Below are 142,228 nucleotides of genomic sequence, written 5' to 3' on the forward strand. Positions count from 1 at the left end.
AGAGCCATGACTTTCACTATTTGTATTCCAACGAGCTTTCTTCAAGCGGGAGAGAAAGCAGTGTGGCTAGGATTCCACAGAATCTGGTCAGGCACGTTATACAAACACCTTACTCCGAAGAGTTCAATGCTCACAAATCTCCTGCGGCTGTTATAAATTCCTGTGGCATCTCACTTTCCCCAAAGAGCTGTTTAGATTCTGGGAAAAGCTGAGCATATCCAGGGAAGTGAGTCACATGAGCAAGAGTCCTCTGACATGTGCACAGGTAGAAGAAATAGTGGCAGAGAACTAGTGCTGTTGGATGTTAAGGTGTCACTTTAAGTTCCCTACATCACAGACCAAAACCCCTGCTACTTACCAGATGACTTATGACTCTATTTCCCACACTCTTCAGGAACATTCCATAAAGGACTTCTAATTCAATTAGGCTCAACAGAAGAAAGTACTTGGTGAGCCCAGCCTGGAGCCTCCAAGACAAATATTTTTGTGTACCAAAGAGCCCCGGAAAAGCGGGAGTCTGGAAACCTGAGTTCCAGTCCCAGTTTAATGAGAACTGCTCAGCAGAGAGGGTGAAGGGACATGACATCAGACTCAGCTTATATCCCTTTTCCTCCCTCTTGTTATTTAGGTTTAGTTTTTTACTTTAGTGCGTATAATTGTTTAAGCTGATATGAATTCTCTGTCAAATGAAGCAGGGTTGATGATTTAAACTTTTTTTAATGTATCTGTGAAATTACAGGTACTTACTTTACAGCACAAGTATCAAGGACGATTAAAGCGTTTTTACCTTTTCGGCTCTGGGTATTACTTGATCAGATTTGCTCAAATTATTACATGTTACTAATAAGTTTAAACTCTGCTAGTTTCCTTATTTCTAGTTGAACGCTCTGTAGTAAACCATCTCACCCAAATAAAATGTGCAGCATCTTAAAGTCTAACCTGTTGTTCCTTGCAATGGATCCTGATTAGAACAAGCAGCAATCTGCAAGCGTCCCTGTTCCTTGTTGAAACCAAGCCAACCCCAACCTGAGCCTTGGACACCAACAGATACAGTTGTCAGCTTCTCCTTAAATTTTTCAAAGGCACCGAAGTCACGTTTGATGGCTTCCAGCAACTCCCCTAATTAAAAAAAAAATTTTTTTCAAAATAAACCCATAAATGAACAGATTCCAACATTACAATAAATATTGTATTACATATATTAAAATATTATTGTCACATGGCCTAAGAAACAACTGAGCAGCCTCACATGGTAGACAGAACACAGCCCGCTGAGCCCACACACTACTGCTGCTCCTGCCCTGACGGCAGCATCTGAGGCTTCACAATTTTAACCCACATGTTTCTTAATGAAGCTTGTTTTTCACTCACTATGCTATTTCATCAGGAAAGAAAGAATATTTGCCATTAGTTTTCTTTTTTTTCCCCTCAATACAAGATTTTACTTTGACTTCAAGCCTACCTACTTGGTGTCCCCATTTGTAAATAAAAAGTCATGGCTGTTATTGGGTTCTTTGCCAAGGCAGCCTAGATTTTTCTACCTTGACTATATTGTCTTAAAAAGGGTGATTTTTCTTTTTTATTACTGAAATAAAGGCTATAGGCTTTTAATCTGTAGCAATATAAAATAGAATTCTAGATTAAACATATCAACTAAATCAACTGGGTCAAAAAAAACTCCCTTTTCTTATTATCTTGGTTTAAAAGTAAGTATCTTTTACTAGCACACATGGTGGAATACAGGGGTACAGATAATCCGAAATGGCAGCAGGTACCAAAACCGTTGCTGAATATGACTATCTCTCGTATTCTGGTGACTGACAAAACCTCAGAAGAATTATTCTCACTCTCCATTCTCAGTACCTCAAAATGAAATTGCTATTTCAGGTGCAGAAGAGGGGCTGCCTCCCATGACACTGATTAACAACAAACAATAAAAGAACAGAAATCAGGGGACACACAAGGAGCCCAGCACAAGGGAGGAGAGCGTATTCATGCCCCATGCCTTCCCTGGGGACGGGACGAGAATGACAGTCGTCTGGGTCTCCACAGCCACACAGGAAGTCAAGCGCAGGACACGTGAACAGTGCCATCTGGTCTGCATTCCCTTCAGTACCTGCAGTTTTTAAAGGACACCTGGAAAACTTAATTTTCTGGAACAACTGACTTTTTATCAGTGAGGCAGTGGAACAGAATAATAGCAAAAGGCACTGGTCTAAGCACTTTACATGGAATAACTTATCTAATTCTCAAGACAGCCCAATTACTACCCACGTGTCCTGCAGATGAAGAAAGTAAGGTGCAGATGGCAAAGCATCCTCCCCCAGGTCCCAGAGCTGGGAGGTGGGAAGTTCATCTTTTCTAACAACTAGGTTTCTCAGTCTTCCCCTAATATGGAGGAATACAGGATGCGGAAACAAAAAGGTGGCCCTGGATGTGATGTCATCTGTGTGTGTGCATGTAAGGTCTGATGATGTAACTCCCTGAATGCATGCTCCACTACACGTATGTCCCTTTGAAAGCTACAACTTTGTTGTCCTCCTTGCTATGAAAAACATGCCACTGGGACACCTGAAGGGGAATTAAGGTAACTTGAGAAAATCATCAATCATTCCTCCTGTGCACAAAATGTAGATAAGGCTGCCCCAATATATACCAACCTTCGGGTTCTCCACCACCATTAGGGCTCAGGTTTGTCCAGAAAATGCTATGATTGATATGACCTCCACCATTGAACTTCAGTGCAGGCTGAAGAGCGATCTGAGTTGTAACGTCTCCTGAATTGTTAAAATGCAAACATATTTTTTTTAATTCTTAACTTTTTCATCCACTCCATACACTATTTTTTTCTTTGTAAGATATAAGATAATTGGACCAACTTGTGTACAATAACTATTGATCCTAAAATTCAGGAATTTCAGATTCTACCAAAAAAAGAACGCTCCCAAAAGTATTAGTCCCAGGGGATTTTTAGTTCAATGAATAACATGCTGAACAACTGGCGAGAGGTCCAGGAGAGGCGTAAAGCTGGTAGAAAATTCACTCCTGACTGCCCAGGGGCTCAGGGTTCTTTGGGATAGAAAAGATTTCAGTAAAGAAAAACTAAAGAGAGCGATCCAGAAAAATAATTCAACGCTGAAATGTATGGCTCAATATGCATACGATATGGAATTTCAACTCCCATTTTCAAGACAGAACATACTCCTCCTATGGCCTACTGCACCTCGGTAAGGGCCCGCTCTGTTCCTCAAGACGTTCTTGGTAGCTGGTGGCCACTTCTGATTCCTTTGCCCTCACCCCCACATCCAGTCCTCAGCACATGCGTTAGCACAGCCAGCCTTACCTTTAAAACACACCCAGAATCCAACCTTTTTCCCAACTCTGCTGCTCCTGCATCAGTGCAGGGCACCAGCATCTCCCACCTGCATTGGTGCCACTGTCCCCTCACTGGCGGGGGGCTTCTCTCCATCCCCAAAAGCTTCCCTTCTCAGTGGGAGTGAACCCTAAGTCCTTCCACGCATCTACCAAGAGGCCCGTCACCTGACCCCGCTCCAAGCCCTCGCTCCCCCAGCCCCAGCCACACTGCTCAGGCTCTGACTGCTGCTGCCTCTGCTGGAACGCTCTTCCTGCCAAGTGTCAGACTTCACGCCCTCGACCCAAACGTTTCTCCACCAAAACATCAGCCTCAGCAGTGGAGCCTTCTCCAGCCACAGCACACAAATGAGCAATTCTGCACCACCGCTCCCAGACCCTATAAGCCTCTGTCTTTTGCGACAGGACACATAGCCCCTGGTATACGACACGTGCCCTTGGTTTGTCTTTCTCTCACTGGCCTGTAAGCTCCAGTGAGAACAAGGACTTTACTTCTATGCACTGCTGTGTCCCCACTGCTAATACATTGCCTCCTACTCAGTAGGCACTCATTAAATATTTGTTGATTGACTACATAATTGGACATATTGAATGTGGTTTCCAAGAAAAAAATTAATTTTCTATCAATAGTTTTAAAAAAAAGAATGTCATGTTTGAATTATCTGAATGGATTCTCAAAACATTGGGAAAAGTAAATGGAAGGCTAAAAGAATCTTTTCTACTTTTCTAAACAAGCAGGCAAAATAAAGTTAATTTTTTTTCTATTCTTTCAAAGAGCTACAGATTAAGTGAACTATTACAAAAACTGGAAATTCCCTTGTTCAGTCAATCCTGAGTGCTTATCATTCACCACATACAAGAGGGACAAAGTAAAGGACACAGAAAACCACTGAGAGCTCTGCTCCCAAGGAGCTCCCAATTTGGGAGAAGTTCATGACTTGTGTTCTGAAAGTGTACAGTAAGTACATACGGAAGAAATGTTGCTTTCTTAAATAAGGCCAAGTCTTCTGTTTAGCAACTCAAAAAGGAGGAGAGGACCAAGTGACATCTGAATACACAGATAATCTCTTACGATTTTTTTAATTTTAATTTTTTCCTTTTTTTTCAGAAGCTGGCCAGTACAGGGATCTGAAATCTTGACCTTGATGTTATCATCACCACACTCTCCCAAGTGAGCTCTTACAGTCTTTTTTAGATACCAATTTTCTTTTTTCTTTGTTATGTTTACAAAATAATTTTCATACAGATCACTGTTTCTCTTAATAGTTTTTCTCAGAGTCATTCTGAAAATAAAAAGTTAGGTTTTAAATTGTTCTTTCAATAAATCAATAGTAACTAGGTTCTTCAAATGGGAAAGAAACAAGCTTATTGAGAGGTAATTTAATGAACTCAACTTCATAAAGCTTTCTTAACCATCTAAAAATTTTAATAGAAATTTTGGTGGTTTAATATCTGCTGTTAAAAACACTTTTCTGAACTTCAACATTTTCTTTTGTTTCAGTTCAGCTTTTTTCCATAAATACAATAAAATAAAAGTTAAATATTTTTGGTTGAGAAGTATTTGTTAGTTACATGTGTTGACATTATGATGCTATTTTACATATATTTTTTCCCAAGTTTCCTAATTCTTAAAATATAATTTTTTAAGTAAAAGAAAACTCTGCAGGTACATATTACTTTATTGGCAATAATAGTACAAGATCATATAAAACTTTTTTACAGTGCCTTTCATTGAAGAAGTAAAGCTATGGTTCCACAAGAAAAGCACTGAAATTAAACTATTTTCAAAGTACTGAAGAGAGAGATTCCCAAGTGTCAGATGACACCTTACAGGAAACTCTTTCACAACTGGGATGTTCCCCAGCCCGTCACCAACAACACAGTGTTCTCGTGTTTGTTATTGCCTGAATCACGGAGGCTTTTCCCGAAGTCAAGGTACTGGGAGTGCTGCAAGTAAATCTTCCAGAATGTGGCAACTTCCTCCTTTTTGTTTTGCCATTGACTTCAGGCACAACCAGGCTGAAATACTGCATTTTTCCACTAGATGCCCCCAGTGAACAAGATGTCTCTGTCTAAAAGTTAACAGATCTCACAGGCCTGAAATTCAATAACAATACACTTAAGAGAAAGCACATCTTTTTTACTGTGTAGCTTATCAAGCAATACAGATAGTCTGGAAACATGACTGTTAATTATTTTCCTTGTGCAAACCACTGACTAATAGATTAAAAGGACAATGGGGGGTAGCCTGTTAGCTCTGTTGGTTAGACTGGTGCCTATAACAGCAAGGTCTGGGGTTCCATCCCTTTACCGGCCAGCCAAAAATAAAAGGACAATATTATTTTGTATAGAGACTTTAAAACATAGTATTCCCATATTCACTCCCCCAAGGCACAAACACAAAAAGGCCACATAGTACTGGTTTTTCCAACTGAGCTCTTTAAAAAAAATTCTTTACTCAATATTATATTTTAATTGAATTACAAATATTGGTAAAGATACAAGCCTATTTCACTTTCCAAAAATAGCTATTTTCCTTGTGAACTCTGACCTGTGAGTAAATCCAGAAAAGTATCAAGTCTAAAGGGCATACACTGTTCCACAGTTGGATAACTACTTTTTGGTAATGAACATAGCAATGCTAACTCTTGCCTCCTCTTCTCCCATGTTCAGTTAAACAAGTGGGCTACGTGAAGTTTCGCAGTACAGGATACTGGGAATCTCCAAGTCATATGCTGGACTCCAGATCCCATCTGGTCCCAGGACAATAATCATGACCACAGTTCCTATTAGAATGCAGTCTCTTTCCATCTGCCACTGTCAGTGTGACTACAGCCTGAGACTGTAGGCTCAATAGTTATATTGCACTTGAAAAAGGAGGCTGTGAGGCTATCTGCCACCTGCTGTCCAGACACACACACTGGTTATTGAGAGCAAAGCCCCACTCCTACTTCTCCCCGGAGGTTACACTTACACTCAAAAGCACGGTGAGCACGGTGATTGGGCCACAAGTGGACAGGAGCTCTCAGCTCTCCTGCTGAGAGACCTACCTGAGACACCAAACATTTCCCAAGAGCACATAATATAAGAAGGGAAAATTTTAATTGCCAATATGCAAAAACAAGTTACATATTAGTCTTTTTAAAAAGGCTCCACAGTTCACCAATGTTTGCAATGTGGGTAACAAAAATGGGGCAATTACCACAGCATAATTCAAAAACAAGTTCCTTTATGAGATTCTAAGTTTTCTGATAAAAAAAAAAAAGTTTATACAAACCAATCTAGACAGTCATTCTACAACAAGATAGACCATAATTTAAAAGAGAGTCTCGTGCCTGGAAAACTGAGAACTGGTACAAACATGAGGGGGTTCTCCTGCAGGGAGAGGCTTTTCTGTGTGGAGACCCGCTCACTGTCGCCCCTGACACGAGCCAGCACCTACCCTTGGCCAGCGCCTCCTGGTACCTCTCCTCGGTGGCGTTCAGGTTGTTCACGTAGGCCGCGTGGTGCTTGCAGTGGTGCAGCTGCATGATCTGCGCGTTGATGTGAGGCTCCAGGGCGCCGTAGTCGTACGGCAGGTCGGGGAGGCTGTGCTTGTGCCGGGAGCCCAGACACCCCAAGGCTGGGGCCAGCTTCCTGCTCGTGCTGGAAGACAGAAAACACGGCCGGGTCACGCCGCGCGGGCCGAGCCACTGCACGCAGCCCGGGCTGCCCCGGAGCCGATGCGCGCGGCGCCCTCGCGCACTCGCCGGCCGAACGTCGCTGTCCACCGCACGCGCGTGGCACCTGCCGTCCGCGGTCCCTCCCGCCGGACGCGCTCCCGCAGGCACGCCCGGCACCTGCAGCAGACCCCGGCGGCCACCGTCGCCGTCGCCGCGGAGGTCCCGCCCGCCGCGCGCCCTCTCGCCCTCGAGCTACGGGCGCCGGACGCTCACCTGCACGCCGCCCGGGACAACATGGTTCTGGAGCAGCTCCTTCGGGCCTTCTTGGAGAGGGAGATGCCAGGCCGAGTCGAGCGTCCGCAACTGTGCGCCGTCCCCGGCGGCGCCGCAAGGACAACCGCCGCTCGACCCGCCCACGGCCCCGCCCCGCCCACGGCCCCGCCCCTGAGCCCGTCGCGCCCAACCGGGGGGGGGGGCACGGGGCTCCCAGGCGTCTGTCCTACCTGCGCTGGCCGCACGCCCCGAGCCCAGGCTGTGCGGAAAAGGGGGCTGCAAGATTGCGCTAGGCCACGGAAACCTCGATGCCTATTTGCCGTACGTTTGTGGCGTGTTTTCAAGGAAAAGTCACCAACCTTCCCCCCATATGGAGTTGGTACGGCCCGAGGCCCGCCCCTCCCCCACCTCCGCCCCTTCCCGTCCCGCTCCCTCTGAGTGCCCGCCGCTGCGCCGCCTGCCCCTCCTCTTCCCGCAGTGCTGGGCTGCACCGAGGTCAGCAGGCGTCCCCCAGGGAACACTTTCCTTCCCGCTCTGAGACCTGGTGGGCAGTCCCCAGGGAAGGCAGAGCTTAGCTGCTGGTTAACGCCGCCCAGGGAGCGTGTTAGCGGAAGGTGTAGGGCCAGTTCCCGCTAACCCGTATTCAGCCTTCTTGTGTCATGCCCCTGCTGACCTTGCTTTGCAAGTAAAAGGACCTTGGGATCTCCTCCAGGCCACAGCCTGCTCAGGAGCCAGGCCGACTTTATCCCCACTGACTGCCTAGTAATCGTGCTATCCAACACCTAGGTGTGCTGTGCCTGAGACTGCACCGCAGGATTTACATACATTTATCTTTATTTTACACTTAGGGTTGGTATTGTTGACTCCAGGTGACAATGAAATCTCTTGTTGTAGTGAGCAGTACTGAAGTCATGTTGGGACCTGAAACTGCATGGACTTTAGGGAAAAAGGTTTTTTGTTAGCATGCTTTTCTCTGAGTTCCCTCTTTTCCTGTGGTTATTTGATATTTTGAACCTTGGTTATGGGGCAAGATAACATTATGTAAGTGTAAAGTTGTTTTCCAGTCAGCACGGAGCTGCAAACTTGCCACAAGACACGTAATGTCCAGACCCTGAGAAACCAAGGAAGACATCAATAAAGGCTATGTTGATTCCACTATGAGCCAAATCAAAACCTAGCAGGACCCTGAGATAACATCAAGGATGAAATGGAAGCCAAAAGGAGCCTTGGCCAGAATTTGCACCTGGCTCCTTACATGCCCCCTCCCTCCTACTTTTCATTTCCCACGTTCCATTCCCTCAATTGACTCTTTGAAAGTCCCTCAGTAACACTGAGTCTTTGAGATGGCTTTAGCCTGGCCACTCTCCTTCAGGTTTACCAGAGAGACGGGTCAGCCTAACATCTCTCCTCAGGTCACTCGTGTTCCTGAAGAAAAGCTGACTTTCTATTCCACCAACATTTGACTTTTACGTGGTTTGTTTTCTGTTGGGAGGCAGGCAGCCAGACTTGGGTTCGGTAAAATATTTTGGTGAGCCTAAACAAGGAGCTGAATACCCTGAGGTAACAAGATTTTGGCAAGCCAAGCCAGGGGCTGAATGCCCTGGGCTCTGCAACAGACTTTGGTGAGCCAAGCCAGGGTTTTTGTACAGGGTGGGCAGCTGAACTTGGGTTTGGTAAGTCTCTTAAATTTGAGGTTAAGCAGTTTGCTATGGTCACACAGTTAATAAGTAAGAGTCAGGATTAAAACCCAAAGTTCATACTTTCCTGACAACTAAGCCCCGCCAGTTACGTGTTGTGTGTTTGTTTAAAGTGACTTCCATGAACCAACTGCTCAGAAGAGTATTAAAGAAAGACCACAGAGGATTCTTTCCTATGCTGTCCTGGAGTCTAACAAGCTATAAGTATCAAATGCTTTCTCAGCAATTAAAAAAACAACAATCCTGAATTGTGTGAATCCTTCCTCTATAGAAGTTAGGAAAGCTTTGCACTGTCATTCGTGAAAGTTGGGCCTTTATTGAATAGAAGAATATGAAAGGAGGCAGTTAGGTGCTGAATGAAAGGTTTAAAGTGTTTTCTCCCACCCCTTTACAGTCCTCCCAAGGATGACTCAGGCCTCAGGGAACACAGTGGGAAGCACAACTTCACAGCAGGTAGGGCTGGGGGTGTTTACCCATGTCAAGAGAATGTAACTAAGGGTATGTGTCGGGGGTCAAGGAGGAAACTCAGGTTGGCATCAGGTTATGGATATCCTTAAAACTCAGACAAGAGCATGGGTTTGGTGTGGTTGGTAACAGGAAGCTGAGGTGAGGCACACTGAAAACACTTCTTCAGGCCAGGTAGTCAGGTGCTGAGAATCAGGAGGGACAGGCTAGTTAGGGAGATGTTGCATTAATCCCAGCGTGATGTTTTAGGGTAGTGGCTATGGGAACTGGGAGAAAGGGCATTTTGAAGGATGAAAGAACAGGATTCAGTGATGCATCAGTCACAGTAATGAAAGGGCTTCATCTAGTGAGAACAAAATGTCACTATAGGGAGACAGACAAGTCAGGCTGCTTTGATGTACTTGCTTGTACAGATAATGATACTTTGAGACTTAAAGTGACCCCTAGGATATGACCCTCTGAACAAGCAATAAATGTTGGGGGGCGAAGTGACAGCAACAAATAGAAGCAACTCTAACATCATATCTGTCACCAGCTACATCCTTCCAGAAGACTAACCCAGCTGTGAGAGTATCCAGGATTGAGACCAAGGTTGTAGAGGTATGGGAGGTAAGGAGAAGTTTATTACCTTCTTTGTCTACCACACCCAAGAAACAGGCTTCTTTTTCTTTTTTAGGTGGCCATTGTAATGAGTACTCGATTCAAATGGCCCAGGAGTTAGATTACAGTTGACTGGGGTCTATACCAGATTCCTTCGGCCAGCTTAGGATGTTCTCTGCCACATAAGGGCACCATGAATATGGGTTTCCCTTGTATAAACTTCCTGAGGCTATATTCACCACAGCCAGCCTGAGACCCACCACAGTCTAGACCTACATACCGGTTGGAGGAGTCAACCACTGTGGGTTGAGATGAAACCATTTTGAGCTTATTATTGATTGCATTCATATTCCAGTAACAGAGATCCAGCCACAGTGTCTTAAACACAGAAGAGTGTATTCCCTCATGTAAAAAAGACCTGGGATAGGCAGTTCTGATCTGGGATGACAGTTTCAGGAAGTCCTCAAGGACGCAGGCTCCCCTTCTCAAAGCTGCTTCATGGCCGTGTTAGCTTCTAAAGCACCAGCCATCTCATCTCCTTTCCAAGAAGGGGAAAGGACAAAAAGTCAGGCTCCAGCTGTCTCCTTTTTAAGGATCCTTTGTGGTAGATTCACCCAACAAATTTTGCTTACAGCTCTGTGGTCAAATTTTGGGTACAAGTCTGCACCTAACCACAAAGGAGGCTGGGAAAGGTAGTCATTTAACTGTACACATTTTCAGTCTGAAAAAACTTGGAATTCTGTGACTAAAGGGAAAACGAGTAGTGGATTGGAAAATAGCAATCTTTGTTACATATCATTCTATAAGACATTATCTCCACATACTAGGGTGCAAACTCTGATCATTAATAGAATGATCTTAGCTACAACCTTTTTATTGTTGTTGTTGTTATTTGTTGTTTGTTTTCTTTTCTTTGTTTTTGTGTTACAAATCCAGGCAGAAATCTAAGTGAAAATTGTTCATACCAACCTGCCTTTTGCATGTGTGGGATTGTTGAAAGGACTGAGTAATATCTAAATTGCTAAAATGAAACGGTCTAGGCTAACAGAGAAAGTGATGATACAGATAAAATTTTAACAATGGTTTCAAAGTGAGCTTTATTTTTTCCCCCACTTCAGGAAAAATTACAATTAGATTGCATCCTCAAAGAACATGTTGACTATTGGAAAGGAAAGGAGGAGCTTGGCTCAAAAGCATTTTGTTGCATGAAAGGGATAAAACAGGCGGGTGTGGTGGGCAATCATGAGTTGATTGTATCCATAAAGGGTAAAGGGAACCAGCGCTGTTGAGCAGATCCTCAGTATTGCTAGGTACTAAGTCATATGCTTTATTTCTGCTTTGCACAAAGGTAGTAAGTGTCTTGAACAAGGTCACACTCAGAGATAGGAGGAATGGAAGGGGAATTTCAGTGTGTTGTTCTCTCTGTTAAAGCTGACATAACTTTGTGCCTTTAAGCAGCTTCGACACCCTCTACCATATTCCTCACACCCAAAAAGTTTAGCTCACTTCTGTCTTGTTTGTGTGTAGCCCGTTTTGAAACTTTCCTTCTTCTTCTACCCTAATGAAACTTCCCAACTTATTCTTGTCTTCTCAACTCCTGATTGAACTCTTGTCTCATCTCTTGCATATGAATCAGATCATCATTCTTGGATCTGCCCACTGATTCTGCTCCTCTGTCCTGACCTTGGGCCATCTATCCCTTAGATCACACTTGCTTCTTAGCCTCAGTGAAAACCCAGCTTCCTGGAGTTTCCTTTCACACTGGCCCACCTGACTGATTCCCTACCCTCGTCTATTGACAGAATCAGACTTGCAGGCAACTTGGGAAACCAGAACAGAATGGAGGAAGGTTCCCATAGTTAGAGTCCATAAGATCCCTCCGTAAGATCCCTCCATCAGGACTATGTGATGTCCTACCTCCTTTAAGGAAATGAACACACTCCCCCCTCATTACTACCCCAGGTTAAAAAAACAACATGGCCATTGCTTTCTATGAAAGAGGTGGGGGAACTGACAGTCATTATATGAGTACTGTCAAGGTCTAGTTTATATCCCAGCATGTGTCACGGAATGAGACTGAATTTGTGGGCACAGCTCTAAGAATGACTCTCAGGAGCTACCCAAGCTATTAAAGAGTGGCCAGGGCACTGAGGACAGAGACCATGTGTAAGGGTCTTGGCTGGTTACATCTCCTGGCCAGCGCAACCCAGGGGCTGCACCCCACACCACAGGTCCACCCTGAGGAACCAGAATAGGTACACTGGAGGCATGGCCTCACATACCACCAAGATTCATGCCAGACCATGGTCCACTGGGAACAGTATGGACATCAGAGAATTTGTGGGAACCTGTGTCCCATCTCAGGCATTTCTTGGAACTCTATGCATCCTGGCTCACATCACCCTATTCCAGTGCTGACTTACATCCACACTGGCCCTCTGGTGAGAAATTGAATAAAATCACATAAAATAAGATTAAGTGTTTTCACACTAAGGATATTAATTTACTTTAAGGAACTAGTCAGCTATACATTGGTACAAGATACTCCAGCTAATTATGAAAGAAGGCTGATAAATTACCCTTCTACTGGGTTTGAAGAGTGTCCTGTGAGGTACAAAAATAGAACTCTCTTTCATCTCAAAACTGACCCCGAACATTCCAATTTCTCCCCAGCAGACATACTAGTTTTGTCCCTGACCAGTTTAAAACTTAATCCAATTGCTATGGGCTTGTGTCCCCACCTCCACCCCAAAAATTCATATGTTGAAGTCCTAAGCCCCAGTACCTCAGAATGTGACCATATTTGGAGATGAGGACTTTACAGAAGCAATTAAGTTAAAATGAGGTCACATGGGTGGGTCCCAATTCAATATGACTGGTGTCCTTATAAGAAGAGGACATTAGGGCACAGAACACACGGAGATCAAGGGGTGACCATGTGAGGACACAGCAAGAAGGCAGCTGCCTACAAACTGAGGAGAGAGACCTCAGGAGAAACCAGCCCTACCAACACCTTGATCTTGGCCTTCCAGCCTCCAGAACTGTAAGAAAATAAATGTCTGTTGTTTAAGCCACCATTCTGCAGTATTTTGTTACGGCAGCCCAAGCAAACTCATACCCCAGTTCTGCAATTTCCATAATCTGATCTGGTTATCAAAATTTCAGCCGCTGCTGTGTTTATAATTGCAATCATGTGGCTTCTTCCCTGCCTGGGGCTTTTCCCACTGCACTCTCCTGCCCCTCCCTGCCCTGCTCCTTCAGAGGGCTTGCTGGCACCCACCTGCATTCAGGAGGATGGCTTTTCTCAGCTGCCTCCTTCCCTGGTGTTGTCTGTGCCAGGTACCAGCGACACCAGGTCTGGCCAATCAGGGGTTGAGAGAGAAGCATTTCCTAGCTTGGTCTGGTTCACTCTAATTTTAATGGCCTTCACATATGTGGGAGATTTTGTACAGGTGACATGCATGGAATTCTCTTAAGCTGTGTTCAGTTTCACCCCATCTGGCTCTCTGTCATGCAGACCCCCCGACCCTGCCCAGGTGACAGCCATGCCTCAGTTTGGTCCCACCTGTCCCTTATTTGGGTGAATGTTTCCTTAATCAGTCACGCAGCCGCTAGGGGAGGCTTGTTCATGCTTCCTCGCATGAAGCCACAGTACCAGTGGGGCTCTTCTACAGGATTTGAGAGCCACAGGGAACTGGAGTGGAGGTGACCCCAAACTTCCTTCCGAGGCCTGGACACCATGCTCTCATAAGACCAGCTGCTGCCTCCACAAGCAGAAATGTCCAGATGGAAAGTGGGCACCAGTGTCCAACACTCCAATATTCAGGGTACATAGGTACCATGACCCCCTTTCTCCAAGAGTATGGGAAGACAATCCCCTTTCTGTATCTCCTGATGGGAAATCCTGCCAAGCCTGCATAGCCTGTCCAGAACATGAGCCTCTCCACCTTGGATCCAGGCTTTGGGCATTTAGTAATCTTGATTTTAGCAGCAGCTAACTCCATTAGGTTGGAGTCGGAGGGTGGTTGAGAAAAAATCTCATTTGGTACTTTCATCTTCGTGTTCTACTGTTGTTCATTAAACGACTATGCATGGGTTGAGCATCCTTAATTCAAAGATCCAAAATCTCATATGCTCCAAAATCTAGAACTATTTGAGTGCCAACATGACACTCAAAATGTTCATTTGAGCACTTCAGATTTCAGATTCAAATTTGGGATGCTCAACCGGTATAATGCAAATACTACAAAATCCAGAAAAATTTGAAATCCAAAATGCTTCTGGTCCCAAGCATTTCAGATAAGGGATATTCTACTACACTGGCTGTGCTCTGGGTGCTAAGCATGTTATGAGCATCTGAGAGTGCTGAGAAGAAGGCCGGAGACTACCCAGTGACTGGAGTCTGGGGTCAGAGGCCAGAACCCAAAGAGCACTTTCTCAACCTCAGCACTACTGTCATTTTGGGCCAGATAATTCTTTATTGTGGGAGCTGTCCTGTGTATTAGAGGCTATTTATCTGCATCTCTAGCCTCTATCCAGATAGGTACCCAGCTGCTCTCTACCCAGATGTCAGTAGCACTCACTCACTTCCAGTTGTGGCAACCAAAAATGTCTCCAAACATTGTCAAATATCTCCTGGGGGACAAATCACTCCTAGTGGAAAACCACTGTCATAGAGGTAAAACTATTACAAAAACATCAAACCATGTGAGTTAGTCAGCAAAGGATGCCAGACCATGGAAGACAAAAGTTTAGAAGTAGGATCAGAGACCACAAAGGGTTCAGAAGAAGATCAGAGATGGTCAGGCTCCATCCTATGGCAATGCGTGGTGATGCATTTTTGCAAAAACACCCAGGTCAAAACCATGCCATAGTTTATCCTTAAAATACTCATTAAATATATATTATCTTTTCTATGCCTTCTTGTAAGATTCATGTATAGAACAGGCATACCTATCTACTGGCCTTTATCCTGCATATCTTGCTCATCCTCTGTTTTCAGTGTTTGATGGCCCCTGACACTTCCTGGTCCTTGCCAGCCCCTCTTCTCAGGGCTGGCTCCCTGTCTCTGTGTTCTGGGCTTCTGCCTAGGGTCCTATGTGGAAGATAACCAGCTGGTGCATTACATAGCTACACCTCTTTTCCCTCTCCCACTACTGAGCGCTATGCAGAGTGTACTTCTGCAAACGTCTGCTTGCCTGAAACACACCTGTTTCCCATATCTTCTGGACTTCAATGGCCCAGCTTTCCTTATTAAGGAAGGCTCTGTGGCCCTGATTATTTCCGCAGCAGCCCTCTTCAGCTTGCCTTCTATCCAAACTTGCCTTTGTTACCATTTGGCCATTCCTCTGTCAGGGGCAGCAGCACTGCTCAAATTTATTAGATCGTTTGGCAATATTAAGCATTTTTTTTTTTTTTTTTTTTTTTTTTTGTGACCGGCACTCAGCCAGTGAGTGCACCAGTCATTCCTATATAGGATCCGAACCTGCGGCGGGAGCGTTGCTGCGCTCCTAGCGCAGCACGCTACTGAGTGCGCCACGGGCTCGGCCCAATATTAAGCATTTTTTTCTCATTTATTTCCTACAGAACAAGAACAAAATCTACTTCCCATGTTATGTTAGTCCATTTCTGTTGCTTATAACAGAATACCTGGAACTGGGTAATTAGTAAGAAAATGAAATTTATTGTTTACAGGTTCGGAGGCTGGGAAGTCCAAAGGCCAGGGAGCACTTATGGTGAGGGCCTTCTTTGGTCACCACCTTTACAGCAACACAGGGGTCTCACAGAGTGGAAAATGGCAGAGCAGAGAGAGACTAACCTACTCATTCACTCTCTTTTTAAGACCATCAGAGCCATTCCTATTATTCCAAGAATGAATCAATCTATTCATGAGGGTGCTCTCCTCACAATCCAATCACCTCTCCAAGGCCCCACCTTTCAACTACCAGAATAGGATTTCCCACACTTTTAACATTGTCACAGTGGGGACAAAGCCCTCAATACATTAAACTTTGGAGGGACACAATTCAACCCAAAATACATATCTAAGATTTCTCCTACTGAAAGGAAGACTTGTTATTCAATTCCAGGGTCAACAGGCATAAAATAAGGGTGCCCCAAATAGGGGACACTTAGTTTTATCACAGTATCAGTCTAATCAGATTAAACATATTTTAAATCACATTCTTTATAGCAGTTGAACCATTATGTTGCTAAAGGTTTCTATTTTTGCCTAGTCCCTATGGGAACCCTGTAGTGTATGTTTAAGAGAGTGGACTCTGAAATCAGTTTAACTTCTTTGAAGTTGTGGCTTTACCTCTTCTTAGCTGTGCTGTCGTCTAACGTCTCTATGCCTCAGCTGTCCCATCTGTCAAATACTTCCCTAGATATGTGGTTGTGAAGACTAGTGAAACAATATTTCCCATTTCTCTTTCTGCCTAAACCTTCCCCCTTATTCTTTTTCCTCTCCAGAAACCCAGCAACCTCCGATTTCCCTGAGTCCCGCACTGGATGACGCATCTCATATTGACTTTTCCCTCCTAAGGGGATGAGCCTGGCTTTGATCTGGAACAGGCTAGCACATTCCATCTGGGCTTCATCAGTCCCTTCTCCTGATTGTACACCCCCACTTACCTCCCCAGATTGGGCCCAGGGTAGTGACCTCCTAAGAACCCGTGTTGCCTTGGCTTTGACCAGTAGGTGCCAAAGTACAGCATTTAAATGTTTTACTTTTGTTTCATCACCAGGTGGTGCTCTTTCGCAGTGTACTACAGAGCGCTTCCTGTTCTGCACATCACTGGACAAGTGTACCAAGCTAGGTTGTGAAATAATCTTACCCTGATGTCTTGCCCAGTTAACCACATCAGACCTCACTACTGGTGCTTGTATCAGAAGCCTTTGCTGGAGGGGATGGGGGTGGGCTACAGATTTTTTCTCTAGTGTCTGGCCAGAGTAGAGAGGTTATTGTCTGAAAGTCTTCTGTCTTGGTAGGCTGCCCCTTTCTGGGTCTTTTGGTTATAGAGAGCAGGCTTTTGCTATGAGGCAAAAAATTTTTTGTCTGTGCTTGTTAGTGTTTCCAGATTGCCACCTTCTGGGATAAATGAGGCAAAAGGAAAGCCCAGGGAATTCACCCATGTCAGTCCTCTGGTCCTGAGGTCCTTAGCCAGTTTGCCTCCTCTCCACTTTTCAGTTTTCTTATGCTTGTTTGATAGATAACATCCAGGACTGTCAGTTGAACTTAGCAAGGGGAACATGGAAAACTATATTCCATTTTCCAAGGAATGGAAATCTCCCAGAATTTGTTTTAAAAGGGCTTGCTGTTGAAGGATGATTTTGAAAGGGAGCAAGGATGGGTGGCAGAGGAGGTCATTACGTTAGTCCACTAGAAAAAATGAAAACCTGTACTTGGCCAGTAGCACTGGGACACAGATGAATGGGATAGAGGAAAATTCTTAGGAGGTTATTAAAGGCAGGAAAGAGCCATGGAAATAAGTCTTACATTTTTCCTAACAGATGTGTGTAGCACACATGGGCAGCATGGCCAACAGTAGGACAATACCTAAAGGCCAGTATACTCTCCTCTGGTAGAAGTATAGATCTGCAATTTATCAAGGGTGCAATTTGCAATTTGTCTGTAGGCACATATTTTTTGGATGGATTGCCTCCTGAGTTATGGGTCTTTAATTTATGAATAATGATTTTTAAATTTTTGCTTTATCATATTGTTAAACAATGAGGGCTGTGGACATCATAATATAATGTAAAAACAACAATAAAACAAAATGTCACAGGAAAACCTAGCTTTGTTGGCACCTTTCCATTTTCTTCAACTTGTTTGTTGTGTAAATGCCCTTCCTCTCTAAATGTGTAAGTTAGAAGTGTTTCATTATGGGTAACAGGAATCCTGGTGTACGATGGCTTTAAATATAAAAACATTTCTGTTTTACTTAATAAAAAGCCCAACAACTGGCAGTCCTTGGGTGAGTCTGGAAACTTAACAACGTCATCCAGGGTCCAGGGACTTTCCATCCTTGACTTTGCATGCATAGCAGCTTGCTTTGGTTTTGCAACTTGTTGCCTTGTGATCACAAGATGGTTTCTTTTTCTTTTTTTTTTTTAAATGACCAGTAAGGGGATCTTAACCCTTGACTTGGTATTGTCAGCACCATGCTCTCTCAAGTGAACTAACTGGCCATCCCTATACAGGGATCCGAACCCATGGCCTTGGTGTTATCAGCATCACACCCTCCCAAGTGAGCCATGAGCCGGCCCCACAAGATGGTTTCTAATGGTGCAGGCATCACAGCTTCTCTCAGCCTGTGCAGACAAGAAGGAAGGAAAGGGAAAAGCACTTTCTCCTCATGTGCCTCTCTCTTAACAGGGAGAAAAATCTTTCTCAGAAGCCTCAGGAGATTTCCTCTGGTCCCAGAAAGAACAGCTCAACCAGCCAACTTCTTGGCCTGCAAGAAGACTGAGCATCACTATTTGGTAAAGAAGACCATGATACCCACACTTTCTGCTATGGTTTGCATGTGTCCCTCAAAGTTTATGTGTTGGAAACTTACCCCAATGCCACAATGTTGAGAGGTGGGGCCTAACAAGAGATTATTAAGTCATGAGGCTCTGCCCTTATGAATGGATTAATGTTATCGCAGGAGTGGGCTAGTTTTCACAGAAGTGGCTTTGCTGTGAAAGCGAGTTTGGCCCCCTTTTGCTCTCTCATTCTTGTACAACTCTCTTGCTTTTCCACCTTCCACCATGGGATGATGTAGCATGAAGTCCAAGATCAAAGATGTGGCCCTTTGATCTTGGACTTCCCAGCCTTCAGAACTGGAAGAAATAAATCTCTGTTCTTTATAAATTATCCAGTCTCAGTCACAACAACACAAAAGGACTAAGACCAGAGGTTCTCATCAGGGACATGGAAGGTACTGGAAAATATGCATGGAGGGAACCCTTTGCTTGTCACATGAATAGAAAGGTGCTATTGGCATTTAGTGGGTTTGTCTAGGGATGCTAAATGTCCTAAAATGAACAGAACACTTTTGTACACAAGGAAGACTTGTCTTGCCCAAAATATTGGCAAAAGTTGGAAGGAGTGCAGCAATGCTTAGTTGTGCTGGCACACTGAATCCTTTTCAGAAAGCTGCTGTTATTTGAACTGAACAGGTGAGAAGGAAAAAAATTACAGGGAGGACAGGGAAGTTACTTACAAAGGCTGCCTTTATTTTTTGTAATAAAGGGATTTCCCAGTAACTGGACAAGACTGTATCCAAGAACAACTGACTCTGAATTACTCATACCTCTCTTGCTTCTGCTGAATAATAAATGCTCCTTGACACCATTGAGTTCAGAATGTTTAAAATCTAACTCTGTAGCCACTATTTGGGGGATTAAAATCTCCTTTATAGACCCTGTACTTAGTACAATATGACAGACACTCAGTAAATGTTTCTTGGGTCTGTATATGACAAATACATTGATTCAAAGCTGTACAAACATCCTGCTCCAGCCAGCCATAAAAAAAAAGAAAAGAAAAAAAAGAAACTATAAAAAGTTTGAAAATTATTCAGTATTATGTTCAAGGAGATAGATACAATGAAATAGAATTTTTAATAATAGTACTAACAAAAATTATAATAACAATCTAATTTGATTATTACTATTTTTTAAATGTTTTTAGTATTACAGTAGACTTCTCTGTGGTCTGCAAAAAAAAAAAAAAGACTAAACATTATTAGCTTCAATTGTGGTTAAAAATCTAAATGTTAACTAAATCTGAAAGATAAGATACTTTGTTGGTCATGGTAAAATATTATAAGAAAGTCAGTATATGGCTGGCCCATGGCTCACTAGGGAGAGTGTGGTGCTGATAACACCAAGGCCACAGGTTTGGATCCCTATATAGGGATGGCCGGTTAACTCACTTGGGAGAGCGTGGTGCTGACAACACCAAGCCAAGGGTTAAGATACCTTACCAATCATCTTTTTAAAAAAAATTTAAAAATCCATTTGATTAGAAAAGTAGGCTAGAAAGTTTGGTTTAGTTCTCATATCTGTAAAACCACAAATCTCTACGATTTACACATAAAAAACTAAATAATGTCTTTTAAGCTAATTGTTAAGGATGAACAGGGCAAGGAAGAGTAGAAAGAGCATGCCAGACAGAAAGAATGGACCTAGCAAAAGCAGTAACTTGTGAAACAGTATATGGTCACAGTCACACCAGCTCTGAGCTCAGGAAAGCATCATGAATCACTATCAACTTCTTCAACCACCAACTTCAGATCATCTCTGGAGATGGCTCTCTGAATTTCTTAGGTGCCAATAACAAAGGCTAGACTTCCTGCAAATGTCTTTCTATTTTTTCCTCTGCACTCCTGCAATAGACAAAGTGTTTCTGTCCACTCGAAATTAAAATGTTGAAGTCCAATGTGATAGTATTAGGAGGTGGGGCTTTTGGGAGGTGATTAGATCATGAAGTTAGAGCCCTCATGAATGAAATTTAGTGCTATGTGAAGATATGAGAAGTTAGTAGTGTGCAACCCAGAAGAGGGCCTTCACTAGAACCCAACCAATGCTGGCACCCTAATCTCAGACTTCCAGCCTCCAGAAGTGTGAGAAATCAATTCCTGTTGCTTATAAACCACTCAGTTATGGTACTTTGTTAGAGCAGTCTGAATAGACTAAGACATCTTCCTATTAGTATTTTATTAGGTAGTTCCTAAATCAAAGAAGTAGGATACTATACGCTAAGTATGAGGCTGATGAGAAAGTAGCAGAGTCACTTAACATCAAAGTCAATGGTATGTGCTATTTAACACAGTAATATGTAAGTAGATTTCATACTTTGATATCTTATTTAAAATGATAGCTTGAAGCTGGTTGGATATTGATACTGAGATACTGTGGTTGGGCTAACTCAGCTGTTCGATAAATATTTATTGCTTACAGTCTCATGAAGTTTTTTGGAATTAATTTTGTTAGTATTGTTAGATTTGCACTACAACCCTTTTTCCTGTATTTCACTATTACTGACTCTAAATTTGATGGTTTGTTTCAGATGGTGACCACCAGATGGCTCTATTATAAAGGAGTGTTCTCTTTACAATTAGATAAGCAATCTATGGAGTGATTCCTTGGCACCACACAAATATTCCATTTCCCAGCAATCTTTCATCTTAAGGTTTTAAAGTCCATTGGGGTTCACATATTGGTTAAAATTCTATCATTTATCCTGCATTTTTTAGTGGCACCCTATTGTAAAGGAGCTTTTCCCTCATGAACTAGGAATGAATCACAATTTCTTTCCTAAAAAGGCAGGGCAAATGCTGTCTTCCTTTTACTACACTTGATCTTAGCCAAAAGGCCCAGAAGCGATACTGCTGTCTTCCTTTTAATAACAAAATTTAATTGGTGCAATAGTCACTTCCAATGATGAAAAAATACTTTCTCCCCTATACTTTTCTCTTTTCTATAGCTATGGAGTCATAGATTTTCATTTATTCAGTATTGGCAAGCAATTGTAGTCATTTTCTTTTTGATGCTAAAGTTGCCCCAAATTTGGCCTGTGGGAAATCCTCCAAGCTGATTCCTTTGTCTTTAAAATTTACTTTTGAGAGACTGAATATATGTACAAATGGACAATGGCCAGACTATATATAAAAAAACAGAATTTTCTCCCACTTCCCCCGCCGCAGGTCCTAGCAGCTCCGGCGGCAGGAAGAGCGGCAGCGGCCAGGCAGCCCAGCTTCGCGAAGACTGTTGGCGTGCTGCAGCATGCAGGAACCAGGCACACGCCCTCCCCACCACTAACATACCCAAGAGAAAGGTCAGCTCCGATGAAGGGGCAGCAAAGGAAGAGCCCAAGAGGAGATGGGGGAGGTTGTCAGCTAAACCTGCTCCTGCAAAAGTGGAAAGGAAGCCCAAAAAGGCAGCAGCAAAGGATAAATCTTCAGCCAAAAAAGTGCAAACAAAAGAGAAAAGGGGAGCAATAGGAAAACAGGCTGAAGTGACTAACCAAGAAATTAAAGGTTTACCTACAGAAAATGGAGAAACTAAAAATGAGGAAAGTCCAGCCTCCGATGAAGGAAAGGAGCCGAGTCTGATTGATATCATATATCATGTCTTATCAGTGGTCCCTGTTATGCTTGTAAAATCCAGAGGAATATTTTTATCAACTACTGCAAAATGCAAGATTTTTAATCGTTCTAGAAACATTTTTAAGAAGGAGGGAATTACAACTCATCCTATTTTTTAAGTGTAAATGCCTTTTTTTAAAGGTGAAATTTATTTGATGGTTGTTTATTTTTGATACAACCAGAAAACAGTAGACTATTGAATTACAGGAGGCTTTGACTGTCTTGGGTGTCAGCTTAACATTCCATAGAACAGTAGTTTTTATATCCTGTAATACAAAGCATACTAAATGGCAATGTGTAGTTACAGTCGTACATTTAATGTCTTGAACATTTAAAGTTACTTATATTCCCATGTTGGTTTTTAGTAGAATTGTTTCCTAAAGAAAGCCACTTCTTAATCATTGCTCTCCCTGTCAGATTTCTGTGCACTCTGTAACATCTTTGGTCATGTCAGTCCAGTTTTCCTAATAATTTTGTTAATGTGTTGTGAATGATTGAAAATTTGTGTATGTAGTGTATATACTAAATTGTGAATTGGTGGGACTTATGGAACAGCTTACCAACATCTGGAGATACTGGTACTTGATATCCTCTTAAGGAAAATTTGCCTCCAAATTTGAAGCTGGAAGACCACTGGAAAAAACCTTTTAAAAAAATTGTGATACGTGGCTTTTTAGAATTTTAGTACATATGCTAAGAATTGTGTACAAATTAAAATGTCTATGTAATGATTCTCAACACAACCAACAAAATCTCAATTATGAACGAATGTTTTGAAGCAAAAAAAATAAATAAATAAAAGAATTCTGACCAATAACTTACAACAATCTACCCAGGAAACCAACCCTTATCTACAATAACCAACCCAGGAAGCCAACCTCCTATAAGTCAGACTTCCAGAAACTCCGACTGCTATCTCTAGTAACAATCCAGGAAGCTAAACAGTAACTTCTATAACAATCAGCTCAAAATTGCTAGAACTTGATTAAAAACTCACAGCTTCCCGAATTTTTGTCCCCAGTTCCAACTCAGGGCCAACTAGGGAAAGCAAATATGCTCCTCTAGCTCAGCACATAGGATGCCTGCTTCTAGTTAGCTGCTTCCACCATCCCTATGCCAACAGCCCACAAGCAGGGCACACCTGTAGCTTCCCTTTTTTCCACGATGAAGCTTTCCCATTCCTCTACCCGCCTTTGAGTCTCTGCCAAAACACAAATGAAGTTGGCTAACTTCCTTGCTGAAGCTTTCAATAAAGAGCCTTTGCTTTTCTCATTTTGTTCATCTTGGTTTATATCCACATTTTATTGAGGTACAATTTACATGCAGTAAAATGCATCCATTTTAGTGATATAGTTTGATGAATTTTGACAGATGTATATTATACTGGGGTAACTGTGATATAGAACATTTTCCTTACCCCCAAAAGTTCCCTTATTTTCCTTTCCAGTAAATTCCTCCTCTTTTTCCCCCCTACCCAACTTCTGATCTGACATCTATCACTATGGATTAGTTTTGTCTGTTCTAAATCCTCTTGACACAGCCTCATTAGCCTAAGCACTTTGCATTCAGGCACAGCAAAATATCTGACTCATCTTGTACTTTCCCTGCCCCAGAATTGGAATCAGCCAGTTCTCCAAGGAACTCTGGATCGTTTCAGTGGGAAATGAAATTTAGAAACCCAAATCTGAGGGCCGGCCCATGGCTCACTCGGGAGAGTGTGGTGCTGATAACACCAAGGCCACGGGTTCGGATCCTATATAGGGATGGCCGGTTAGCTCACTTGGGAGAGTGTGGTGCTGACAACACCAAGCCAACGGATAAGATCCCCTTACCAGTCATCTTTAAAAAAAAAAAAAAAGAAAAGAAAAGAAACCCAAATCTGGATGCTAGGTTACTCATTGTTACTGTAGGATAACCAGCCATCTTGGTTTGCTGGGAACTGTTCCTGCTTTAACCTGAAAGTCCAGCATCCTGGGAAACTCCCTCGGTCCCTGGCAAATGGGGACAATTGGTCACCCTAGTGCTTCTATGCCCTGTCAGTGCACAGAACTATAACATTTATTTTTAAAATCACGTGTTCAAATTGATATTTCCAATTTAAACTTAATGTTAGATTTTTTCTTGAACAGCTATCTCGTTTTCTCCTACAGTCTTTGTAAATAATATTAAAATACTTGTGTTATCCTAGAATATAGTTTCAAAACCACAGCAATACTGTTACCATTAATTATAAATCACCGAGTGAAGCTGAAGATTCTTTTGCATTTTTTCATTCATAGGATATATCCCACCACCGACATACTACCAGAGTACTGTGTTCAAAAGTTCTAGGAATCGTTTCCTTTGTGTATCTTAGTTACATACCAATTTGACTCAGAGTTAAGTTGTTTCAATTTGTTTTCAACTTTGAGGTTTACTTTGTTTCCTTTTTTATTTACCTTTTGGCTACTAAAACTTTAAAAGTTCGAAGTCAGAGAAGTCTTACTTCTACCTGTATCTTCTCCACCCTTCCCACCACCCTGTACAGGTGATTATTTATTAAGTTTCTAGGATATCCTGCCAATCCCCCCCCATAAGCATATATATATATATATATACACATATAGAATACAATTGCATTTTATATATTTCTGTACCTTCTTTTATTCACTTAATTTAACCTGGGACTCATTCCCAAGTAACACATAACTATTTTCTTATTTTTATGGCTGCATTGTATTCCATTGTGTGGATATATCACATCCAACGAATTCTCTATTAATGAACACTATGGGTTATTTCCAAACTTTTGCCATGACAAGTAGCTCTGCAACGAATAATTCTGTGTACATGTTGTTTCCATTTGTGGAGGTGAATCTTCAGAGTAAGGGTTAGAAGTGGAATTACAAAGTATAAAGATAAATGCGCACATAATTTTGGTACTGCATAGGCCTTGAATCACTTTTGCCTTCCCACCAGGGCACGTTATTTCAATGTGTAGTTCCACTGCAAGTGAAGTTAAGCATTCTTTTATGCTTAAGGACCACTGCTATTTTTTTCTTCTTCTTTTTCTCTGAGAATCATCTGTCCGTGTCCTTCCCTATTTTTCCCTTCGGATTTTGGTCTTTTTCTTTTCAGTTTCCAAGAGTTCCTGCGATATAAGTCACAAATATCTTCACAATGATCTGATTTTCTGGAAATATAACATGACTCCTTCCTCCATCTGGAGTATATTTCTACCTCATCCATATAAATTACCTCACTCCAGGATACTTTCTTTGGTGATAAACAGTCTTGGTAGAACTGGCTAAGGGCAGTCCAATAAAAAGAATGTACCTGGCCCCTCTAGTAAGTGTACAGAGACCGTTCCACGTGTACCAGGTCTGCCATCGTTCTTTACTCAATGGTCCAGATGGCGCAAAGTCATGCTTAAGGGTATATACTCGACTTACAGAACTTATTTTATCTGGTTCATTAAAACCTCACAGCGTTCACTTTTCCCTCGTTTCTGAGTTAGCAGGTGCCCCCAAAGCTGCTGACACCGCCACAACCTTCATCCGCTAGAGGACAACTGCTCTTCTGTTTCGCCTGCAGAGATGTCAAGACGAGAACCGAGCAGCCAGGAGGCTGCACTTCAAGACGAAAGAGAAGCCACAGATTTCTAAGTTTTCAAAACGTACAAGGTGAGGTTCAGCTAAGCGTAAACTCACACGGCTCTCTGCCCACGGCCTGTCCCCAGAAGTTTCACCTGGTCCGCTACCGCGCGGAAGCACCAGGGATGGGTACCGTAACCACAGAGCAGCCAATCACACAACGCCTTCGTTCAGATCCCTCCGCCGGAGGCCGCGCCGCAGCCGCAGGTGGCCCCGGAGAGCGCGTCCACCGGCGGCCGCCTACCCGTGATGCCCCGCGTTGACCTCCGACCTCACCGACCCGTCCCTCCCTTCAATCGCTTCCCTTGCTGCCCTCACCTAGGTTTTTGAGCCCCGGCGATCGCCGGGCAAGGACTGAGGCGTGCTACGAGGAAGCAACTGCTTCGTTACTCCTCGAGACGCCGACCGGCCTAGGCCTGCGGCCGCCTTCTCCTCATCTTCCCTCCCTGGCGGGGTCCGACGGCGGGCGAGTGACGGAGGCTGCACCCGGGAAGCGACTCCTCGGTGAGTGGGCCGGAGGTGAACATGGCGGAGCGGAGATGCTGGCGGGAGGCGGCGAAGGCGGCGGCGGCGGCGCGTTCGGGCCGGGCTGCTGGGCGGAGCGGGGCGGGGCGGAGCCGGGCGGCGCGGCTGGGCTGGGCGGGGCTGGGCGGGGTCGGGCGGCGGGGCCTGGTTTCCTCCCTCAGCGCCATTTTGTGGCAGCGAGACCCGCAAATAAAGGGGAGCGCCGGGGCTGCGGCGGGAGGAGGAGCGCGGCGGGGCGGGCGGCGTGGCCTCGGTCTATGTGACTGGCGGCGCCGGCGCGGCCTCCGTCTGGAGCGGTAGGTGCGGACCTGCTGGCGGGAACGGCCGCGGGGGTACCTCCGGGGCCTGAGGGCCGAGGCGCTCTGGGAAGCAGTGGGCAGAGCCTGAAAGGCGATTCGGGCCCGGACTTCGCCGGCCTCCCGTTAGCCGCTCTCCCTTCCCGCCTGAGGGGACACTTCCGCCGCCCCGAGGCCATTTTATCTCTGTTTTGTGTCCCCGGAGTCCGGGACTGAGGCGGGTGCTCGGGCGGCCGGGGAGACCGGCTGCCCACGGAGGCCCGGAGGCCGCCCTGTTAGGGCTGACTGGTCGTGCTCGTCCTTTCCCCGCCTCTGTGTCGCTCGCTGCCACCTTCCTCGGCGCCTGAGGACCGGCGGCACAAACAAGTTCAGCAAGGGAAAAACAAGCGTCGTTCCCCAGATTTCACGTCACGCAGTGGGTTGTTAACTGCAGCTACGTATTCATGTAGGCTTCCATTTTTAAGTGAGTGCATGCATTCGGAGGGAAAATTGAATTATTTCGAGGTCTTCGTGAAATCCATGTCTCACCATAGACGCTGTGAAACTTATTAGATGATTTTTTTAATTTTTTTATTTTTTTAAAGATGACCCGTAAAGGGATCTTAATCCTTGACTTGGTATATTGTCAGCACACACTCTCCAAGTGAGCTAACCGGCCATCCCTATGTAGGGATCCGAACCCGTGGCTTTGGTGTTGACAGCACCGCACTCTCCTGAATGAGCCACGGGCCGGCCCCATGATTTTTAATAATCGCTTTTCACAAGTCAGTGAGCACTTAATGGAAATGCCCGAGTTCTTGTTTTCATAATGAAGTCGATTGGTTGATCCCAGAGGACTGTTAAAATCCTGACTAACCGTGACTCTTAAGTAAAAATCGATTCTTTGCCCGGTAGAAAATTACTTCGATGAGCCTCTTCCAGTCGTGAGTTGCACTTGGGTCTATTTCATCTGCTTTTCATCTAGTTTTTCATTTAGTTAATTCCATTGCTTCGGAAGATAAATGGAAGTCACAGACTTATCGCCACAAGTTCTACCCGGTTTTTGATTTTTAAATTTTGACCATTAAGTTTTCTGGGATAGGTAAACTTGTGTGGACACTTACAACCCCTTTTAAAAACTGTGCGAAAATGTTTTCAGGATGGCTAAATTTTGTTTGTTTAATTCATTCAGTAGCATTTGATTAGGCAAGTTAAGGAAAGATTGCAGTCCACATGGCTTGCGATAAGGTTGAGGTTAAATTTTAAGGGTTTGAGTAGATGTGTTTCTCAGAGTGCTTTTAGATCTTAGGTGTTTTAAGCAGATAGCTAAACGATCGGTATTTTCACACATTTTTCAGTGGTGCGACTTAGGCAAACTACCAAAATTTCTAAGTCCTGAAGGATGAAAGTAATAGTAGTGTGTCCCAGGCACTGCTGATTTTTTACCTGGCTCATCTAATTTATAGAAATTCATAATATCTAGCTTTTCCAATTCACCTTTTGTCACGTTTGCTCAAAATATTTTGAGTAGTAAATTCTGTAGTATCCCTATGATGTGGAGATGAGAATTGTAATGATTACTGTAAATTTGCAGTCCATTGTAGCTTTGGAGGTGTCTTACTGTCTTGTACGTATGTAATATAGAACCTCCTTGAAAACATTGTTTACTTAGCAGACTTGATCATTATTATATAATGCATTTGTATCTTGCTCTTCAAAATTTTGTGAAAAACAAGAATTAAGGTAGTATTTTGGTTTTACTCTTGTTTTTATTTTTTTGTCTCTCACTTTTCTGCCTTTAAATATTTTCTATTTCTTGTAGTTACTAAGCTTATCAGAGAAAAACTTCATATTCCCATAGTAGTATACCCCATTGGATGTAACATTAAGGTGTTCCATCAGTGCTACAAATAATTGTTTCCATCTTTGAAGATACAGTTGGTGGAATTTACCGTAATTTTTCCTAGATGCACATTCAAGTTGTCTTTTATGTTCCTATTATGTTCATATTTTAACTGAGGTATCCCTTGTTTGTATAGCATTTTTATGGTGCTGAAGGCATTGTGATTTGCAGCACTTGGTGAGGCAGGCAAAATTGGTATCTTTTTGCTGATTTGGAAACTAACTAGGAGAGTTAAGTGACTTGCTCAAGATCACATACTGATAGAAGAGTAAGGAAAAGGTGATCTTCCAATTGCTAACCAGTACTGTTACTACTACAGTGCCATGACTAGTACAGTGTCAGATGATTGGTTTCTTAAGATTCAGTTGATTCATTTCACCAAGGCATCTGCCTTCTTAACTGAAGTTATGGCTGGTACTTTCCTCTTTTCACAGAGAACTGAGTTGCCTAACTTAGGAAACTACTGGTATCTAGGATGCTGGGCACCTGGCCAACCAAAACTGACTAATCCTAAGCTGTTTCTCTGTGTTAAGGCATCAACAGTAGATGGTGGTTCGACATTCTAAATTTGAGCTGTATTATTTCTGAATTATCTACATAAATAACTAAAACCTTTACATAATTTTAAAACCAATCATCTTAAATCTGCAAAAAGGTAGCCTAATTGGCCAGTTTTGAATTTTCTTCTAATTCGCTTTTCTTTACTTCTTCATTCTCTGCTTTAGCTAAGCTTAATCATTGTTGAGTGTAGAAAGAGTGGGAGAATTATTCATCATCAGGTACCGACTGTTGAGAGGTAGCTGAGAATTTGAGGTACTTACCCCCAATTAATAGCAGTTTTAACCTGAGCTAATCAGCTAATGACTCACATTTTCATCCTGGAAAATGGGAACTAACTTTGACTTTGAAAAGTTGTGGTTATTAAATAGTGTGACTCATAAGCACTGAGTACAGGTTGAGTATCCCTTATGCTAAATGCTTGGGACCAGAAGTGTTTCAGGTTTCGGATTTTTTCAGATTTGGGGATCTTTACATTATACCTTTTGAGCATCCCAAATCTGAAAATCCAAAATGCTCCAATGAACATTTCCTTTGAGCATCATGCTGGCACTCAAAAAGTTTTGGATTATGGGGCATTTGAGATTTTGGATTTCGGGGCGTTTGAGATTTTGGATTTCAGATTTTGGGATTTGGGTTACTCAATCTGTATATATTCTTCATTGTTTTTTCCTTCAAGATTCAGGATTCAACCCCAGTTGACTCTAAATATGTTTCAGTCATTTGAGTTTTCTGGCATGAGAATAGATTGTTCTAAGAACCTGGAATATCCAATGTTTTTATGAATCTAGAATTGACTTTGTATGGTTATTATCCTTGTCATTTGGGCTAAAAAAAATTGCCATGGGGAATTATAAATTACATTCATGTAATGTGAAAGTCAAAATTGAGACTTAGGTTCTATTTTGACTAAATAGCTGTATGTGGTAGATGCTTTTAAATCCTAAACCTGTTCTAATTTGCATTTTGCCAGACTGTGCATTTAACTACGGCATATCATGGACTCTCAAGGAAAGATTGATTTTTCAATTAAGCTAAAGTTAAGGGAGGATTTTTCTTTCTAAATGCAAAGGCCTAAATTTCCCAAGTTGGATACCTCATACCAGTGGAATAATCTGTGACTTTGAGTGTTGACTTATGAAGCGTAAACATTTATATAAAACTAGTATTTATCCCTGATTTACCTTACAAATTTAGAAATTAATTTTTATAAAGAAAACTTGGATATTCTTTAAGCACCATTTAATTAAAATCTACCCAGCATCAAACTTTTTAAAAAGAAAAAAGAACATAAGCCAGTGTTAGAAATTTTAATAACTCTTGTTTAGAATTCTGAAAGTTGGAGATAACCAGGAATTCTGCAGTAAGGCTTAGAAACAAAGGCAGGAGAGCGTTATGATTGTTATTCTCACCTGTGAATTATTCCTTCAGGTTTTTCAAGAAACACTAATTAAGACTCTTTTTGTTGATAAGAAACTTTAATAATTAAATGCCCATTTTGTGCCAGTCACCATGCTAAAGACTAATGTTTGTCTTCAAAAATAGCACAATAATTTTGGGCCTTGGTGGTAGTCCTTTTTGAGATGGGTAAACAGGCTTGGGGGTTCTGCCACTTTTTTTATTTTCAAAGTTTGACACCCTCTTTTAGAAAACAGGGTTATCAGAACTTTTTCATGTGTTTCCCAGTCCTTTAAATGCTCTTTAAAAATTGATTAGCATCTCATTTTTTGCTAATTAAGCTAGCAGTTAATTTTATTTTAATAGAATAAGAATCTGAATGCTTGCCTATTAAGAAGAAAATAAACAGGTAACCTAGGGGAAGTGTCAGGTATAATAAAGTTTATAAACAGGAATTTAATATATGTTGAATAACATCTATGATACTTAAGTTTTGTAACTAAGATTCTATATATTGAGTAGATAGGGTGCCCAATAGCTAGATAGGTAGACTACCTATCCTTCCTAGTAATTTAGCTCTTTTCAAACTGTCACTCAGAGAACTCTATCTACTACAGTACCTGTTAACTTCCATGTTCTCAAATTTTTATGTAACAGTGTAGTTGTCTTGGTTGATTCTGGAAAATAGTTAGATTGACTTATTTAAATAAATTGACCTTTATGAACTTAGTAGTAATTGACGCAGATTAATTTGTTCATACTTAACATTTAACATATGTTTGAGTGCCTGCTATGTACTAGCACTGGCATCAGCAGTGAATGAAACGATTCTAATCTCATGTAGCTTACTTTATAATTGAAGGAAATAGATAAGTATATAAAACGTCAGATGTGATAAGAGCTACAAAGAAAAATAAAGGCTGATACTAGTAGATGGCAAAGGATGGGCAAATTTGCTATTTTGAGTGAGATGGGAAGCCTTTAGAAAGATTGAGATGGGAAGCCTTTAGAAAGATTGAAGCTGAATAGTGACATACAGGTACACATTTATGTATCACTTAAATATCTACAGTTCAATGGCTAACATTGTCTTGGAGGGTTTTTTTTCTCGAAATTAAAAAGATTATTGTTGTTTACTATACTTAGCTCTGGACAAATGGGAAATTCCAAGGAAATGCCAGGCTTGATTTCTGGGTTCTAAGACTTTGCAGTCTAATGGAGTGAATGCATATTAACATCATGCTGAGGTAGAAGTAGTTAGACCTCTGGATATAAACATGGTGAGGGTTTTCCAAATAATTGGAATGACTACCAGATTAGGATAAATGCTAAACAGCTTTCTGTAATTGCAGAAGAAATGGGCAACAAGGGTGGTAAAATAGTCAGGAACCAATTTAAAGAAAAAAATAGAAAAATATACACTTTATATCATAGAAATACCATGTCAGAAAAAAAAGGCTGGCCAGTTCACTTAATTGGTTAAGAGTATGGTGTTGATAATGCCAAGGTCAAGGGTTTGGATCCCCTTACTGACCAGCCACCTGCCCCCCAAAAAGAAATTTAGTTATGTCTTTATAGGACAGAGACTTGATTAATGAAATAAGTTATATATGATCAGCTCAGAAACACATGATATACTCAGGTTTTTGTCTGTTTGCTACATCCCATGAGATTACTAAAGAATTAAGCCAATATTAGATGTGATCAATCTATGATTTTTTCCCTTAAAACATTCCGATTTCTTCAATACAGCGGATCTAATCTGTAAACCAGAATGTAATGACAATATGACTAGAATACCAGACTTATAAAGTAGAGTTGGGATTGTATATAGTGTAAAAAATGATATTGGAAGATCATCTCCTTTTGAGGAATCTCAAATATTCATTAAGAAATCAAGTAGCTTTTAAAATCTTAGCCTAACATGTAAATTTGTTGATCAAATTTCTAGTAGTTTAGGATATGTAATGAGTATGGGTAAGTAAAATAAACTGTAAAGAAATATTTTAAAATATAAGGGAGCAGTCATGAATATGCTATTAGAAATAATACCTAGTAATAACTAAATTATCATGTCTTCTTCTGAAATTTGAGTACTAGGAAGTAGCAGAGGTGTTTTCAGTATAAGAACTCATTTCTTAATTTGTATAAATTATATTATTATTCCAAACACAATTTAGATGCTTTTTAAAAACAGTACCCAAAACTGATTGAAATATTTTAGTGCTTACAGATTTTTCCTACAAAAAGATATTGTTTGTCAAGTTAGCTATTCCTCTTCTATACATATATTTTCCCAACCTTTATGCATTACTTAAGGTATGTTTGTTACAGTTTCTTCTTTTTTCTTTTTTTAGTGTGTGAATTTGTGGTTGAATCAATAATAACTACCCTTGGTATTCATTCTAAAATACAGTGAGCATAATAAAGTGGTTCCCCATTTGAAGAAGCTAATTTTGAGATACAGATTATTCTGTGGCATAAAATTAAATAGTGTAGGAATATTTTCATTAAGGTGTAAAAATATTTTAAATATGTTACATATGTACATAAAACCATTGGACAGTAGTGAATTATCATCACTACAATAGATTCTAACTTATTATAATGCCATAAAAGGAAAGGCTTAGAAATTGGCATTACTCTTCTGCTTCGGCAGCATGCCTAGGATACTGCCTCAGGTCGTTATCAGACTTAAGCACAAAGCTATTACTTCTCCTGCAAGATTTGTCTTTCATTGGAGGGGGGAGGTGGGGTTGTAAGAATGTAATGAAAAATGATATTTCTCTTGACCACTAGGACAACATCAAAAGGAATGACTGATCAACTGTTTTACAAGGGAATTTTTAAAAATTACCTAATATCTATATCTATATATCTGTATCCCACATCTATATGCTCCCACCCCCCAAAATCCCTAACCCCTAGCAGTGACTAATTTGTTCTCCATTTCTATAATTATGTCACAAGTGTTAATATAAAATCATGCAGTATGTATCTTTTTGAGATTTTTTTTTTCTGCTTAGCATAGTTTCCTTAAGGTTAATCTGAGTTGTTTTCATGTATTGATAGTCTGTTTCTTTTTATTGTTGAACTGTATTCCATGGTGTGGGTATATCATAGTTTAACTATTCACTTGTTGAAGAACACTTGAGTATTTTCCAGTTTTTGGCTATTACAAAGAAAGTTGCTATATTTCTTACCTAAAATATATTTTTAGAATATTTCATTTCTTTGGGATATGTGCTTAAGAGTGCAACTGCTGGGTTGTATGGCACATCCATTTTTAGTTTTAAAAGGAACTGCCAAACTATTTTCCAGAGTGGTGGTACCATTTTGCATTCTCTCCAATGACGTGTGAAAGTTCGATTTCTCTGAATCCTCGCCAGCATTTGGTGTTACCACTGTTTTTTATTTTAGCCATTCTAATTGGTGCATAGTGATACTTGAGAGTTTTAATAACCATCATAATGGAAGATGTTAAAGGGGAAAGTGAGTGTAGAGTATATGGGAAGTCTGTAATATCTTTGTAACTTTTTTATAACTCTAAAACTATTCTAAAATAGTGTAAGTAAAAAAATAATCTAATGATTTGACCATAACTTAGGTCACTAGTAAATTGGTTTGAAAGAGCCAGTATTTGGTGTTACTGCCTTAACTGGAAGAAAATCAATTGAACCTCTTTTCCCCAACCCTTCTTTTAGGATTCAAGATGACCAACGAAGAACCTCTTCCCAAAAAGGTATGTTTTTCCTGCAGTTTTTAAGCACCACTTTTTTTTTTTTTTAAATGATGGAGTTGAAGGGATTATCTGTATTGTTTGCTTATTTTTCACCCCCTTGCTTTTGTAACAGTAATAGTGTTGGGGATGTACAATGTGCTACATGTTATATATTGTGTCTTACATGCAGTATATTTTTAGAATAGTCTCAGCTTTTGGGAAACTTCTGTTATGATATTCCCATGGTTTACTCTTACCCTTTATTAAATGAATATTTCCAACTACATATATACAAATAATGTCAAAAAAGGAGATTACTTCACAAGTTTCTATAAGTATGTTATTCTTTCTTTTTTTCCTAATTTAAATATCTTTGGTTGTAATTTTAAATTACTTCTATATTTTTCAAGAAAAGGTTGCAGCTAGTTAGTATTTAGATTCTACTGTTTCCTCTGTTTTTTGATTTTCTAATCTGACTTTTCCCTCTGTTCTACATCCCTACCTAATTAAGTCAGCATTACATAAACTGTGTGTGTATATATATGCATGTGCACACACGTGCAATGGGTTTACAAAAGAAATAACAGTTTTAGGAAGAATTTGTGATTCACTTGGGAAAGCAGGGTTATGTGCTTACTAAACAATGAATATTTAATTGAACAATTTTGATAATGTGTTATAGAAATTTGTGCCTTAAGTTTTAGGGTCAAATAATTCATGAAATGAATAAAGAATTGTACTGCACTTTAGTAATCTGAGAATTACTCTGTACTTCCTTTGGTAGTCTTTTAATATATTCTGGTGTAATGGTTTCCCCCTCTTCCATTTATAATATTACTATGTTACTTGTTAATATTACTTTTTTTGGGAGGGGGGCACTGTGGGGAGGGGGGCTGGCCAGTACAGGGATCCGAACCCTTGACCTTGGTGTTATAAGGCTGTGCTCTAACCAACTGAGCTAACCAGCCTGCCCCTAATGTTACATCTTTAAACATTTTTTTAAGGAAAAAAATTTTTAAATATCTGAGAAACTAATAAAACCTTAATGTTATACTAAAGTAGGAAAGATACCTCACCTTTATAGTCCTCATTTGGTATAGGGAAAACACTTAATATTTTTCAATATATGAAGCAATTTCAGCTTATGCCTTCCCTTTTTTAAACTTATTTTGAATAATTATAGATTCATAGGAATTTGCAAGAAATGTACAGGGAAGTTCTGTGCATCCTTCACAGAGCCTCCTTCACTGTTAACATGCTGCATAACTAACAAATATCTTGAATAACAATACGAAAACCACGAAATTGACTTTGGTACAATCCACAGAGCTTATTCAGATTTCACCAGTACACGTGCACTGTGTGTGTGTGTGTGTGTGTGTGTGTGTGTGTGTGTGTGTGTGTGTGTGTGTGTGTGTGTGTGTGTGTGTGTGTGTGTGTGCGCGCGCGCGTGCGCGTGCGCAGGTGTGTGTAGCTCTATGCAGTTTTATCACTTGCAGCTTTGTGTAACTACCACCAATCAAGATGTGTCTGAGCCATCACAAAGCTCCTTCGTGTTACTCTTTATAGCCACATCTGTATCCCTCTGCCCCCCCCCAGACCCTATCCCCTGCCAGCGACTAATCTCTTCTCCATTTCTATAATTATGTCACAAGTGTTATATAAATGAAATCATGCTGTATGTATCTTTTTGAGATTGTTTTTTTTTCTACTTAGCATAATTTCCTTAAGGTTAATCTGAGTTGTTTTCACGTATTGATGGTCTGTTTTTTTTTATTGCTGAACTGTATTCCATGATGTGGATATATCATAGTTTAACTATTCACTTGTTGAAGGACACTTGAGTATTTCCCAGTTTGGGGCTATTACAGTAAAGCTGCTGTGGACAATTTGTTTTCATTTCTTTGGGATATGTGCTTAAGAGTGCAACTGCTGAGTCACATGGCACATCCATTTTTAGTTTTAAACGGAACTACCAGACTATTTTCCAGAGTGGCGGTACCATTTTGCATTCTCACCAGCAATGTATGAATGTTCAGTTTCTCTGAATCTACACCAACATTTGGTGTTACCACTATTTTTTATTTTAGCCATTCTAATCACTGTGTACTGATAACTCATTAGAGTTTTTTAATTTGCATTTCCCTAATCATAATGCCCATTGTTAAGATACCAAACAGTTCACCTTTTTAAAACTTCTTTACAATAAAATACAGTTTTTTCTTAACCATTTAAGTCTCAGGCTTTAGAGATAGTTCCTAAGTCTCAGTACAGAGCTCCTTTGGGAGGAGCACTTTGTCTTTTGGAAGAGCACTCGTTTAATATTTTAATTCTCTTTACAGGTTCGACTGAGTGAAACAGACTTCAAAGTTATGGCACGAGATGAATTAATTCTAAGGTAAAATATTCTTTTATCAGAAATATAACTTGGATCCCTATACTGGCCAGCTGCCAAAAAATAAAAATATTATATTCTGACTCTATAATGTTTGCCTTTATGACAAATGTTTTGTTTTTAATGTTAATACATTAAATTGTTTGATGTACTTTTTGAACATATTTCCTATGGTTTGTTTTCTTCATTATATGAACCCTGGGGAAAACAACACTTTAGAGAGCTAGGGTAACTTCTAGACTAACAGGTAATCTGAATTGTTACTTGGGAAGCATTTGTATTTAATGCGTAACTTGCTGTGGGGAAAGACCCTGTTCTCAGGAATCTTTCAGTTTCAACAAATATGCTTGTTTTGATGCAATTTTTTCTTTTGTGTTTAACATTTGAGAAAATTGTAATCTTAAAATATGTTCTTCTAGTTATGAAAAAAATACATTATTTACAAATGAAACAAAGTTGCTCTTTCTCATAAGTGCAGCCTTGACCAGCTTGTTTAACTTAATGTCTTTTATTTTTCTCATCTGTAAATTGAAAGGGTTGGGTTAAATTATTTTTAAAGGTTGATTCCCGTTCTCAATTTCTTGGTTGTTTCATAAGTAGTCAAGTAGAGTATTATAGTATTTTTTTTCAATGTAAGAAATCAAAAAATGAGATGTTTTTTGTTTTATAGTTTAAATATATTCTTTTCTGTATTTTATTACTATGGTTAGTGTTTTACTTGATAACTTCTAAATAAAATGAATATTTTTCAAAACAACCATTGGAAGGTTATTGACCTCTGTTTCTCTAGAAATTTCAAGGAATTTTTATCTGAAGAACTGAACAAATTTAACAGGCTGAAAGAGGGAGAGAAAGTGTGTAAGATAGAGAGACATAGATGACATGTTTCATTGTTTTCTAGAGTCTGACAGTTTCCCTCCTCTACTTGTCCTTAGCTACTCTGTTGTAGATATAACTCTTTATCTTCCTTTGCCATAATCTCATGCATAGGACAGTTTTCCATTGCTTACCTTTATCTTCCTGCACGTAAAATTTAAATTCTTAGTATTCTAAAACATTCTTGTTCTCACCCACTGAGGTAGACACCTCCTTGTGATATTCTATCACTCACATGTTGATATTCTTTTTGTACCTCTGATATGGTACACTCCTTGCCTTTAATCCCTTCTTAGATGATTCCTCTGGTTAGTCTTTGTCGTTGTCTTCTTGATTTAACTGCAGGAGGAAAAAAAGTCATTAATAGTCTTAATAAAGTAGTAGTAGAAATTTTTTTTTCTTCCCTATATAAAGATGACCGGTAAGGGGATCTCAACCCTTGGCTTGGTGTTGTTAGCACCACGTTCAGCCAGTGAGCCAACCAGCTATCCTTATATAGGATCTGAACCTGTGGCCTTGGTGTTATCAGCACCGTACTCTCCTGAGTGAGCCACAGCCGGCCCCTGAAATTTTTTATATTAAGTTACCTTTAAGATTTCTAAATCATGTGCAGTTTATTTCTTTGAGGTCATTTTAACTTCTTTAGGGAATTTTCATTTAAGATTTTTAGGTGAGTTTTTTTCTGTTTAATTGCCTTAGTGATTTTAAATTAACTGCTACTTATTTAACTAATCTGCTTTCTATCCTCTTGGTATGGCAGTTCTTGCTTGAGCTTTTATATTTTTTCTGTTTCTCTAAAGTAAATAGTTCTTATATAGCCTCCACAAAAGGTTTTCATTTATCCCCAAACATTTGATGAACTTTTGTATATATCCTGTGTTTAGAAGTAAAAATAAGCATGGCCTTGGCTGAATAGCAGTCTTTATAAAGAAGATGGATTAGCTTGGTGTTATGAAGTATTTTTTTGTTACATTTTAACATTTATAAATCTCATAGCAAGCCTGTTTTTAAGATTATAAAATGATTTCCAAAAACTAAATTTTAATTAGCTGTAACTGAAGACCAGCTTGAAAACATAGCTCTTAAGTAAGCAGGATAGTAGACATTCAGGGCAGGGTACTCTCCATTGGGAGTTGCTTAAACATATAAGCCTGGGAAAATCTTTATTATTTTTGGCAAGAGCAGCTAATAGCTTATATATTGAGGAGAGAGGAATATAAAGAAGAATAAGGGTCCACTCAAACCCTTATAGCATTTGACATTTATGTAGGTTGTTACTGCCAATTAGATATGATTTTTAAAATATAGTCTTGAAAAATATTATATTTTCTCTCTTTTTTAACTCAAAAATTAATATTACTTTGAAAAAAATCACATGGTATTTTCATAAAAGAGCCAAGATAAAGAACCTTCAGTCCCCTATAATTACGCCCTTTTCATATATGCCTTTTGTTTGAGGTGGACAGCATATCTGAAAGTATTAGTAGGGTTTTTATTCAGCTTCTGTGATCCAGTCATTGTCCTGAGTATCATTGACACTGAAGTGAATCTGGGGTGTGATCTCACCCAGAAGAGAATGCTTGGTATGCACTCAGCAGAGAATACTTTTTCTCTATATATCTCCTTTTACCTGTTTGCTGTAAATTGAGAAGGAATATGAAGGGATTAATTTATTATTGGTTATACTGGATTTATAATTCTCAAAATTAGAAATTATCCAACAGAATTCTCACGATTTCTTAAATTTATGAGTTTATGGATATGATTTCGTAGTTTATTTAATAAAAGCAATTTCATTGTAACAACTAAAATATATGGGTTTATTTTCGTTCTAGATGGAAACAATATGAAGCATATGTACAAGCTTTGGAGGGCAAGTACACAGATCTTAACTGTAAGTTTGTTTGAGCTATAGTTTCCTGAACAATGTGTGAATAGTCTCCTTTTACATTGTTGTTAAAAACAAGAGATAATTAGTTTTCTAAAGCAAATGTAGTTTTTACTCAAGCATTTTATTATAAGATCTATGTCCAGGCACTGTTGGGTGCTAGGAAATATAAAGATGAAGGAGGCATGATCTTTCTTGAGGATTTCCCAGTCATTGGGGATGACAGACATATAATAGTCATATAATGGCATGACTGTTCTAGCAAAATTATGTGCAAGGTTCTGAGAGAGTGTAGATAGGGTAACTTTCGCTACTGGAAACTTCTTGGTCTGTTCCTAACTCCTTCTACATAGAAATTTGAATTGAAGCATGAGCTACTGGTCTAGAAGGGAGATACAATATGTAGAAGCAATGGATAGCTTAAATTGTAAAATGTATAGAGAGCTTAAATTGTAACATTAGGATATGGTTATATATCCATAGATTTTTCAAAATCAGCTAAAAATAATACCAACAAAGTTTATAAGTGTTAAACCATTTTAATCTGTCATCTTTCAACTGTGTAAGAATAGCATACTATTTGAGAGTATAAAAACCAAAATAGGTTTTCAAGTCCAGAAAGCTTAATAGCCTGAAAAATACATGATATATATTATAATCCATAGAAGTTATGAACGTTATGAAAATTTGAAGTATTAATTGTCCATGCAGTAATTAGCATTTTTATATTTATATTTTTATATTTTTATTTATTTATTTATTTATTTGCAGCTGGTCGGTACGGGGATCTGAACCCGTGACCTTGGTGTTACTGGCACCACACTCTCCCCAAGTGAGCTAACTGGCCAACCCAGCATTTTTATATTGAATAGGTTAAAAAATACCAACTGGGATTTTGTGAATGCTATATGTAGATATTGCAGTTTCCTGTATTCTGTTAGGAACAAATTATAGTATAAAAAAATTCAGTCTAGTATTAGGTTGTGGAGCACTATAACATCATTGCCTTCTGAAGGGGCTCTCATGATCATCAACAAATATCCTTGTTATAAAATAGGACAGAAACTAAAGACTTGATGAATTTTTTGACCCTAGTTTTTATTATTCTCTACCAGTTGGTTAGAACTTTCTTTTGGTTAGTTCAGTTTGATCTTGAAATTATACTCAGTGTTTTATATTCTTTTTCTTTTAATCATCAGCTAATGATGTTACTGGCTTAAGAGAGTCTGAAGAAAAACTAAAGCAACAACAGCAGGAGTCTGCACGCAGGGAAAACATCCTTGTAATGCGGCTAGCAACCAAGGAACAAGAGATGCAAGAGTGTACTGTAAGTATTTTAAATTGTGTAAATCTTTAGATGAGGAATTGGGTTTTTTTTGTTGTTGTTTGGGTTTTATTGTTTGTGGGGGTTTTTTTGGTGGCCGGCTGGTATGATATCTGAACTCTTGACCTTGGTGTTATGACACTGCTGTAACCAACTGAGCTAACCAAGGAATTAGTTTTTAATCTGCATTCTTACATGTTAATTTTAAATACTTAATACTAAATATAAGTGCATATTTTGTTAAAGTACATACACTTTGAGTTGCAAATATGCTAAGTATAAGATTTTGGTAGATAGGGCCGATCCCGTAGCGCACTTGGTAGAGTGCTGCGCTGGGAGCGCGGCAACGCTCCCGCCGCGGGTTCGGATCCTATATAGGAATGGCCAGTGCGCTCACTGGCTGAGTGCTGGTCACGAAAAAGACAAAAAAAAAAAAAAAAAAAAAAAGATTTTGGTAGATAGCATCTCACTTAGATTTAAAAATTTTTTTTGCGGCCAAGAAAGCAAAAGTTTTAAGTTATTCTCTGAAATTTTCATGCTCATTGAGAATTAGTATATCAGCTTCAGGTATTTTTCAGAGAGCTTGCTATCTGAGGGTATACTCATTAACACCATTTGCACCTTATTGCTTTAATTCCACTGCTCTCTTGACTCCTTTGGGCATAGAACTATTTTCCCTGGTGTCAGAACTTTTTACAATGTTGCCTCTTTAATTGTTGGAGCTTTCATTTGTACTATTTACTATGTTTACATCATTCCGAAATCTAGGGACATTCTTGATCATCCAGCTCTGGTAATTAAGACTCAGTCTTGCTCTGTCTTTAAATGTCTTAGCTATTCCTTTTGTTTTTTCTTTCTTTTTTTTTTTTTTAAAGTTTGTTTACATAAATTATACCAAAAAATTAGAGGCATCTCTATCCTTGTTTCTAATTTTAAAATCTGAATGTTTCTTCAGCTCTTTATGTACTCTCCATTTATTCGATACATATTAATTAAAATCTTTTAATATGTAAGGCATTATTCTGGCAACAGTAAAAATATGTGGGCACAGTCATGTTCCTGTTCTCTCACCAAAAGAATGTTCCTTAGGACTGAGTCACAGTCCTTTTATTCTCTGTGCTGAGACTGTCCACATTTCCACAAAAGTCCGTATTCCCTCTTCCTTCACTTCTACAAAATGACTTCTTCACCTGTTACTTTGCTAAAGAAAAGAGTAGCCTTTATAATTTTTTTCTACCTTCTCACCACTTTTTCTCCTTTTGTTTCTACCAGTTTAGTTTCCATCCTCACTACCAGTGATAATTTTTTTTTTTCCGTGCAGTCACTAACGGATGTTTTAACAAATTTCCCTTTTATGCAAAGAGTGAATTTTACTTTCAAAATGCTAACACCTGGGAGATAGACCGTTAGTGGATGATACCATTGTTAATATCTTGTAACAGCAGTGTCTTGAATTCTTTCTCTCTTCCTGATTCCTACTCTTAATATGAGAATTCACATACTTCTTACTGCTTGCCTAGACAGTATATGCTGTTGACTCACCTCTGATTCTGCAGGCTATATACACTGGCAGTTTTGATCATATCATGCCTGGTCAAAGTTTTTGGTGGTGCCCTATCACCCTTTGTCTTCTCAACCTGGGTTTTAAGGTTATTTCAACTAAAACCTAACCTTTTCTAGCCATATTGTTTTTACAGCTCTCTCCTGCACCAGGACAGCAAGAGCAAAAGCACAAGGAAAGAGCAGGATTATATGTGGCAGATGAGGTTGAAGTTTTAGGTGAGGGTGAAAAGAGCAGGTTAGGGTCAGGGACTGGGATCTTGGATAATATTCTGGGTGAGAGGGAGACAGTGAAGTTATTTTTTTTTTTTTGGAGCAGCTGGCAGTATGGGGATCCAAACCTATGACTTTGGGGTTACAGGGCTGTGCTCTAATCAGCTGAGCTAACCGGCCAGCCTGTAGTGAAGACTTTTTAAGCAGGAGATTTATGTGGTTGATGAGATTTGCATTTTAGGTAGATCACTCTGGAACAGGACTTACAGCAAGAAAACTTGTAGGGAGGCTTTTAAAATAGTCCAGATAAGATGATAAAGCCACTGGTGGCAGGGAAGGGGACGATAGGATAGATGTTTTGGAGGCATAATTAATAGGATTTGATCAGTTGGATGCTGTTGGGAAGGAATGAGGAAATTTAAGGAGGAATCACAAAAGGCAGACCTGGCTCTCAGGTTTGTCTTCTGTGTGTCTGGGTGAGTGATGGTGCTACTAAGATAGGGCCTATAAAAAAGATCAAATTTAAGAAGAAGAATAGGGTATTATGTAAAGAAAACTTTGGAAATGCAAAATTTCCCTCCTCTAAAAGGTGAAGAAAGTGATTAATAGCATCAAAAGCAATGTCAGGTTCAGTAAAATAGGAATTTTAAATTGCTCATTGGATTTGGCAGTTAGGAAGCTATTGGCCACTTTAGTGAAACCTGTTTCAGTTGAGGGTTGAGGCAGAAACAAGATTGCAGTGATTTCAGTAGGAGATGATATATCAAATAGAAACATGGCTGAGATTTTTTTTTTAATGAGGTTTGGTTGACACTGGGAGTTACTGGGTGATAATTAGGCAAGATTGAGAGAGTTTTTTTTTAAGGTGAGACACTTTGGAAAATATGTAGGCTCTAGAGGAACTGTCAAATGGGAGTTTAGAAATACAGAATTTAAAGTATAGAAAGGATGTGGGAGTAAAGTACCAGAGGAGGCAGGAGGTAATAGGTTAAACAAATGCGTTGTTGAAGGGATTGACCCTTGAGCATGGGGGGATTACCCTCTTGATGATGGAAGAAAAGTGGTAAGGATTGTATTAGATATCTACCTTTTTAAAAAGAGCTGCTACTTTTACCTTCAGTGTTTCAGATTAAGCTAAGCATAGAAAAAATAAAATACATCCTCAAAAATCTGTTTTCTTTCTATTGGTCTTCTATTTGCCCAGCATACTCACTCATCTCTTTCATCTTTTTTTTTTTTTTTTTTTGGTGCTGGGAATGAACCATCTTTCAACTTTTAATTATGTAGTTCTTATTTTTTTATTTTTATTTATTTTTTTTTTTGTCGTTTTTTCGTGACCGGCACTCAGCCAGTGAGTGCACCGGTCAAGTCCTATATAGGATCTGAACCCGTGGCGGGAGCGTCGCGGCGCTCCCAGCGCAGCACTCTACCAGGTGCGCCACGGGCTCGGCCCTAATTATGTAGTTCTTTATGTCTTCTTTATCTACATGCAGTCTTTGCAGAGTCTATCAGTAGTCCATTTATTTAAGTACTTTTGAGTGTAAGACAGAAGTTAGCCAAAGAAATAGTTAATTGTTCTTGGCTTTTTATAATACTTGTTTTACTCTTAGTTAATAAATGAGTCTATTATTTTTGTGCTCCTCACTGGTATTCCTGTTTTTCATTTAATCTTTTGCCAGTCAACTAAAAATAGCTTTAGTAATAAAACTGACTTTTAAAACACTTATTGTTCTCCTTCCCTAGCACATGGAATTTATTTTAGTCAGATTTGCCTCTTTTTTCATGACTGAAGGTATTGACTGTTGGGACTTTTTAAACCTAAATGATAACTGAGTCCGAGTCAGTGTTGTAGAGAATGTGTTTTAATTAGTGATATAAGCACATGATAACTGAGTCCGAGTCAGTGTTGTAGAGAATGTGTTTTAATTAGTGATTATAAGCACATGGCATACACTGTAAGACATGCTTTATTCTTCCTGTTTTAAATTAGCTTAGCCACCAAAAAATAGATCAATAAACATCAATATTGTAGCCGCTGACCTTACATTGAATAAGCAGTTGTACTTTTTTGTTTAAAATGAGTTTACTTTTTAAAATATCCAAATGTTAAGTAAAGATTATTTTTCTTTGCTCAACGAAAAAATAATTAAATATATTCCCACTCAATATATCTGTGTCTTTTACTAAATTTATGGTAGGAAATTTTAACTTTAATCCTGTTTAAGCCTTAGTGTGGAGTAAGATATTTGGATGTGGAGAAAGTGATGAATTTAATGCTAATAACTGTATTTCATATTTTAGAAATAGGTTTTTAGTGTGCTAGTAAGTAGTACAACTGAAGTCGAAATTGAAGTTTTCATATGTAAGTAGAGGGTTCTGGTATGGTGAAAAAAAGCTCTAGACTGGGAGTCAGGAGGCCTGAGAACTAGATTTCTAGTCCTAGTTCTGGCGGTGAACTGAATGTATCCTTGAACAATTCAGTTGGCTTATTTAGTCTCTCAAAAATAAGCAGCTTGGACTAGGTCAGTTACCTGCCACCTTTACAATACTATGATTCAAGTCTACACAGAAGGAAAAAAAATGAATATATACTTTATTTTAGCTTAAGGAACTATAGAGTTCTGCTTTTACAAAGCTGTAATGCCAACTCATGTATATATAAGTAATGTGTATCTTTTGATTTAGAAATGCAAATGTGTTTTGAGTTATAAACTTGTACCTGGTGCATTTTTAGGGGACTTTTACATAGAATAATTTCTATAGGCAAAAATTAGAACGAGTATAAAGACTCCACCGACTCTTATGTAATTAATATTTTAAACTTTGCTTTTTCCCAGTGGGTGTCAGCATTTGTAGTAAATACAACATGTAACGTTGATTTTCTTTTTATTGCTGTTTTGATTGCAAAGTAAGATGTAACTGCTTTATTTAAAGTTCCTAAGTATGGAAGTTCAATCACATGGCCTCATTTCTTACGTAAATAACCTTAAATAGTTGTTTTTAATTTGTACTTTTTCTAGAGAATTTTATGATCAAAGCAGGGGAGGCTTATGAAGGAGTTGGTAAATCAAGTGTGAATGAAAGCGGGTTCACCCTACCTTCTTATATATGTTTCCTTTGATCTGGTGGTAATTGTTCTTTTGTTTTGCACAGACTCAAATCCAGTACCTCAAGCAAGTCCAGCAGCCGAGCGTTGCCCAACTGAGATCAACAATGGTGGACCCAGCGATCAACTTGTTTTTCCTAAAAATGAAAGGTGAACTGGAACAGACTAAAGACAAACTGGAACAAGCCCAAAATGAACTGAGTGCCTGGAAGTTTACGCCTGATAGGTAAACAAATCATACTCCCCAGTCAAGACTTCCCTGACAGTCCCACTACGAGAAAGCTGTGGTGGGACAGCCAAGTACTCGTTTCCACACCAAGACTCAGACTTTTTGAGCCAAAAAAAAAAAAGCTACATTCTTAACTGTTCAGCTTGTAATGGTTAATGTAAAACTTACCCGATGAACCTTGTGTTTCAGCTTTTTTCTCTTCCCCTTCCCCTTGCTTCAGAGGCCTGATGCCGTCGGACTATTCCGAAGAAGTGGCCACCTCCGAAAAATTCCCCTTCTAGAACATGTAGACACTTGAGAAATGTTTCTGTTTGAAGAAAATAGAGGGAGAAACAAGTCTTAAGTCTGTGGCACACTGTGTCTTCAGACAGTTTGGAGGAATGAAAACCTAGAGATTTTAAATCATGAATTGAACATGTAAAATTCCAGTAAAATGTAAAACTGGAAAATGCATCGCTCTTAACCATGAGCATAGTGACTTAGAGACACTGTATATCAGTTTTGCCAATAAGACTGTGGACTTCATGATTGTTGTTGAACTTCTGGGTCAAAACTCAAATGAGGTGAATTTTGCCTTTAAAGGGTTTATTTGCTAAGAACCAATTTTTAATAGTCATGAGAGAATCAAATAATAGATGTCAGTACAAGTGGTGCATATATTTTACCATTTAGTTTGGGGCTCTCTGTTACTTGATTGAGCCATAAATCAATGTGATTTTAATCAATGGTTTGCTTGAATGGTTGCAAAAACTGTAGATAATCTGACTGAGGATTGTACAAACATGAAGGTGTGGTATCAAACTTCAGGTTTAAAACTGTTTGAAACATTATAAACATTCATTTCACAACTAGATTGTATAAGGATATTGGTTGTGAGACTCATCGTGTTATTTTTTTCAGTAGTGAAATGAAATCCTCATTCCATTCAGCAGGCACATGTTAAAAGAGCATTGTCGTTGGTGTTAATGGGGGAATGTGTTCCTTCATTGTATTTGGGCCTTTTGTATTACACTCTTGATATTAAATTAAATGTGCCTTGAAATAGTTGGGGTTTTTTTTTGTTTTTGTTTTTGTTTTTATTTTTTCTTAAGTTCAAGTAATACTGTCATGATTTTGTTGTACTCTCAACATTTTAATTTTGGGGGGTTATGGAGAGCAGATTGATTTTGGAAAAATTGTTGCTGTGCTCTTCAAAGTGAAGGAAAAGGCTCTGTGTTTCATTTTTAAAAGACCTGCTTTATTCCAGTTGGAATAAAAAACAAGGAGACTTGACACTTGTTACTTTTTGATACTTTGTCCCAGAATATTGCAGTAGAAATTAATGTGGGACAGCTTCACAGGGTACCTGCCAGAAGATTGGGGAAATAATGTGTTGGAACTGCGGGCTGGCCTAAGTGAGACATTTTGTGAATTGAAAAACGGTATAGTGATCATTTCTAGTAAATTCATTTGGTCATTTAGATAAATGAGGCATTATTTTCTTCATGCATCCATCCAATCCTGGAGGTGAATTTTTTTCGTCAGATCATTGTATAAGTCACCAATTCGAATTTTTCACTTGGTGATAATGGAGTCTAAGATGAGTGGAAGATAAATGTTCCAGCTTGTTCCACCGTTTAAGTGCAGTTTTAACAAGGGTGACTTAAGTTCTCTCTTAATCATTCAGATCAATTGTAAGTATCTTGTACTTTTGTGCTTTAGGGAACTGATTGTGGGGCAGAGGGTGGGTTGAAGAAGTGATTTATGTGATTTTTCAGCAAGAAATCTGCTTCTAAAATTCTTGCTATTTGTGGGGGTTGAAGGGTAAGTAACTGAATCTGTTTGAAATTAACGTATTGTGCCTGTATTAAGGCTTTTGTATATATTTTATGCCATTTAAGATCACAGTAGATATGCCGTTAGATATTTTTAGTAGGTCAAGAAGTAGTTCGTAAAATGTATTATTAACGTGCACTCAAATTTAGCCAACATCTTTTTTTTACCGCTTAGGTAACAGTTACTTTGAGGTCTATGGGTTTTTTTTCCTTGTTATTGTTAAAATTTTCTCTTTTAATTAATATGGTAATACATACTCGTGTATAAAATGGAAACAGTGTGGAGAAAGGTGGAAATGAAAAGTGAGTGTCACTCCTGGATGTGACCTTAACTTCCCCTGTTCTATTCTTTATGAGCAGTAATTGCTGTTAAATTTCTTCGGTATTATCAAGATAATTTCTGTGCATATACAGTAATTTTATGTATATTGGTTTTAAACAAATGTGCTTGTTTTTATCACTATCTCTTGGGCATTTTTCCATATTTTAGTATCTAGACTGCTGCATTTTTAATGGTTACATAATATTTCCATTATATTAATGAGACATAATTTATTTTAATCACCTATGAATGGATTTTTGTTCTGTAAAATTAGTCTATACACCAGAGTATGTCAGGTGCTATAAATTCGTTATTTATTTGAAACAAATAATGCTCAATCTGAAATAATTGAAATAGAATTGGTTTTGTTTTGTGTGTATGTATGTTGTGTGTATGTTTTTTGCCTTCCTGTTTTTCTGAGTTTTAATTTTGAGGGGGAAAGATTCTCTAAATCATCTTGTCCACTTAAAATATTTTGTTTTATTATTTTTGTTTTTTAAAAACAGAACAATACTTGCATAAAGTTTTAATATCTGAATAAAATGCTCATATAAATTAACAGAAAATAAACAGGCAAAGGAAATAGTTCACAAAGGAAAAAAATAGAAAAATTTAGCTAATATATATGTTTGAAAAAATGGTTAACCTCACTACTGATAAAAATATTTTAACTTTGTGACAACACATACATTTTAAAGTGTTTAGAGGAATATGTTTCAGTATATTGGCAGTTTTGAGTTTGCATTTAATCATTAGGTAATTGGGTATACATCTCTCCAAATAGCCTGGCTCCCTTCCCCTTGATAATTAAAGCAGTGTACAATGTTCATTCCTTTTTATAAGTCCTTCTCTGAAAGTATTTCCTGCTATATTTTCTTTGTGGGTTATTCGCTTTTAGGAATGGGATGGATTTTTTATTTGTAGTTTTTAAAAGTTATCCCCAAAACAGTTGTAATTAAATTCTCATCTTTTTTTGTGATATGATTAGCACATGCAAATGTTATGAAACATAGTTAATAAAATGACATAAAATTACAGAACATTTAAAGAACAGTGGTTTGGGGTTGGCTGGTTAGCTCAGTTGGTTAGAGCATAGTGTTATAACACCAAGGTCAAGGGGGTTCAGATCCCCTTACTGGCCAGCTGCCAAAAAAAGAGGTAAATTACAGAATGTTTAAAGAGCAGTGGTTTTGTAAAGACTTCTTTTAGTAATCACTAATTTTAGAAGTGATGGGATTATCTAAGAACAGTCATTTATTAATAAAAAGGTTATGACTTCTTAAATGAACCTATTTTTGCATTAGAATTTGTGACAGTTTTATATTGTCGGGTCACAAATTAACGTATTTTACAGTTGTCTTTTTTTCTAGTCTTTATTAAATTCATATAAAAGAGAATTTTCAGCTTAGTTGGAAAACACTGATGCTATGTACTTTTGTGAGAAAACAGTTGTGGGAGCATAAGCAGTAAAACGGAAGGAATTCCTCTTTTATACTAGTATTTATCTCTTATTTCCTCATTGTTTGATGTCTAATTGCTTGTTCAGTGGAGGCTAAAATCTGAGGGTGCTTGTGGAAATTGGGGGAAATCTGGAGCTATAGTAGCAATGAACAATAACACCAGCTAATAAAGTTACTACTCACTTATTCATGGCTTTCCCCTCGGGCTCCTTTGAACATTAGTAACCCAGGTTTTACTGTTCCACAGATTTCTATAAGGAAATGTAATTACAGACTTTATTGAATTACATTAGGTTGGAAAACATGCTATAGATAAAAAAAAAACCTTGCAACAGTACTTCAAAGAATGAGAATTATTTACCCAGTGCTCCTATTCTTAAAGTTTCTAAGGCTTGATAGAAGATCAAATACATTCTGAAGTAGTATATCAGGCAAGTGAAAGCCCACAGAAAAAAAGACTAGAATAAAAAAAATGTTTTTAACAATAAGATTATTGGATTTGACTCATTGACAAGAATGTCAGTGTACCTATTAAAGCATCAAAGGTAATATCACAATTATATACTTAAGTCAGGTCTCTAAAGACGATAGTTTCTACTGTTTATTGCTGAGGCTAAAGAAAAGCAATAAAGTTTTATTGAGAAACTAATTTGGACTTTTGATTACATTTTTGCAATTGCTGTGTATGTGCATATAGGTTTTAAGTATGTTACACTAGCATTTGCAGACTCATTTGGAAGTGTGGCACTCCTAATTTGGCAGATACTTTCATGTTTGCATTATTTGTTATAAGTAATTCCTGACCTTTGTGTTGCAAGGATGATCTTTTAAAGTCTTAAATCACATATCAGTATTAAATTTAGAAACAACTGATTTCCCAGTTTGACAGCTCAGAAGTATATGTATCACATGAAGAAGTTAATTGAGGGATTGATAAGTAGAAAGACTCTTAAGGCTTTTTAAAAAAACTTATTACTTAATGTGCTTCACTTAATGCAGTAGATAAGTTTGTTCCTGGGAGGGTATGGAAGATGGATGTTCCAGAGAATTGCCTATTAACAGGATTCCTTATTAAATGTTTTTCTTGCAAGAATAAATATGTTCTCATTCACTTACTTATAGGTACTGGTTTTCATATATACTAGTTATTTTAAAGAGGCATATATTTGTGACATTGCATGTACCTTTTCAAGCAGTTTTTTGTTTGATAAAGTTTAAGTACCTTAGTGTTGTATTAATATTGGTGTATCCAAGGTGTTTGTTAATTAATTGGCCTGTTTCTATTTCAAATAATTTGGGATGAAAATAGATTTCAGAATCAATTATTGATGTAATAAGAACAAAAAGTGGCCATTTGGGCACTTTTTGTTTAAGGTTTATTTTTGCTGCTGTATTGGCAAAATACTGAAATGCAGAAGATGGATATGTTCCTGAAAAGAAGATGGTAATTATAGGGCGGTATCTGCTGTGACATAGTTATGTTCTGTATGTGTTACATTTATCACTGTAATAATTGTAAGCAAAGAAGGTTATAGAGAGTTTTGTCTTCATTTTGTGATGGATGGATCTTTCCTTTGCAGCCAAACAGGCAAAAAGTTAATGGCGAAGTGCCGAATGCTTATCCAGGAGAATCAAGAACTTGGAAGGCAGCTGTCCCAGGGACGTATTGCACAACTTGAAGCAGAGTTGGCTTTACAGAAGAAATATAGTGAGGAGCTTAAAAGCAGTCAGGATGGTAAGGGATTTTTTTGAAAAGTTTGCTTAACTGCACTGGCTTTAAAAAACTGCCAGGCGTGAATATTATAGGTTAGATTCTCTACATGCTAATCTCTGCCTGTGGTTATATAAAATTGTGAATGAAACATATGTAGTTGAGTCAGCGAACAAAGCCATTTAATTTTAGTGTGTTTGTCCCCCCACTTTGCAATTGTTTATTGTGCATATTTTATAAGTTTTTGGTTTTAGGGGAGCAGTGTTTGGTGAAAGATAAAAAGGGTGTTGTATTACTAAGATTTACAAATTTATATTCAGTGCCTGAAATGGAGAATATCATTACTTAAGCATTTCTTTTAAGTATAAATCTTGGAAACATTTGGCATTTTTCCAGTGGTCTGAAAATTATGTAAAAACAAACCAAACTTAATTGTCAGTCTCCATCCTTTTTTGTGCACATGTAGCTGCATCTGTGCTGTTTTTTCTCTTTATTGGGGATATTAGTAGTAAGGAAAATATCCAGACGCTTTGTAATTTAAATTGAGAATTATATCTGATGGTTAATTGCAAAGAAGATCAATAGCCAAGTAATAATACTTTTGGGGGGGGGGGGGTGGCTGGCCCGTTCAGAGGCCAAGTAATAATTTTTTTTTTTTTTTTTTTTTTAAGATGACCGGTAAGGGGATCTTAACTCTTGGCTTGGTCTTGTCAGCACCATGCTCAGCCAGTGAGCGAGCTGGCCATCCCTATATAGGATCCAAACCTGTGGCCTTGGTGTTATCAGCACCACACTCTACCGAATGAGCCACGGGCTGGCCCTAAAGTAATAATATTTTTTAAATTACTTTTTCAAAGTGATGGTTCCTAGTTCTTACTACTTGTAAATACGTAAATAGGCCTTCGCTGCTATATAAAATCTCTTTTTTTCCTAAAGCCTTTTTAGAATTTAATGGATATACGTATTTTAACAATCTTCAAGAATTATTTTCTGTGATTATCTTAAGCATCCAACTTCCCAAAACAAACTCATTCTTGAATGGCCATTTTAAAATTCCAAGCAAAATTTTTAAGTATACTGTTGTGATTTTAGAATTGTATTTATTCATTTAAATATCTACTGACTGCCTGGCTTTGTAGCAGGCACTTATGAAATATTTTCAGTTATTATAAGAGATATTAAAGTAGGTTTGACTCTCCTTTGCACAGAACTGAATGACTTCATCATTCAACTCGACGAAGAAGTAGAGGGTATGCAGAGTACCATTCTAGTTCTTCAGCAACAGCTAAAGGAGACGCGCCAGCAGTTGGCTCAGTACCAACAGCAGCAGTCTCAGGCTTCAGCCCCAGGTACCAGCAGGACTACATCTTCTGAACCTGTAGAACAGGCAGAGGCCACAAGTAAAGACTGCAGTCGTCTGTCAAATGGACCAAGTAATGGCAGCTCCTCTCGTCAGAGGACGTCTGGGTCTGGATTTCACAGGGAGGGGAACACAACTGAAGATGACTTTCCTTCTTCTCCAGGGAGTGGTAATAAGGCCTCCAACAGCTCAGAGGAGAGAACTGGCAGAGGAGGTAGTAGTTACATAAACCAACTCAGTGCGGGGTATGAAAGTGTAGACTCTCCCACGGGCAGTGAAAACTCTCTCACACACCACTCAAATGACACAGACTCCAATCATGACCCTCAAGAGGAGAAAGCAGTGAGTGGGAAAGGTAACCGAACTGTGGGTTCCCGCCACATTCAGAATGGCTTGGACTCAAGTGTAAATGTACAGGGTTCAGTTTTGTAATATTTTTCCAGAAAATTTTTATACAGTGTCATTTAATTTGGGAGAGGATACTGTCCAGAGAATTAATGCATACTTTTGTCACAATTTGCCTTTTTGTGGTGTGTGTTTTTGGTTTTTTGTTTGGTTTTGTTTGGGTTTTTGTTTTGTTTTGTTTTCTGCTTTGATACCTCTACCACTTTGGAAATTGTAACAGTTAATTACTTTGAATGTTGCTAAAAGGACATTTTTGTGTAGGGTCAAGTTATTTTTATATGAGTTAATGTGAACTTGTAAATGGAAATCTTTCCTTAAAGTATAACATAATGATGTCTGTATAAATCTGTGTCTATCTAGAGCCTGTGCTGTGTAAGGGCATTCTTAACTCATGCTGTTATTATACTTATGCACCATTCAGACTTGTTAGAGTAGATGTGGGTTTATGACTGCCAAGATTGCCCAGTGCAGTAGTTTTTATCACTAAAAGTTGGACTTGTTGATGGAGTCCTAATAGTAGTTTCAGTGTTAGATACAGTTTTTTCCACCATACATCTGTGCATTTTCTCTTTAGATGACTGAACGTTTAAGAAATTTGTGTGCGTAGTTACTCAGTTTTTACGAACTGTTGTTATCCTGTTACTGCATATTGCTCTGTGACTCCAGTATATCTTACCTGTACTGACCAAACCTAAATAAAGATTTTTATTGTAACTTATTAGTTTTTTGTTTTGTTTTGAGTGTGTTTAGCATTTGTATTTATTTTCATTGAGGTGCTAAATTTCTACTCATTATCCTTCAACATACCACAAGGGTAAACTAAAGTAGATACATTGATTCTGATTGTGTACATAATTTTAAAATTTCATTCATGCCTTGTTTTGCAAGATGAAGTTGGAGTTTAGGACTACACTTTTTCCAAATTTAATAAAAATAATTATTATAAAATATTCGAAAATGCAGAAAAGAATAGTCACCTAAGTTTTTGTAAGGTTTGAATTGAAAAGCAGAGTTCATTTTCGTGACCTGATTTTGGGTAATTGGGGTATTATGTCGTCAGTAATGGTTGCTTTAAAACATTGGCCAGTACTACTGATTTTTATTAACATATCTGCTAATATTAAATCAATAAGCCTAGGAGGTGTTAGAATGTAGGAGAAAATCTTTTTAAGGTATAAGACTGACTGTCAAAGTTTGCTCCATTTTCTCTGACATAAACATTAAATGCCAAGTTCTATGTTATTGAATGGTTTTAGATTCTATAGCTTTTCATATGTGGTTGAGATGAAACGTCATTTCTGCTAAAAGCAAAATATCTAGTTGTTTTAGACATTATATTACAAGGAATGTTTATATTGCCAAGGAACCTCAGAAGTGGAGTTATTTGTAAGACTTGAAACTGAGATACAATTTATTTGAAAATAACTGCTGTGTTTCTGCTTGTTCAGCTGACATACCCATATATCTGCACCGTCCTATGATTAACCTTTTGTGCAGTCTGCTTGTGAATAAATTCTTCACAATTTTAAATTACATATGATAAGCATTTTGGCATGTACTAAAATATCCCCTTGATTTATTAAATGCTGTGGACTTTGGTTTTTGTTGTGTGTGTCCTTTTAACTCACCTAATTTAAACAAAAATGGAATTTCTCTGTCCTGGTGGTATTATGTAATCATTGGTATGTGAAAGGAAATTAGTTTTTCAGCCACTTACATAATTTGACTAAATTTATAGGCCTGTTCATGTGACATTACCAGTTTTCACGTTTCTGTTGTATCCACCTTGATGAATAACTTGGAGAAGACTTACGATTACTCATAGTCAATGTTCCTCATTTCTGAAAATGGATGCTTTCTTTGCTGATATGTCTAGGATAGGAGAGGTCATAGACCATATCCAAGTTGAGAGTGGCTTCTGGAGCTAATGGGTTTGAATCTTCACATTACTACATATCTGTTACATGAGTTGGCCAAACTACTTAACCTCTCTGTGGCACAGTTTTTTCCTTATAAAAGCATTAAATGAGTTTACACATGTAAAGTGCTTATAACGCTGTCTTAGCTCTGGCTGCTATAACAAGAATACCATAGACTGGTGGTTTAAACAATAGACATTTATTTCTCCCAGCCTGGAGGCTGGGAAGTCAGATCAGGGTGCTGGTGAGGGATCTCTTCCTAGCTTGCAGAGGGCTTCTTGCTGTATCCTCACATGGCAGAGATCTCATGTCTCTTATGAGGGCACTGTATATATAAATAAACCAAAGTGTTTTTCCTATACTCTTACTCAGCAACAGTCAACATAGATCAACACAGAAGACTTCAGGGACCAAATGTGCGGGGCTTTTTTCCCTATGTACCAGCAAGCAAGCAATTCTGCAGTGGACACCAGCTGGGTGCCCTCCAGTTCAATTTGGACACTGTCTACCTGGAGATAGCCTCAGATCCACAGGTTAAGGGCTCAGTCCATAAAACTGCCTGCCCCCCATACCCCCCATATTGATGCTAATGGCAAGCCCAGGTTTTTACCTGTGCTTCTGAACGACTGGCTATAACTCAAGGTTTCCATGACCCCCTCCTTGGGTTTGATTAATTTGCTAGAACAGCTCGCAGAACTCAGGGAAACATTTACTGGTTTATTATAAAGGTTATTACAAAGGATACAGATGAAAAGATGCATAGGGCAAGGTGTGGGGAAGGGGCACCGAGCTTCCATATCCTCCCTGGGTATGCTATCCTCCAGGAACCTCCAAGTGTTCGGCTATACGGAAGCTCTCTGAACACTGTCCTTTTGGGTTTTTATGGAATCTTCTTTACATAGACATGACTGAAGCATGGACAACCATGTAGAAATGTGATTGGGCCAAAAGGGTATGATCTAACACTAATAGACTGAGTGGGGACACCCAGCAAGTCTTCTTTGTTCAGATTTTTCTTGGCCTCCCTGTGCAGCCTTCCTTCCTCCTGGGTAGGGGGCAGGAACCCTCCCGAAATAGGGGTCTTAAGACCTATAATCAGACAAGGTAGGTTCAGAGGATTTCTTTACGGCAAGCACCAAAACAGAAAGGCAGAGGAAGCCTTGGGGAGCCAGGAACCATGGATGAAAACCAGTATATACAAGGGTACTTCAAAATGTTCATGGAAAGGTTCATGTTATCTTTTGTTTTTCCACAAACTTGTATTCCACCCTTGTATACATATAATATCACAGGCACCAATCCTATTTATGAGGGCTCCACTCTCATGACCTAAATTACCTCCCAAAGGTCCCATCTCCTAATAACATTACATTGGGAATCAGGGCTTCAACATACGAGATTGGGGGGACACAAATATTCAGCTCATAGCAAGTGCCAAACACAGTGACTGCTCAGTAAATCTTAGTCATTACTATTATCTTGAAGTTTCAGTCCTGTTGACAGACAATCTCCCTTTGTCAAACTACCCCAAATAATGAATTTTTATTCTTTGCATAGTTTCTGCTAAAAGAAAAAAAAGGACAGTAGCTATAATTAAAGAGTTAGTAAGTGTTGGAGCTGTCCTTTATCATTAAAGTTCCCTCGATAATGTCCACTTCAAAGCTGGCAGCTGAACCAAGTCTGATTCCAAGAGCCAAGGCTCTTGTTGCTGTGTTATTCTGTCTCCTTTCATCCTCTTAAATAAGAGGAAGAAATGTACTTGTCGGCTTGGATGTACTAGGATGCTTTCAGCCGCATGTAATAGAACAGCTTACCTAACAAGCTGGCTTGAACAATAAGGAAAATTTGTCTCACATAATTGGAAGGCCATAGGTTTAGTAGATTCTAGGGTTAGCCTCTAAGGTGTCCTTAAAGTCCTTGGTTCTTTCTCTCTCTCCTGTGCTGCCCTCAGTGTGTGGCCTTGCAGTTGTGCAGGCTCCCCTCATGGTCAAAGGTGGCTGCAGTGGTTACTGGCCTCACATTCAAACACCACAACATCCAAAGGGAAAAGGATCCATTTCTTCTTTGTCTCTTAGAACTGAGAATACCTCTCCTAGAACCACCTAGCAAACTTCTGTTCACATTTTTGTGGCCAAGATTGGGTCACATGTCCATTCTTCAACCATTGGCCAGGTCTAAGACTAATCGCTTAGAGTAAGATGGATGTTGGGAATCAATCACTCTAACTGGACTGATGGAAAGAGGTGAAACATATCACATCCACTGTAAACAGATATTAAATGCCAGCCATCACTGATTACCCCACTATAATCTTTTCTTTTTATTCAAACACACCTACTCAATATTAACAACTTATGATTGTTCTCTGTTAATTATTATTCACATATTTGCAAGTCTCCATATCTGTGGTTGACTTTTAACCTTTCTAGATGGGGCTACATACAGCCCCTAGGAATGGTTAAGGAAAGCTTTTAGGTGATAATCACGAAAATTCATTAACATTTATTTGAAAAGCATTAAGTACCCACTGAGTATCAGACACTGTTCTAGATGCTAGAGAAAATAAGACAAAACAAGACCTCAATGTGGGAATAATGGGCTCATAGTGTGGGTTGGGGTAGAGGGTCGTTGGAAATGTGAACATCTAATTACTACAGTATAAAAAGTGATACAGCAGAGTTGTATACTATATGCTAGGGGGAGTGCAGAGAAGAGAGAATGGGAGGGAGGGGGAAAGGGGAAAGTTATTACAAAAGACAGGACTTTTCCCCAGACAAGAGGATTCCACCTTCCATCAGGGAGAGTAGGTGGAGTTCTTTCCAGGCTGAGCAAGGTGCGAGTAATGAACAGAATGGGTGTTTTTTCAGCACAGTAGGAGCCCACGCAGCTAGACTGTGGGAATGTGTTAAGTGGGAAATAGCCAGTGCTGAGGCTGGAAAAGTAATTGGCGCCAGGTGTAGAGGTTTCTAGAAAGGTCAGAAAGATAAAAACCCTGTACCATTTCCTGTCCCCTAGTGAGCAAACTTTGCTGATAGAGGACAGCAAGTCTTAAAGGGATTTAAACAGACGTGACCTGTTGCTTTGCCCCCCACGGATTTGTCACCCCAGTTCCCCTGGGTGATGGAGCCACAAAGGATTACTCAAAGCCCATCTTTTCTCAGCAGTGAGAAGCCCCGAAGTGGTTAACTTCCCTGGAATCCTCAAGCGAGAGGCATCCCTTTCTTGGGAAATTAACCCCGAATTGGGGTTCTCTTCCTGCATTTATTTTCCAGACCAGGAAATGACAGGAAGAGAACATAGGTGGGGTTATAGTTTAACAGTATAGGCTGGTAACTTTCAGTGAAACAAGCCAGATGACATTCCAATAGACAATTAAATGATCCATTAACAAAAGCTTGACCTTAGCAAACATTCCTTCTCTCTCCAGAAATATTCCAGTATCTTTACACATTAATCAGTAACTAGTCTGTCCTTGAGCCAGCAACCTGCTGTGCCACAAATCTTTATCTTACACCTGAGGAAAATTTCCAGTCCTCTGCAAGGTCAATATAAACTGCAAGGCTTTGGAAAACCAGGCCCTGTGAAGTACATTTGCTTTAAAAATCCTCTGTAGCGACCCAACTTATTACAAGTTCCTCGCCTTTCACTGTCCAAACTGTCAACCGAAGGCACTTGTGACTCATCCTGCTAGTGGAGCTGAGCTCGCAGGAGAGGGAGGCAAGCGGTGTCAGCGCGGAGAGGCGCGCCCAGTGCTCCCGGGTCTCGCCCCGCGCAGAGCCCAGCGAAGCGCTGACGTGGGTGGGTGGTCACGGCGCCCGGGGAAACGCAAGGAACTTCCGAAGCCAGAGCGCAAAAGGACCGTCGGAATTGTCCTCGGTCCTGCAGTCGCAGGATTTCCACCTGACACTGTCGCCAGTGGGATTCAAGTCCTCGGATGAACGCGAGATACGCCTCTGTCACTGCCACTCCATAATGTTTCGAAAAAACCCTAAGCTAAAAAAAACCCTGAAACCAGGAAACAAAAAAATCCCAAAACGTCGCGAGAGCTACGACACTGAGGGGGCCAGATAGGGTCTGAAGAGGCGTGTGACTGCGCCGAGCCCCGCGGCCCTCCCCCTCGGACCCCGCGCCCTCGCCTGGGGACCAAGCCCGGCCCGGCCTCGCGCCTGCGCACTGTGAGCCTCGCGGAGGCGGCGGGGGCGGGGCGGCGTCCGGCTCCGCCCCGCGCGGCCTGGAAGCCGCGGGCAAAGTTCAGCCTCAGTCGCAGGCAGCGCTGGCCGGCAGCAGCAGGGGGTGCGTCGTGGGCAGGATGAGCGCAGGTTCGGACCCCGTGGTCATCGTCGCCGCAGCGCGGACCGCCATAGGTGAGTGGCCGGGGCCCTGAGCCGCCCGCCGCTTGGGCAGGCGCGCCGAGGACGGCAGCTGTGCGGAACGGGAGAGGGGCGTGCGGACAGGAGGAGGCCGGCCGGCCGGCCGGGACCCCGGAGGCCCGGAACTCGGCGCCTCGCGCCTCCCGCGGCTCGGCCCGCAGCCCCGCCCCCTCGTGTGGTTTCCCCGCCCCGCCCCTCGTACTCGGATTGGCTCCTGGGGTAGAGCCACTGCACCATCCCGGCTCTCCTATTGGCTGGCTTAGGGAGCCTTCCTCTCGCGAGGCCCCTGATTGGCCAGCTCTGGGTGGAGCCATCGGTGGGCCCAGCGGTCAGAGGGGCGAGCCGCTAGTTGGTCTGACCCCGGCGCTCGGCGGGGGTCGGGCTGGTCCAACAAGGGTGAGCGGTTGTTGCCTCCGTGTCTACGGTGCCCCGAAGTTTTCACAGCCCTTGGCCCGCTGTGCCGTTGGCGCCCTTTGTTTGGGAAGCGTGGGCCACGTCCATCCCCTCGGATTTCAGGAGATGGATGGGGCCAGGGGTCCGTGTAGGACAGGACAGAGGAGGGACACGCCCCAGAGAGGCTGCCCGTGAATACTCGGACTGGAGGTCGGTGCTGCACCCTGGGGGCATCCAAAGTGCAGATGACTCACACGACCTCTCCCCCCCCACCCCCCCCCCCCCCCGACGCCAAATGGCAAAGGACGAAGATATGGGAAAGCGACCCCACTGTGCATGCCCCAAACTTCCAGAAACTTAGGGACACATGACAGGAAGCAGGTGTAGCCTAACGAGAAACACCCCTGTCCCACAACATATAAACCCTCCCCATAAGAATCTGGGGCGCAGGCATTTCTCCCTCAGCTCCTGGCTGAGGTTCTCCCAAATTGATGCCCAACTCATAGACAAAAGCAAACCACCCAAAAAGTCAAATGTCAGCTTTTATTCAGGAACACCCGTGACGTGAGGGAGGTGTTGGGCGAACCCATCTCTCAAGTAAACCTGAAGGAGAGTGAGTGTCCAGGCTAAAGCCGTCTCCAAGACTCAGATTTACTGAATGATTTTTAAAGAGGGGTTGAGGAAATGGCACGTGGGAAATGAAAAGTGGGAGGGAGGGGCACGTGAGCAGCAAGGGCTTCATGCAACATGCAAGGTCTTAGGTGCGAGGTCTGGCCAAGGCCTCGTCTGGTTTCTGCTCGCGTCCTTGCTGATATCTCACGATCTGGGTAGTACGTGCAAGTCTGCAGCTTCAGACTGGCTGGAAAACAACTTTACGTTCATGTAAATAATGTCATCTCGCCCCATAACCAAGGTCCAAAATACCAAATAACCATGGGAAAAGAGAGAACTCAGAGAAATGGATGCCAGGAAAAAAACTTGTCTTTTTAGGATCTTTTAGAGCCCATGTAGTTTTCAGTCCCAATGTGGCTTTAGTTCTGCTCACTCCAGCACAGGGACGCGGGACGCCTGTGCACTATTTTCCGCTTGTACCTTCACTTTGTAATAATTCCCTATTATGTTCCATTTCTCTGTCCCCCACTTCCTTTCTTTTCACCAGACCCATGAAAGATCTTTTTTTTTTTTTTCCTACGGATATACCAAGAACCTGGAACTGCCACCCAGTAACACACAGGCTGCTCTGGGAGTCACCTGTCCGGGCCTTGGGCACCACGGGCTGTGACACACGCTCTGCCCTTTGCCCAGAGTAGCTGTTGAGGGAATGCATGAAGGGAGAGGGTGCTGCCTCCTCGCAGTGGTCTTTCCAGACAGCGCCCATCTCACCGGCCACAGGGGGCCCAGAGCCTGCAGCACGGGGGTGGGTTTCTGCACTGCCCTCAGCTCTCACATGTCCACTCTGTCCACCCTTCTGTTGCAGGCTCCTTCAGTGGTGCCTTATCTACTGTTCCTGTCCAGGACCTGGGCTCAACTGTCATCAAAGAAGTCCTGAAGAGGGCCACTGTGGCTCCAGAAGAGGTGTCCGAAGTCATATTTGGGCATGTTTTGGCAGCAGGTAACTCCTCAGAGACCCCGGGAGAGCTCAGGTTTATTAGAAACAGCTGTTAACACACAGACACATTTATGTTCCTGCTTCCATACATTGGCTCAGTTTCCTCTGTTAGAATTTCTCCCGTCGCCCCTCCTCCTCCCAGCCGTCACTAGCTTCTGTTCAGCTTCAGACTGAGCTTCTTCAGTATGCTTTTCCCCGAATGAACCTAGACCACTGACCTACACTGCCTTTTCATTCTTTAGAAGTAGAGCCAGCCTGGTGTATAGGAGAGTATGCATGGTCCTCCATATTCCCCTAAAATGTCACACATTCAAGAAAAATGTATTGAATTCCTGTTGTGTTTCTGGCACTGTGCTAAGTGTTGGGGGTGTGGCTCCAGCGACACAGGTGAAGTCTTTGCCCTCTTAGGGCTCACTTCTGAGCTGGGAAGATAGGTTGTACTTCATGCTCCTCACAAACAGGGGGCGCATCATTCGCTGGAGGAAGATAGGTGAGTCCTGAGAGCACTCCCATCTTACAGCTGATTCCCTCTGGGTTTACAGAACAGTGGTCACTGACCATTCCTAATTAGTTATCAATAGCTAGTTTGATGCTCTCTCGGTAGCATAAATTCTTATTATTTGTAGTGATAATTGGAAATGCTTACTCAAAACCAACTTCTGTCCTTACCCTGTCTGAGACCTGGCACATTTTTCTGTGTATTTACTTTGTAGTTTTTTAGTTCTTCCTAATTCTTCTTTCTCAACTCATCATAGTCCTTAAAGTCTTGTATGAACCATGCCACTTTCTCATGACTCTCCAGAGCTTTGAAATATATGTGTGAGGGCCAAGCCCGTGGCACACTCGGGAGAGTGTGGCGCTGGGAGCGCAGCGACGCTCCCGCTGCGGGTTCGGATCCTATGTAGGAATGGCCGGTGCACTCACTGGCTGAGTGCCGGTCACGAAAAAGACAAAAAAAAAAAAAAAAAAGAAATATATGTGTAACACCTCAGACTGACTACATTTTGGCCACTTCCTCCGTTCTGCCTTTTCAGGCCCTTGACTCAGACTTTTTCAGTTGTTACAGATGACCCAGTTGGCAATTTTGCAGGCACTTTCACCCTGACATTCTATCTTTTTTCTTGATTGCTGAGAGGCCTCTGTGTGCCTTCTTGTAGGATGTGGGCAGAATCCTGTTCGACAAGCCAGTGTGGGTGCAGGAATTCCCTACTCAGTTCCAGCGTGGAGCTGCCAGATGATCTGTGGGTCAGGTCTGAAAGCCGTGTGCCTTGCAGCCCAGTCAATAGGGATAGGAGACTCCAGCATTGTGGTTGCAGGAGGCATGGAAAGTATGAGCAAGGTAAGGCTCTCGCTGACCTCTCACTGATAAACTCACATCCGTACAATAGCAGAGTAAATTGATGCATATCAGAGCTGGAACCAAACAGTGAACAAAGAAACAAAAAATGGATTCAACCTCAATCCCTACCTGAATGTTAATTATTCTTCAAATCAGATGGGAAATCCAGGTTGAAGAAAAAGACTATCACCTAGTGTGATTGGAACAGAATATATTTTTTCTAAACTGTTTTTACTGAAGCATATTTTCTGAATTAAGCCCATGTTATTAGTTGGTTGATATTCTTGGTTTTCAATTTCTTTCTCATTGTGGGAAAAAGCCAAAAGCAGATGTTGCCACTTACCTTCCTGCACATGACAAGGAGCACCCCAGGGACCAGACTTTGTTGACCTTTTGGAGATACAGAACATGGAAAAGAGGACCATTGAGTGGCACCCTTCTCCAATAGGTTTGCCATTTGGGGTTTGTTTCATCAAGTCCATCCCTCAAATTGGCAGAATGGTGAAAGGGAAAAAGTATATCCCCTGCCTCCTACTGAGGCAGCTCAGGCTGACCTGGGAATCCTCTAGTCAGAGGCCAATTCAGCCCAGCTCCAGAGGAGACAGGCTGAAGGTTGCAAAAATGGTCAGATCAGTTTTGATGGGGACATACTAACATCTGTGCAGGACTTTGCCAGGTGCTTTTGTACATTAGATGATATCATTCCCAATTTACAGGTAAAGAAACTTTGGCCTAAAGCCAGCATTCAAGTACAGCTCTCCTGACTCCAAGTGTAATGCTCTTTCCATTCTATTATAGCTGCTGTTGAGTTGGTGGGAGTTAAGAGCACTCCCTACTCAGAGATCCTTCTACATTAGTTAATTAGACAACCTGATTATTCTTACTATAGGCTTCATGTCTTCCATCAAAATAAGTAACAAATTGTTAGCACTGCTTAAGCCCTTAGATGAGTTCTTCATTTAACAGATAATTAGTTGCCTCTTTGGAAAGAACAAGTGGGATTTTTAAAATGGGACACAGAGTGGATACGTTCGAGAGAGAAATGGAAATGGCTAGGTAGAAGAGGAATGGGTTCCCAAGAGTGGTCTGCTAATTCCAAGGGTCTTCAGGCTCTGGCCTGGGTGAGGCACTGGAACTGGGGAGAAGGGCTGCATAGGGGACTAGATAAAGACAGAGGAAATGCTAGATAGTTCTGAGTGGGACCCTAAGGAGAGGACTAATCACAACCACGCTGAAATGCATTTGTATGTCTTGTTTCCAGGCTCCACACTTAGTTCACCTGAGAGCAGGAGTAAAGATGGGTGAGGTGCAGCTGGCCGACAGTATACTCTGTGATGGTCTCACAGATGCATTTCACAACTATCATATGGGCATTACAGGTAAGGCAGATATGGCTGGAAACATATTAATTTTAAAAAGGCTGAAAAAGATCATATAATAATCTGCTTCTCAGGTGCTTTCCTCCTTTTAGGCAGAGACCGAGTCCTAATCATTTTTGTGTCCATGCTGAAAGTCATGGTTCCTTGTTGGTGAACTGAAGTGAAATGAGCAAATAACTCTCTATTCTGTGAGTCTTTGATTGTCCTTCAGAGCTCTGGATCAGTCCCCTCATTTAACCAGATGAAGAAACAGGGCCCACAGAGTGGTCGTGTGGCAGAGGAGCACTAGAGATAAGCCAGTTCTTCTGAGGCCTAACTCTGGTTTTGCACTACACAATCAGATCATTAGTCACCCATCTAGAAGGCTCCCATGGTCTAGGTTGATTGGTAAAGCCAAGTGATAAATCAAAAGAACTCATATCTTTACTGCATATGAATGTAAAACTTAGGAAACAAAACTGACATTTAAGGGCCGGCCCGTGGCTCACTCGGTAGAGTGCGGTGCTGATAGCGCCAAGGCCCCGGGTTCGGATCCCATATACGGATGGCCGGTTCGCTCACTGGCTGAGCGTGGTGCTGACAACACCAAGTCAAGGGTTAAGATCCCCTTACCGGTCATCTTTTGAAAAAAAAAAAAAAAACAAAAAAAAACTGACATTTAATTTTAAAGAAACAAACCCTGAGAAGTTAAGCACCTTGTTCAGATGCATGCAGCAATGGCTGTGCTGCTATGAGAAATGTAAATCAGATGAGAAAGAGGATGGGAAAGGGCAAGAGTCCAAGCAGATGTAATAGTGTGTGTGAGTGTGAGGAAGGAGGGAAGGGCTTAGAGATGTGGAAACAGTGCAAAGCCCCAGTCTCCATCACTGCTCCAGTGAGAGCTGTAGCAGAGAAGGCTGAGAGGCACATGGCAGGCCATGGAGGGCTCTGTGTGCTGTGCCAGGGTCGTCCTTGGTATGGTGTCTAGGCCAGAGTCTCTCAAGGTGAGTAACTCTCACCAATGGCCTCAGTATCACCAGAGGTACTTATTAAATATTCAGATCCTGAGCCCCCTTGAAGGTGTTCTGGGTTGAATTGTGTGCCCTGCTCTCTTCCAAAGTTCATGTCAAAGCCCTCGTCTTCAATACCTCAGAATGTGACTGTTTAATTACCTTTAAAGAGGTAATTAGGTTAAGATGAGGCCATTGGAGTGGGCCCAAATCCAATCTGATGTCTTCATAAGAAGAAGAAATTTGGATACACAGAGACACTAGGGATGTGCACACAGAGAAAAGAGCATGTGAGGACATAGCAAGAAGGCAGTCATCTGCAAGCCAAGGGGAGAAACCAAACTTCCTGATACCTCAATCTTAGATTTCCAGAAGTATGAGAAAATAAATTTCTCGTTTAAAAAAAAAAAAAGATGGCTCAGGCCACAATGGAGTAATTGGTAAAGACTAGACCTCCTACTATAAACAACTATAAAACTGGTCAAAATATATCAAGTAACATGTGACTAATAATCATGCAAGACTGAGATCCTTGAGAAAAGGGAAAGCCTGCTATTACTGGCTCTCTGCCTGGGGGCACTTTCCAAACTGGCATGGAGAGGTAGAACTGAAGCAAGGGACAGTGGTCTTAATGATCTGGAGAGGCAGGGAATTTGGGGTTGCTGAGATGCCTGGAGTTTGTGGTGCGGGATATGGGAGCTACAAAGAAAAGGAGCTCCAGAAATCTGCAAAAGGATCCTTTTTTTTTGAGGATAATGAAAGCCATTTCTCACTTTAGAAGAGAGTTACAAGTATGGAAAGGGGGGAGAAGGTAGCTTCTGTTAGATTGCATTTGAAGATATCAGTATGACTCAAGGTGTCACCATGACGGTATCTGTATGTAAAATTATAAATTGTTTTTATATATGAAAGTTCCTACTGATAGGCCTAGAAACAATGACATACTAGTAACAATGGGCAGTCCTAATACCTAGATCTGTTTCTAAATACTTCCTCCAGTAAAAGGAAATAGGGTTCCTTGGAGAAATTGCTCATTTCAGGACTAGGACAAAGGTGCTAAAAAAAATTAAGGATGTGCTCAGAGCCTATGGGGACATGTCAGTAGGACACAGGAGTCAGCCTACAGGGTTCCCACTGCCCAAATTTTGAACAATTTGAGCATTAAAATAAATAATAATATAAATAATGATAGTAATGGCTTGTAACATATTAAAGACCATGAATCCACACTGAGGTAAATAACTGAATAAATGAGGAGAGAAGGAAAAGCTTTTTTACAGCAAAATGCCATTTAATACATATAGAAGGAATCTTGGAGTTAGAAAATCGTGAATGACGGGCCAGCCCATGGCTCGCTTGGGAGAGTGTGGTGTCGATAACACCAAGGCCATGGGTTCGGATCCCTATATAGGTATGGCCGGTTAGCTTACTTGGGAGAGTGTGGTGCTGACAACACCAAGTCAAAGGTTAAGATCCCCTTACAGGTCATCTTTTTTTAAAAAAAAAAATCATGAATGAATGCTAAAACTAGTGGGTGAAATTTGATGAGGATATTTTCATAATCCCCAAATAACTTCCCCTAAATTATTGATTAATTATATATGGAAAAATAGTAACTTTACAATATGGAAATCTGGTGGATATCACCAGGTTACAACCAGATGACTAAAGCTAACATCCCTGGGATAAACTGATTATCACCTGTGTCCTAGTAAGATTCACTAAGATCATGCCATCATTCAGTGACACACCTGCCCTTCAGCATAATCTCAGTCTACTCTTGAGGAAACATAAAACTAATCCAAATTAAGGATATTTGACAAAAGAACTGGCACATGCTCTTCAAAAATATCTAGCTTAAGAAACACTATTTTTGAAGAACTGTTTCAGATAAAAGTAAACTAAAGAGATTGATAGTTTAATGCAGTGTGCGCTCCTTCATTGGATTCTGGACTGAACAAATAAAATAGCTGTAAGGACATTATTAGGACAGCAGGTGAAATATGAATATTGAACAAAGATTAGGTAATAGCATTGTATCGATTTCAGATTTCCTGATTTTTATGTCTGTGATAATGCAAAAAAATGGCCTTGTTTTGGGGAAGTGTCCACTGAAATTAAAATTTAAGGGTATTAGGACATTGTATCTACAGCCTTCTCTCAAATGGTTCAGAAAGAGAATGTTAAAGGAAATGGGGCAAAAAATATAAATGCTGAATCTGTTTTAAAGGAAATTTTGGAACATTTACAATTATATAGAAAGGAAAGGAGAGAAGGGAGAGAGAAAGAAAATGGCTTCCTGAGAGTCACTATGACATTGCCAAGTCCACTGCCTGTGGCAGGGAGGCCACCCCTCACTGAGCACTGCCCCTCAGCCCCCCTGTGAGCCTTCTAGAGTGTGCAGTCAGCACTTAAGTGTGTACAACTTGAGCTACCAAGAGCCAGTTAGTGAAAAATGTTGTTTTTTTGCTTTTTTTTTCTTTCCCAGCTGAAAATGTAGCCAAAAAATGGCAAGTAAGTAGAGAAGATCAGGACAAGCTTGCAGTTCTGTCCCAGAACAGGACAGAGAGTGCACAGAAAGCCGGCCATTTTGACAAAGAGATTGTACCTGTTTTTGTGTCTTCTAGAAAAGGTGGGTATATAATCATAATGGTTTAGTTCAGTGCATACACTGGCCAGACATACATACACACACAGACACAGACAGATGGACAGACACACACACGCACACCCCAATTAGCTCAGTTGGTTAGATTGTGGTGCTGATAACACCAGGGTCCAGGGTTCAATCACTGTACTGGCCAGCTGCCCCCCACCTCCATATATACAGATATATATAGATATAGATGATAGATAGATAGATAGATAGATAGATGATAGATAGATATAAATGTTTATAAGTTGTATCTTAGTTATGTTTTTCAGATTGCAAAGATACATCCTGGATATATCTGAATGTGGGGGACGGGGGTGTTACGTTCATGGGACAGGGCAACATGGTCAACTCAGCATTCAGACACTCTTGGTCCCACAGTGCCTGCAGCTGCTGTGTGTATACAGCAGGTTTCATGAGAAACTGGTACATTGGCTCATGGTTGTTAGGAGGCGACAGCTGACCTGTTCCCTGCACAGGTTAAACCTTCTCAGAAGCGAACATCCGTTATCTCCTGTTGTTTCTGTGCACATCTTAGATCCACATTTCTAGAGAGTGGATTTTACATCCACATTTCTGGAGGGTATGTTAGCAGTTGTCTAATATAGAGTGCTCTAGTCAAATTCTCTTATTGATAACTAACATCTCTTATGTCCAGTCCATATGAAACTGGCTTTGAGACTCCCTGACCCACTCTGTTGTAACCAGCGAAGTGCTATGACCCAAAACAGAGCATCATTTTGCACAAATGACTCCCTGTAACTACTCTCCTCAGGAAGAGCTATGGATTTGGAAAACATCCAAAATGTCTCATGAGGACAGTTCTCATAAATTGTTTCAACATACATTAATTCTTGTTGATGTGTCCTTTCCTCCTGTTGGAATGAAAGTGTGTGTATGTTAATAAACCTTTCTGCCAAATATGAAACCTCATGTTACATGTCTGAGAAATTCACCACTTCCAGCACACTCACCTCTATCTCTGTACTAATCTTGGGTAATTGGTTTTCCTTTTTTCAGGTCTTACTGAAGTTAAAACAGATGAGTTTCCTCACCACGGGAGCAACATAGAAGTCATGTCCAAGCTAAAGCCTGCCTTTCTTAAGGATGGAATGGGAACAGTCACCGCAGCTAATGCTTCAGGTGAGACTTTTTGAAGGGCATTTGGAGGAATACCATCCACTGCAGGGTATACCAAGTGAATACTTTTCATTTAACTATTTATATACAAAATTATTAAAACTCAGTCTGTTAAAGGAAAAATAGTTTCTCTATATTTGATCATTGACTTAACCTTTACTGAAAGAATTGATTTGTTTTTTGACATCCCAATTAGAGATACAAATGAAAAAGTAAATTCAGGAACTCCACGGTTGAGCAATACCTCCTTGTGAGGCCTGGGCTTATTGTGTCCATTTCCTTTCATAAATATCCTCTCCCCCACTGCTGTTATCTTTCCATTTTCTCTGGTTGGAATGTTCTATGGTCAATTTTATTATATTGCCAAACTTACCATTTCTTTTTTTTTTTTTTTTTTTTTTTAAAGATGACCGGTAAGGGGATTTTAACCCTTGACTTGGTGTGGTCAGCACCACACTCACCCAGTGAGCGAACCGGCCATCCGTATGTGGGATCCGAACCCGGGGCCTTGGTGTTATCAGCACCGCACTCTCCCGAGTGAGCCACGGGCCGGCCCCCCAAACTTACCATTTCTAACTACACTATAAAGTCTGTTAAATTATGGCAGACAACTTTGTCAACATGTAAAATAATTTAGCTCATGTCTTCAAGGTGGAAAAGAAAGTAGTCACAGACATGTAACCGAGGCTAATGAGCCTTACAGGAATCAAGTCACTCGTATTTTCCAGGAATGAATGATGGTGCTGCAGCTGTGGTTCTTATGAAGAAGTCAGAAGCTGATAATCGTGGGCTCACACCTCTAGCACAGATAGTTTCGTGGTCACAAGCAGGTGTGGAACCTTCCATTATGGGAATAGGACCAATTCCAGCAATAAAGCAAGCTGTGAGTCTGTTAGATCTTATCCTTTGCTTTATTGATGAGGGTGCTTCAAAGTTCATGGAAAGGGCTGACCCGTTAGCTCAGTTGATTAAAGCAGTGTTACAGAACACCAAGGTCCAGGCTTCGGATCCTTGTACTCACCAGTCACCAAAAAAAAAAAAAAAAAAATCAATCCGTGGAAAAATAGAATTAAAAGGTAATACACATCTTTCCATGAACTTTTTGAGGACCCCACATATAACCTCTGGGACCAGGCCAGTAATGTGCAGTTTCCTTCCAAGTCCTCTCCTCTCTAAACCTTTGCTCAGATCTCTTTTCTTGTGCTTGTTTTCATATCAGCTTTCATTTGCTTTTTATGCAACGTTGTCTTCCTGTTAGCCTTAAGTAAGCTTATTTAGTTGGACCTCTAGTCTTTCCCTACCACAAAGAATTGCCAAGAACATTTGGATCACATGCTTTTTAGGGAAACCAATTCTGTTACATCACCTTACCTACATGTAACAGATGCTATTAGTTCAAAATTTAAGACAGTTTAGAATTTCTAAGGGATGTTTTAGAGCACATCCTTGACCTGGATGGAATTGGGTTTCACAAAGGCAAAACATGTGAGGTATCACTGGACAGATCTAGGAACCCAAAGTGGAAGTTTTTAAGAGATCCTTTGGTATTATGCAGCATATTTTTATATGTACACAATGAAAAATGGCTTAAGTAACTTTAGCCTTTTCTTAGATCTTTATCCTATTAATCTTTCCTTTAGGTTGCAAAAGCAGGTTGGTCACTGAAGGATGTTGATATATTTGAAATCAATGAAGCCTTTGCAGCCCTCTCTATTGCAATAACTAAAGAACTTGGATTAAACCCAGACAAGGTAAACATAAGCCTGAGAGCTCACCAATGCAATTTCACAATGCAATTTTAAGATTATAAATAGTATGTAATTAGATGTATTTCCCGCGTATTGGCCATTTGGTAATGGGTGAATACTAGTTCCTAGTGGGACTCAGTTCACTTGTTTTGTTGCTTCCCAAGGCAAAAAAATCTTGACTACATTAGTTTACTTCAGGTAAGAATTGAGCATTTTAGATTTCTAAAATCATTTTTTGAACTAAAGGAACAAGTCAGGAATAGATGTCACAATATGAATTTATTCCTCAGCAGGAAAGCTGAATTTGAAAAGAATAGTTTGCCTGGTAAAATATTAAGAGGAAAGACAAGTTTAGGATTTTAAACTTATGTCCATAGAAGAATGATCTATGATAAACTTTTCTCCTTCTCAGGTCAACATTCAAGGTGGGGCTATAGCCTTGGGCCACCCTCTTGGAGCATCTGGCTGTCGAATTCTTGTGACCCTGTTACACACACTAGAGAGAACAGGTGGTACTCGTGGTGTTGCAGCGCTGTGCATTGGGGGTGGGATGGGAATAGCAATGTGTGTGCAGAGAGGATGAACTGCTAAACAATCCTGCTTAATGGAAATTCGAACCTCATTTCTTTTTAAACTAACAAAGTACTAAGTTTATAATATATGAAATTAGAGGACCAAAGTGAGGATGGAAATCATCTGCTTCACAAGAATCCAAGTCAATAGCTTGCTGTACTTTAATGTGTAATATTCAAGGTCCAAGACAATTGTACTTAACATTGTTATAAATAAAAGAGAAATCAGTCATCAAGGGCTCCAGAGTGAACAGCATCTTCATAACCTCCATGTTTGTCATCTTTACTTTCTGGGTGTAATTTAATAAGATCATCAATTCGAAGAATGGTAATTGCAGCTTCTGTTGCAAATTTCAAACTCTTAACTTTAACTATGGTTGGCTCAAACACTCCTGCTTGCTTGTTGTCTCGAGGCTTACCATTGATAAGATCAAGACCAATCCTGCAATTAAAAAACAAAGTATTAAAAGGCCTCTTACACAATGATCAGGTTCCATTCAAATGTTAATTTTGAGAAATGTTGGGAAACTGAGTCCCTTTATGCAGCACTTAAGAGCTGTAGAAAGGCCTAGAAGGTAGTAAAGAAACTGTTTCCAATCATTTAAGATACATGGATACTTCAAAAAGCTTTTGGAAAAATAGAATTAAAAGAATACAAATCTTTCCTTGATGTTTTTGCTTGAGAATATGGATCACTCTTAAATCACCTCACCTATGCCTCTATGGGAATTTCCTGTAGCTAAAGTGTCTACCAGAGAAGCAGGGAGAGGCTAAGGCACACCAGTGCTGATCTAAAAGTCCTCGTCTTTTGAGTTAGTTATGAGTGACTGAACAACAAACACTTGTAACATTTTTTACTTTAAGTATCTGACAAGTCTGTTATCTGTATCTGCTGACTCTATAGTCAACTGCACCCTCTCCCTTTTTGGTGCCTGGCCAGTAGGGGATCTGAACCCTTGACCTTGGTGTTTACTATCCTTTTCAATGCTATTTTCAAAAAGCCCAGGAAGAGCTTAAAAGATAATTTGTTATGAATTTAAAATAAAACCAAACTATCAAATATGATATACAGAGGATGATGAAAAAGACAGGGTAATTGTATGCTTACCATTTTAGATTTTTACGTTCTGGGTTAACTTGAGCCTCATTATGAAAAGCTCTTAACTTTGCAACCAGATCTGTGGAGTCCTGTGCAGCATTAACTGCCAGTGTATTAGGAATAACAAGAAGAGATCTTGCAAACTCCGCAATAGCAAGCTGTTCCCGAGACCCCTAAGACGACAAACAATTAGTCTTTTCACTACAGGAAAAATTATTAAAGCACACAGCAGTACCTAAGGTTTTAGGCAAAGTGTATTAACAAAATACCAAAGATCATCTCCCTTGCCCTTCTTGAAAGTAAATAATTCTTACCATGCTGGTGGCATAGTTTTCAAGGTATATGGAAAGGGCCGCTTCTACAGCACCCCCACCTGGAACCACAGATTTTGACTCCAAAACTCTCTTCACCACACAAAGAGCATCATGTAAAGATCGCTCCATCTCGTCACACATGAAATCATTTGCCCCACGTAAGATAACTGATGCAGATGTACGAGCTTTAGTGCTATTAAAAACAAAAGCAAGATTCTTAAAACAGTATATTTATAAAAGTGCCATTGATCAATCCTGCTTACCCAGGACATTTAGACATATGGTACCAAAAGCAATGTCTAGTCCATGCAAAAGAGATGAAATGGTTATGCCATCTCAATTACAATGGCCCAATATTATTTTATCCCATGCGTATAACTGCTCATATCATTGAGAGACTAGAGCAGCAAATAAATGGGAAGGAAACCTATTTTTACTTAACAAAAAAAAATCCATATAGCTTTATAATTTAGAAATTAGCTCTTACTTTTTGATTAAGATCAGTTCGTCATCACAGATTCTCTCTTGTACCACCTCTTCTGCTTGTCCCAACATTGCAGCTTCAAAAGTTTCTTCGCCTTCCAAATTGGCAAGGGTTGACAAAATAGTTGCTATTAAGACAATTAAAAGGATCTGTAAATACTGTAACATCCTTAGATTTAGAAACATTTATGATAAAAGTGATACAAGTTTAAGGTTTACAGTTAGTCATCAGACAAGCAACTGTCCCTTTATCCTAAGATGGAACCATGTCAATTTTGAGGTGAACAAATTCCATAAATTTCCAAACTCAGTAAGTTAAAGAACTTTTCCAGTTATGTGAAAAATAGCTCCATAAATATATTTGTAGCACAAAGTATTAAGGGAGTAAAAATGTTTTTGAAGCTGCATAGTGTCGATATTCCAACGTAAAAAGACCTTTGACGTGGTTGCATAGAATAACAGTATTTTATCTGAGAGCTGGCAGAAGATATACCTCCAGAAGCTTTAGCAATGCGTTTAAGGTCTCTCTTTAAAACTCTTCTAACAGCCATGGCACCAGCCTCCACAAAATACTTCAGACACATATCATCGATGCCACCAGTGGTTAGAATAACGTTGGCACCAGTAGCCAGGATCTTCTGAATTCTCTCCTTGGTGATATCTGATTCTCTACAGAGAAAGCAATAAACACAGAAGTTATCTTCTGTATTTTTTTTCCTAATAATGCAGCTATCACGTAAAGTATTTTTCACAAAATAATTACAGATTAAATTATATTTACTGCTCTTTCCCACTTATGACCAGAATTTCAATTGGTCCGATTTATGGAAAAGTTCAAGGAATTAAAAATTATCAGTTACCTCTCCAAAACCCTAATTTGAGTTCCTAATCAAGAACTATGGTCAGAGAGAAAATGGGCCCTGCCTTTGAGGATCTAGCAGGGAGAAGGATTACCTATCACACTCCAGGGCAAGTGTCACTAAAGTGGTATGCAGAAATTATAAGCAAAGGAGAGGCATAAATCCAGCCTAGAAGATGAGACAAGGAAGCCAAAAGAAGGGTAGGAGTTGAAATTGTAGAAGTAGGTGACAGTAAATGAAGAACCTTGTAGGCCATGTTAGAGCCTAGATGGCAAAGCTTAATATTTTTAACCAAGACTAGTTATAGTATTGTTAAATTGTTTTCAAGAGACCCCCTGATGTCAATGTGGAAACTGCACTGGAAGAATGAAGCCTGAAGGCAAGGAGACAGTAGCTAGAAATACAGGAATATACCCAATGAGCACAGACAGCCGAAGCAGAAAGTCAAAGTTTATGGCTTAGGTAACTAAGAGGTATAGCCACTGACTCCTGGAGTAAAATAAAGGCCAACAGGTTGGGGGCAGGATGGGAAATCAGAGTTCAAGTTTGAATCCTCTGTGTTATTCAGGTGAAGCTACTAGGAGGCAGCCAGATATAATACGGAAATCATAAGCAAACAATGGGAAAGAGATACAGATTTGAAGAGTCCATGTATAATTGAAGCCATGTGAATAGACAATATCATTCAAACATTTTTAAAGTAAAATGAGTTAAAGATCAACCTCAAAAGAAAATCCTGTCTACTGAACAAGTACTGTGTGCCAGACACTACACCAAGAACTGGGGCTATAAATCCAGGAAATCATTGTCTTCTAGTTTGGGTGCTTCTGCAATAATCTGGACAAGAGAAAGTAGGTGAATTTAATTTGGAGGTAGAAATCAAGGGGCTTTGGAGATAGATTAGAGGGGAAAAGGGTTATCAGGTTTTAAAAAAAAGGGGGGGGGGAGTTAAGGGGCTGGGCTGCTGGTTAGCTCAAGTTGGAGAGTATGTTGCTGGTAACAATCAATGTCCAACACACCCCGCCCCCCGCAGGAAACGAAATGAAAAAGAGGAGTTAAGGATATTTCCTAGTTTTCTGCATGAGTAGAAGGGTCCCCATCACTAAAATGGCCAAGAGAGTATTTGGGGGATCATCAGAAGTTTAGTTTTAGTCAGTGACTTTGAGATGCTTAAAGGAAGGTGGGGGGAAAGCAGTATTGAATTAGGCAGATGTATGTGTTTGGAGCTCAGAGAAAGATTTGAGAACCTCTAACATAGAGATAATATCTGAAGTCAATGGGAACTAATGAGCTATCCAGGGACAGTAAATGTCACAGCATGGTGGCCCAGGCAAAGGAATACGAACAGGGCAGTATCACAGAGACTCTGCGCCCACAAAAGTATTTCTAAGAAGGTCCAAGAGGAAGGCTGAAAAGTGTCTACTGAATTTCACACTAGGGACCTCGACAAGCAGCCCTTCATTAGACAACAGGACTAAAAAGGGGATGGTAAATAAAGCCTCAGAAAAGTTTTGTGTAAATCACTAACACCTGGCTATAAAGAGAAGTGGAAGGAGAGGGAGTAATTGGAGCAGGATGTGCAAGCAAGAGGTTTTCATTTAAGGACAGGAGAGCTACAAGTGGAATCTAGAAAAGAAGGCAGAGTAGAACTAGTTGAAGATACAGTTGAGAAATAAGCATCAATGAAGCAATGCTCTAAGGCAGAAAGTATCAGACTGTGGAACACTTATTGCAGAGGGACTGGCCTTTGAGGGAAGAAAGGATACTTTGTTTTATCAGGAAGGAAAGAGGAAAAAAATACAAATGCAGACAGATTTAAAAGATGACAGCAAAGATATCTCTTAGATTTGGTTCAGCTGTTTTTTCAAACTAATAACTGTTAAAATAATTGAATGATACAGTTTACCTGGAAGTAAGCAGTCACAATCCGTAGCAGCAAACTGTCTTCACACCTAGTTGTTCTAGCATGCCAATCAATAAATACCACCACCTGTATCCCATAGTACCTGGCATATAGTAGGCACACAGTCAATACTATACTGCTGCTGAGTTCAATACTGCTTCATGGAGGAAATAGGTTCCTGGCTTCCATATTTTTAATGAAAATGGACTCATAAAACCAAAATTCCACAAAACGTCAAGCTAGATCACCCCAAATCCCTCTTAAAACACAACCATCACACTTTCTAATTTTTACGGAAGTTTCTGTAAAATAGTTTGATTTAGTTAATATGTTAATTTTCAAAGTCCTCTAAGATACTCACACCTAAAACTACAGTTTCATGAATACTATATCCTGCTACCTAATAAGTAGTTCTGATAACTTCCTCTGTTATCTGTCAGATACAGCAATCATTCTTTGTAGTTTTCTATCACGTGGTCCAACACAAGGGTAATTTACAAACACCTCCCTTTTAAAGGCCAAAAATAATCTCTCAACATACCTCTGTCTAATTTGGTCCAGTTTTTCAGGGTCTGTAATAACTACCTGTACACCAAGCTTCATTTTTGTTTTCTGCAGGCTGAAGTCAAGACAAGCAATTTTTGCATTAACTATTCTCTTGGGCATGCCTGTAATGGAACATATTAAGTTCTTTTACGGTAACTGTAACAATGCCACGTTTCATAAAATATACCTATCTTTAAAAGCATAATAAAGAATAGCATAAACTCATTAAATTGTTATATGTAAACACAAATTTAAGGTAGTATCTTATTCTGTGACCAAATCCAGAATCTTACCCTGGGATCCCACTACACAGTTGAGTGCATAGCCACTGATCAGCATACTCTCCGTTTGACTTCTCCCGTGAGCTTTCAGAATATTAACAGAATTGACTGGATAGTGAGGCTGGCCTCTTATATCTGTGTATTTAATGGAAAGTACAGCATCCACTACCATATTAGCAAAGAAATCACCATTTCTAAGCCGACAGTTAAGGATTACAACAGACTTGGAATGGACAAATGGTATCCATAAAAATCAAGGATAATTCAAAGGGATTTCCTTTTAGCAATTTTATTCTTCAACAAAACAAGAATTGTTTATGCCATCAAGATGCTATGGTATTTACTTATCAGTGTGTGATTTATATCACTATTATACATGCTTTATATTACTTTCACCCTAGAAAAGCAGAAAAGGCAACAATTTCAATACTGCATCACTCATCTCTAATGCAGTATCAATTTGCTTAAGTTTGATATTCCATAAAAACAAACATAAGATCTTATTTTTAAAGAAATCTAAACTTTATTAGAGCATCACAAGGATACATTCCAATGATTTTGGAAGACATAGACGTCTTAGCAGCATTAATCAGACAATCTCTTCCAAGTTCATCTGTGTTAATAATTAGGTTTTCACTGATATAACGCACTGCTTCCCTGTTTAAAGTGGGGGGAAGAAAAACACTTGTAAATTTACTACTCACTTTTTGGTTTTATCACATTTAACACATAGTGTCAAAATGTCATAGGTAATTCATTTTCTGTTCAGCCATTTCATATAGGAGGAGGACACAAAACAAACCCTCCCTCTTCAGATCATGGCAATTTTAATCTATCCCATAAGCATAGCCACTAAAATCTATTATTAGAAGAAAATATGGTAGTCAAATGGGAAAAAAATATATACCAGCCTTAGTTCTTACTTCAAATATTACTACTAAAATGCTAAAACACAACTTTTTCAAATTAAAATTTAGTGATTAATCAAAACAGACCATTTACAACTATTACATCAAGTAACATAAAATTTTCTGAATGCAATCTTACTTGCAAGCAAGTCGATAGCCACTAATAACTGATGTGGGATGAATTTTCTGCTTGACTAGTTCATCCGCATTTTTTAGAAGTTCTGCTGCAATAATAACCTGTTGAGAAAACATTCATTGCTGTAAGCATGCCTGACATTCAGTATGTGCAAAGCATACATAAGAACAACATGAAAATGGTCAGATATCATTAACCAGAATGGTGATGATGGTGAAACAATAACTGGTTATTAGAAATCTGAAAAAAAGAGAACTCTACAAAGTACTCCGTATTCAAGTGGCCAAAACCAGAAAGGAACCAGAACAATGTTCTAGATAAAAATTTGTTCATAAGTACAATAGTAAAAGATGACAAATTCATCACTTTCAGAGACTAAGTGCTCAACAGAAACAAGTTAAGAACTTGACTATTAAAATGACCTGTACTATTTTATTTTAGGTTATTATTTGGCTTATTTAAAAACTTGTTCTTGTCGGGCAGACCCGTGGCGCACTTGGGAGAGTGCGGCGCTGGGAGCGCAGCACTGCTCCCGCCGCGGGTTCGGATCCTATATAGGGATGGCCGGTGTGCTCACTGGCTGAGTGCAGTACGGCCGGTCACAAAAAGACAAAAAACAAAACAAAAAGAACTTGTTCTGGTTAAAAAAAAAAAAACAAACCCAGCAACCCCACACTAAAAAACATTTTTTAATTAAAAAAAAAAAAAAAAGACTTATAATTCTATCCTCTTCTTTTGGGAAAATTATAATAGTTGTTAAGTCAAATTATCATAAAAAAGATGCATAGACAAAAAACATTTCCATATTTTATCAGTGCTACATGCTAACCAACTGAAAAAAATTCTTTTTTATTTTTGGCGGCTGGCCGGTATAGGGATGGAATCCTGGACTTTGGTGTTACCAGCACCACGTTCTAACCAAATGAACTAACTGGCCAGCCCCATATTCATATTTCAAAAGAGGGAGATTCAGTCCTTTGACAGTAAAGTTTAATCTAGAAATACATTTTCCCTACAAACCATATCTTGTTTTACAAGAGTATGTTTCTCCCCAAACTATACCACTGTACTGGATGACCTACGAAGAATTTATATTATTAATCATGTTTACCGACTCCAGATTATATCATATCATGCTAAATTACACTCCCGTTTTGAATTCTTGAGATTGCCTGTCAACATTTAAAATATAAAAATATCTAGTTAGGAAAAAAAAGTTGGTAACATCTTTTCTAGACAATTATAAAAGTGAAGATTTTAGAAATTTCCAAAACTCATGTGGTGACAAGGGAGGAGGAAACAAACTTCAGAAACCAAGAAAAAACTTGTGTAATGTATGAATACTGTCATAGCTGAGGGAGAAAAAAAGCCCTCAAAACATGGCGTATATTAAATTATGTCAAGTTTCTTTCCTACTTAAATTGTACAAACTAGCTATAACAATTTTTAAATTGTTTCTAAATCGCTACATGAGAAAAAGCTTAATTTTCCCCCCTTATACGTGTTAACTTATTTCTGACTCAAAGCAAACGATTCACTTATGGCTTCAACTCTTAGTCCCACCCCTCACCTCCCCCCCTTTTTCTTTATAAGAAAAATGACCATTCTTTTGCCACTCTACCAGGTGACTACCTACCACAGATGTAGTTCCATCCCCAACTTCTTTGTCTTGCAGATCAGCCAGTTCACAAAGAACTTTAGCTGCAGGATGTTCTACCTCCAGTAACTTCAGGATGGTTGCACCATCATTAGTTATGGTTACATCCTAAGAAATTTGCAGGAAAAAAATGACAACATAAGTCACATACAGAAACAGGACACCCCTTAAATTAACACAGCCCCATCGTGATACATTCACTGTTAATACACCTTTCAATACCAGTATTCTGATAAAAACAAAGAATTCACCCAGCAAGACAGTTAAGATCTTTTATCTTCAAGGCAACCAACACAATAGTTAGGTGTACTTACACCAATATCATCCACCAACATTTTATCCAAGCCAACTGGACCAAGAGAACTTTTTACGATATTGGCAATAGAAGCTGCGGCCATAACTGTACATAGTCAATGGAAAAAAAAAAGGAAATTAGAAAAACCCACCACTCTAAAGGACAATCATTTCAGCCTAAAGAAGTAATGACATCCAACAGCCTCTGAATTTTCCAATTCTACGAATCTGTTCAATAGTTACAATTTAATGGTCTGACACTTCATACCCGCCCCCCCAAAGTATATATTGACCTTTTCCTACAAATCCCGGCAGATTTTTGAATCCCATTAAATTGATAATCTATCTGTGAGGCTGAAAAGCAGTAGTTCACCCGGAGAGTGCAGACTTCAAATTCGTTCACTAAAAAAAGGAATCTAAATAAACGGTAAGCTAGACAGGCACCCACGACTTCAAAACGTAAATGCTCTCAAAAGCGGCTGAACGACGACAATGAATGCTTTACTGACTTGTATTAACGTTTACTAGAATAAATATATCTTAAGTACCGCTTACACTGACATCCAATTGACATATCGTTAACTAATTTTACTGCACGAAGCTGTCAATGATAGTTTGGCATAAGAATTGGATCTGGACATCGGGCACCCAACACATCTACTTCAGACAACTGAAGGGGTACAATGGGAAAGTCACCTAAATTCCGTGGCCATTTGCTCATCTGCTAAATGGGAGCCGAACCTAGTCTTTTCTGGTTAGAGTCCCAAACCGAAGCCCAACCGTTAAGATGGACGCTCCACCCGGTTACAACAAAACGGGATGCGACGCATGGCAGCAAGTGTCAGCGCGTGGGGGTCGCTTTCCCAGCCCTCGGCCCGGGACACCCCCCGGCGCAGTTCTCGAAACGTGCTGCGCGCTCAGAATCCCTCCCCTGCGGGGAGAGGGCGCTGCGGCACCGCGCCGCCCCACCGCGTGTGGCGAGAACGGCTGGCGGTCGGATGCGGCCGCGGGACCCCCCGTGGCCCCTTCTGTGGAGGAAAAGGGGAGGTGGAAAGAAGGCGGCCCGGGCAGACGGGGCGGGCTGAGGACTCCGCCCGCACCGCCGGCGCGCCCGAGCCAGGCCTCACCCGCCCTTACCGTTCTGGGAGCGGATCGACTCCCCAGTGCTGCGGTCCCCGAACACGGACAAAGGCCCCTCCATCTTGGCTGCAGGGTACGCGTCGATTCTGACTCACACCGGGGGCAATTTCGGTCCCTCGGCCGGGCGGCGGCCCAAACAGCGGTAGCGGCGGCGTGAAACGGACCGAGCGACGCCGCTGAGGCTGCTGGGTAACGGCGCCCCGCCCGCCTCCCTCCCTCCTCTGGCCGGACCCGAGGCATGGCGGGAAAGAAGAGGCGGGTAAGAGCACAGAAGCGTGAATGCCCCGGAAGCGAAGAGATCGGAAGAGAGCCGGCTCAGCATTTTCTTCCAATCAGAGAGTGGATGAGAAGGGCGCGAAAGCGGAGAACGGAAGTCAGGGTCTTGGGCCGCGGAAGGAAGTCCCTTGCTGAAAGTTCCTTGCTTCCTAGGCAAGACTGCGCATGCGCGTTTGGACATTCTAGTGCCTTCTGGGGAAGGTAGCGGGAAGGGCGGGGTCTGGAGTTGAGGAGGGCCGGGGAGGGGCGGGGCCTTCTCCAAGGTAAAGCTGGGTTTTAGCTTTGTTCTTTTTCGTTATCCTTAAATCGTTGCTCGGTTAGCATGAGGCAAACCGGTCGGGCTTTGTTCCAGGGCTCACGAGTACAAACTTGAGGGCCTGAACCTGGATAGGGTATGGTGGGGGGATGGGGCAAGGTTCCCCCGTGGGCCATACGGCAAATTTTTTAGCTCGAGGAAGACATCCGCCGTCTTTCAGGAGAATATTGTGCATCTTACTCTGGCCCATTTTCTTTCAGTGCCCAACTAGGGTGTGTGTGACCCGACAGTGATCGGTTTAAGCTCTGCAACTCCAGGACCAAATATAGTAACATGGAGTCCTGCGTGCCTCTGGTGCCTGACTCGCGCAAAAAGCGTTGCCCGAAACTACCGGGACCCAGCCCCACCCCCAAGTGCGTTGCTACGAGGTGGTTGGTTGGTTCTAGGGCCTGCGTGCATCTCGACGTAAGTGATGATTGGTGGGACGGGGAGAACAGATTGCCCACTCGGCCAGTCAGCGGCACGGAGATTGTTAGTTCGGGGTCCAGAGCGTCTCTCGAGTGGAGGGTTACATGACCTACGCGATATTTTGATTTTTCCGTGAGTCAATATGGCTGCGGCCAGCGAGCCTCTGAGACACCCTTGAGGAAAAGGAGGCGAGGCTTTTCCAAGGCTTTGCCCGAGATCTTTTTGGCTATGGCGCTTCGTTCGCGATTTTGGGAGTTGTTGTCGGTCTGCAGGAGCCCTGGTAATTAATCTTGCCCTACTTCTCTAAGCTTTCTCTCTGAGGCTTGCACAGTGAAGGCGAACATGCAAGTGCTGTTTTATCCTCGATGTACTCATCGAAAAGTAAACGCGCTAAGGGCACTGTGCTGACTGTGGTAGAACGGTAAGGACCAGGATCTGTGGCCCTACACACCTTGTGGCCAGACACACATTCCGTCCTTCTTCCAGTGCCGGGAGAGTGGGGGGATTGTTGGGGATAGAGGTTAGAGCACATCCCTGTTCTGTCGGTCGTGGTTACTTTTTAAGATAAATGCGGTCCTTTCTATTTTTTAGAGTGTGGGTTCGCAGCGCTCTCAACCGGTTCCACGCCGGCGGTGAAACCTGAAGTGGGCCCTGCGGAAAATGAAGCTGTTGCCCCAGAGTTCACCAACCGGAACCCCCGGAATCTGGAGCTGTTAGCTGTGGCCAGGAAAGAGCGGGGTTGGGGGACGGTGTGGCCCTCCCGTGAGTTCTGGCACAGGTAATTGAGCCTGCTTGGGACAGCACCCTACAGGTTGTTTTCACTAAGTCATTCAACGAACGTTTCAGATATTGCCCGGGGCTTTTCTCAGGAGGCTGACGTGTGGTAGGTATGTAGAGGTGGGGTTAGCTGAGAGGGTAGATCGAACAATAAATTAGTAGGTGTCATGGAGAAAATTTAAAGATGATGATGTCCGAGGAGGGGACTGGGTGCCTACTAAGGCCTCACTGAGGAGATGACATTTTAAAAACTGAGATCTGGAAGATAGGAAGAAACCAAGTTATCTCCCAGAAAAGAGCATTCCTAGCTGAGGAAACAGGGTGGAAATGACCTTGGTGTGTGTGAGGAACTGAAAGGTCTGTGTACCTGGAGCTCAGTGGGCAAAGGGATGAATGACCTAAGATGAAAATGGAGGGGTACGTAGGAAATAGATCACTAGTACTTTAGACTTTATTTTCACCGCAGTGGGAAACTATGAGAGGACTTAAAGATTGAGCACGAGTGAAAACACCCTTCCGGCTGCTTTATGGATAATAAATTTTTAAGTGGGCAGTAGAAGACCAGTTAGGAGTCTTCTTATAGACATGAACTGTTTTGTTATAAAGATGATTATTTACTGAGCACATTCTATTTGCTAGGAACTATACTAGTTGTTTTATAAGTTATTTTTCACTTAATCCTTAAAACTACATTATGAAGCAGGTACAGTAATTTTCCCCATTTTACAGGAACAAAGAAATTGAGGCTTAGTGGGAGACCTGATTAGTAAGTGCCAGGGCTAAGATTTGAACATGTTTTATTTGACTTCAGAGCCTGGACACTATCACTATGTTGCAGCATGTAGGTGCTTATCTGCCACTTATCTACTTGGTGAGGATTTGTTAAAATAGAATTTTTTTTTTTTTTTTTTTAACATTCATGGAAAGATTTGTATTATCTTATAATTCTATTTTCCCCGAACTTTTTTTTTGGCAGCTGGCCAATACAGGGATCTGAACCCTTGTCCTTGGTGTTATAACACTGTACTCTAATCAACTGAGCTAATCGGCAGCCCCTAGAATATTTCTTAAGGATATGTAAAGTTATAAGAGCAAGCTATAAATTGTAATGTGATATATTTACTTATTCGACAAACATTGGGCCCGTATCACTTGTTCTGGGCATTGTGCTAGATGTAGGAGACAAAAGATATAGATGTAGGAGATAAAAGATAAAGTAGATGTCATCCCTGTCACCAAAAGTCTTAACAGTTTCATAGTGGAAGGTGGAATACGGATAATAATGTGTTACAGTTGCTGTGACATTTTTACTTAGACTATACAGGGAAGAGTTGAAGGGAGCTGGCAGTTCAATTTTGAAATAATCTGGATCTTAAGTGAAAATCTTTTGAAACACCAAATCTATTACTTTCATTTAATATTTGTGTCACTTAAATAACCAGAGACCTATTTTCCAATTTTATTCCCTGTCTGCCCTATTCACAATATTATCACTAGAAAATTTTGGGATATTACAGTAGGAAATGACCTTAGAGATGAATTCTACCCCTTTCTTGAACAAATGGTTGAAGACAAGAGTCAGCAAACTATGGCACATGGGAAAGTTTTCTTGGAACATAGGCATGCTCATTCTTATTTGTTTATGTATCACCTGGCTATTCTAGCACTACAATAAATGAGTTGACCAGTTTTGACAGAGACTGTCTAGCCTACAAAGCCTGAAATATTTACTATCTGGCCCTTTATGGAAAACATCACTGACCCCTGGTTTAAGAGATTGTGATTTTTACTAGAGCCACCAGCAAAACCATGAGTTAAACCCACATTTCCAAATCTAGTGCTTTTCTATTCACATTAAGAGTCCTAGTGAGAATCTTTTCATTTTTTTTGGCAGCTGGCTGATACAGGGATCTGAACCTGTGCCCTTGGTTTATAAGGCTTCGCTGTAACCAACTGAGCTAAGCAGCCAGCCCATAGTGAGAATCTTCTAATTTGGGTTTTTGCTTTAACTTGAGTTTACTTTTTTAAAGTGTAATAGATACGTATGTTGTAAAACCCAGTAGGAAATACAGTTTCTTGTGTATCCTTTCAGAGATAGGCTATGCACATAAGCATAAACTTGTATTTTTTTAAATTACAAATCTTAACACACTATAAACAATTTTCTGCATCTTCCTCCACCCTTCCCCCACCTCCAGTCCCAAGCACACACTTAATAATACATCTTGGAAAAAAAAAATAAATAAATCTTGGAGATCCTTCCTGGTGGTTAGGAGCATGGGCTCTGTACCCAGACACCAGGACTTAAACCGTGGCTCCGTTACTTATGGTTGTAATCTTGTTCAAGTTACTTGCTCAGTTTCTGCAGCTTAAAAAAAATGGAAATAATTATGGGATTATTTTGAGGCATGAGCTATACCTACAAACAATTATGACAGGCCGGGCACATAGTAAGTGCTCAGTAAATGTTAGCTATTGTTATCATTATCATAAGTGCTACTTTACTCTTTTTAGTAACTGTATAGATTACCATTGCATGGCTGTTTTAGTTGACTGGCTCCCCACTGATGGTTGTCTTTTATGATTACAAAACATGTTGCAGTGAATTGTTTTGTCCATGCATTTTATCAGTATGATTGGGCATATTTTCAAGGGTTTAAGAGTCATGAATATTTTTCTTTTTTGTGAACAGTCTGTTCAAATAATTTACCTATTTAAGTCATTGGTCTTTTTCTTATTGATTATAGTAGGCATTTTACACATTGTGGAAATTAGCCCTTTCAACAATGTGAGTTTAAAATATTTTTTTGTTTCATTGCCTGTCCTTTACCTTCTTTTTTTTGTATCATGCAGAAAGTTTTGTCCATTTATTCTTTTATAAATGTCATATGACATGGTTTGATGTCACATTTAAATATGTTTTCCTTACTTTGAGATTATAAAAAAATTCTGCCATGTTTTCTACTATGTACTCTCAATGATTTCAGTTTTTACATTTAAATCTTTGCTCCATCTTAAATTTATTTTGATGTTAGCTGGAAAATAAAAGCATAGAGTAAGTATATCCTCGCCCAGCATACAGTGAGCAGTTTAGCTCTGCCTCTTCCAAATCACTTTTTGAAGTAGATGTGTAAGTAAATAAAACTCAGCTCTTCATAAATGCGAAATTTTTCCTTGATACTTGAAGTTAAGTGGAGATATTATTATTGAGGATATTTTCATAAAGGTAGAGGAAAAACACCTTTCCCAAGGAAAATCCAGGTTAAGTATCTTGAAGTAAATGAACCAGACATTGAATTCTTAAGAAATGTTTAGGTATTTATTCACCTGAAGTAATTCAACTTTAGGATAGATTCTTCTATGATTTTATTCTATTCTCATCCATTTAGGTTGCGAGTTATAAGGACTCAGCATCACGTAGAAGCGCTTGTTGAGCATCGGAATGGCCAGGTTGTGGTTTCAGCATCCACGCGTGAATGGGCTATTAAAAAGCACCTTTATAGTACCAGAAATGTGGTGGCTTGTGAGAGTATAGGACGAGTGCTGGCAGAGCGATGCTTAGAGGCAGGAATCAACTTCATGGTCTACCAGCCAACTCCTTGGGAGGCAGCCTCAGATTCGGTATTTTTGTTTTCATGTAATTCTTTAAAAGGTATTGTGTTAATTCTTGGCATTAGATATTTACATGGTAATAAGAGTTTCCATTTATCAAGTGCTTTCCATTTGTCAGACCCTGTGGTGAGGACTCTTACAGCATTACTTCATTTCATTCTCACAGCAATATTTAGAGTAGGAATGAGTATTCCCATTCTGTACATAAATAAACTGAGGCTGACTTGCCCAGAGTCCATGTGTGGTCAATTTCAAACCCAGAGTAACTGATGCTATAGCCCATAATATCAACCATTATACTTCCTGTTCATATAGTGATATCTTGTTCATAAAATATTTTTAAATGCTGCCGATCCTTGACATCTCTACATTTCCTTTTTCTTACCTATGTCATCATTAAGATCACTTTCTGAAAAACCAGTGAAGGCTGGGAAGTTAGCAAGAGGCAAATCAGTTGTTTATTTCTGTCTCTTGGAAAGTAAACTGTTTATTTTCAGCTTACTTGTGGTGCTGACTTAATCTTTTCTTTTTTCTCTGATCTTCAAAACCAGATGAAACGACTACAGAGTGCCATGACTGAAGGTGGTGTGGTTCTACAGGAACCTCGGAGAATCTATGAATAAAATAGCAGCATTGTGTTTCAAACTTGTAAATATAAAACTGTCAGCCATCAAAAGAGAATATCTGGAAGAACAATCAGCTTGGAAGTTTTATAGCAATAATGAACAGTGGAATATTATTTGTAGTTAAGGTCATCTCCCCCCCCCCCCCCTTGTGTTTGTTTTTTTTTAAATCAAGGGCTAAATTCTTCCCCTCTCTTGAACATGAGAGAAATATCTAAGAAAAGCAGTCACCAATTATAATTAGCTTTTGAAGGACAAATTAAAAGTTGTTTATAAGTTACAAAATAAAGGCATATTATGAAATCTTATTTTCTGGTTATATAAAATTTTCTCTGCCTTTGAGCTCACTGTGGCAAAAGTGCGCATATGAGGTTTATGTGAAGCCCTTTTTACATAATCTTTATGTAAAGCCCTTTTTACCATGTCTGGCTCATAGTGATCTCAATAAATGATTGTTTGCTGCTCGGGCTGTGTGTCTGCTGCTCAAGGTGTGGGTGTTTTTTAAAAAATAAGAAATGTCAATACCAGTCTAAACTTTTTATAAAGAGTCTTAGTACGTGAAGGTAAAAGGGGCAAATACTAACGTGACTTGGGTTCTTGATTCATACCAGAGAAGCAAGTTTGAAAGAGGAAAAGAGTGCCACGAGGAACTGAAAATGGCAGTGGAAACAGCATCGGAATGGCCAGGTTGTGGTTTCAGCATCCACTCATGAGTGGTCTATTAAAAAGCACATTTATAGTACCAGAAATGAGGTGGCACACAGGGTTAATGTGTGCTGCATTTGCCATGAAGTTAAAACTTACTAGGGAGGAGTGAAGGTTGAAACGCATGCAAGTTGATCTAAAATTGGAGCTTGGGATGGGAATCCTGGCAGTTCTCTGAAAGCAGTTGACTAAATCACAGTAAGGTGTTAATTTTCTGGCTATTTGGTAAGTGTGAGGAAGAGGAACCTGTAAGCAGTTAAGATGTCTTCTAGAGCATTATTTTCCAATTTTTTTAAATGTATACCCCAATTATACATTTATTTAGAAGTGAAATATGTTACTGCTGCCAATCTGAGTATTCAGTATCTTATTTAAAAAACAACATAAATCTGTATGCACCAACATTTTTTAAAAGTATGATTGATTCTGAAAGGCTTTCAGAATCCAGTGGCTTAATAGTCTCCTTTTGATCAATACATGACCCAGTAGAGTCATTTTTAAAGTGTATAATTCTAGTATTTTCTTGCCTCACCTTAAAGATTGATTGGAGCACCTCATTTTGAAAACCACTGTTCTGGAAGCCTGCTCAAGCAGAAGTCTAGAATCCAAGGAAGGACGTTTCAAGGAAGACCATAAACTGACAGTAACAAAAACAGGGTTCCCTGTAAGTGCTGCAGGGAGGGATTTCTGCAAGGAGTGTGAGTTCGCTAGATAATCTCTGGGAACCAAACCGAGATTGCTTCAATTTAACGAGCAGTCCCGAGGTTTTGTGCGCCAGGTTTGATGAAGGTGCGGTGTCAAGGCAGTGGTGAGGCGGACAGAGTGGGGGAAAGGTGGCGGGCGAGCGGGGTGCGCACAGGACAGGCCGATATGGGTGATGGGAAGTGGGAAAAGGTGCTCTAGGAGCCGGGGGGAGCGGGGCCACAGTCGGGCTCGTCGCAGCTCCTTCAGGCGCCCTCAGCGCCCTGCTCTCACCTTCCCAGGCGGCACCTTCTCCCATCCTGCGCCGCCTAACGGCCCGCGTCCCCGTGAGTGGCTTTCTCACCCTGAGGACGGCAAAGAACGTGCTGAGGAGCCGGGGACACGGGCTTTGATTGCAGGCCACCTCCACCCTCGCGGCCAGCGCCCCCGCGGACGGGCGGACCGGCAGGACCGCGCGAGCCGGAAAGCGCGTGGGCAGCGCGGGCCGCCCTCGGCGTCGCGACGTGGCCATGGACGTGGGTGCCGACGAGTTCGAGCAGAGCCTCCCGATGCTGCAAGAGCTCGTTCTCGGCGCCGACTTCGTGGGTAAGCCGCTACGGGTTCCGGGCCGCGTCGCCAGAGCCCTCCGCCCTGGCGGGACTCGGGCGGGGGGGAGGGGGGAAGTGGCACGGCCCGGCGGGGACGACCGACCGCAGGGGCTCCGAGAGCGCTCCTCGGGCGGGACAGGGGCTTCCTCGTCGGGCCCCTTGGGCAGTGGGACTTTGAGCAAGGATTACACCCTGAGCCGCGCTGGGCCCGCGGACACCCGGGTTGGCTTGGCTGGTCTCTGCCTTGGCTCCCTCCATTTCCCCATCTTGACCTCACCTGGCTTCTTGAGCACAAGGAAGGTGAGGACGAATGCATTGGCCACCTGCAGCATTTGGTGTAAAGACTGGTGGCGATGGTCTGTGTCTGGGGACTTCTGTCTTTTTTGCCTCCCTGCAGGTCTGGATATAGAGTTCACTGGCCTTCGTTCTAACTTGGCTGGGCCCCAGCAGATCAGGTAAAGCTAAAGCTGTTTCAGAGCCAAGCAAGAGGTGACTCCCCTGTGTCCCCTCTGTATAAGATCCTGACCAGACCAGCACTTTATCAGGTACCCTAATGTCATTTGGGGGTCAGGACATTTTGTGTGGGATGGCCCCACATGTCCGGGGACCTGGCTTTTGTCCACTCCATGCTAGTAGTGTTCCCCAGTTGTTGTAACAAGGAAAAAAATGCTGCCTGTGGACGAGAGTGGCTGATCTAGCCCTGGAAGCCATAGTACCTTGATCCAACCTCATTACCCGTGGAATGAGATGCCTTGTTTTTTCACAGTCTTTTTGATTTGCCATCGGAGTGGTATCTAAAGGCCCGTCAAAGTGTTCAGCAATTTACTGTCTGTCAGATTGGTGAGTTTAATATTCAGCCATTATGAGTTATTCAAGAAGATATTTTTATTGTCTTTGTGTTTCCTACTGATAAAAACAGCTTTGACATTTTTCACTGATACTGGGTATCACTTTGTATGCTTGTTTTGTTTTGAGCCATATTATGCTTACTGGACCAACACTTTGGAGCAAGCAGAAAATTTAGCAGCATCATTTCCATGCCTAAATAAATAAATCAACATTAAGGAACAATTGTTATTAACCTGCTCCACCTTTCAAGTAAAAATGTGTGTGGGGTTTTTTTTTTTTTTTAAGGAAAATGTACACAAACAAGGTAGTACTATAAATATTTTGTTCTGCACCTTCCCCCCCCCCCCCCAGGATGGGGTTTGGAGTTCTTTCTATACAGATCTGTTCATTTTTAACAGTTGTGTAATATTCCGAACTATGAATGTGTATTGACTTAGACTCCTAATAATGCATACTTCAGTTACCGTTGTGTATAATTAAACAAGTTTGCACTGACTGTCTTGATAATTACATATTGCTGGACTTTTGTGAATATATGCATCTGGAATACGTCTAGCAGTGGAATTGCAAACTATGTGTGTTAAAGTATTGATGTACAGTATATGAGGGGTCTTCAAGAAGTTTGTAGGAGGATTCGCATTATCTTTTAATTCAATTCTTCCATGGACTTTTTGAAGTACCTTCGTATTGCCAAACTATTTCTTTTCCTACCAACCATCCAGAAAGTTTTCAGTGACTTACATGAACAACAGCAAATATACCTGTTTCCCTCACTAATGCTGATAATATTAAGACTAACATTATGAGGCTTAAAAATTTTACCCACCTGGTAGAGGAAAAATGATCTGATCATTATTCAGATTTAAATTTTTTAATACAGGGATCAACAAACTTTTTTGTAAAGGGTTAGATAATATTTTAGATTTTGCAGGCAATGCAGTTTGTGTTCCAGCTACTCAGTCCTGCCTTTGTAATGCGAAATTAGCCACGGATAATACATAAATGTGAGTGAGCATGATTCTGTTCCAGTAAAACGTTATTTTCAAAAACAGGCCGTGGGCCAGATTTTCTCCCTCCTGCTTTTACTATGAATGAAGAGAGAGAGAGAGAGAGAGAGACTGTGTGTGTTTTCTGCTCTATCCTTTTTTTTTGCTATTTTTCTGTTGCAGTGTTTTTTGTTAATTTTATAAGGCCTCTTTGAGAAGTATGGGAAACAGCTTAGTTTCTATTGTTCTCCCTCCACTTTGAAGTCTTTTTCACTTTGTATATGTTTTTTTTAAAGCAACACAGACATTTTTATAAGATACGTTTTCGGTTTTTAAAATTTTTATTTATTTTTGGCAGCTGGCTGGTATGGGGACCCGAACCTGTGACCTTGGTGTCATAAGGCTGTGCTCTAACCAACTGAGCTAACCGGCCAGTCTAGTAGTTAAATTCATAAATCTTATACTTTATGGTTTTTGGTGTTTCCTCTGGTTTTAAAACTATGAAAATGTCAATTTAATACTTACTTCTGTGTTTGAAGAAGCATTCACAATTACATTTCAGTAACTTCAGGCGAATTACAATTCAACAGTTGCCACACTTTCAGTCTGTCTGTTTTTTGCTTTTCAAAAAGGATTTTATCCCGTCCTATAGTTCTCGCAGTATCTGTGGATGCAAAGTACTGCCTGAAATGTCCTGTCATTGTGGTTGACTCAGGCACCTTTGTGTGGTATTCATTTTCTCTATCGTTCTTCTAGGATTGTCTGTGTTTTCCTGTATTGAAGGAGAGTCAAACAAGTATGTATAAAAAGCTTTTGTAAAACATAAGGCTCTTGCCCGTCTGTGTTCTACGGCTGCTCCGCTTCAAATTCTGCCTTGGGTGTCTGAATCCCTTCTGTCCAGGACACTTGCTGCTCTTTTCTACTTCTGCTTTTCCTCCCTCTCTGTCCTCTGCAGATTCCAGTTTACCCTTCAGGCTTCTCTCAAAGTGGTACCTTTTCTGTGGGGCTTGTCCCTGCACGCCCCCGCCCCCCCCCCCCCGCCACTGCCACCTTGTATCTTAAGTGCTCCTTTCCCTGTTTCCATGGTCTCTTGTGCATTTTCATTACAGTGAGTAATAGTGTGTGTTATAATGAGGGTGATGTTTAAACGGCCTGGTACTCATGGGCACCAACAGCCAGAAAGGATGCTCGATCTGTGGGGATGGCCCCTGCCTGCAGTGAGGGTGCTAAACTGTGCACTCTCAGTAGCAGCCCCGGGGGGCATTGTCGAGGGCCTGCGGTGGACCCTCTCCCTGAGGGCAGGATCTCTGCCTTTCGCTTTGGCCACCAGTGCCAGTCATAGTACCTGAAACACAGCAGACATTCAAATACTTCTCACAAAGAAGAGACAGCCCACCCTGAAGCCTGCTCTATGAGCCAGAGTTTTTTTTTAATGGTTTTGGCTTTTTTCCCTTATGTTTCTTTTCTATAGGTACGTAGCCCATTCGTGTAACTTCTTTCTCTTTCCTACAACATTTGGAATTTTGGATTCAGAATTCTCTTTCCAGGCTTCCAGTGTCCAGTTTTTGAATCAGTATGGCTTCAACTATAACAAGGTATGGTGTTGAGGGAGGGAAAGGGCAGTGTCCTGAAAGTGATCTAGTCTACTAGCCTGTGGGTCCCTTTCCATTTCCCCTTTCTTACTTGTTCACTCCTCTGCCTGGCACAGAGGATCCCTGTGACTAGTCTCCTTGTTTTGTTCCTGTCTTTAGTTTCTTAAAAATGGAATCCCATATATGAATGAAGAACAGGAGAAGAAAATTAAACGCAATATCCTGACGGGGAATTGGAGAGTTCGCAGGTACAGCCTGTTTCTCCAAGGGCTTTTTGGTTTCTCTGTGGCTGTTTTTTTGCATTGCCTGGGGGTGGGTGTGCTGTCTGCAGGAGTGTGGTGCCCTCGCACCATTCACAGTTAGCTGGGATGGCTTCAGCTTCCTGGGCTCAGCCAAACAAGACAGCATGTGGTACTGGTGATTCTCCTCCTGTGCCCGAGATGAGAAGTGACCTTCAGCTGTCTCCTCCATCACTTTCAGCTCCATGTGACGCTCTCACTGCATCGAGTATGATTTTAGTGTTTAAAAATGAGAAAAGAAAAACGGGCTCCGGATTTGGTACTCAGAGAAGCAGGAATTTCATTCCAGGGCTACAGGGGGATAATGACCTTTTGGACTTGCTGTGAGATGTTATGTTGGTCTCTAATATCATCTTCTGAAGGATTTTTCAAGGGTAACACATAGGTAACCTTGACTGTGCTGGTCCTGCTGGGTGGCCACTGACTTGAGACCTAAGCCTCGGTTGGCTGTGCCTGCTCTGGCATGCATGAGACTCATCTGTGCTCCCCAAGGGCAGGATCTCTGCTTTTTTTCCTTTGGTCCTGCTGTGGAGCAAGGGTCAGGAGGCACCACGGTGAGAGTGGCAGCTCTGTGTGGCAGATGGAGCTGGCACCCTGAGTTCCAATCAGACATGCTGTCAACTAGTTGTTGGTTTTGAACAAATCATTTAAGCCTGTTGGGCTTTAGATTCTTTGCCTTTATCAGGAACGGGATTAGACGAGACAGCTTTTAACTCAGAAATATGATGATTGATTATCTGGTCCAGATAATTATCATATGTAATGTTGGGGGTTTTTTTGTTTTTGTTTTTGTTTTTTGGTGCTGGTTTTCATATAAAAAATGCAGCTTTTTGTAGAGAAAAGACACGATTAGAATTTGTAAACTTCTGTTATTTTTGATGGAGAAAGGTCTTTCCTTATCTGAAAATAACATCATGTTCTTATATTTCTAATAGAGGAGATGTGTTTATCAAAGTCGCTGTCTTTCCGTGATTTTTTCCCCCAGATGGTGCTTTATCATCTCTGAAAGCTAAATAAAGGAGACAGTCCTGATAGTAATGCGTAGTATTGGCTAGAACCCAATGCCTTTTCCTCCATATATCCTAGAGAAGCAGAAGGGGATTGAATTTATTCCTGTGAACCTATAGAAGAATTTAGGCCAAGTGTTTGGCTTCCCATCACATAAAAGACTCAGAGAATAAATGCATCTTTTTTTGGTTTGTTTTCTTCATGAGATTGCAAAGTTAAAACTGGAGGCCTCAAACTCCTCTTGTGTTAACCGTGCCAGAATCCTAAGATGAGGTTTTCTCCAACATTTCCACTTTCATGTGCTCATTTTCAGTTTTCCAGATAAAGACCAAATCAAGGTGGTGATTGATGAAGTGACACAGTGGCTGGACCTGGCCGAAGAAGGCGACTGGATGACTCTCCCTGGTATCGCTGGTAGGCAGGAGGCTTCCTCCTGGCTTGGGAGCATTGGGGCAGGTTGTTGTTATTTACCAGGAGTTGGGAGAGACATATCCTCTCTTTCCCACAGATCCTGGTCCCAGTGCCTCATGACTGAGTCTGATGTATTTGCTCAGTGAATACACAGTCCTTGTGGCTAAAGCTCTGACCTGAATTCAAAAGTGGAAGGCTTTTTGACCTACTTTGAATTTCAAGAATAAGGAAGTTGTATTAGTCTGTTTTCTGTCACTTATATCAGAATACCTGAAACTGGGTAATTTATAAAGGAACAAAATTTATTTCTTATAGTTTTGTAGGCTGGGAAGTCTGTGGTCCAGGGGGCGCATCTCATAAGGACCTTTTTCTGGGTAGGAACTCTCTACAGGGTCCCATGGTGAGGCAGGGTATCACATGACAAGAAAATGACATGAGCAAGAGAGAGCTAACCTCAGTTGCTCTCCTTACAAAGCCATTAGAACCACGTTCACTACTCCATGTGAATCTATTCATAAGGGCACTGTCCTCACAATTTAATCACCTCTTAAAGGCCCCACCTTTCAAATCCACCATAATTGGATTTGCTACCCTTTTAGCACTGTTACAATGGGGATCAATCGTCACTGAGTTTTGGGGAGACATTCAGTCTACAGCAGAAGTCAACCTCCATTCATGAGCCATCCTTTTTATCCCAATCCCAAGTGCCCTATGTGCTCTTACTGTATTGACTTTCGTTAATCTGCATTTTTTTCCCACAGTGCAGTGTGGAACCACAGTGAACACGTCCTAACACAACAGTTTTCAGAGCCTGGTCTGTGGGACCTCGGGAGTCTCAGACTCTTTCTAAGGGGTCCATGAGATCAAAACTATTTTCAGAGTAACACTCAGCTATCACTTGCCATTATCATTGCACCATTGCACTGGTGCCAAAGCCGTGGTGGGCAAACCTGCTGGCACCTTGGCACAGATTAAGGCAGAAGCATCAAACCGTACTGGTGGTAGATGTATTCTTTGTTACCACTTACGCTCAGTTAAAAAAAAAAAAACAAAAAAAGGTGATTTTACTTAAGAACCCCCTTAGTAAAGAAGTAATGTTCTTGGTTTTATTAAATCTCAACCTTTGATTGTTATTATACGAGAGTACTTCAAAAAGTTCATGGAAAATGGAATTGAAAGACAATACAAATTTTTCTGTGAATTTTTTTAAGACCCTTCCTATATGGCAATATAAGTATGCAAAAAATAAGTGTATAAAACATTGCTGCTGCATACCAAAGTACAGTGGTTGTATCAAGGAAAGGCGCTTATGCAGTTTTTTTAGTTAAGAGGTGAATTAGCTGGTATTCCCCCCTCCCCCATGGATTATCATTTTTACTAAAAATAACTGACTGTGGTTATTTAGACTTGGGTATTTTGCAATTATTTTCTCAGGTGAAAGAAGTAAGCCTGTCACTTTAAAGAAAATAACTCACAGTATTTGCTAGTGATAAAACTCAAGCTTTCAATCAAAAACTGGAATTTCGAAGAATTTGCATCTGCCGCCATAAGCTTGATAGCTTCCCAGTATTGAGACCTTCCTGATGACAAGTGGTCATGTTTACAAATGTCTTTTGTTGGAATTGTGTAATGAAATGTGAACTTTTGGAAGATCTGTATAACTCTGCAAACGAGTGTTTTCCAAATAACCCATGCATGATGTTACAAAATCATGGGTGACAGATCCATTCAAGTGCAAGATAGTCTAGTGGATTTTAATGTAACAGTACTAGGAAATTCATTAAGAATGGTTTCAGATGCCACATTACAGCTAATCTTTAGTAAATTACCACTTGTTGGATTTTGGTGTAGTATTAATGAAGAATATCCAAAGTCATTTGATAAGGCTAGTGATTTTTTCCCTTTTCCATCTATGTATCTGTTTGAGGCTGCATTTTCTTCATATGCTTCATTGACCACAACATATTGCAACAGAGCGAGCGCAGTAGCAGATATGAGATTCCAGCCAGATGTTAAAGAGATTTGCAAAAATGTAAAACAATGTCACTGTTCTCACTAAGGTTTTTTCACTTTGGAAAATAGTTGTATTTCATAAATGTCATTTTTGTAATGTATAATGAGTTTTTTGTTACTTTAAAAGAACTTTTTTTTTAACATTTAGAGTTTTAATTTTCAACACGGTTAATAGTAGTAGCTCTAACCATACAAACAACTCTTTAGCATCACCTGTTTGAGTGGCCTTGAGAATCACGCCCTGCCATGTGGCTCACAAGCATAGGCACCTGTCTCAGCATCTCTTCCTCTCGCCCGAGGGGGAGATAGGTGCTATGCTGTTCCAGGTTCTGTATGCACTTTGTGTTTCCTTGCCACAGGGTTCCGGGCCTTTGAGGTCCAGTTGGTGCTAAGGCAGGCCCTCCCCAACATCTGGACAGTGCTGCAAGATGAAGGGGTGAGTTCTCTCCTGGGAGATGGGCATCCTTAGTGGCTCCATCTTAGTGGGCCAAATCTGGCCTCTGAAACAGGCCTCTCTCTCTTGCTCTTTTTTTTCTTCTCCTTTCCTTTCATTTTGAGATGAAGAGCCATTTTTGTACGCCTTGTTCCCAGTAACCCAGGATTCAGGGAAGCTGTCTCTGCTCTTCATTTCAGGTGATAGTGAGGAAGGTTAGCACACAGTACCGCTGGTATCTGCAGAACACCTCTTGTGATCCAGAGAGCCGTTGGAAGGAGAAGATTCTTCTCTCCGCGAAGGGTTTTTCTGTCTTTTTCCAGATGCTCGTGAAAGCCCAGAAGGTATGAAAAAATATCTCTTTTCTTGGCTTTTAGCAATCATTTGTATTTCTGGCCATAGATACTGAAGGATCCTTCCACAATAAAATAAGATTCCTTAAGATAAGTGATTCCTTCTCATGATAGCTGGCTTCCTGGATCTAACCTTGCTTTCACCAAATCATGATAGGTTAGTTTGGGGAAAGACTGTCCATATGAAATACTACAATTTCTTTGCTCCTTTCAGTAACACAGGGATTTCAATGCTAACTTACCTGGAACTGAATATATCTGCTTCACAATTTACTCTCCCAATGTGGACTCTGCCTTAAGTGCCTCCCGCTTGCTTTTTTCTTTTCCTCTTTGTTTTTTATCCATCATGGGGGTGGAAAGGGAGAGGATGAAAATATTGTGTGGCCAGTTGCAGTGGGTTCTTAAGCTACATCCTTTGCAAGAAACTGCTATTAGTCTATGGTGTCTGCCTTTATTTTTTAAATTCTTTTCTCTCACTTGTTGGTTTACTCCAAGTAGCCCTTAGTGGGACATAATATGATGATGGATCTGCTTCATCTCCATGAGAAGTTCCTCAGACCTCTCCCAGGTAGGGACAGACCTGTCATTCTTTTTCCTTTTATCCTGGTTTGCCATCTGACAGGGGATTGGTCTAGAATCGTGTCCGTGAGGTAGCTCCTAAAATGCACATTCCTTCCCAGGGTTTGCAGGTTTCTGGAGAGGTCAGGCAGAGTCCTATACTCTGATCTGTGTCTGTTACCATCTTTCCAGAGTGGAAGACCAGGAGACTTTCCCAAGGGAGAAAAACTTAAGTTGGAATTGATGCCCCTCCCATCTTTACCGAAGTTGTGCATACTTGTGTAAAACTTGGCACAATCAGAAATGTGTGAAGGAGAGAAATCACTTTTAATCTCAGCTATATTCCTAATGCTTTTTTCTTTTTTCTGAGTTTTTACATATTTGATCACACTGTGTATTTAATTTTATGTTTTCTTTTTCACATAAGACATTATTTTGTCATTAAAACCCTAATAAATGTAATTTCAGGGTCTTGTGATACTGTTTTATGTCTGTATCCTCCTTTTCTGTGGTTGATTCTATTGTTGGACATACGGCAGTGCAGCATAGTGGTTAAAAGCTGGGACTCCAGGACCACGGTGGGGTTCTTGTTACACCCCTTGCTATGTGTGTGATCTCCATCCAGCAAGTTACTTTATGTTACCCATAAGATGAGGTACTAGTGCCAATATCAGAGTTTTTGTGAGATTAAATGAATTGATATATGTATGTACAGAGAACACTAGCCGAGACTGAATGGGATAGAAAGTGCTAGGAGTGCTGGCCAGTTAGCTTGGTGAGAGCACAGCCTAATAATGCCAAGGTCACGGGTTTGGATACCCATACTGGCCCACCGCTGAAAAAAAATTCTAGGAGATACTTCCCTAAGAAATGAATTGATAAAACACTTGAGTTTGAGCACATTGAGAGATTTAGGGGATACTAGGGGTAAAATGAATACACACTCACAAAAAACTGAGCACACAGCAGAACAATAATCGAAGGCAGAACAAATCTGTGCCAGAAAGGAGACGTCACTGTAGCCACTGCAGAGCCCTTCTGCAATAACGGCGTGCGGGTGCACTGTAGGCCCCCATGCACCCGGGGCTTGTGGTGGGCAGTGTGGTGAGGTGGAGGTGGAACGAGAGGGTCATTACCCTCCGTGGAGGAAAGTCCGTGGTGAAGTGCCTGAAACTGCAGCATTCACGTGTTGCTTCAAGATCTGGGAAGAGATGCCAAGAGGAAAAGGATTGAAAGTAGTTGCCTTTGGGCAACAGGAAATGGGAGAGTAGTGGGAGAGGGTTGCAGGGTGTATTTGTTTTTAGTGTGTGTGTATGTGTGTGTGTGTTGAATTGAATAAACCTCTTAATATGCAGCTGTAACTTTGAATTCACCGATTACTAGTTCTTTTTAAAAAATGTTTTTCTTTTATCAGGATACTTTACCTTTCGTTAATAATGAGTTTTAGTTGATTTTTCTCAGATTTTCTCTGAACCCTCATTTACAAATGATGATTTTGTATCTGTCTTTCTAGTAATATCTCTGTTTCTCCATCTCTTGTTCCATTGGCTAGAACTTCTCAAACTATGTTAACTAACGTTGGCAGTTGAAAGCATCCTGAATTTAATGGAAAACCATAAATGGCCTTTACTATTAAAAGTGATGATGGCAGGTTGGTGTGAAATTAGAAATCCTTAGTGGTTAGGATTAAGGATGTTTTCAATTCTTATTTTGTTTTCTTTATTAGTGTTGGTGGCAAGCTGGATTAGAGAATGTTCCTTCCCATTTCTACCAACAAACTCACTCACTTTTGACTATCTGGCTCTTTCTCTCTCTCAGAAAGCTACGATCAATTTAAGCAGAATATCCACAACCTATTTCCTGTTCTCATTGACACCAAGAATGTGACAAAGGATATCTGGAAGGTAAGGAATGAAATTGCTTTGGGTTAATGACTGCTTTGTCCATACCAGTAACACTTAGCTTTCTCTCTTTTTAAAAAATTGTTTCTTGAGCCCTTTTATCTTGAGAATGAGGATCAGCTTCCTTTTGTATTTTGGCACCTATGGGTCATTAGCTTATATATGATTTTTTTTTTCTTTCAAGTTCCCATGTTTTGACTTATTTGCATATAGTTTATGTACTTATTTAGATCTGACAATGGAACAATTCATCTTAGAGCTTGATACGTACCTCATAAATATTTGCAACGTTTGTAAAGAGCACCAGGGTAGGAGTCCCCACTTGAAAAATCTTGAGGAAACATCTTTTTTACCGAGCGCTAAGGTCATGAGTTCTCAACCCTCACAGCACCTTAGAATCATTTGGGAAGTTCAATGCTGACACTAGACCCCACTGTCAGCTTCTCTTCCAGTCTAGAGTGGGGCCAGGTGGTACTTCTAAAGCTCCCCAGGTGACTCCTGTGCAGTTGGGCTGTGCACTGCATGTGGAGAAGGAAGGGAGGGACCCCCCTGGTCTAAATGCTTTTTAGAAATTAAACTGAGTAACAGAGAAAGGGGAATCAGATCGATGTTGTAAAGCCTTAGGGTGATCACTTAGAGTGAATTGTTCAGGAAGGGCCCCCAACATGGGAGTGAGTTACTTGGTACATCTCTGCCCAGAGAAGCTCTTATTACAATTAATACACTTCATGCATGTCTAGCTACGAGGAACTCTTAGGACTTAGGTTCCTGACATTGCACCAACGCCCTCTAGTCCTTAGAATGCCTGTATCTACACTACATATGTGTCCTTGGCCTTGGCCTGGTGTCTTGGGTTCCTATGTTTGTGGAATCTCTTAAATAAATCTTCTAAGGGAGATGGTTTGTGTGGGTTTGTGTACAGTTTTTTTCCTAGCCTGGGTTATTGGGCTTCCTTCTAGGAGACCCAAGGATACTAGGTACTCTGACTTTGTAATTAAGGAGTAAGGATATATAACATTTGTAGAGAAAGAGGAGGTTGTAGGAGTTAGCATTTTCCAGGTCATTTTAATAGACATTTGGTAACACCTGAAGCAGAGAGTAAACAAAAGCACAAATGCATTATTCTGATTTATTTTCCATAATTTTAGGAACTGAATTTCCCAAGGGTTTCAAATCTTTCAGAAGTATACGAAGTCCTAAACAGGTAAGGAGGGCATTTCTTGGAGCTGTTCCTAGTGTGGTGGTCTGCAGCCTTGGCTAGACCTTTGGGTGCTAATAGGTGCTCTTTCCCACTTGTGCCATCGGTTACTTGACACTTGATGTCTCCTCCAGCACCTCATGCTTCATCATCTCCGTTCACACCCCACCCCCGCACAAACATTTTTTGCCATTACTGTCAGCTTTCTCATTGCATTTGTAGGATGTAGGTGTGATCATCTCTGTATTTGCTGCTCGCTAGTCGGTCCACTAGCCCCAGAGGTCAGAGACAGTGACTTCTCTGTCTTGGTGGAGACTCCTGCCCTGCTGTTCTTTGAAGTGCCCTATTGCCTAGTTACCAGGACCTTCTGTTCTGCTCCTAGATCCATGCACTAAAAGAAAACCAAATATACTGAAGACATATCTTTGTTTATATTAACTTAATGAGCTGAGAAGAGAACAAGAAGGAATTATTTTCAGCAAATTGTTCTTTATCCTGTTTTTCTTCCCCAATAGTGACTTAAATCCCACCAAGAATTCTGGACCAGTGATTATTCACGCAAGGAAATGTGAAAAATATGGTATGCTCCCTGAGCGCGTGCTCCTTGCATGGTGGCAAAGCGCTAGGGCTTTTCCTCAACCCTGGTCTCCCTGGACAGCAGGGATGTGGGAGGTCTGCATGGGGTTTTTCCTCCATGGTTTTCCTGTGCTCTATTCCATATGATAGCTGCCCTCAAAACGGGCAATTCCAGAAGGCAGCCGAGGCCCTAGGGGGTGCTCTGTTTCTCCCTCGATATGGTGTTTAGTCTGCCAGGAAGCTCCAAGCTCTTGGCTTTCTCCACCATGGCGAGGACCAAGGTGAAGGTGGTATGGGGGCCGGCAGGGGGCACACACAACAGTTGGTGGTGGCGTGTGTCACAGCTGCCGGGGATGTTGATCTAGGGTGGGGAGAGAGACTTCCTTGCCCAGGCCGTGTTTCTAATGGCTGCTCGATGCGCTCTCTCCTCCTTGCGGAACAATGCTTCAGTTGGGATGGAGTACCCCCACGAAGCAGCGTACGACGCCTTCCTCTGTGGGTCAGGTAAGAGGTGCTGCTCTTTTCAGAGGAGACTCACTTTTTATTGGTAACAAGCCCCTGCCACCCTAGGTTCTCTGTTTATGTTAGGTTGGATTGCACATAATGCAAACAAAGCATGAGTTTGCATATTTTGATAAGGCCTTAAGGTCTGTTACATTTCTAGTTGTTGTTTTTTTTTTTCCAGTTCTTTTGAAAGTGGCACACTTGCTCCTGCAGAGGTTGCACAGGTAAGTGTTCTTTCCTTTTATCCTGTTATTCAATCAGTGGTCAGGATTTTTTGAGCCCTTGCTGTAAGCCAAGACCCCTCCCTGGCCTGGTCCCTAGGCTCTACCAAAGAAGGAAGAATGGAGAATGTTAATTTGTGTCGATATCTCGTTCCCAACTGGGCAGCAGTGAGTGCAGCAGTTGTAGACAACAACCTTCTTCCATAAGAGCAGCCCTTTCCTACAGCCCGACTCCTGCCTGTGTGGGTTCTGGCCCCCGTGGCCCTGTCTTGGCATTGAGAGAATTCACATCATCAGGAGCCCCGGGCAGTGAGGCTAGGCTTTGGTTCTAATGCCTGCTTCAGGACTGCCCAGCCTGGTACGTGTGCTGGTCTGTTACCTATGTGTATTCTCGTAACCATGTAAACACTAATGAAGTAGGAGAATAGAGTGTTCAGGTCAATGAATGACACATTGCTGGGTTTCACATAGGCTGGGGAGAAGGGCAGTGTCTTGGAATAAGGCTGGGGAGAGATTTGTGAACCCCCAAATTGGAATTGTAAGTGCATTTCCCCATGGCAGCATTGCCCTTGATGCCTACAGCACTGGGCATACAGCGCCGGATATGAATTTGAAATATGTGTTCTACAGCCCTGTCCTTGGTGTGTACATTTGTTCTATAGGATTTAGCAGGCCAGGTGAAGGAGCTAATCAGAAGTGTAACATGTTCTTTGGGACTGACTTAGAAACACTTTTGGACTATAATCTGTTAACTCGGATACTGCCCGTTATGTCTGTTTTAGCAGTGGATATTATAAATGCAGATGTTTTATGTCACACTGATGTGAGACTTATAACTTAAATAAGAACTCTGCCAGCCTGTCTCCCCTTTCCTGTGGTTTGGCAGAATGTAAGTGCCCATGGGCAGGTACATGGGCATTGGACAGTGAAGGAACTAACAGCAGCAGAGCACCTCAGTGCCCCAGGCCCCTGGATCTCACGTCCTTTATTTCTTTTAATCCTCATGACCTAAAACCCCCGCTTGATTTAGAGAAGTTCTGTAGCTGCCCAGGCCTGCCTGGCCCCGTGGCCTCTGCTTTTCCTGGGGCCTGGGCTCAGGTGTGCGTTTGTGGTCCCTAGACAGAGGAGGGGCTGCTGGTGGAATGAGTGATGATAAAATAGTGCTTCCTTTGAACAGTGGCCTCTCACTGATTCTCTAAGCCTATTGCTAATGTTTGTCAGCAGAGAGATCTTCATCCAAGTGTCATTGACAGATGGTGACCATCCGGAAGCTCTGCTTTTGCTTGGGCCATTGAGAGAGCTCTTTGATATTGGCCGGCTGGGGGAAGCGCATTGACGTCAGCCTCAAGGCTTGTGAGGGGTGGAAGGGAATGAGGCGGTGTCTTTCCCCTATTCTGTCATCAGATCCTTGGCTGTGGCCGAGGACGTGGGGACCAATTTCTGTGGGCCTTAATGCTTTGGGGTTTTCTCTGTGCATGTAGCAACAGCCCCATCCCTGAGCCCTGCTTTTCCCAGTACCTCCATGTGCTGGCTCCTTACGTGAACCAAGTGAATCTCATCCGAGCTGGGGTCCCTAAAATCGTGAGTAGATTTTCATTTTGCTCCTTTACCCTATTCAGAGGTGCAGGGTGGGAGTGGCCTCGTGTTCTCTGGGGTATGTTAGAGGGATTCTGATAGTAACCAAGATGAGCTAAAGGAGGGGATATTCACACCCCCACTAAGCTTTTTATTTCTTCTTGTTTCTGCCGAAACTAACGTGGACTCATTCATTCGTTCCTTTGCTTCTCTTCCCTCCCAACCCCAAACAGCCTTTCCTAGGTTCTTTTAGGATTTGCAAATTGGATAAGATGTCAATCACAATTGTGGAAAATCTCTTCTGTTCTTCATGTTTTCTAGAATTTTCCTGGTCCTGATTATCCCGGTATCCGGCCCCCCATCCTCATCCTCAGTGTCAGGAGGTGGCCTGGGGTCAGTGAGCAGCAGGTGTACCATGAGTTTCACAACCTCTGCAAGTTTGATGTCAGGCGACTCACACGAAGCCAGTTCCTTCTGCTGACCAATAAGTTTAAGGAGTGAGTGTTCTGGCTCCGGCTCGTCCTCCCCTGACAGTCGCCCCAGCACTTTGCCTTTACCTGCTGTACGTGTGACTGCAGCAGGTGGTGTGGTCCCGCTGCTCGGCTGACCTAAGCAAACTTCTCTTGGCAGTGTGCGGAATGTCCTGAAGGAGTACAGGGGCCACCCGACCCTGCAGGTCTCCGTGTATCGGTACTGGAGACATTCCCCAAATGTCAACTGCTTGTTCCAGTAAGTGACCAGGCTGAAGGCCTGTTCTATGTTCCCCATTTGGTCTGCTTCTAGCACAGTGCACTAGCTGGCATGTGTTGACAAGTGTGATGAACTAAGTATTGTTCAGGAACATTCAACACATTTATGGATCGTCTGCTGTGTTGGGCACTGTTGTAGGTTCTAGGGATTTATCAGTGAATAAAACAAGAATCTCTGCTCTTTTGGAGCTCCCACACCAGTGGGAGGTAACATAAAATAAACATAATAAACAAGTGAACCGTATAATGTATTAGGTGACAAGTGTTATTTAAAAATGAGAGAAGGGGTCGGGTGTGGGTGGCAGGTGCCTGGGGGGAGGTTGTAGTTTAAAGGAGATGATGGGGACCTCGTTAAAGACTTGAAGGAGGTGAGGGAGTGAGCCAGGCACAGCTATGTGGGAACAGTGTTCTGGCAGAGGGGGCAGCAGGGCCACTGTGAGAAGGAACTGGATCTTGTCCCAGTGGGGGGGCCACACGGGAGAGGACTGTGGGCCTCACTCTTGGAAGAAATTTGAGACCATTGGGGTTTTAGCAGAGGAGGCATGTGATCTGACTTCCTTTCAAAGCATTGCTCTGTCTTCCATGTTGAGATAGACCGTAGAGGAGATGGGGCGGGGGGAGCAGCCAGGACGCATGTGCGTTGGCCAGGCACAGTGTGGTGTGGTGGTAGGGGGTGGCGAGAGGAGGGGGTCAGCGACAGACCCGAGAAGTGTTGAGTGCGAATCCAAGATTTTGAATAACTGGAAAGAATGGGTTGCCGTTAATGGGGCTTCATGAGGATTCTGGTTTGCTGGTTAGGGGCCATGTCTACAGACAACAGCATTGTTGAGGGAAAATGTTTGGCTCTTTGGCAACCCTTTCTCCTCTGTCAGCCTCTGAGGCACATCACCAGGAAAAGTGACTTGTCTGCATCCCAGACCCACTCTAACCTTGAGAGGCAGGAACTCAGTGTGGCACCAGGAGAATAATAGAAGAGATGACATCTGGGGGAACAGCGTCAGGGAGAACGGGCAGGCCTGCGGTGCTTGCCCCTTCACACGTGACCCTGCCTGGCCGCCGCGGGCCTGCTGACCAGTGTCATTGTCTTGCAGAGTCTGTGGCATCATCACCACCTGGGCTGTGCTTGCATTTCTGCTCGGAAGACCCAGCCCCTGAGCGCAGTTGGCCGCCTGAGCCACTGTCCCGCCTGAGCCACTGTCCCATCTCCACGCCTTCCTGGGCGGCCCAGCCTGGGTTTTGTTTGTGTAAATCATATTCTGTTTGCAGATGGATCTGGATGGTCCTTACTAGAAATTCTGTTATGTTTGAATGTGAAATTCTGTGAACACTATCAATGATAAAGAAATCCTTGCATGTAGTACCTTTGTTTATGGCCAAAACTTTTCTTTCTGTGAGTGAGTGGGGAGAAGTCACAGCCTCTGGGGATTTAAGCCAGTGCTCCAGAGTGTCTTACAGACAATGAATTATTACAGGCACTAGACACTAAGTGAAGAAAAGTGTACATTATTTCTGGGAGGAATTAATGGGCAGTAGGCTGGTGATCTAGGCCTGAGAAATGGCCTTTTTAAGTTTAGTAAAGGAAAAAAGTGAAGCTTGGAAGAGTCAATGTCACGTGCAATGGTGACATTTTTATTAAGTATCATAAACCATAAGACATTAATATTCATTTTTAGAAACAACATTACCTATAGCACCATTGTTGACCTTGAAAGTCAGGGTGCAATCAAATTGTGTTCCCTCCTCGGCAGTCCTCTTCACTTGTCTTTATCAGCATCTTCTCTCTATAAGGATCTGAACTTAGCAAGGCTCTCTCTGCTCAACCTTGAACTTCACTTGAGGATTCAGGAAAGTAAATTCCATCTGGGAGAGTTTTCTTCTAGAAAAACAAGCTTTAGGTGGCAGCTGACCAGATGGAGTTTGAGAGCTGCTTTTCCAGAGGTCACATCCCTGTCTTTAGGGGTGAGCAGGACACAGCGACCCTACCAGAACTGGGCAGCTCGTGATCAGAGGAGCCAAGCCCTGCTCTTGGGTTACAGCAGGCGGTTTGATTCATCTGCTGTGACAGCATCCTAGTGGGAATGTTGGGTTGTTTGGGCTTTGTTGTTTTTTTCTTTCATTGCGTGAAAGTTTGCATAGCCGAGAGTTCTCCTTTCCTTTTGTGGGCTTTGGGCCTGATTGCAGTTAGGTAAGCCCGCCATGAAGTACACAGACCTGCAGGGTGAAAGCACACATCTCAGCTGAGGGTAGCAAATGACCATTTTGGCTTCCCAGGGGAGGAACAGGGCCAAGCACCGCCAGCTGTTTCCAGGAGTTTTGGAGTCCAGGCTACATGCACTGACTTTATTAGACCTTATTTACCTCTTGTCTGTCCAGCAAGTCTTCTTTGAACACCTGCTGCGCATCTGCAGTGACCCTGGCTGACCACACAGCCCTGCCTCGCCCACGGCCCCCTGAGGCGCTAGAGCCCTGAAACTGCGAGTGCAGTTGGTCGACGAAGCTTCCTTCTGTGTTGTCACAGCAAGGCAGGCTCTGGCGTCCCCCTTGTGGGGCCCTGGGCCGCCCTCACCCCACCCACTCTCCTCCATCTCGTCTAGTTCTTCGGGTCGATGTTTTTCCTGCAGTTCTCTCTCCCATTGTCACATGAATAAACCAAAACAAAACCCGATGAACCGGACTCTTCCTCCACTCTGCCCGCCTTGGCCTGGGGCTCTAGTGGTCTTCCCTTTGCAGCCGCACATTCCAGGAGCGGTCTCTGCCTTGCCAGCAGCTTGGCCTGGGGGGCAGGGCCACCTGGCTTCTCCCACATCCTCTGCGGCTCCGGGTTGCCCACTCTCCCCTGAGTCTCTGATGCCCCTCAGTCCTTTAGGTGTTGATGTTCAAGGATGTAGCACGATCAGCTCTACATGAGTGTGACTGAGTTTTGTCCTCGGCTAACTTCTTTCTCCTGAGTGCCAGTCTACTTACTTACCTTTCTAGATCAGCCCGTAGGCCTCCCCAACTGCACGTGGGCAGAACAGGGCATTCTTCCTCCCGAGTCACCTTTCTGGATGAAGGCAGTGACCACCTCTCTGATTGCCCCAGCTGGAAGCCTCCAGCTCCCTGCCCTGCCTCTTGCCAGCTGACCACTGCAAATTGCTCTCCAACCCGCCCTCCTTGCCATCCCGCTGCTGCTGGGGCTCTAGACCCCCTTCACTATCAAGGACAGCATGGGAGCCTCCGCTGCCCCAACAGCCCTCCTGCCTCTTCCTCTCCCTTTCGTGCCGTGGCCTCACAGATAGAAGTGGGGTCTGGAAGGCAATCTTGTCATCTCTCCTGACCATAGTCCTTCTGTGGATTCTGCACAAAATTCCCAAGTCCTTGACCTCCTTGATTGGGGTCCTGCAGTTTCTCTGCTCCCTGTTCTCCTGTCCCCTGCAGGCCATCTGTCCTTGGGCTCACAGTGTCTCTTCCTCCTCCCTCCACCTGGCTCACTCCTCTCTCCCCTCGAGACTTGGCTCAGTTGACATCTCTTCTAGGTTCTAGGTCACTAACAGCCACTGTCCTACCTCTGGTCACCTCATGCCTGCCCCTACTATAACACTGTGTTCTCTGGCCTGGCACCTGCACAGGCAGACTCTGGATCTTTGGCCAGTGGAACATGCAGGTGGTCCCAGGGTCTTCCCAAGCCAGCCCTCACCCACGGCTGGAAACTCTATGCTATGTTTTTGGAATGGGATTTGGGTTCTTTGGTGCTGCTCAGGTGAAGCACTTTAAAAATAACATGAGGTCTCATTATATTGCATAATCTGATGTGGTTCTGCCCCTGCAGGAGACAGAAGGGACAGATGGTGGCCTCCAAATCTCCCCAGCCCAGGGTGTTCTTACTGGCCCTGGGTCTTGATCTTATAGAAGTGATGTAACTCCATGTCCTTGCTCTTGGAATTCTGAATTTTGAATTTTGTTTCTTTTTAAACTATTTCCATGAGATTTTTAGCGTAAGAAAGATCATGACTGGAAATAATCTTTAACCGTCTTAAAATTAGCTATCTTTCTCTTTATATTCTTCAAATACTGTCTTTGGGCTGCTGTAACAAAAGTACCATGGACTGGGTGGCACAAACAATGAAAACTTATTTCTTACAGTTCTGGAGGCTGGGAAGTCTGAGGGCAGCGAGTCAGCTGATTCATTACTGGTGGGAGTCCTCTTTCTGGCTTCAAGAAGGCTGCCTTCTTCATCTCTCTGACATTAGTCCCCTTTATGAGGGCTCCACCCTCATGATTTAACCACCTCCTAAAGGCCCCAACTCCTAATATCATCACATTGGAGGTTAACATTTCAACATATGAATTTTCGGAGGGACACAAACAGTCCACGGCAAGTACCTTTTCTGTTCTCTAAGAGATGTAGAAGTTCCTGTCACTCATTTTTACTACAGAAAGCTTTTATTTTCCTCTGTAGTCTTTAGCACATTAGATGAGACAGCAATAGTAGTCTTCTTGGGGTGAAACGTGGTAGAGGCTGTGAACTTTGGAACACTTTCTGACTAGGGAAAAACAAAGGCTGCTACTTTCTAACCATTAAGCATCCTTAGTGTAATTTTCTATAAGTTTGTTTAAAAGTTCAATGTAATCCTAACTAAAACCCCAAGATTTGTTTGTTTATTTTGGGGGGTTTTGTGGCAGACTTGCCAAATTTAAAAAAAAAATTATTTGAGAAAAATAAATAGATAACAATCATGAAACTACTAAAAAAGAAAAGTAACGAAGGTGACTTGCCCCACCTATCATATGGGAATGCATTGATCAAACTGTGCATTTTCTATTATTTTAACATCATAAAGATTGGGATGCTTCTTACTATCAGTGGTGTATCATAACTTAATTAGTATTTTCTAAATGTGCATAAAACGGTGCATTTTGTAATTGCATATTAGAGCTGATGAAACTGTGGCATCATTAGCTGTAATTAGTACATTGTGGGACTGACATAGTAATAGAACAAATATAGGTACAGAAATACATTGAGTACATATGGGAACTTTGCTATGATAAAGTTGGGATATTAAATCTGGGACAAAAATGAATTGATACTTTCAGGGAGTTAGAAAAAATAAAGCCATTTAGGAAAAATAAAGCCAATTTGTAGAGGATTCTTAAAGCAAATGTACTCCACAGGGCCTGGTTTTCCAAAGCCTTGCAGTTTCAAATATTGACCTTGTGGAGGACAGTAAATTTTCCTCAGGCTATAAAGTCTCTGGTGTAAGATAAAGATTTGTGGCACAGCAGGTTGCCGGCTCAAGGACAGACTAGTTACTGATTAATGTGTAAAGATACTGGAATATTTCTGGAGAGAGAAGGAATGTTTGCTAAGATCAAGCTTTTGTTGGTCAATCACTTAATTGTCTACTGGAATGTCATCTGACTTGTTTCACTGAAAGTTACCAGCCTATACTGTTAAACTATAACCCCACCTATGTTCTCTTCCTGTCACTTCCTGTTCTGGAAAATAAATGCAGGAAGAGAACCCCAATTTGGGGTTAATTTCCCAAGGAAGGGATGCCTCTCACTTGAGGGTTCCGGGGAAGTTAACCACTTCGGGGCTTCTCACTGCTCAGAAGAGATGGGCTTTGAGTAATCCTTTGCAGCTCCATCACCCAGGGGAAGTGGGGTGACAAATCTGTGGGTGGCAAAGCAACACAAATTCTTACTTTAGTTCTTACACCAAATTTTTTTTTTTTTTGTCTTTTTTCATGACCGGCACTCAGCCAGTGAGTGCACTGGCCATTCCTATATAGGATCCGAACCCGCAGCGGGAGTGTCGCCGCGCTTCCAGCACCGCACTCTCCCGAGTGCGCCACGGGCTCGGCCCACACCATAAATTTTAAATTTAAAAAAGACAAACCAAAAAAATAATAGAAGAATGAAAAATATTTAATCTTAGGATAAAGAAGGCCTTTCTAAACATGAGACAAAAGCTTAAAGTTGTAAATAAAAAGGTTGATAAATTTGATGCAAACTATCATGTCATCTAAGACAATGTTCACTGTAAAATGACAACTATTTTGTGTTCTGCTAAGAAGGAAAAAAAGTTGCCAGTTGATGTCATGCCCCTGACTTCAAAGATGTTAAAGTGGGGAGAAGTGCATCTTGGAGTATATGAAATGCAGTAAAAATAAGTTTATTTACAACAACAAAAAACCCAACAGACCTACCCCACACTACTTTAAACAAGGAAGCTGATCACTGTCATGTTTAGTTAGCTGGCTGAAGGGTGGTTTGGGCAAGAGGTAGCAAAATGTGCCTCACTTTGCTGCTGCTACCTCAATCTCACTCTAGTTTTTGGCCATTTACCCTAAGGAGAGTCTTTATGAGGCGTATAGTGATGTGTGGTTGCTGAGAAATGGGAACTTGCCTCCAGGACTGGGGGGACCTGCCAGTGTCTCACCCCTGTCTCTCAAGGATAGCTCCCCCAACCCTCCACCCCACAATTCAAGCCATCAGGTCTACTCTGTCACCTTGTACTTTATAAATTACAATAAGCACTACAACTAAAGTTATACTTCTGTCCCTAATTATTTATTGTGTGTCTTCACAACATGAGCTCCTTTAGGGTGCAGAGTGTCTCCTGTTCACACAGGCTGGTAGCACTGGTGAGTGACTGAAGAAAGACACAGTCCCTGCACTCCACCTAGTGGGGAGGGTGAGTAAAAAACGACGACAGTAAAAGGTAACAAGTCCTGACTGGAGAAGGGATGGGACATAGAAAGCCCGGTCCCCTAATCCAGAGTGACACCCAAGGCTGAGTGACAGGGAGAATGCTTTTGTCCTTAATAAACAAAAGTCACATATAGTATGATCATGTGCACACACAGAAGAAGCCTGAAAAGGTGCACAACAAAATGTTAGGGCCTAACATTGCTGAGCCATTGCCAGGGCTTTGCAATTGTCAGTTCATTTGGTGCCCCCAGAAATCTTCAGAGTAAGTATTGTTGTTGTGCCTGGTTGGAATCGAGGCATCTGAGGACCAGAGGGCGAGTGTTTGACCTCGGCTCACTCCTTCAGCCAGTGGGGGGCAGCTTTGCCCAATACCGCACTGCCTGCGGGCATCGTGGGTTATTTCAGGTTCCTCATGTTTTTGTTTTTGATTTTTAATATGAGTTGTCTACCATGAATAAATATGATATGGGTTGAATATGGTGATATGGATTGAATCGTGTCCTTTAAGTTTTAAGTCATTGAAGCTTAATCTCCATTGTAACTGTTGAGGGTGGGAAATCTTAACGACGGTAACAGAAAGGCAGGGCCTTGAAGAGGTGACTGGATTCTGAGAGCCATGCCTAGTGAATGGTATTCATGGGTATGCTTCTGAGGACCTTTAAAAGGATAGCATGTGAGAGTCTCTCTCTCTCTGCTTCCGCCATCTCGCAATGTGATACCCTGTGTCGCTGAAGGCCACCACCAAGGGAGACCCTCACCAAATGGGTTCCCAGGACTTTGGACTTACCAGCCTTTGAAACTGTAAGCAATAAATTTCATTTTCTTACTAATTACTCAGTTCCATGTTGTGTTGTCATAAGCAACAGAAACGGACTAGTACGTATGGTGTGATTTTAAATAGTTTAAAAAGACAAGGTAGACAGTATCTAAAGGACAGTGACTCACCCCTTTTTCTTAAACCTCAGCGCAGGTGCCTCCTGGTGGACTATGGTCCTGTGGGCTCCCCAGGGCTGCGCCTCTCTTGGCCTCGGCTTCTTGCCTTCTTTCCCAGCTCCAGCAGTGGGCTCCTGTCATCTCGTGACCCTGTCATCACCTCGACACTTACCCAGCTCTTGAAACCACAATTTGTGCCAAAGCTGCTCCAACACCAGCACCCAGTGTAGAGGGAGAACTGATTATCAAAAGACCTTTTCTCTTCTCCATAGGAACAGAGCTATGTAGTACCATCTGATGTCTATTTTTTATGGCCATAGAACTTGGGTGATGATTTTCTGGATATTTATACCCTTAATTAAATAATTTGGACTGTTGTTTTATGATGGAATCTGGGGGTGTAAATAGTGGGAAACACTAACACACAGCCTATAATCAAGTATATTTCTATGCCCTCTTCTGACACCTATGACTATTCCTGTGTGGGAATAAAGGTGTATATGCATTCTGTCCTCAGTTATCCTTTAAAAAGACAATATATTAAAATGTTTTCTCTTGGAGAGATTCTTGGTGATTTTAAAAATTCTTTGTTATACTTTAGTGTACTCTAAAATTTTTCACACAAACAATAAATAAAAATTGTCACAATAGGAGCATGTATCCCTTTAAAATCAGAAATGTAGTACTATTTTTAAGAAAATCAGTACATGTAACTTAACATCTGAGTGATCACAGTTATATTAAAAAGGTGAACTTAAAACAAAGAAAAAGAACTGGAGTCTTCATGGGGGCTGCCCCAGAGTAGGTGGACTGTGAATGATTGATTTTGTTTTTCTGTATTTTTCAGGGTCTTTATTTTTTTATGATAAACATGTATTTCTATCACTTTAACCATGAAAATACTTTTTTTAAAATGGTATTTGTGTTGAAAATAGAGCTCTGCTCTCCTGCTTGGGGGCAGCCCTGTAACGTCTTCGTAGTGTTTGCTTAATCACATTCCACTGGACAGTTGCCCCTGCCCCCTGTATTAGTTTCCTATTGGGTGCCATAACAATCACACAAACTTAGTGGCTTAAAACAACACAAACTTACTATTGTAAGTTTCTGTAGGTCAGAAGTCCACACAGGTCTGTCAGGCTAAAGTCAAGGTGTCAAGGTGTCAGCAGGGCTGTGCTCCTTCCTGGAGGCTGTAGGGGAGAATCTGTCTCCTTTCCTTTTCCAGCTTCTAGAGGTCACCTGCATTCCCTGTATCATGCCTCATTCCTCCATCTGCAAAACCAGTGATGTTGAATCTCTCTGACCATCCTCCTGTAGCCACATCTACTCCTGACCACAGCAGGAAACGGTTCTCCACTATTGAGGACCCACGTGATTAGTTAGGGCCCACCTGGGTGACCCCAGATAATCTCATCTCAAGCCCCTTACCTGTGTCTGCAAAGTCCCTCTTGCCATGTCAGGTCCTATATTCACAGGTTCTGGGATTAGGACGTGGACTTCTTTGAGGAGCCATCATTCTGCCTACATGTTCTCCAGTAACACATTTATAAAGCAGCTGCTTAGGTTAACCTTCATTGCAGTCCTATCAAGTAAGTATCATTCCTTCTGGTAGTACTCATACTAATCAGGTAAGTATTATTATCCCTACCCAGGAAGCAGAGGCTGACGCAGGCTGAGCTAGATGTAGACCTGGCAGATGTCGACACCAGAGCCATCGAGGAGACCCAGCACTGCCCTCAACACAGTCCTCTGGAACGCTGTTCTGAAAGCTCTGCCACTGCGCTTTCAAAGTCTTAGCTTGACTCCAGTGCTCAGAAACTCATGCACACGCAGAGGTCCTTCCTTCTTCCCCCATCACAGTCCCAACTCTTGCTATCATTTGCCTTTATCCCTTTTTCCCAACAAGAAGTATCAGTATCCCAAAAGTTATCCCTAACATTTGCCCGCTGGCGATAGCATTTCTGGGAAAGAGACTGCAGAGGGCATCCGTGGGCTCAGCCTGCTCTGCCGTTCATATCTCCCCTGGTCCGGCCTGCCCTGAACATGGGATCATCGGGTAGCACTCTCCTGCACTGTGCCCACTCTGTCCTTGATCTCCCCTAGGAAGAAATCCCTGACATAGACTTAGTCCCCAGTCCTCGTGGGAAGTCCCCACAGTGCTTGCTGTGACTCTGCCCAAGACCCTGAGAAAGTGGATGTACAAAAATAAGTATTCTCTAGACAGCACAAGCCCAAGGAAAGTTCTACAGTTAGCTGTGGCTGTTTTGTCAAGTGCACCGAGGCTTCTCCTCATGCATTTGTAAAGGTGCTTCCATCTGCACCCCGCCAAGCTCCCAGCCCCTCCAGCCCTCCCTCAGCCTGGCGCAGCAGCAGCTGCATGGCCATGCTGAGACCTGCGCTCGTGGCCAAGCGTGGTGCTCTGAACTCTTGGCAGCCGCAGGTTATACTTCTTCAAAGATAAAAAAAGGAAGGTCATAACGTGGAAAACAGGAGAAGAGGGAAGGAGGCACTTACCCCAATACGTTGTGTGGACTTGCTCCTCAGGTGCTGGCGGCTGCAGCCACTGGAACACAAAGGTGTGGGATAATGTTCACGTGGGGTCGTCAGGCAACAAACGAGATGAAAGAGCGTGTTAGATGATTAAGTGCTAGTCAAGGAAAAACTTGGAGGAGGGGTCGGTTGCCGTCTTCGAGTGTTCAGGGAGGACACACAGGACCTGGCAGAGACAAGGGACGTCTGAGGACAGAGCCCCAGGAGACTGCCCAGCGAAGGCCCCCTGGGAGCAGGCTTGGCCTTCAGGGAAGATGGGGAGGGCGGGGCAGGTCCTGGTGTCACCTCGACTTCTGCTCAGCAGAGGTGTGGAGCCATCGTGCGTGCTGAGCGGGCAGTGACCTGGGCTGGCTTACACTTTGAAAGGCTGGAGCAAGCGGGCAGGAGCTGGATCTCGACGGTGGAGCCCCTACGATGTCCCAACGGACTGAATGTGGAGCTAAGAGAAGCAGGGCTTGAGAATCGTTAGGGTTTGGCCTGAGCAGGTTGCCACGACTGTGTCTACATTGTTTTGTCCGCATGCCTGTGAGCAGAGGAACACTGACCATTTTCATTTTCCAGTGCTGCTTTTTCTCCTTTGTTGGTGATTAGGGAAAGGGGGCCTCAGGGGAGGTGCGAGAAGGAGATGACTTTCCCAAGCCCCAGAGCCAGGCCGAGGTCCAGGCTGATTGGACTCGCATTCCTCCCAAGGCTATACAGCCATGCCTGTCCTGCTGGCCTCTGCCTCTTTTCCTTGTCCCCCGCCCATCCTCATCCCTCCCAGGCCTTCCGGCCAGCTGTGCTTCTATTTGTACAGGTCACTATATGGTTATTCTATTGTTCAAGGAATAGTTTAGCTTTAAAATTGGCCTCCAGGGGGAGAGAACCAAAGGACTGTTGCCCTCTGGGGAAGAGAAGTCCCCACACCCAACCGTCTCTGTGGGGACTCGGGAAGAGTCAGTGGATTGCGTGCACTGAGTAGTCTTGTGTCCTCAGCGGGTACCATGAACAGCAGACACACAGCTCTAGGCCACCTTGCATTGAGTGGCCGTTGTTCACATTCTCACATCTAGCTTGGGCTTTGCACTTGCAAGCAGAGCCAGCTTCTCTGGCTGCTTTTGTTCCAGGTCCCCGAGGCCAGGCTTGTTGAGAACAGCTGTTCAGCTTGTACCCTGCATATGAGTGCCTGGCAGAAAGGGGTGGGGACCCAAGTTTCCTAATCCATACAAAAGATCTGTCTGGCTTGGGGGATGTCCTGAGCGAGCTTCCCAGCAGAGGAATCACCCCTGAACAGTGCAGCCCGGTTCACCAGAGCTGTCTCCCGGCACTTGAGGCCAAAGCTCCAGCTCCTACAGCACACCTTTGCCTTTGGTGTGTGAATCTTCCATGGCGTCCTGATGTGGAAGGGCCACTGGGCAAGAACTTGTCTGCTTGTTCCTGGGTGCCTTGGTTACATGCCATCGTTACATCACCCTTAATCACACCCTGAAGTTATTTCTAATGCAATTTCAGACATTTGGCTGGTAAGTTAGGGACAAGTGTGGCCCTCTCAGGATTCCTTAAAAACTTACCAAATGGGTGACTATTTACTCACCTGTGGATGGAACTTGTGCTAAAAACCAAGACCTACGGTGGGTTTGGAAAGAAAATATTAGAACCTTATTTATATTTATTTTCTTGTCCTTTAAATTTCCTATTTTGTGTGTTTTATGATGTACATAATATATTAGTACACATAGTACATGTATATGATTTATTAATAAATATACACATTCAGGGCTAGTGCTCAGCCTTTTCTTGGTGATAAGAATGTACGATTGAAATAGTTGGGAGACTGTTTTCTCTGGTTATTTCCCTGCCTTCAATGTCAATGTTGAGGAGTTTGACAGGGATTAAAAGGAGCCTTGGGAGGCTGGCTCTTGGTGAGCTGCACCCAGACCTATGGCCAGGAGGACACTGATGAAGCCTGGCCCCGGCTCTGGGGTGAGGCACCCCTATTCCTGCCCTCTTCCCTTCAGCTATGTTTTGGGTGAGGCAGAAAAGAGGCTTAACTGTTGGGCAGGTGAAATTGCTCAGACTTCATGAGTAGAATCTCTTTTCTTCATCTGGCTGTAAAGGGGAGCTAGGACTTCTGCAGCAGGAAGCTCAGGTGGCCCCTCTAATAATATCTAACCTGGGAAATCAGGTTGGAAAGAACTGAAACCTCCCAGTTGGCAGAGTGAATAGTTCTAGCATGAAAAGTCATTCCTTTAGAAATTATTTATTTTTAATTTAAGCTTTTAATCAGTTTTAATCAGTTCTACTACCTGAGGGCCTAATCTGGGAGGGTGCTGGGTTTTAGGAAGTCCAGTTCTGTAAAACTGGAGACAGGAAGCTCCAGCTCTCAGTGGGAATCTGAGCTTGCACAATCTCACTTGCCAAATTCATCCCATGAGCAACCATACCCCCAGATTTGCCCCATTGCTGGTTCCAGTGGCCAGCCTGAGGACCTCCCCAAAGCTTTACATGTTTTACAGTCAAAATGCACTCGCAAGCCACGAAGGTCAGATGTGCACATGTAACTTCTTTTATTTTCTATAACTTGGTTTAACTCCTTGCTGCTAGCTCCCATTCTGCGCAATGCAGAAAACGTCATCTAGGCAATCCCCGGAAAGTTCTCTCACGTCATCTAGGCAATCCCCGGAAAGATCTCTCACGTTCAGAACCATTTACCTTGGGCCCCCTCCTTTCCCCCAATTCTAAGACAGAGGCTAAGCTCTGGGAGGCAGAGGCAAAGACACCACGGTGTGAGAGGGCGTCAGACTGGAGTTCTCTCTGTCCTGGTTGTGAACCAGCATCCTTTGGGGTGTGACTCACCTGGACGTGGGTTGGGAAGCAGGTGCATCTCTATCTCATTTCTGTTGGGATGGGCCGGTCTCTGCTGCAGGGTTCCCTTATCCTGGCTGAAAGACCCCCACTGGCCTTGCAGCTGCCCACTCATGTTTTCTCTCTCCTTCCCCCTTTCCCGTGGCAGGAGGAAGGGCTGGCTGACTTCCTGCACCCCTCCTCCGACACCTCCCTTTGCCAGGATACCTCCTGCAGTCATCTGTGTGATAGTCCTCTTATGCCAGTCTCTGTCACTCCAGGGGACCTTAGTACCACATTTCCTGACACTTAGAATAAGAACTCATTCCCAGCCACCCTAATCTCTTCCTTTACCAATCTGGAGGTAGTTATCTTCAGTGGTCAATGCTTCTGCTGAAGCTCACGCTGACTGTTTAGAAGTCTGATCACATTGCAGTAACCCTTTAGTATTTATTTATTCCATATATCCCAGTCATAATGATTCACCCTGCAGACCTGAGTGGCAGAGGTGCTGGAGCCCTAAAGGATGGCAGGGTCGATTGTACCAGGCTGTCACCCTTACTGGGACTCACTGCAATGATCATAAGCAGAATTTGGTGTTGCCTGTGGGACACACCTGGGTGAACTTTCACTTATATTTCTAAATTTGGTGGCCCTGTTTAGATTACAATATACTTTAGATCCTTTCTATGATCTTTCTTTAGATGGATACTCTAGACTATAGAAGAGACCATTTTCTTCTCTTAACTCTTGTCATTGAAGTCCTACCCATGAGTGAGCCTTACCCATCAGTTAGACTGATAACATAAGACAATTCAGAAGAATAAGATAATTTGAGGATCTCATAAATTCTTTAAAGGTTTTGTGTTGTCCAAGGATTCTTTGAATTTTCATATCGAGCATATAATACTAAAAATAATAGCTACCATTAGTTATTAGTAGTATTAATACCTGCACCATACAGTGCTCTACAGAGACTATTTCATCTAATCGTCACAATATCCCTGTTCTTCCACTCATGCATTTATCCCATTCAATAAATATTTATCAAGCACCTACACTGTGCCAGGCATACAATGAACAACAAAATCGTCAAGGTGGCCACCCTCATGAAACTTATAGTACAAGGATAGGAGGGCAGGAGACAAACATCAAACGAATTAACCCGCAAGTAATTTCAAGCTGTGACAAATGCTGGGAAGGAAGCGCACAGGTGCTATCACAGGGCAGGATGGCCGGAGGGACCTAGACCTGAGAGGGGGGCTGAGGGGCTGATTCCGCCTCAGGAGAAAAGCATCGCAGGCAGTCTGTGAAATCGCAGATGAAATGCACTGTCAGATGATTAAAAGAGATAATAATCACTACTATTTTATGTGACTGCTCCAAGCATTTTATGTACACCACCTCACCAAAGTACTTTTACAGTCACACATTCGGAAGAAATGTCCCTTTAGCCTTTCTCCATAATTGAAAATAACCCATGAGAATTGATGTCCTCTAGGTCGTGGGGTAGAGAATACTCAGTCTTACTACTTCAATTAACTCGGTGACTTGTGGTTTCAAACAGTCTGTTGGGAGTCTCCTTTGTCGTCTTTCCCCCTCCTCCCTGGACGTGGTCTCAGCTCCCGTGGGAAGGGGCACCTGGGCCTCGGTCCCCGGCGCTGGCTCCTGCGGGAATCAGGGGGTCTCACAGGTCCTTGGGGCGGGCGTGGCGCCTTCGCCGCGCTGGACCTCGGCCGGGCTCTGGCTCTCAGGCTCCCTCCCGCGTCTTTGTCGCCACCACCAACGATGCCCCTCCGGGCTGTGCCAGTTGTCAGCCTGTTGCCCTGAGAGCTGCCTTTCCCCGAGGCTGCATTTCCCACCAGACAGGTCAGCCTTGTCAACTGGGTTTAGTCCATGGGAGTCCCCGGGGGGGACCAAGGCAGGAGGAAGGAAGGAGCTGGCTGATGTCCCCACTTCTCACCAGGCCTGCTGGCTTCTCGGGCAGCACCTGCAGAGCCTCCCGACCCCAACAGCATCTTCCTCCCTCTGACGCCTCCTGAGAGGGGTTGAGAGTGATGTCCGGTGTTCCCAGATTCCAAGTGACCTCACACTCCGCGTTGGGCCTGTTGGCTCTCCCATCATTTGCAGAACCAAATCATCGCATCTGATTCCCTCGGGTGGTTTCTATTTTCCTGATTAGAAGGTGCCTGATACAAGGGTGCAGAGCTCATGGCTCCTTCCTGCCCCAGGGTCCGTTCCCACCCCACCCCCGCCGTGAATGGTCTGTCATGCTGGCTGTGGGGTTGAGCCACACAGCTTGCTCCCACCACCCCCAGAAGGCACCCGGCAGCAGGCGAGCCCCTCACCCCATCTGAGGCTTCCTCTCCACAGCCCCTCCACACCCGCCCTGGGGCAGGGGCTCAGAGACCGTCGACCTTCCAGCCCTGGCTTCGCACTGGCCCAGCTGCTTGAAGACCTCTCTCTTTTTGAAGGGAAAAGTATTCGTTTATCATCGTGGGTGTTTTTTCTACCCGTGTGCATTAGCCTGTTTTCTGTTGCTTATAATACTTGAAACTGGGTGGTTTATTGAAACAAAATTTATATTCTACAGTTTGCAGGGTGGGAAGTCCAAAGTGCAGGGAACACTTCTGGTGAGGGCCTTGTTCTTGGTGCTGGCTCTACAGGAGGCGGCAATCACATGGTGAGCGACTTGAGCAAGAGAGAGCTAAGCTTCTCACTTGCCCTCCTTATGAAGCCATCGTAGCCACGCCCATGACCACCCTTCAATGGGCTAATCCGTTCACAAGGACACAGTCTAATCACCTCTAATCACTTCTTGAAGGCTTCACCTTTCAATTACCATAGTAGGATTTCCCATCCTCTTAATACTGTCACAGTGGGTCTTAAGTTTCTAATACAAGAAACTTTGGGGGACACAAATTGACCCATAGCACCATGATTTTTCTAGTGAATCCTGTGTAGAATCTGGGAGGCTCTGCAATCCATATACCATGCCAAGTTTTCAGGATTGTTAAAGAAACATAAAATGAAACCTCTCTCAAGAGCCAGCTTTTGCAGATTAAGAGCATTTTGGCTTTTATACGGTTGCCTACCTTTCCAAAATTTTTCATAAACTAAGCTCAGAAACCAAGAATTTGACTTTTTGGTCAAGACTGTAGCCTGCCTTCCCCTGGGACAGTAAATGTTTCTGGCTTTGATGATGATGGGTGGGGGTGGGTAACCTCAATTTAAAAATCTCCAAAATTGATCCTGTTGCCTTATTATTGCCTTTTTACAAATGAGGAAACTGAAAAAATGTTTTTCTTTTTTATCTCCTGCCAATTAACTACTGACAATTCAACGTCACTTTTATTTCTCTAATGTTGAGCAAATTGTAATCTAGTTCCTGGTTTGACAAAGACAATTGGGAATTAAAGAAAATTCCTGGCCAAGTGGCAATAAAATTGGGTATAGAGGAGACCACCCAGAGTCTTTTCAAATGCTAGTCTCACATGTGTTAGAGTTACGTGAAGTGTTCACTGATGTATTTTGTCCATCACCCGCTTTAAAAAATTTTTTTATTAAAAAAAATTTTTTGGCAGCTTGCCAGTAACAGGGATTGAACCCTGGACTTTAGTGTTATTAACATCACACTCTAAACACCTGAGATATCCAGCCAGCCCTACAGCTGGTTTTTACCTTATGTTCTCTCTACTCAACTTGGGCAGCTGGACAGGAGAGCAGCCACTGTTTTAGAGGTGGTCAACAGGAGCTGAACTGGAGAAACACAAACACCTGTTATTGGCTCTTAAGCTAAAAGTGAAACGGGGAAAGATTTGAAAGCCTGTCCCATTTGACAAAACTGTTCCCTGATCCTCTCCTCCACGCCCTATCCTCAGACCAGATAGGTATCTCATGAACTGAAGGGAGACTAAAGGGAAAGTAAGGTATCAGTCTGTCTCTGGATCCCGGGCCTCGGGCAGGGAGGGAGTGGGAACGATTATAGGAGCTCTTATCCCTCAGAATCACTGTGGGAACTGGTCTGCAGGAGGATGTGAGCAACTAAGGTATGCATTGATAAGTGAACTACAGCAACAAAAAGAAAGGTAGAGGAAGGTTGCAAAGTTAGATACCGTCTGGTTCATGTCCTATAGGAAGATAAACCACAGCCTTTGGGGTTATTGTCTCTGCTAGGCAAGAATCATTTGCACTGTTATTAGACAAAAATTATTTGCATGTTACTTGTTTTCAAAAAATGAACACCTAAATTTATAGACTTCTAAAAAGTTTGGCTTCTAATTAGCAGAAATTAGTAAGCCACACAAAGTTACACTGGCTTAGATTTACATGTCTCCAGGTGAGCTTGTCAGTCAATGACTGATCTGGGTGACAATGAAAGTCCTGTGGTTTCATGTTGTCTGAGTTCCACATTTTGGGTGCTTTTTTCTTAACGGATTCTATCTGTCACCTGGCTGGTCTTTCTGGAATGTGGGTAGTTGGCGTGGCAGGCTCACCAGGGTTTCTCATGTGACATTTAAGAGGTATCCCGAGTGAGGTGCGGAGGGGTGCAGGAGGCTCGCCAGCCCTTCCCTGCCACAGGAAAGGGGACCTGCAGAGCCTTCAGCCAGGAAGAGGAGACCCTGCAGCAGAGACCAGCCCATCCCAACAGAAATGAGATAGGGATGCACCTACTTCCCAGCCCACATCCAGGTGAGTCACACCCCAAAGGATGCTGGTTCACAACCAGGGCAGAGAGAAGCCCAGACTGATGGCTCCTCATGTTGCGGTGGTCTTTACATCTGCCTCCCAGAGCTTAGCATCTGTGTTAGGGTTGTGGAAAGGCGGAGACCAAAGGGAAATGGCCCTGAATGTGTGGAAGTTGACCTGGGATAGCCTAGATTATGCGTTCTGCATTGGGCAGAATGGGAGCTTGCAGTAAGGAGTTAAACTGAGTTACAGTTAACACTTCTGACATCGGGCAGGGGACATATAATGATGGGTTGTCCCACTTTTACTATTTAGGTAGCATCAGTCCAATGCCTGCACTACGAGTCTTTCATGGGATGACTTTCACACCTGTTGGTGATTGTTGCCCGGGTGCATTATTTCATTAGAGGTTGCTAAATAGCATTTTTCTAAGTTTACCATGCCTTCCATCTATATTATGTCAGGGTCTTCAGTGAAGAACTTTTCTTCATCAACTATTTAGCTGTCCTAAAATAAAGAGTGAACAGGAAAGGCAGAACAAACGCTTGATTCTTTCAGTTACTTCGGAGTGATTGTTTGGTGCGTGAGCCTTCTCCAGTGGCAGCAATTCGTTTTCTGTATTACTGTGAAGTCATGTGTATGCTTGCTGGATTCCACAGCACTCTTGCGGGAGGTTGGGAACTGCATTTCCCATCTTCTCCTGCCCTGTATGGTTCCAGGTTAGACTTGGCCAAGAAGCAGCTCTTGTTACTGTGGGAAGGTTGTGGTGGTCAGAAGGGGACAGGCAGGCACAGAGATGCTGTTGGGCTCCACCTTCTAGTTTTTCTGTCTACCTGCTGGCTCTGCTCACCATCGGCCATGACACACCAGTCACCAAAAGCTTGGCTGCCAGTTCTACAGAGCAGGACCCTCCACAGACCTGTCCATGGGTGCCCCTTTTGTAGTCCACTTCAGTGGACAGGGATTAATGGCTTCTTGGGTTTTCCCGTAAGTTCTGCCCAGCCCACCTGCACCAGTGCTTCAGGCCGTTGTGTTTAGCAACTTTCTCAGACCCGATGACTTCCTTCTTCCAGACCTAACTCCTCGCTTATTCCCATTTGCGTTTAGCAGCTCAGTTTTTCTGGCTGAAACCTAACTGAACAGACACGTTTCATCCCATTGCAGTCATCATGATCACTCATGCCCATAATGTCCCATCTGAGACTAGCAGGAGCCCCTTCAAGTTCTTTTGGCTCTACTGCAGCTGCAATGAATAATTTCTAAATAACTTTGCTTTGCTCCCTTTAGATTCAAAGTCACATGGCTTTCTTTCACACTTCAGTCTGGCCTTTGCCCAAATGTCACTTGCACAGAGAAGCTATCTCTGACCAGCACATCTAAAATGACGTTTCATTCCTTTTACCCTTTACTCTGCTTTATTTTTTATCCCCAGTCCCCAGACAGTGCCTGATGTATGCAGGGGCTCAGTGAATACCTTTTTAATGAATGAATAAAACTCCTGGCTGTGAGAATCTGATAGGATGGGCCTTAGTCCGATACCTGTGTTGTGATGGCTGAGGGGTATAGAGAATTTATGTCCCCTTTACTTTCCATACCAAGAAGAGGCAAGAAGGGTATTTGGGTGCTGGGAGAGGGAAAAAAGGGTCACATATACTAGAAAGATAAATATCCTCTCATATTATTTTTATCACAGACTAAGAGTACTATTAGAAAATAATTGACTCTACAACCTAAGTACTGCCAGAATGACTTTAAAATTACCTAAATTAAAACTAAAATGATGTTTATTTCAGTAGATAGTTTGCTCAAATTTGATGAGTCTATATCCAGTAAGTGTATACAGCAAGTAAACTAACGTATTTACTTAGAGGTTCATTTTGCAATCTAGTCATATTAGTGGGTTGATTTGAAAGTTATATTCTCAAATTCTAGCTTTTCATGTGTGCATTAAGATTTTCCTTATGATAGTGGTGGGTGACTGCTAACACCCTCTCTGAGAGTCTTTCAGGTCAAAATCTCCTGAGATGGGCTCTGTGCTATGTAACTTTATTTTCTGTTCACAGTCAAGGAAGACTCAGGACAGTTTTTGTACTTTTTTGTGTTTTTTTTTTTTTTTTTTTTGGCACCCGGCTGGCACGGGGATTCAAACCCTTGACCTTGGTGTTATCAGCGCAATGCTCTCTCGAGTGACTTAACCTGTCAACCCTCCAGAACAGTTTTCTAAGTAAAACCCTGTTTATTTTATTTATTTATTTATTTAGTTAGTTAGTTAGTTAGTTAGTTTTGGTGGCTGGCTGTTAAGGGCATCTGAACCCTTGACCTTGGTGTTATAACTGCTTCAGCCAGCTGAGCTAACCAGCCAGCCCCAGTAAAACCCTGTCTTGACTGCAAGTGCTCCATACACAGATGGATGAACAGTCGTCTTCCTAGGTATGAATGTTGGTTAGGGTCCTTAATTTTCACAAAAGGTTCTTAATCCCATCATCTGATCAATTCTTCTGAAGTTCATGGGTCAACCTTCAGCCAACCCCAGAATCTGTCTTGTTGGTCCAAGCCTTTTCAGTGCATATACACTTGGGCTGCTTGTCGCTCCATTTTGATCACGTGTCCAACTGGAAAACACTTATGAACATAATTTGAAGGACTTGCTATGCATCTCGTTCCTCAGATTTTCTGTTAGTTTCACGGGCTCTGATGGATTACCAGAAAGCCCACGTGCCCCCACCACTCCAGGATTACTCTCTCTTCTTAACATTATTTTTTTATTTAAAAAAAAATCATTTTATTTGTGCTTAACTTTAAAAGAGGCATAAAATATACCCATATAATAGAATATTATTTGGCAATAAAAAGGAATGAAGTATTGATACATACTACAACATGGATGGAAAACATTATTATGCTAAATGAAACAAGCCAGTCACAAAAGACCACACATTGCATGATTCCATTTATATGAAATGTCTAGAACGGGCAAGTTCTAGAGACAGAAAAGAGATTTGTGGTTGCCAGGAATGGGGAATGAAGCTAATAGGTATGAACTTTCTTTTTGGGGTGATAAAAATGTTCTAAAATTGGGGCCGGCTCCGTGACTCACTTGGATTGGCCGGTGCGCTCACTGGCTGAGCGTGGTGCAGACGACACCGAGCCGAGGGTTGCGATCCCCTTACTGGTCAAAAAAACAAAAACAAAAAAACCCCAAAAAACAAACAAAAAAAGTTCTAAAATTGGACTGTGGTAGTGGTTACACAATTCTGTGAATATACTAGAAACCACTGAATTGTATACTATAAATGGGTAAATTTTATGCTATGTGAGTTATATGTCAATAAACATGTTTAAAACAACAGAGTCATAAGAATTGCCATCGGATGACTGCAGAATCGCACTCGCTGTAAGGTTGATTTTAGTCTTTGCTCACTATGTCCCTGGGCAGACCATAGTAGAAATTCTATTCAGACCAAGCTGTGTGAAGCTGTGTGTGGCTCCTCCCTACCCCCACCATGGCCCCTAGTCAGGAACTAGTCAGCTAATAGAGAATGCAAATCACTGGCCCTGCTGTGCTTTTCTCTTTGCTTTGACTCCAGGAAGCTCAGAGCCCATTGGCTGGTGCAATGGTCATATCTGTGACTCTGTGGCCTGAGAGATTGCATCTTGATTTTCTCCTTGGCCTTCAGCTCTCGTCCCACCTGTGCCTTCCTGATTCGCCCCTTTGTTAATGTCCACATTTCCATTTAATAGACTTGTGTTAGCCACTTCACATTCTTTGTGGAATACAGGCACGTAAAGTAAACATGCACCTAGGACGTTCCTTGGAGATGCATGCAGAGAATGCCTTCTCGAACCTTCTACCTTCTTTTACGGTGTACCACGTTGCAGGGGAACCACGGTTACTCCTTTTCAGTAGTTGGACAGAAAAGAAGCAGTCTTACATTCAGTGTTGAAGAGGCAGTGGTGGCTAATTGGCTGCTAAGTGACCTATCCACATGAAGGCCCCAGGACCCTCTGGACACAAAGAAAAGGAGACTTTGACACTGTTGACATCCCACATTGATTTGCCAGGTGGCTGGCTTGGAATTGGGCACTCTAATATTTGTGTTTTTGACTGAGAAATTAAGAAATGCCATGTAAAAAATCTGGCAGGTTGACAACTTTTTATTACATTTACCTAATATTTTTAGTAAATCCATCTGGCAAACTGTACCCCCAAGGTAAATAGCCACCTCTTAGAAAAGTTGTGTACTTTTAAGAAGGTGATCAAAGTCCAGGAAGGGGTAAGGTCAGTTACTCTAAGAAGGTGACAAGATGACAAGAAATAGAGAAAGAAGAAGAATAAGCAAAGTAATAATAAGAGATAAGAAAGATGACAATAACTAGAGTATAAATATATATTTTTAGAGCCATTTACTAAGAGCAAAAACCCACATAGCAGCAGCAATAATAAGGAACCAACAAAGGTTTCCCACTGGACAATGTTGTGGTTGTTGTAAACACAATATTTTCTGTATATCTACAGACTTTTTCTATAACAATATCCTCTTAAAAATATTCAGTGGGCAAAATCTGAACGTCCCACACCTCCATCCTTCCTTCCTGATGTCTTTCCCAGTATCTCCACTCGAAGAACACAGCACAGGACGGTCCTTCTCTCCCTCAGTCATTATTTTTTGGCTTTTCTTCGCATTTGATTTCATTCTTGACACTGGCCTGTGCTTCGTCACCTCTGTGTGTGACCGTCTGGCTGCCGCTGATGTGGCTTTGCTTTCTCTGAGTACAAAACCGAGGCCCGCAGGGGCTGGAGGGCTCTGGGTGGCCCGAGTCCCACGGACACACGGGTGCTCTGGCGCCGCAGACATGTGTCCTTGCTGTAGAATCGAGTGACTTGAGTGGCATCTGAGGAAAACCTCCCAATATCATCCCTGTACCAGTTGAAGCAAAAAAAAAGGAATTTGATGCGTCAATGTTCCTCCGCCTTTGAAAACCCACGCATGGTGCCTGCTTTGTCACTCTGTCGTGTGTCCTCACCAGCCAGGACCAACGTGCTGACCTCGCCTTGTCCTGTCTGTGTGATGAGGACAAGAGGTTTGTTTATTCACAATGCCACTGATGATCCTTAGAAGGCTGTAAGGTTAAAAATGTTAAAATTGTCAACAAGGATGGTTCCCATTCCTGACTGTCGCTGTGACAAGCCTTCCCCAGGACGGCATGGACTCCCACGGTGGCCAGGATTGAACCCTGGTAGGAGGGGAGAGGGCCTGGCCGGTGTCCCTCCCAGTGTGGCGGTCTGTGAGGGGCCTTCAGGTTGACCAGGGAGGGGTCTTTGCTTCCTGCACCCAGCTCTCCCCCAGGGGACAGGCCTCTGGGGATGTGGAGTGTGAAGGGACAGGTTTCAAGATTTGGGCTGGCGGGGCCCTGCAGCCATACGTGACTGGACCTCGTTGGGTTAGGTTTTAAGTGTCCCAGGGTTCCCAGTCCAAATCACAGCCATTTCCAGCTCCTCTGGTCTCAGAGCTGGCCATCGTGCCTCTCTCGCCGTCCCCATGGTCACTTCTTTCAGTGGCCTTGGATGGGCCATGCTGGTCCTCAGGGGAGGGATCAGTTGGCTTCTTCTCTCTGCGGGACCTTCACGCAGGGTGGTTACCTTCTCCCCACCCCCGCCCTGGCCTGGCCTGCCATCCTGTCCCATGGTCTGGCCTGTCCTGCCATCCTGTCCCATGGTCTGGCCTGTCCCAGCTGTGTTCCGAGGGTCCCCCCCGGCTGTGCCAGCAGAGCAGCCCACTCCTCCCCAAGCCCGGGCAGAGGAAGGGGCCGGCTCCGCTCTTGGCAGATACCCCCTTTTATGGGTTAACTGTGCCCCCCAAGATAGATGATTGGGTCGGACCCCCAGTTCCTGCAAACGTGACCTTATTTGGAAATAATTCGTTAAGATGAGGTCATCAGGGTGGATCCTTCAGTGATAATGTGACTAGATCTTGTGGGCAGTGAGTTTTGGGGCTCGATTTTGAGAGTCACAGTGTCCCCAATTCATCTGCTCTCCTCTGGGCCTTGCTCAGCAACCTCTAAACTGTCTAAAACCCCTCCCTCCACCCCCGCACCCCAAGCCCTGCCCAGCCTCGTTTTTCTCTTTACCTTTCACCACTGCCTTAAGCTACATACATTACCTAAGTATTTCGTGTTTTGTCTGTCTCTGTCCACCAGATCCCCCCAGCCCCAATTCAACAAATAATTTATTTGAGTGCTGGCTGGGTACACAGGAAATCCCCAAGCTTTAACTGGGGCATTGCAACAAATTAGTTATGATTCCCCCAGTGTCCCCTGAAACATAGCATTTTTTAAATGAAAAATTATGTTAATGGTCTTTCCACTAGATTTTTAATCTTCCTGCAAGCAGGGAGTTCTGTCTGTTTTGGCCACTGTTGTGTCCCCGAGTGCTTAGGTCAGTGTGTGTCATTCAGTAGGTGCTCCGTAGATACCTGCTGGGTGCTTTGAGCAAACGCGGGTGGGTGAACATGGCTGTGTGGGCTTCCCACTTCCGCTGGGCACTCAGGAGCCCATTCTGGAGCTTAGCCAGTGAATTAGTCCGTTTCTGTTGCTTATAACAAAATACATGGAGCTGGGGAACTTGTAAGAAAATGAAATTTATTGCTTACAGTTTCTGAGGCTGGAAGTCCAAAGTCCAAAGAACACATCTGGTGGGGGCAACAGTGACCCAAGGGTCTCACATTGCAAGGTCGTGGAAGCAGAGAGAGACAGAGATAGCAAGAGAGCAAGGCACACTCTCCTCTCTTTCCTTTTAAAAGTCCTCAGAACCACACCCCTGACCACCATTTTTATCTATTCACCACTGCGTGGTCCTACAATCTATCACCTCTTCAAGGCTCCACCTTTCAATTACCATAATAGGATTTCCCACCCTCTTAACAGTCACAGTGTGGGCCAAGTTTCTAATACATAGAACTTGGGGGACACAGTTCAAGCTTCAGTGAGCTTTGGGGGGACATAATTCAATCCACTACATCCAGGAAAAGCAACTTTCCTCATAGGTCAGCTAGTGTCCCCTCACTCAGGGGCAGGGACCTGGGGGAACACCCACGCGGGCCAAGGCCACCTCTTTCCTTTTCATGCCAGTGGGGGGCAGGGAGACCACAGCTAATGAAAACTGCTGAAAATTCCTTCAACATTTGCTCAGTGGTTCACCCTATTTCTCCAGCATATTCTCACAAAGAGAAAAGCAAGAGAAGTGGGGGTTGACCCTGTTTTTTCTCTCTCATTTACCATGTGGCCAGTGGGGCATAGGCTTGTGGAAATAAAGAAAAGACAGCGGGAGTGGAGGGCGGGTAGTGAGTGGGCTGAGTGAGAGCTGAGTGCACGTCCCTCTTTTTCCGTGATTCCGGCTGCTACAAAGCAGCAACGCTGACATAATGTATTGTGCCTCGTTTGCACTGTGGTCACTGATGGTCTTTTTGTCTGATATGGTTTTAATACTTATACGTCTGTGAGTTCTTAAGGAGCTATGGTTTTCAGAAATTTTGGAAGTGAGAACATTTATTCGATCGTTGACCATCTGCTGAGTGCATCTCCTAATCGCAGTGTCTGAACACTGGCCTCTTCTGAGCCCTGCAGATGGTGTGTGACTGGGGTGCCATAGCTGGGTATTTTTCAGACACCTAAAGCAAGGCTAACTGGAAGCATCTTCAGCTTAGTAATCTGCCAACAAAATCATTTATTAAGTAAGGAAAAGAAGGTTAAATGGCCCTTGCCCTCTGCGACTGCTATATACGGCAAGTAATAAAGACAGAGACTTCCAGAGAATAAAATGCAAAGCATCAGTACCGAGTCATTATATCCAAGCACAGGAGTGCTAAGGGCTAATGCCATTAGCAGTGACAAATTAGTTCTAAAGATACTAATTTACTAATTCAAGGAGTCTAATACATGTTTTAGTAATTTTGAGTCAGATATTTACAAAGCAGTCAATAACTTTTTATGGTGTCCCTACTAGCACAGTGATAGATAGATAGATAGATAGATAGATAGATAGATAGATAGATAGATAGATAGATAGATAGATAGATAGATAGATAGATAGACAGATAGACAGATGGAGAGACAGACAGATACATAGATAAATACATAGATAGACAGACCCTAGCACTTGATAAATAGAGACATAGATATCTAGATAGATGTAGACATAATTCCTGTCCCCAAATGGTTTACAGTCTACTCAGGAGGCTGTGCTAACACACATAGAGCAATTAGCAAACAATCAATAAATGTGTGATACTGACTCTAAATCAATTAGGAGTTTAATGGGAGGTGAAAGAAGGCAGGAGTTACAGAAAGACAAGTACCACATATCTTACTTGTATGTGGTGTATTAGTTTTCTGTTGCTTATAACAGAATACCTGGGTAATTTATAAAGAAATGGAGTTTATTTCTTACAGTTTGGAGGCTGGGAAGTCTAGGGTCTAGGGAACACATCTGGTGAGGGCCTTCATCTTGGTGGGGACTCTCTGCAGGGTCCCTAGGTGACACGGGCAATCACATGGCAAGGAGGCAAGAGTGTGCTAATGTCTCTTTCTCTCCTTACAAAGCCACCAGTTCACTCCCTGATAACTCATTAAACCATTAACCCATTAATCCATGAATGTATTAGTCCATTCCTGAGGGCACAGTCCTCATGAACCAATCACCTCTTAAAGGCCCCACCTTCCCAATACCATAGTCAGACTTCCCATCCTCTTACCACTGTTACGGTAGGGATCAAGCTCCAACATAAGCTTGGGGGGACATTCAAACCACAGCATGTGGGATCTAAAAAAGCTGAACTTACAGAAGCAGAGAGTGGTCACCAGAGTCTGGGTAGAGGGTGGGGGGACTGGGGAAGTGTTGGTTAAATGATGCAAAGTTTCAGTTAGACAGGAGGAGTAAGTTTTCGAAATCTGTTATACAGCATGGTGACCATAGTTAATAATAATGTATCATATATTTCAAAATTGCTAAAAATATAGATTTTAAATGTTCTCACTACAAAAAAATAAGTATGTAAAGAGATGTATATGTGAATCAGCTTGATATAATCACTCCACAATGTATACATATATCAGAACATCGTATCCAATAAATATATAAAATTATTCTTTGCTGATTAAAAATAAAAAATTTTTAAAAAGAAAGCAGTAGTTATAAGAATAACGCTTACCAAGTATTTCTTTAAACAAACATTTATTGAATGCCTCTTAGGTGCCCAAAACTGCTTGGTACTGGAGATGCAAAGAGAGGAAGATACCTGGCCTCAAGGATCCACCAGCCCTTGTGGAGCCAGTGGGACCCAGACACACAAAGCTGTTACACATCTTCCCCAGAGTGTAGCCTTGACGCATGCCTCTAACAGTAGAGGCTCAAGAAATAGTTATTGAATGGATGAATATATAACAATAATACTCATATAATAATAGAATTTGACATAATTCCTTTTTATAAGGAAGTAAAGGTATTTTATAGATGGATCCTGCTGTGTAATAAGCAATTACTGATACAGAGATAAAAACATACATTTAGAGATGACTCTAGGTTTTTCAGATCCCCCAATAATTCAGAACATGAAATAAATTATATGCCCTAAAACTGACACAGAATCAGTGTCAGAAAAAGAACCAAGAGTTTCAGTTAAGCTTTCAGATCTGATCTGTGACTTCCCAACTTTTTCAAAAAGTCATTTCCAAACTTTTCAGAAAGCCTCTTTTGACGACCATTTGGAGATTATGAAAGTTTCGATATTCTTAATGAACTTACATTTATTTATACCTCCTTCCAGCACTGCAGTGGTTTAGCAAAACAGAGTGAATACTAAAGGCTGAAATAAATAACTGCATACTGTAGGGGTAGGGTAACTATAGTAAAGAAATAAAAGCCATATTAGCAAACATGAAACACCTACAATATGGTCCTGTGGGGTTGCTTAACGTAAGTCATAAATTTGTTTCTGAGCTTCCTGGCAGTCAAAGCAAAAAGAGAAAAATGCTTAGCTATAAAGGTCATACTTATAGGTTCATAGGTATTCAGGAGAAGTGAACTTTTTTCTGCTCCTGAGATCTCTTAATGAGGACACTGTGTGACGTGGTGTATGACATCCTCAACTACATCTCATCGACAAACACAGCAGAGAGTTTACTGTGGCAATTTCTTATAACGTTTCTCAGGGCACACCAAATGCATCCCATCAAAAGGCAACTTTGTAAAGGCAACTGGCAAGAGAACAAAACTATATTTCTGATTACTCAGCTCTGAAGTGGCCTGATTTTACTCCAGAGTCAAATCTGGAGTTTCTGAAGGCATAGATAGATGGAGTCTTTGTTCTTCTGGCAGTGATTTATAATTATTTCTCATAACTGTGTTTTTGATGAGGATGGGATTCCAGAGAGTGCAAGCTGTATCTGCAGTCAGGAGTCTAGGGGGGGAGATGTCCTCCACTGCCATGAAGACACTTGTCACTCTGTCAGCCAGGCCGAGGGCGGGCTCAGGCTTCCTTTGCAACACGGAGGAAGCAGCCCAGGGCTCAAACAGGCCCCGCACATTTTAGAACTGCGAACTCGTTCTCTAGGAAGGTTGCAGCAGATTACTCTCCTGTCAGCAGTTGACATGAATGCTCTTTCCCCACTCCCTGGCCTGCTATAAAAATCACAATTTCATTTATTTTAGGCTTTGCTGTGTGTATAAGTTAAAATTCCATGTTATCTCAATTTACATTTTTGAATACTGGTGAGTTTGAACATTTTTATGTTTATGGACCATTTGTATTGTTTGCATATGTGTGTTTGTGTGGTTTGTGTTTGTGTGTTTATAAATTTACCTACCATGTCTCTTACCCATTTATCTATTGATGTTCCAATGTTTTTCTTCTCAATTTAATTGAGTATTCCATGTATTAACCTATTGTCATTTTTACTAAAAATACATTTTCTAATTTATGCCTTATGTTGCTCATCCTTATCATTTGTTAGAATTGTTCAAACACCAACAACTCATAGAACATTCACTAAAATTACTGGTTGAATAGAATTAAATTTAACAAGATTTTATTATGCGACAATCAGGTTTGGACCTCAAGATTATTCCAGTAAGAAAATGGACAGATGAGCAAAATCTATAAACAGTTCTGGAAAGTGCCCCAGATTCAGTTGGCTTAAAATAATGAAGTCCATGAGTAGTGTTTTGGGACTGTGGCAAAATGTTTTCTTTGTAATAAAAAAAGAAAATACATTATTAAATTAAATTAAATTAATTTATTTGTTTAAAATTTTTATCGAATCATAATTGATTATAAATATTTTGGGGATTCAGTGTTGACATATGTTGATCAAATCAATATTACTATCATATACTGTTACAGATCATCCTTATTCTTAGGCCCCTTGTCCAATCTCTCCTCATCCCCTGCTCCCTCCCCCTCCCACCACTGATAACTCTAGATTTCTTCTCTCCTTCTGAAAGAATAATGGTTACTCTGTTCGTTTGTTGCCTAGATGATCTGTCCAATGCTGAGAGGTGTGATCAGTTCCCCCAATATTATCATAGAGCAGATGCTGCTTCTGTCACTCTGAAATGGGCTTTGTGGAGAGAGACATCCTCTTCTTTTCTTTGGTCTCTGCTGGTGACTCTCCTTGTGTCAATGCACTCCAGTGGCTGATGGACCATCTACGTGGTGGTTGTGCATCTAGCTGCTTTTGCAGTAGCTGTGGTTATTGTGGTGGCTGTGGTGGGCCACCCACACGGAGGTGATGTTTTTGGCATGCTCCTTGGCACTGGCAGTGTGCCTGGTTGTGGGAGGGGGGTCCGGTCCCCAACTCCATACCATCCCTGGGCAGGCCACGAGGCACTGTTGGTGTGCCTGGGCTGGAACTAATTTTTTATCCTTTGCTTACTTCTAGAATAGGGGAAATTTCTATGGGGTCCAGTACTTGAACTCTGTGGTTGAGCTAAGTTGATGCTTTGCTTCTGATTCCCAGGGTAAGGCTTTATGTGTAGCTCAGGATTTTTTTTTTTAAATTTTATTTTGTTGATATACAATGTGGTTGATTATTGTGGCCCATTACCAAAACCTCCCTCCCTCCTCCCTCTCCTCCCTCCCACCCAACAATGTCCTTTCTGTTTGCTTGTCATATCAACTTCAAGGAACTGTAGTTGTTATGTCTTCGTCCCCTCCCCCTATCCCCCCAGTTTGTGTGTGTGTGTGTGTGTGAGAGAGAGAATTTATTTATTTATTTTTAGCTCCCACCAATAAGTGAGAACATGTGGTATTTCTCTTTCTGTGCCTGACTTGATTCACTTAATATAATTCTCTCAAGGTCCATCCATGTTGTTGCAAATGGCAGTATTTCATTCGTTTTTATAGCTGAGTAGTATTCCATTGTGTAGATGTACCATATTTTCCGTATCCACTCATCTGATGATGGACATTTGGGCTGGTTCCAACTCTTGGCTATTGTAAAGAGTGCTGCGATGAATATTGGGGAACAGGTATACCTTCGACTTGGTGATTTCCATTCCTCTGGGTATATTCCCAGCAGTGGGATAGCTGGGTCATATGGTAGATCTATCTGCAATTGTTTGAGGAACCTCCATACCATTTTCCATGGAGGCTGCACCATTTTGCAGTCCCAACAACAATGTATGAGAGTTCCTTTTTCTCTGCAACCTCGCCAGCATTTATCGTTCAGAGTCTTTTGGATTTTAGCCATCCTAACTGGGGTTAGATGGTATCTCAGTGTAGTTTTGATTTGCATTTCCTGGATGCTGAGTGATGTTGAGCATTTTTTCATATGTCTGTTGGCCATTTGTATATCTTCCTTAGAGAAATGCCTGCTTAGCTCTTTTGCCCATTTTTTAATTGGGTTGCTTGTTTTCTTCTTGTAAAGTTGTTTGAGTTCCTTATATATTCTGGATATTAATCCTTTGTCAGATGTATATTTTGCAAATATTTTCTCCCACTCTGTTGGTTGTCATTTGACTCTGTTAATTGTTTCTTTGGCTGTGCAGAAGCTCTTTAGTTTGACATAATCCCATTTGTTTATTTTTCCTTTGGTTGCCTGTGCTTTTGGGGTCGTATTCATGAAGTCTGTGTCCAGTCCTATTTCCTGAAGTGTTTCTCCTATGTTTTCTTTAAGAAGTTTTATTGTTTCAGGGTGTATATTTAATTCTTTAATCCATTTTGAGTTGACTTTAGTGTATGGTGAAAGGTATGGGTCTAGTTTCATTCTCCTGCATATTGATATTCAGTTCTCCCAGCACCATTTGCTAAAGAGGCAGTCTCTTCCCAAGTGTATAGGCTTGGTGCCTTTGTCAAAGATCAGATGGCTGTAGGTGTGTGGGTTGATTTCTGGATTCTCTATTCTATTCCATTGATCAGTGTATCTGTTTTTATGCCAGTACCATACTGTTTTGGTTATTATAGCTTTGTAGTATAGTTTAAAGTCAGGTAGTGTTATGCCTCCAGCTTTATTTTTTTTGCTCAGCGTTGCTTTGCCTATGCATGGTCTTTTGTTATTCCATATAAAAGTCTGGATAGTTCTTTCCATTTCTGAGAAAAATGTCATTGGAATTTTGATGGGGATTGCATTAAATTTGTATAACACTTTGGGTAGTATGGACATTTTCACTATGTTGATTCTTCCAATCCAAGAGCATGGGATATCTTTCCATCTTCTTGTATCCTCTCTAATTTCTCTCAGCAGTGGTTTGTAGTTCTCATTATAGAGATTTTTCACCTCCTTGGTTAACTCAATTCCTAAGTATTTTACTTTTTTGGTGGCTATTGTAAATGGGCAGGCTTTCTTGATTTCTCTTTCTGTATGTTCACTATTGGAGAATAGAAATGCTACTGATTTTTGTGTGTTGATTTTGTATCCTGCTACTGTGCTGAAGTCATTTATCACCTCCAAGAGTTTTTTTGTAGAGGCTTTAGGTTCAATATATAGGATCATGTCATCTGCAAACAGGGACAGTTTGACTTCTTCTTTTCCAATCTGGATGCCCTTTATTTCCTTCTCTTCTCTGATTGCTCTGGCTAGTACTTCCAACACTATGTTGAATAGGAGTGGTGAGAGTGGGCATCCTTGTCTAGTTCCTGTTCTTAAAGGAAAAGCTTTCAGCTTTTCCCCATTCAAGATGATATTGGCAGTGGGTTTATCATATATGGCTTTAATTATGTTGAGATACTTTCCATCTATACCTAACTTATAGAGGATCTTTGTCATGAATGAGTGTTGAATTTTATCAAATGCTTTTTCAGCATCTATAGAGATGATCATGTGTTCCTTGTGTTTGATTTTATTAATATGGTGTATCACATTTATTGATTTGCGTATTTTGAACCAACCTTGCATCCCTGGGAAGAATCCCACTTGATCGTGGTGAATAATTTTACGTATGTACTGCTGTATTCTGTTTGCTAGTATTTTAGTGAGGATTTTTGCATCTATATTCATCAAGGATATCGGCCTGTAGTTTTCTTTTTTGATTATATCTTTACCTAGTTTTGGTATCAGGATGATGTTTGCTTCATAGAATGAGTTTGGGAGATTTGCGTCCGTTTCAATCTTTTGGAATAGTTTGTAAAGAATCGGTGTCAATTCCTCTTTGAATGTTTGGTAAAATTCTGCTGTGAATCCATCTGGTCCTGGGCTTTTCTTTGTTGGGAGCCTTCTGATAACAGCTTCAATCTCCTTTATGGTTATTGGTCTGTTCAGATTTTCTACGTCTCATGGCTCAGTTTTGGGAGCTTGTGTGTGTCCAGAAACTTATCCATTTCCTCCAGATTTTCAAATTTGTTGGCGTATAGTTGTTTATACTAGTCTCAAATGATTCCTTGTATTTCAGATGAATCAGTTGTAATATCACCTTTTTCATTTCTGATTTTTGTTATTTGAATCTTCTCTCTTCTTTTTTTTGTTAGCCATGCTAATGGTTTGTCAATTTTATTTATCTTTTCAAAAAAACAACTTTTTGATTCATTGATCTTTTGTATTTTGGGGGGGTTTCAATTTCATTAAGTTCTGCTCTGATTTTAATGATTTCTTTCTGTCTGCTAACTTTAGGTTTGGATTGTTCTTGTTTTTCTAGTTCTTTAAGGTGAAGTGTTAGGTTGTTCACTTGCCATCTTTCCATTCTTCTGAGGTGAGCATTTAATGCAATAAATTTCCCCCTTAATACTGCTTTTGCAGTATCCCACAGGTTTTGGTATGATGTATCATTGTTTTCATTAGTTTCAATAAATTTTTTGATTTCTTGCTTGATTTCTTCTTGGACCCATATGTCATTAAGTAGAATGCTGTTTAATTTCCATGTGTTTGTATAGTTTCCAGAATTTCCTTTGTTATTGATTTCTAGTTTTAATCCATTGTGATCTGAGAAAATACATGGGATAATTCCATTTTTTTTGAATTTGTTGAGACTTGATTTGTGACCTAATATGTGATCTATCCTGGAGAATGATCCATGTGCTGATGAGAAGAATGAATATTCTGAGTTTGTTGGATGGAATGTTCTGTAGATATCTGCCAATTCCAATTGGTCTAGAGTATTGTTTAGATCTTGCGTTTCTCTGCTGATTCTTTGCCTAGATGATCTGTCCAATATTGACAGTGGAGTGTTCAGGTCCCCTGCTGTTATGGTATTAGTGTCTATTTCCTTCTTTAGGTCTAATAGAGTTTGTTTTATAAATCTGGCTGCTTCAATATTGGGTGCATACATATTTATGATTGTTATGTCTTCTTTATGGATCAGTCCTTTTATCAATACGTAGTGTCCCTCATTGTCTCTTTTTATGGTTTTTAGTTTAAAGTCTATTTTGTCAGACATGAGAATAGCTACTCCAGCTCGTTTTTCTTTTCTGTTTGCTTGGTAAATCTTTTTCCATACTTTCACTCTTAGTCTATGTGAGTCTTTATGGGTGAGGTGGGTCTCTTGAAGGCAGCATATAGTTGGGTCCTCCTTTTTAATCCAGTCAGCCAGTCTGTGTCTTTTGATTGCGGAATTTAAGCCTTTTACGTTAAGAGTTGTTATTGAAAGGTGTTGATTTATTCCTAGCATTTTATTGATTATTGTTTGGTTGTCTTTGGTGTCTTTTGTTCCTTGCTTTCTTATTTTTTTTTTGTATTAGAAATTGAAATTTATTTCCCTATTCCTCCACTCATTCCCTATGAAAGATTCCCTTATATATTCAACAGAAATAAGAAAATTAATGAAAAAGCAATAAACAAAAATAAAACCAAACTAAACACAGACACAGACAATAGCAAAAGCAAAGCAAGCAGCAGAATAAACAGGTTAATGGCAAAAATAAATTTGCCAAATGTATATAAAATAATATATTTATATAATACCATTATACCAAGAGTAGACTTAATTATGCCAAAACCTTGGTATAACAACCCTATACAAAGCCTTATTTGATTACAAACCCTAGGACAACAAAGTAAACAAAAAGAGCTCAGTGGAACTCATAGTCAGAACTCATATTGTTGTTGAGACTGAGTAGCCTGGCCCAAAATACAGAGTTCGGGCACAGAGGGCCCAGTGAGAACACCTGTTGCTCTCATCATTTTCCGTAATCCTGGTAGGCCGTGGTCTTCAAAACAATTTTGGTAGAACCTAGTAGATGCTGGTACAGTTCGGAGAAAACTGTGACTGTCAAAACTCAAAAAAGAAATTGTGCCTTCATCTGTTGCTACACCAAGAGCATGAGATATTTCACTTCAGTTTTATTTTATTTTTATTTATTTATTTATTTATTTATTTATTTATTTTTAAGTTTTATTTTGTCGATATACATTGTGGCTGATTATTGCTCCCCATCACCAAAACCTCCCTCCCTTCTCCTTCCCCCCCCCCCAACGTTCCTTGCTTTCTGATTTACTGTTTGTTTCCTGTGTTTGTTGGTTCCTTAGGTTATAGATAGCCTTTTTGTTTGTTTGTTTTCTCTTCATGAATGCCATTTTTATTATACTAGTGGGTTTTGATTTTTCTTGGGTTTTTATGGCAGTGGTAGTTATTTTTCAGGAACCAAACCCAGTACTCCCTTGAGAATTTTTTGTAAGAGTGGTCGTGCGGTGGTGAACTCCCGCAGTTTTTGTTTGTCTGAGAAATATACTATTTGCCCTTCATTTCAGAAGGATAGCCTTGCAGGGTAGAGTATTCTTGGCTGACAATCTCTGTCTTTTAGTATTTTGAATATATCATCCCATTCCTTTCTGGCTTTTAGGGTTTGTGATGAAAAGTCTGATGTTAGTCTGATTGGGGCTCCCTTATAGGTGATTTGACGCTTCTCTCTTGCAGCTTTTAAGATTCTCTCTTTGTCTCTGACTTTTGCCAATTTGACTATAACATGTCTTGGAGAAGGCCTTTTTGGGTTGAATACGTTTGGAGATCGTTGAGCTTCCTGGATCTGAAGATCTGTGATTTTTCCTATACCTGGGAAGTTTTCTGCCACTATTTTGTTGACTATGTTTTCAATGCAATCTCCTTTTTCCTCCCCTTCTGGCATACCCATGACTTGGATATTTGAGCGCTTAAGGTTGTCTGATATCTCTCTCAGATTTTCTCCAATGTCTTTGATTCTTTTTTCTTTCTTTTTGTCTGCTTGTGTTATTGCAAACAGCCCATCTTCAAGTTCAGAGGTTCTCTCTTCAACTTCCGCAAGCCTGCAGGTTAAACTCTCCGTTGTGTTTTTTATTTCGCTGAATAACTTCTTCAGTTCAGCAAGTTCTGCTACATTTTTTTTCAGAGCATTGATTTCCTTGTACATTTCCTCTTTCAGGTCCTGTATACTTTTCCTCATTTCATCATGATGTCTAGCTGAGTTTTCTTGTACCTCATTCAGTTTCCTGAGAATTATTACTCGAAATTCCTTGTCAGTCATTTCAAGGGCTTCTTGTTCTATAGGATGTAGAGCTTCAGAGTTATTATCTTTTGGTGGTGTACTTTCTTGATTTTTCATATTTCTGGTATCTTTTCTTTGATGTTTATTCATTATGGCAGGGGCTTTAACAGTCCACAGGTTTGACACTATTGACTGACTAAGATGTTGCTGTGGTTGCCAATTTGGTATGGCTACCTCAGTGACTACTCAGTTGGCCACTAGTGCCTTGTGTGTGTGGTTGCTTCGGGTCTTGGGCCTCTCCAGGAAGCCACCTCTCTGGTCAGCTTGGACTCTGCCGGGCTGCTGGATCACGGGGCGGTACTGCAGGGTGTGTGGTCTCTGCTGAGCTTCCACCTCCTGTGCTGGACCTCTCCCTGTTCCGTGCACTCTGGCCTGGGCTGCTGGGATGCTCCGAGGCACCGCAGAGTGTGTGGTCTCTGCAGAGCTTCCCCTTCCTCTGCAGGTTGTCTACCTGCTCTGTGCACACTAGGCCGGGCTTAGGATGGAGCCTGGTGGTGGCGGTGAAGCCTACCTGCTGCTGGATTGTGTGGCGGCGGCCCCCCCACAGGGTGTGTGGACTCTATGGAGCTTCTAACCCCCTTGCTGGACGTCTCTGTGCTCTGTACGCATTGGGTTGGGCTGCTGGATCATGCAGCAGCAGTGTGGTCCCCGTGGAGTTCCTGCCTCCCCTGCTGGAAGTCTCCCTTCTCCGAGCTCACTAGGCCAGGCTGGGAATGGAGCTGGGTGCCTGCGGTGAAGCCTACCTGCTGGATCACGCAGTGGCACCCCACAGGGTATGTGGTTTCTGTGGAGCTTCTGCCTCCCCCGCAGGGCGTCTCCCCGTTCCATATGCACTTGATGTTATGTTTTCATAGTTTAAATCGGTTGATTTGTGGGAGAGAGTGACACTAGGGACCGTCTATTCCGCCATCTTGACCAGAAGTCCTCAACTGTAAATTTTATGAAATCTTCATGACGATGCAGGGACTGCGATCCCCTCGGAAACCTGAGATTCACCTGCACCTCAGAGGTGACACCCGGCCCCGGCATGTCCAGGGTCCCCGCTCCTCGTCGGCTATATTCTGTGACTCATGATGAGATGGGTGAACCAAACAGTAAACTGCAAAGACTCTTTTGAGAACTCAGGTCTTCAAGAAGTTATAGTTTTGGAGGCTAAGAACTTCAAGGTCCAGTGAACACATCTGGGTGAAGACCTTCTTCCTGGTAAAGTTTCTCTATAGCAACTCTGGGCATCACATGGTAAGAGAAATCTGCAGCTCAGGTTTTAATGCTTGGCTTTATAGGTACTTCTGGCTCTACAGAAACCTGGTGCACCTGGGTTGTGTACAAACTCTGATCTGGGCCTGAGTCTTTTCATCAAACTTCACCCCATGCAATCATATATTCCTGACCAGTCTCCTCTGAATGTTCCTTCACTGATTGGGGTGCCAGTCAGCTGTCCTTGCTGTATCCCAGTGCTCCCCTGGTGGGCCTGTCTCCCCCACCACCTGTGCTGCAAACACTTCTCATGGGACAGGCCATGCGCTGGTCCCTTGCGATGACTCACTGGCCTCTGAGTGGATCCTTTTTTTTGGTTGTTCTGCCTCCTTGCTCCTATGTGGGTCCACAGGAACCCTATTAGTGGTCTTGCTAGCCTGGGGGCCACCAAGGCCCTCTTCTCCTCTGCTGCCTCCAAGCAACTCCATACAAAGGGCACAGCTGCAGCTTCTGCCAGCTCCTGTTCCATGTGCTCAGCAGCTCCAGCCTTAAAGTGGCTGTGGCATGAAATGGCCAAAGCAGTTTTTTCTTTCTCTCTCCGTGGTTTCTCCCACCTTCGTGTACTCCGTAGGTCTTTCCTCCTCTTCCCCTGAGTTCTAGCAGCTCCAGCTTGGTTGTCATTGCTTTTTTATAGTTGTAAATTGGTTGATTTGTGGGAGAGAGTGATGCTGGGGACCATCTATTCCACCATCTTGACCAGAACAACACATTATTTTAAAAAGAATTGACAACATTGAAGATCAGCTACTCACTAATAAATTGAGGAATGATGGGTGGGTGGTGAGTTGGAGAGACTGTATAGTAAACTCGTTGAAATATTCTGGAAAAAATACACAATTTTTGTTTGTTTTCACATTTTACAAAGAAGGTGCTTTTCAGAGTGTTATATTTTATGTATGGGTATATATATATATACACACACTCCATATTAAGCAAAAAAAAAAAAAAAAGAAAGAAAGAAAAAAGAGAAGAAAAATAAATGAACATTTCTATGCTCAAGCTAAGCTACAATGATTCTTTTTGAAGATCCCCCTCATTCTTTTAGGATGACATTCTTAAAGGACTTATGGGATGTCTCCTCGGTTTCCCAACTCACCCCAGGATGAGTTCCTGATGTGTGAATGATGAAGACATCTTCATAGGATAGACTTACAGCCTCCTGTAAGTATTAACATATGCTCTTCTAACATGTACGTGGTCTCCAACAATAATTCTTATTTCTTTCCAAGAAATTATATTGTTTTCCTCTGACTAATAGAGAGCACAAGATTTAGAAAGCAGACATAAGTGAAAACGGAGAGTGGTGCTGAAGACAGCATTCTGACTGGGTTCCAATACTATCTCTCGAAGACTGTCCTGGGTGTTTGGGTTGAAGTGTGGGCTTGGGGGTCAGACTTCTCAGGTCCCAGTTTGGCTCTGCCACATCCATGCCCTGTACTTTGCTAACCGTCTCTAAGCCAGTTCCTTCCTCTGTCATTATAGAGAACAAGGCT

At 41.8% G+C, this 142,228-nt stretch overlaps 6 protein-coding genes and 2 non-coding genes across 11 annotated transcripts in view; 4 read left to right on the forward strand and 4 right to left on the reverse strand.

Annotated features, from left to right (window-relative positions):
* The window catches only part of LOC134377867 (superoxide dismutase [Mn], mitochondrial), a 10,986-nt gene extending 3,547 nt beyond the window's left edge, over window positions 1-7,439 (reverse strand). The window contains exons 1-4 of the mRNA XM_063096640.1: window positions 7,308-7,439; window positions 6,815-7,017; window positions 2,661-2,777; window positions 940-1,119 (exon numbers count right to left, since the gene is read on the reverse strand). Of these exons, the coding sequence (XP_062952710.1) occupies window positions 940-1,119; window positions 2,661-2,777; window positions 6,815-7,017; window positions 7,308-7,330 (523 nt within the window). The 5' untranslated portion in view covers window positions 7,331-7,439. The remainder of the gene's footprint in view (window positions 1-939; window positions 1,120-2,660; window positions 2,778-6,814; window positions 7,018-7,307) is intronic.
* Window positions 7,440-26,032: 18,593 nt separating this feature from the next.
* WTAP (WT1 associated protein) lies at window positions 26,033-53,602 on the forward strand. 4 transcript variants are annotated; one of them, XM_063096805.1, is made up of 8 exons: window positions 26,033-26,345; window positions 34,205-34,242; window positions 36,564-36,619; window positions 39,328-39,386; window positions 40,580-40,707; window positions 45,631-45,809; window positions 50,989-51,143; window positions 52,328-53,602. In XM_063096805.1, the coding sequence occupies exons 2-8, from the start codon at window positions 34,213-34,215 to the stop codon at window positions 52,909-52,911; spliced, it is 1,191 nt and encodes a 396-aa protein (XP_062952875.1). In that variant the 5' UTR covers window positions 26,033-26,345; window positions 34,205-34,212; the 3' UTR covers window positions 52,912-53,602. The 4 variants fall into 4 exon arrangements, with proteins under 4 accessions (XP_062952875.1, XP_062952876.1, XP_062952874.1 ...); XM_063096806.1 differs by lacking the exon at window positions 26,033-26,345 and adding an exon at window positions 26,547-26,666; XM_063096804.1 differs by lacking the exon at window positions 26,033-26,345 and adding an exon at window positions 26,547-26,662.
* A 5,411-nt stretch (window positions 53,603-59,013) lies between these two features.
* ACAT2 (acetyl-CoA acetyltransferase 2) lies at window positions 59,014-71,233 on the forward strand. The gene is made up of 9 exons (XM_063096556.1): window positions 59,014-59,167; window positions 61,044-61,178; window positions 62,333-62,514; window positions 63,776-63,893; window positions 67,371-67,514; window positions 68,556-68,678; window positions 69,404-69,558; window positions 70,316-70,426; window positions 70,836-71,233. The coding sequence occupies exons 1-9, from the start codon at window positions 59,113-59,115 to the stop codon at window positions 71,004-71,006; spliced, it is 1,194 nt and encodes a 397-aa protein (XP_062952626.1). The 5' UTR covers window positions 59,014-59,112; the 3' UTR covers window positions 71,007-71,233.
* TCP1 (t-complex 1) lies at window positions 71,134-80,849 on the reverse strand. Its single transcript, XM_063096555.1, has 12 exons — window positions 80,614-80,849; window positions 79,497-79,582; window positions 79,162-79,290; window positions 77,529-77,626; window positions 77,028-77,138; window positions 76,494-76,675; window positions 76,196-76,322; window positions 73,385-73,560; window positions 72,896-73,019; window positions 72,409-72,601; window positions 72,104-72,267; window positions 71,134-71,437 (listed from the first exon to the last, which is right to left on the reverse strand). The coding sequence occupies exons 1-12, from the start codon at window positions 80,675-80,677 to the stop codon at window positions 71,221-71,223; spliced, it is 1,671 nt and encodes a 556-aa protein (XP_062952625.1). The 5' UTR covers window positions 80,678-80,849; the 3' UTR covers window positions 71,134-71,220.
* LOC134379374 (small nucleolar RNA SNORA20) lies at window positions 72,702-72,830 on the reverse strand. The gene has a single exon (XR_010023773.1). It is a non-coding gene; the product is annotated as a small nucleolar RNA SNORA20 (small nucleolar RNA).
* On the reverse strand, window positions 77,237-77,377 carry LOC134379384 (small nucleolar RNA SNORA29). The gene has a single exon (XR_010023783.1). It is a non-coding gene; the product is annotated as a small nucleolar RNA SNORA29 (small nucleolar RNA).
* An 847-nt stretch (window positions 80,850-81,696) lies between the features above and the next one.
* Window positions 81,697-87,103, forward strand: MRPL18 (mitochondrial ribosomal protein L18). Its single transcript, XM_063097794.1, has 4 exons — window positions 81,697-81,896; window positions 82,208-82,394; window positions 85,783-86,014; window positions 86,557-87,103. The coding sequence occupies exons 1-4, from the start codon at window positions 81,845-81,847 to the stop codon at window positions 86,626-86,628; spliced, it is 543 nt and encodes a 180-aa protein (XP_062953864.1). The 5' UTR covers window positions 81,697-81,844; the 3' UTR covers window positions 86,629-87,103.
* Window positions 87,104-88,544: 1,441 nt separating this feature from the next.
* Window positions 88,545-105,040, forward strand: PNLDC1 (PARN like ribonuclease domain containing exonuclease 1). Its single transcript, XM_063097956.1, has 19 exons — window positions 88,545-88,620; window positions 89,020-89,077; window positions 89,389-89,462; window positions 91,214-91,253; window positions 91,929-92,052; window positions 92,209-92,297; window positions 93,670-93,770; window positions 96,140-96,216; window positions 96,414-96,557; window positions 97,065-97,134; window positions 98,943-99,028; window positions 100,174-100,229; window positions 100,739-100,803; window positions 101,250-101,303; window positions 101,485-101,527; window positions 103,006-103,105; window positions 103,421-103,596; window positions 103,730-103,828; window positions 104,940-105,040. Exons 1-19 carry the CDS (start codon window positions 88,545-88,547, stop codon window positions 105,001-105,003), a joined length of 1,596 nt encoding a protein of 531 aa, XP_062954026.1. The 3' UTR covers window positions 105,004-105,040.
* The last annotated feature ends 37,188 nt before the right edge of the window (window positions 105,041-142,228 follow it).

The sequence above is a fragment of the Cynocephalus volans genome, chromosome 5 (genome assembly GCF_027409185.1).
Source record: "Cynocephalus volans isolate mCynVol1 chromosome 5, mCynVol1.pri, whole genome shotgun sequence".
NCBI classification, from domain to species: domain Eukaryota; kingdom Metazoa; phylum Chordata; class Mammalia; order Dermoptera; family Cynocephalidae; genus Cynocephalus; species Cynocephalus volans.

Excerpts from the sequence above, each read along its gene's own strand:
- WTAP (XM_063096805.1), top strand. The coding sequence starts at position 34,213 with ATGACCAACGAAGAACCTCTTCCCAAAAAG. Across the intron at positions 40,708-45,630 it reads AAGAGATGCAAGAGTGTACT|ACTCAAATCCAGTACCTCAA; the intron begins GTAAGTATTTTA and ends TGTTTTGCACAG. Across the intron at positions 45,810-50,988 it reads TGGAAGTTTACGCCTGATAG|CCAAACAGGCAAAAAGTTAA; the intron begins GTAAACAAATCA and ends TTTCCTTTGCAG.
- ACAT2 (XM_063096556.1), top strand. The coding sequence starts at position 59,113 with ATGAGCGCAGGTTCGGACCCCGTGGTCATCGTCGCCGCAGCGCGGACC. Across the intron at positions 59,168-61,043 it reads CGCAGCGCGGACCGCCATAG|GCTCCTTCAGTGGTGCCTTA; the intron begins GTGAGTGGCCGG and ends CTTCTGTTGCAG. Across the intron at positions 61,179-62,332 it reads TGGGCATGTTTTGGCAGCAG|GATGTGGGCAGAATCCTGTT; the intron begins GTAACTCCTCAG and ends GCCTTCTTGTAG.
- TCP1 (XM_063096555.1), bottom strand. The coding sequence starts at position 80,677 with ATGGAGGGGCCTTTGTCCGTGTTCGGGGACCGCAGCACTGGGGAGTCG. Across the intron at positions 79,291-79,496 it reads TGTTGGTGGATGATATTGGT|GATGTAACCATAACTAATGA; the intron begins GTAAGTACACCT and ends CAAATTTCTTAG. Across the intron at positions 76,323-76,493 it reads CTGTGTAGTGGGATCCCAGG|GCATGCCCAAGAGAATAGTT; the intron begins GTAAGATTCTGG and ends GTTCCATTACAG.
- MRPL18 (XM_063097794.1), top strand. The coding sequence starts at position 81,845 with ATGGCGCTTCGTTCGCGATTTTGGGAGTTGTTGTCGGTCTGCAGGAGC. Across the intron at positions 82,395-85,782 it reads TCCCGTGAGTTCTGGCACAG|GTTGCGAGTTATAAGGACTC; the intron begins GTAATTGAGCCT and ends TCATCCATTTAG. Across the intron at positions 86,015-86,556 it reads GGGAGGCAGCCTCAGATTCG|ATGAAACGACTACAGAGTGC; the intron begins GTATTTTTGTTT and ends CTTCAAAACCAG.
- PNLDC1 (XM_063097956.1), top strand. The coding sequence starts at position 88,545 with ATGGACGTGGGTGCCGACGAGTTCGAGCAGAGCCTCCCGATGCTGCAA. Across the intron at positions 89,078-89,388 it reads GCTGGGCCCCAGCAGATCAG|TCTTTTTGATTTGCCATCGG; the intron begins GTAAAGCTAAAG and ends GTTTTTTCACAG. Across the intron at positions 92,053-92,208 it reads ATGGCTTCAACTATAACAAG|TTTCTTAAAAATGGAATCCC; the intron begins GTATGGTGTTGA and ends TCCTGTCTTTAG.